General features: G+C 42.4%; 2 protein-coding genes and 1 long non-coding RNA gene across 6 annotated transcripts; 2 read left to right on the top strand and 1 right to left on the bottom strand.

The window, feature by feature from the left end:
- Positions 1-10,678: 10,678 nt before the first annotated feature.
- Positions 10,679-52,443, bottom strand: LOC133349236 (serine/threonine-protein kinase Sgk2-like). 2 transcript variants are annotated; one of them, XM_061562560.1, is made up of 17 exons: positions 52,298-52,443; positions 45,131-45,242; positions 42,143-42,226; positions 40,455-40,527; positions 35,491-35,566; positions 34,078-34,162; positions 33,063-33,106; positions 32,661-32,718; positions 31,364-31,447; positions 30,445-30,576; positions 29,162-29,274; positions 25,694-25,730; positions 18,184-18,270; positions 17,273-17,368; positions 16,545-16,700; positions 15,997-16,086; positions 10,679-15,309 (listed from the first exon to the last, which is right to left on the bottom strand). In XM_061562560.1, exons 2-17 carry the CDS (start codon positions 45,218-45,220, stop codon positions 15,130-15,132), a joined length of 1,485 nt encoding a protein of 494 aa, XP_061418544.1. In that variant the 5' UTR covers positions 45,221-45,242; positions 52,298-52,443; the 3' UTR covers positions 10,679-15,129. The 2 variants fall into 2 exon arrangements, with proteins under 2 accessions (XP_061418544.1, XP_061418545.1); XM_061562561.1 differs by lacking the exons at positions 40,455-40,527; positions 42,143-42,226; positions 45,131-45,242; positions 52,298-52,443 and adding an exon at positions 37,565-38,046.
- A 6,331-nt stretch (positions 52,444-58,774) lies between these two features.
- Positions 58,775-87,690, top strand: IFT52 (intraflagellar transport 52). The gene is made up of 14 exons (XM_061562558.1): positions 58,775-58,874; positions 60,623-60,747; positions 63,924-64,011; positions 71,029-71,158; positions 72,397-72,472; positions 73,483-73,554; positions 74,553-74,679; positions 78,787-78,873; positions 79,590-79,658; positions 82,845-82,999; positions 83,385-83,472; positions 85,098-85,206; positions 85,572-85,717; positions 86,058-87,690. The coding sequence occupies exons 1-14, from the start codon at positions 58,848-58,850 to the stop codon at positions 86,094-86,096; spliced, it is 1,338 nt and encodes a 445-aa protein (XP_061418542.1). The 5' UTR covers positions 58,775-58,847; the 3' UTR covers positions 86,097-87,690.
- A 5,490-nt stretch (positions 87,691-93,180) lies between these two features.
- On the top strand, positions 93,181-116,895 carry LOC133349234 (uncharacterized). Of its 3 annotated transcripts, none has more exons than XR_009755923.1 (3): positions 93,181-93,349; positions 107,099-107,222; positions 109,462-116,895. It is a non-coding gene; the product is annotated as an uncharacterized LOC133349234 (long non-coding RNA). The 3 variants fall into 3 exon arrangements; XR_009755921.1 differs by lacking the exon at positions 93,181-93,349 and adding an exon at positions 106,306-106,559; XR_009755922.1 differs by lacking the exon at positions 93,181-93,349 and adding an exon at positions 106,564-106,602.
- Positions 116,896-144,179: the final 27,284 nt, after the last annotated feature.

The raw sequence follows: 144,179 nt of genomic DNA, 5'->3' as shown, positions 1-144,179 counted from the left end.
GGAAAAACTTTGATGAATTTACCTCAGAGTGGCGTGGTGGGTGTCGAGGCCTAGTAGCGTGCAAAGCCTGCGGCCTCGCCTAAAATTGTCGGCTTGGAAGAGGCAGGGTACGGGTGGCGTTCCTTCCCCCCCCCCTAGCGCTCCAACAATACTGTGTAATGGCTATTATTTAATTAAATACGGAGCTTATGAAAGTGGCGAAGGCGTGGCTAGCCGTTGGCAGAGGCAACCGCCATCCAATGAAACTGCAGCCCTTGGCGAAGGCGTGGCTAGCCGTTGCCAGGTCCAATGAAAGCGGCGAAGGCGTGGCTAGCCGTTGCCAGGGGCAACCGCCGTCCAATGAAAGTGCGTATGGGCCAAAGTCCACACACACACACACAGACAGACAGACATGAACGATTTTATATATATAGATGGACAACACGTTCTACTTAATTAAATATACTTTTAAATAAATGTTTTCTCCTACAACATCAGAGTGCAGCGCCACATTAAATACACGCTACAATGACAATAGTTTAAAGCGATTTGAAGCATGTTTTATTTTCAAAATAGAAATGTTTTTTTGGAGGGGATGGGAGCTTTGTGACGTCATATTTGAGGGGGGTCTGACTTTTTGTGACGCCGTGTGACGAAGGGGGGGGGGGGGGGTAAAAAAATCGTCCAAAATCGTGTGACGTAATTTATGGACGGCCCCCCAGAGAACGCCAAAGGCAATGCAAAGTATGAGAATCATTTATGGCTCGGGGTGAGCAGCTATATGAGGGGACCTTTTTTGCAAGTATCAAAATATTTTCACACTTTGAAAGTATGAAAATATTTCGATTTAAAGCTTTCGTGACTGCAGGGATTCATCTTCTTGGTTCTTTCGGTAAAGTCACGTAGAATGTTCTCCACCTGAGGACGGCTACTTGCGTTGTGGCCGAAACGTCGTGAGAAATTTTTCATGTTTTATTTTTATTATTTTATTATTTCCATTCTACGTGACTTTACCGAAAGAACCAAGAATATGAAAATATTTTGATACTGGCAAAAGAGTCCCATGGTATAGGTGATGACGTCATGCGACACGAGGTCGGTGAGGTACATGAGTGATGACGTCACGCGAGATTTGGGCCGAGTTGTGGAGCGATGATGTCACGAGTCATGGAGGGGTTCACATGGGGGTGGTGACATCATAGAAACACATTCGGGTGAAGTGAAGTGGCGATGGGTGACGTCACGCAACACGAGATAGGTGAGAGGTGTGATGACGTCACGCGAGATTGGGCGAGTTGGTGAGAAGGCGGGATGACGTCACGAGACCTGGGATGGTTTGGTGGCTGTGTGATGACGTCACGAGCAATTTGCTTGAAGCGGGCAGAGGGGACGTCATCCAAGACATAACTTTAAAATTAAAATATACAAAAATATAAAATGTCTAGAACACAACTATAAATTGTTAAAAACGTACGTGTCGCAATGTATCTCCAGGTTTGGCTTCGTCTTTGTTTCTCAAATGGCTTTCCCCTCTCCTCCACCATTTCTCAGCCACGTGCTATCCCTCCGTTCCTCTCGTCTCTCGCTCACCATCATCATGGCAGTGGCTAGGCGATGTCGACTCCACTGCCTGGGGTGCAGGAGGTCGTCAGTTCCATCTAGGGGTCGGCACGGTTTGAACCGACGCAAACTGGTTTCAAATTGAGCAAACCAAACCAAACCAGCGACGACTGAACCAAACCAAACCAAAACCAAACCAAACTAAGCTAAACCAAACCTCTTGAGTTGGCTTGAACCGAAAAGATGCGCGGCAAACAATATTCGCATTCAATACAAATATCAAGTGTATTAATCGCTAATTTCTACGCAGGCTTTCTTCATATTGAGATTCACTAGCAAGTACTGGGCGACGATGTCGTCCACAGCCATCTCCTCAAGCTTGGCACGCCCAATGTCCTTGAACGCAGTGTGGTAGTTCAATGGCAGTGAAACCCCAACACTAGGCAACATCCGCGCCCACGAGCGCACACACATCTCGGCCTTGAACGTGCACTTGTGCAGGTTTGGTCGGTCGAGAAAGGAGCGCTTGGCGGCCGAGTTTGCTCTCTCGGAGGGCACGGACGACGCCGGGATAGGCAAATAGTCGAGGGCCACGCGTCGTAGGCGCGGGTACTTCCACCACTCGACGACGTCCATGCTCAGGTCCTGAGTCGGCTCAAGCAGGAAGCGGTCGACCTCGGAGGCGGCGCCGTCGTGAGCGTTGGGCGCGTAGACCATGTCAAAGAGGATGTTAATGCCGCCACGCGGCGCCGCCTTCGGCGCCGCGTCCGTCGTCAACGCTGGGTAGCGCTGGTTGAGAATGTCCGTCATCATGTCCTTGATATTGCTGTACTCGGCCTTTACAACCAACCAAACTAGTTTGAGCCGGTTCCACCCTGTCCGAGCCAAACCGAGTCGGTTTTCGTAGCCCCAAACCAAACCGAACCAGTTCAAACAGAGCCAAACCGTGCCGACCCCTAGAACTTCCATCCCAGACCCTGACACCGGCTGTACATTTGGAGTTTGCGGTCTTGCTTCTCTCTTCCCACGTGGTCTGTGGGTGCCCCCCCCCTACCCCCCTTGCACGTTCCGAATCAACAAGACGCATTCTCAGAGTATCTGGTTGGCTACTTGCTGTGATGGTGGGCCACTTCGTTGCGTTGTCATCTGTGGCCAGGTCGCTTATGAAAAAGAGCAAATAAGCTCAGTGGGCCTTTGTAGCTTAAATAGTTTGGGTGGTTTGGGGTGGTGTGTGGGGTGGGGTGTGGGGTGGTGGTGTGTGGGGGGGTGATGGTGGGGAGGTGGTGGTGGTCTGGGGTGGTGGTGGAGTGGTGGTAGTGTGGGGTGGTGTGTGGGGGGGTGGTGTGGGTGGTGTGGGGTGGTGGTAATGGTGGGGAGGTGGTGGTGGGGTGGTGTGGTGGGGGTGGTGGTGGTGTGGAGTGGTGGTGGTGTGGGGTGGTGGTGTGGTGGTGTGTGGTGGTGGTGTGGGGTGGTGGTAGTGTGGGTGGTGGTGTGGGGTGGTGGTGTGGGGTGGTGGTGTGGTGGTGTGGGGTATTGGTGGTGGTGTGTGGGGGTTAGCACGCTGCGCTACGAACCCGGTGACCCAAGTTCGATTCCCGCTCACGGCTACGAACACCGGTGACGATTATCTAAAACCGGTCCTCCCCTAGGTCGACTCAGCCTCAAACGAGTATCTGGTGCGGTGCGTAAAAACATCGCCACTGGGGGAGACAAAGGTGGCCGGGCGTGGTGCTGGTCACCCAGCCCCTCGTGTGCCGTTCTGGCCGTCATAGATACTCGCTAGCAGCACTTGCCCCTACAGTTATGACTATACGGGGGATCTTTGTCTTTGGTGCGGGGGGGGGGGGGGCGTGACGTCAGCACGTACAACTGATTTTTTTTTCTCTTGACGTCATCACGCAGATGTGCGCGGTGACGTCACCATATCATTAAGTTCTCAAGTATATCACACAGACACAGTACGTGAATTATATCATTGGTGCTGGATACACGCTCGGGGTGGAGATGGCAGGCACACAGGAACCCAGAAAAACGGCTGTTGGGATGCGGCGGACGTGAACCACCGCTTGGGGGCCGTCCATAAATGACGTCACGCGATTTTGGACGATTTTTGACCTCCCCTCTCGTCACGGCGTCAAAAAAAGTCAGACCCCCCTAAAATATGACGTCACAAAGACCCCCCCTAAAATATGACGTCACAAAACTCTGCCCCCTCCCCCAAATAAAACATGCTTCAAATCGATTTAAACTATTGTCATTGTAGTGCGTATTTAATGTGGCGCTGCACTCTGATGTTGTAGGAGAAAGATTTATTATAAAGTATAATTAAGTAGAACGTGTTGTATATCTATATATATAAAATCGTTCATGTCTGTCTGTGTGTGTGTGTGTGGACTTTGGCCCATACGCACTTTCATTGGACGGCGGTTGCCCCTGGCAACGGCTAGCCACGCCTTCGCCGCTTTCATTGGACCTGGCAACGGCTAGCCACGCCTTCGCCAAGGGCTGCAGTTTCATTGGACGGCGGTTGCCTCTGCCAACGGCTAGCCACGCCTTCGCCACTTTCATAAGCTCCGTATTTAATTAAATAATAGCCATTACACAGTATTGTTGGAGCGCTAGGGGGGGGGAAGGAACGCCACCCGTACCCTGCCTCTTCCAAGCCGACAATTTTAGGCGAGGCCGCAGGCTTTGCACGCTACTAGGCCTCGACACCCCCCACGCCACTCTGAGGTAAATTCATCAAAGTTTTTCCTACTCTTCACTACACCCCCACCACAATGTGTGCTATTAATATTACTTTTAAACCCAACGCGCCAACAATCGATTACTTTAATGTTCACTGTACAAATACTCATTAAGCTGGGTGAGCGTACTGCCAGTCTATCATGTACACTGTAGCCTGCTTATTAAGCTCGGTGAGCGTACTGCCACTCTATCATGTACACTCTAGCCTGCTTATGAAGCTGAGTGCGTGAACTGGCAGTCTATAATGTGGACTCTTGCCTGGTTATTATAATCGATTCTTTATATGTTCTTTGTACAAACAGTCATTAAGCTGCTTGAGCGACCCCAGTTCGATTCCAACTCACGCCCACCACCGCTGACGATTATTTGAAACGGACCTGGCCCTCCCCTAGGTCCACTCAGCCTCAAAAGCGTAACTGCTGTCGTGTGTGAACATCGTCACTGGGGAGACAAAGGCGGCGGGGCATCGTGGATCCAAGTCCCGGGCGAAGCCGGGTCATGTGTATGTGTGTTTGTGTTTATGTGTATGTCTGTGTGTCTCTATGTATGTGTGTATGTATGTGTATGTATGTGTTTGTGTGTGTGTATGTATGTGGGTTTTTTTTATGTCTTTATGTGTATGTCTGCGTGTCTCTATGTATGTGTGTATGTACGTGTGTGCATGTGTTTGTGTGTATGTATGTGTGTGTCTATGTATGTGTGTGTCTATGTATGTGTGTGTATGTGTGTGTATGTATGTGTGTTATGTGTCTGTCTGTGTGTCTGCATGTATGTGTGTGTGTATTGTGTATGTGTTTGTGTGTGTTTGTGTGTTTACGCTCGCATTACACAAATGTATAATGCGGGTCTAAGGCGTTCCTTACACAGCATTGCCGCTTTATTATTTCAGTCGTTTACTGCCGTATGCACCCTGAAAGTCGTGTGTGTCTGCAGCAAGCGCGTGTATGTGTACCTATGGACGCGCGCGCGTGTGTTGTGTAGGGGGAACGGTAGTGTAGTGCTTAGCGTGCTGCCTGTGTGTGTGTGTCTGTGTGTGTGTGTCTGTGTGTGTGTCTGTGTGTGTGTCTGTGTGTGTGCGTGTGTGGTGTGTGGGGAGCGGTAGTGTAGTGGTTAGCGTGCTGTCTGTGTGTGTGTTTCTGTCTGTGTGTGTCTGCGTGTGTCTGTGTGTGTGTCTGTGCGTGTGTGGTGTGTGAGGAGCGGTGGGTGTAGTGCTTAACGCTACGCTGCGCTACCAACCCGGCAAACCCAGTTCGATTCCCGCTCACGGCCACCACCGGTGACGATTATTTGAACCTCCCCTAGGTCGACTCTGCCTCAAACGAGTAACTTAACTACTGTAGCGTATTAACATCGCCACTGGGGAGACAAAGGCGGCCGGCCGTGGTAGATACAAGTCCCGGGCGAAGCCGGGTAGTACAGCTAGTATTTATTTAAAGTTGTGCATTTTGATGTGACGTCACATTTCTCAACCCCCCCCTCCCTCGTCACACATAGTCACAAATGTCTTACCCCCCCCCCCCCCCTAGGTGCGTGACGTCATTTATGGACGGCCCCTGTACACTTTCACTCTGGTTGAACCACGTACGATTGCAGGTCCTGTCTCATCGTGCAGTAATGGTTGCCAAGCTTAGGGTCGAGCTGAGAATGCCCTGCCAAGAAGTCTGCCTTGCAAGACGACATTATCTCAATGGGTTCTTACACGACATTAGTTTTGGGATTAAGGGAATTAGCTCTAGTGGGCTGCTCGAGGCGCTTATAAGTCAGATGGGACGTCCTTAAAATAGGTGAGCCCTCGGGTAAGATGAGCTCGCTTTTACCCCCCAATGCTCGTCAATTAGTTACAGAACCACCACTCTTTCGTTAATAATGATTAATAGAGGTTGGAACATTTACAAGCATGCACTGCTGTCGTTAAAGCTCATGTGAGTGAAAACCCCTCACCAGTTTAGAGGTTCATGGTTCAATTCTCATGTAAGGCGGTTGACAATTTATTAACAGGATGCTTCAACCAGTGATTGACTTGTAGTGGGGTAATGTGTTCACGTTCAATGCTTCCACGATGGACAATTGTACGCAGAGTAGGGGGGGGGGGGCAGCAATAATGTTTTGGATTGAAACGATATGTCACCATGACCTCACATTAGTCATGAATAGCGTTACTAAAGTAGCTTAGTCTGTGTCTTCATTCAAACCGAGTTAATTTCATCTCGTTTCAATCAGGATTTGGTATTCGGTGGGTAGTCGTTATCGTCATGCTTGTTTTTCTTCGTCAACTTATAGTCATCATTGACTGAAATACAATATTTAAAAAAACACTTTGTTGTCAAAATATTGTCATCGCTTCTGTAATTTCGAATTACACAAATGAACCTCATGGCGGTACCCCGGGGGTGTCCATAGTACCCCGGCTCTCGCATCATGTCCGTGATGCAGTCATCTTTAGTCTGTTGATGGTCGGCGATGCGGCGAACGACTCATCTCGACGAGCTGTACACGATGCACGACTACGGTGCGTACGAGCGTTCAGGGTTTCAGCGCAATCGTCCCCGCTGCGGAGTGAAGTACAACCCTGGAAAAAATTGTGTCCCACAAATAAAATATTTAATTGCCTCGTCCCATTTAGTATTATTTGGTACCCCAGGGTACCGCCATAATGATCAAATATACACCGTCAGTACGGCACTGCGATCTAAGGTATGGCCAAATTCGGCTTTCATTCGGTCACCTTTGTCTCCCCAGTGCTGGTGTTGACGAGACACTTATTGCATGTGACACTGGCCAAGGTGGAAACCATGACAGGGACAGGTTGAGATATCAATTCAAATCAATTCTTATAAATTCAAACTGGTGTGGTACATCATAGTCATCAAATACAGCTAATGGGATTGTAGTGTAGCACACAACTATGCCAGCAACATAAGCAAATGGCTTCTAACACACTTCACTCGCTAGGTAAATGTTGCCTTTTTTTACGCCACCTGCTTTCTAAGCCAATCCGCTGCAATAAGCAGCCTTAAGGGACGGGACAATGACTTTTGAAAATATAAACAGACCTGCCACTCCCTGCAAGTTATCATGACAACGGGCACAAATGGTGTTTGGGCGATTCAAAACAAGGTAAGACAGCTGCCACTTTGGATGAGTGGTTGTCACCACATGCACCCAAACTTTTGTATAGATTCTAGATTGTCACCTTACCATGGCCTCCCACTCGTTCAGCTCGGGGATGGGTGGGAGGGGGGCTTATCCCTGTGGGTCGTTAATCAATACAAATGTGAAAAAGAACCAACACTTTACAGGATTTACAATGAATGCCTTATACATTTTCATTCCGTGAATGTCTCTAACAGAAGGAAGTGTTGCACTTAATCCGTGTTTACACGTCCACATGGAAGGCAAGCCAGCTCAGTTCAGGAACCGGGGTCACGGTCACAACTTTTACGAGGCAGCCCAGCATCAGAAGTGGCGTGTTCTGTTTCCGTATTTACACTCGGGCTGCCGCAATATAATGTTGAAGACACAATAATATCGATATGATCATTATCAAAATATCCGTTTCCTATTACTTTGTCATGGGATTTCACATTAAAAAAATATATTGTTTGTGCTTTGCTGTATTTCCAGTAAAAATGAAGATTACTTAAACGTTATGCAATTGCGGTTCCCTCAACATAAGCCTGCCATGAATCTTCTACAAAGCTTATAACTGCAGACATTCTTACATAGCATCGCCACGCCAGCAATTACTCTGGAAGACCTTTATTTGCAAAAGCACTAACCTCATGGGAAATCGCTATTCATATTTGAATTAGAGTTTGTTATTTCATATTGTTGTACAAAAAGAGCAACGACACTGAGGATGACATGATAGTTGACTAAACAGACGATATGATAATCATATAATATATAATATATCGTGGTATTTCCATATCGTGGAAACCCCAATATGCATCATAACTAGGCATGGCCATTATCACCATCAGCTGTGATCTATCACCTTCTGGATGAAGACCTCCCTAGGCCATCACCATCTCTCAATGGATTGTGACGTAACAACCCATCTGCGTCCTGCACATGAGCTGATACTGGTAGGAACCTCCTTGTTACACCAGCCCACAGGGGATTAGTGTGTCCGTCCGTCGTGCAGGGAGGGGCTGGGTGGGGAGGGGCTGGGTGGGGAGGGGCTGGGTGGGGAGGGTCGGAGAGGGGCTGGGTGGGGAGGGTGGGGCTGGGTGGGGGGTGAGAGGGGTGGGGCTGGGTGGGGAGGGGCTGGGTGGGGAGGGTGGGGCTGGGTGGGGGGTGGGAGGGGTGGGGCTGGGTGGGGAGGGGCTGGTCACCCCATGGTGCCCTTATAAAACTCAACGTTTAACCTACTCACGCCGGCTTGTGCCCGCCCTCACAGTCGGTCATATTTGCGGAATACACCACGCCGCCGTTGACCCTGGCCATTGACCCAGCAACCCAACGTTCCTAACAGCTCCCTCCACAGGAATGTGTTTTTATCGCTCGATGTCTATGACGGCAGACGCTGTCTCGGGCTCGTTCTCACCTTTACCTGGGAGTCCATCATTAGCTTCTACCGCTGGCGATCATTGCATTCTATGACTTGTTCTGCCCAAGTCCACTTTTCATTTCCTCACGGTCAATGTGATTTTATTACCTCTGCATATGTTCTATAATTCACGTGTTCCTCTTACTGACGCTGTAATTCCAAGCATGTATGTACGTATGTTGAACTATTTTCGCACTGTACTTAGACAATTGTGCTAATCGGAGGTCCATGCACCCCTTGAATAATTTTCAGATTTTGTTACATTTTCTTTGTCAATGTCCATGTTACCATGAGGTAATATACATAATCTGATGTTTTCCAGTTGTCTCTCTTACATTTGTTTAGGTAACTTGTCCAACATAACCTTCTTTAAAAAGTTATATAATTAATTGTAATTAATTTCCATTGTACAGAAACATATATCAAAGGTAAATCAAGAACTATATGCCTAGTCTGGCTATCCTTCATATTATGCAGCAAATAAACATATTTCTCACATCTAGCATAGCGTCACTCCGTATGTGTTACTGCATTGATGTGCGGGAATAACTTAAACATAGCTATTATATATGGCCCCCATCCAAGTCCAAAAAGTGCACACTCGTTTTCTGAACGTAATGCTTTAGTTACACATAACTAAAAGTACGTGAAAGGGAGGAGATGTGAACGCTGGGATAGTGGTAATATCTGAATATCTCCGAGGGAAAGGAGGCAAAATGAAGACGTTAAGAGCCTTATCAGTGGTTACTAATATTCTCGATTAGAATTAGAATGTGTGAGCACGTGTTGAGAAGAGAAAAGGAGATGCAATTAGAAGGGGTTGTGGAGAAGCCACTGGCACAGGACAGAAAGAGCAGAGGGAGACCGAGAGTGAGATGGGAGGACGCGGTGGAATGAGATACGATAGTGGATGTGATGAGAGAAAGAGGCACAGAGTAGACGCACGTGGCGAGAGAACATCTGAACAGTCGATCCCACACAATCATGAGACTCGTGGATTTGAAAAAGAAAAAGTCCCATGCTATTTATAATTTAGTCCTCAGAAATATAGGTTGCAAGAATTAAGGTAACACCAAAAGAAATAATAGGGAAATTTGTAAATATGTCTGTTCTAAATGTTTGGCATACTTCCCAACATGCAACAAACTTGAAATTTGGCATGTGGGTATCTTCCAGACTGTAAACAATGCAAAAAGTATAAAAATTGACTTTTGTATTTTGGGGGGTGGGAGGGGCGCAATAATGCATATATATTGCACGGCAAGTGAGCGGTGACGTCACATCTGTGATGTCACCCGCATGCGGCAGCGTCACACAGTGTGCCTTCTGACGTCACGCACCCTCCCCCCACCCTCCGCGTAGGCCGTGTGTTAATCCAAGACAAGAATCCAAGTCTCGGGCGAAGCCGGGTAGCAAAGCTAATAATTTCATATAAGTGACCACGAGTCTGACATTTAACTCACTTGCTGGCTCTGCGATCCAACATTTGCATCGCAGGCAGCTAAAGGGTCATGTTTATGCAGCGTATCAGTGACGGGGCTGGGATGTTAATCTTACTCAAGGGGCAACAACCTCGGTCGAGAACCCAGAGCCTCAGATTATGGCTCAGTGCCCTGAGACAAACATCGGTCCACAGAGCCGCAGTCATCTCTCAAAAAATAAACACGAGTGTGTAATTACATGTGCATTGCCCTTTTAGATATAACTTGTTTATTGATGTATCATACTTTATTTTAAGCACTCCCAAACGTGTGCAATGATCAACTCGGTACAACACGTGGATAATATCAACTGAGACAACACATTTATACATCTTAAAGTTACTACACAACCAATTGCCATGATCACAATAATTTATTCTTTTCAATAATACGTACCTCTAATTTTTATTTAATGGTTGCGAGTTCATCAAACCTTACGTTTCATAAGATTCTCATTGAGAAAATATCAATCATAATTGCTATTGCACATTGCTACAGATGGGTTCAGGTGAGTATACAGAGCACTGCTTCATTGTTCTCTCTGAGAGCAAGGTTATTGCTACCTGCTGCAAGTATCCGTGTCCCTATGTGAGTGTGTGCCTCTGTTTTTAGCAGAGGTGTGGACTCGAGTCATGTGACTTGGACTCGAGTCAGACTCGAGTCATGATTTTGATGACTTCAGACTCGACTTGGACAACAATGACTTTGTCCCACCTCTGAGGTGTGGACTCGAGTCATGTGACTTGGACTCGAGTCAGACTCGAGTCATGAATTTGATGACTTCAGACTCGACTTGGACTTGCATAACAATGACTTTGTCCCACCTCTGGTTTTTAGTAAGGACGAGCACATTTTTGTTCATTACATGTAACCACCACCTCACGGACCTACACAGGTCTCTTGCGCGAGGTCCACACATTGACGGGAATGCAACATTATTTTAATCATATGCAATTGTAACGATGTGCAATGGCTTGTTGCGTTGCGTTCTCTTGTCTGATTTAATATTTTTTTTATTATGGATTTAATATAACATTTCAAATATATACTATAATTGTATTTTCTACTATTTTTCTAATCGTATTTTTTATTAAATATGCTAAATCTGAACTCTGGTCATCCTCGCAGCGACTTTTGGCTAACCATCGAAAAAAGCCCGTCACCGCATTGCACACTTTCATGATGCGCGTCTTCGGCCGTCTGGAAAGTTCTTCCTTCCGATATTAGGAAAACACTGGAACTATGCACTTTGAAATCTAGATTGAAAACTCATTTCTTGCGAGCAGTTTTTTGTGTTTAGTTTGTTCTTCCCTCGCCCGGTTGGTTGTACGATGCGAAATTACTTCAACACACCTGCAACTGGAATGGTAGTCGTAGCATAATAATTATCATCGTCATCCATACCAGTTCACTGCTGAGTGTAGGGCTTCTCTGTGCTGTGTAGGTCACATGATCTGTTGGAACGGGCTTGATCACACTGGTCAATGCGGGTTTCCGGGGATGGAAGTGGAGGACAAGACCAGTTTAGATATCACTCACCACTGACATTAAGTGTGGCTGAGACTAAAACTCAGGACGATGGATATACAGGCTGCTTCAAAAACATGTTAACGCTGAGATGAGGCTAACGTTTTTAATGGAAAAAGAACGAATACACTGTAACATGATAACAAATGTCATGTTAATAACTTCAATAAGTAAGTCTCCACTTGTTCGACATCATTGTCAACACATGCCTGGAATCTTCTCCAGGTGGTCTCCAGAGACCGGAGGCACATTTATTGTGGTGTTGTTGCAAATTCTCAGAAGTGTTAACATTCTTTTGAAGCACACTGTATAGCGAAGTGCTCACCACTGTTTCCCCAATCAACTCCATTAGTGTCATAATGATAGTTTATATAATTGGAGTGTAACAATGTGTCTTTGGTACAATGTATATTATTGCGATAATCTTAGTACTGCAACTATACGATTTAAATCAAACACCGCACTTAGCCTCTCCTTAGAGCACACAGAATGGTTCTGAAAGGCACACATGGGCGCAAGTATCATTTGTTCACAAAGTAGAGTTCATGAGCAAAGCAGGATGGAATGTGTATTCTACAAAAAGCCGAGCCTAATATAGAAAATGCATTTCACAATTGAATAACTATCAACAATCACATGTGCTCAGCATTACTGATTCAAGTATTTGCCATCGGTAAAACAAGTCTTATGATAACAAAGTAATGGACCGAAGAAAACAATGTTATATGACTCCAATTTTACATGTTAGTTAATATAATGTTTGCACACGATTATTAAACGAATAACTGATATCTTGAAATTCTAACCATAAAAGGGAAACAGTACACAGACTTAAATTGTTCTTGTTTACTTCTTCCACTTCTAGAAGCTGAAAAAAAATATATCCATAATTAGCGTTAAATATATATACACACAAAAGTGTGTGGTTTCGACTGAGTATATACCACATTTGTGAATTCATGCATCAGAAATAAAAGGACGCAGCTGCTGGAAGAAGTGTTAAACGGAATGTCAGCTAGTCGATGGAACGCACAACGTGGTGGATTATGCAAAGAGAAGATGCGGCAAAGAATGTTACAGAGTAAATATTGCACACAGCAGCAGAGTATCACAAGCAGGAGCTCCAACATTTGAATGTATTCATGATCATTATATGAACCTTATGGCGGGACTCCGGGGTCCTATAAGCCCCCGGCTCTCGCATAAACTGCGTTGCGACGACATTTTATGTCTGTTGAAGGCGAACGACACGGCAATCTATTCCTCTCGACGAGCTCTACACGATGCGCTAATCAAAGTTTAAAAGTTTTGTTTCTTCTGCGCATTCGTCCTCGCTGCTGCGCTTGGACGACACGACAACAGAATGATCCGTGCCAGGCGGGTCGCGGCGTTTATGTGCGCGGTGGAACGGAGTCGCCAAAAATAAATTACGATTTTGACATCCGTTTATTCGGGACCCCGCAGTCCCGCCATAAGGTTCATATAATGATGTTTATAAATCGTATAAGGTAAAGGTGCAGCCCTGCAATTGCTTGCTCAGGCCACTTATGGTGGAAGGGTCTCCACTTGAAAGTCTCCTCGAGAGAGTCTCCCTATAGAAAGTAGTAGCGGCCTACTCTTCCATGCTGATCAGCCGTCTTGGAAGAGGTGGAAGTACCCACATTTTACGCCACCACATATAATGTGACTATCGACTGTGCTGTACCCAGAGGACTGGTGGTGTGGGGGGGGGGAATTGAAGAAACTTGCATTGTTTCAACTGTCGTGCCAGGTGATTGAATCGAACCAGCGATCTCTGGATTTCAAGTCCAATGTGCAATTACCACCGTGGCAGCATAACGAGTTCAGTAGATTCCTTTAATTATCTCCATTAAGAGGCGAACGTAAGGGTAGTAATAAGCTGTAGTAATATAAAAATTAAAGGAAATGTATTTTGATGATAACAATATTGTAGGTGACTGCTGATTATTATGACATTGGAGATGGTAACGGTTAGTCCTGCAACTATTGGTTGATTTATCGTAACTTCAACGAGTAGAATTAGAAATGGGCATACAATTTGTGTGCCAATTGCATGAATAAATAAGTTCGCACTCGTGCCTCAAAAGGTCTGTTAAGCGCACCGGATAGAGGTCGACGGGAATTGATGACATTATCGTTGATGCTCACCGCATCATACAGGGCACACCCTGTGGGGAGTTTCTGACAGTCTGGTGGCCCAGTATACAAACATTGTGTATAAAGAAAATGTTCTACAATTGATCAATTTAAGCAATTCATGATGTTAGCACTAATTCTGATAAACCTAATATTATTATTCTTGGGTCTTTCGGTAAAGTCACCTAGATTGATGTTTCGATCGCAACACAAGCAATCGTCATCAGGAGAAAAAAGAGCGGGAAAGCTGCTGAGGCAGGCTGTTTTAAAGGTTCGAAATGTGTGTAGCCCAAGGGTCATAAACGAAGTGGGCGGGGCTAGTGATGTTAAAGTGAGAAATTTGCAGGTAAATGTAAGGTCGGAGAGCTACCGCCACGACGACAAAGGCGCGGAGGTGGCCATTGTATTGTGAGAGATTAGCATGTCAATGTCAGGTGGCAGAGCCACCGCCACATCGAGGACATGAGCGACGGTGGCTGTGTTAGTGTGAGACATTTAACCTGTTAATGTAAAACCAGAGAGCCGAAAATAACTACTAACATTTGAAGGTAGGATGGAAACATCACAGCCAGTTATGACTTAAACTGGTTAATAACGTCCTTCCAATGATTTCTCAGTTTGTACCCCTCTTCTCAGGTTGAAATTGTGTCTGTGTCTATATATATATGGATGGCTTCATGAACAAATCTTTGTTGATAGCCAGTGGGCTTGCAAAGTACCTTCGTCTTAGAGAAATAAATTTCGTGTGAGCCCACCACATTACAACAATGGTCCTACCGTGTTTCAGATCTGCCTTATGTTCACGAACATGGTCCGAGACATATCGCTTAGTTTCCCCAATATTATTATTATTGTTTGAAAGTGATATTGATTTGATGCGTTAGAAGATTATATTGAAGAGGGTGACGGTGGATATGACCTTAAGGATATTGATCACAAAGCGCCCTCTCCCGTCGCCGTCATGGGGAAGCAGGGGGAGGTGGCGAGGTACCTGGGTGGGGTGGTTGGGAGTTTGGGATACCAGAAAATATTCCATTCGAAATAAAGCCTTGACATTGATCTTGTCGATGATGTTCATCACTACTGCAATAACAAGGATTAAGACACCGACTCAGTTCTCTGTGCCTACACATCTGGCAGGTACTGGTCCTCAAGGCCAGGCATGTATGTGAATCCCACAAAGGCGTCCGCAGCCTCGTCCACATTGGCACAGACGGAGCTCGTGTCGCTCGACTGTGCCATCGACATGGACAGCGGCTCCGCTGTGAAGGCCGGGTCAAAGTTGTGCAGGTCACAGGGTCCACTCTGAAGAGACAAAAGCACACACATGGTTGGGTGGTGGCGTAGTGGTGAGTACATTCACCCACACAGTGGCCACGTGAATTGCCACTGCTGCCCGTTGCTTTCTGCTTAAATATTCAACGACACAAAGTCAAGTTAAAAGGCCTCGCTACTTTCATCGACATTGCTCGTCTCCATGAGTGGCTCTTATTCAGTGGGGCGACATTACACGTATTTTTCAAAGGACAATGACTGTCCATTTCCCACAGAGTGGTACTCTTTTCACTGAGCTCAGTTGGGGGAAGGGCTGAGTCTGCCCTAAGCAAACTCACCAGTTTGGTTCAGGAAGGAAGGTCAAAGACCCTGTGAAGTTGTCATTTCCAAGAGTGGGACATGTTATGCCAATGTTAAAACACGTAACAAAAGTTCGAAAATGATTCTCATCACAATTAGCAATATTATTCAGAATTGTGGTTATTTACTTGTAGGCTTTCTATGTCTTTAGTGCAGAAGACACACTTGATACAGATGGGGGCAGCCAAAAGACCTGCCATTGGGCAGAGGTACAAAGGGAAAATTGGCAGTAAAATTGAAGCCTCCAACCTGAGCAAGTTCATTTAGTTTGAGAAGGGATATTTGGACCACACTCTGGCTGGTCTTGCAATATACACATTTTATATCATCTCCGTGGTATTGTCTGTATTAACTCACCACGCCGGGATTATACGGAGAAGGGATTCTCTTTGCATCCAGGTCATTCCAGTTGATCGTGGAGAAGAACACGTGGTTCTTAATTTCCAGCTGCGACAAAAAGAAGGGTATGACAGATTCACTATGTTCAGCTCAGCACGTTACGCTGCACAGTATTCATTAAAAACCCATTATATTGAGTATTTAGGCACATGAGCTTGACCTAAATTCCACAGGTATTTGCTCCTGTAAAGCAATACGGCAAATGTACATTGGTTTCACGATTATCACAAATTGGCAGTGTTTATGTCTTTTCTGTTTCCATATATCTCTCTCCAGTTCAGATATCACCCACCACTGGTGTTAGCCATGTCTGGGTTCATAGCACAGTGCGCTAACCACCGCGCCATCTTTCCCCTCCTCGCCAACATGTTTATGAAATTCACTGGCATAAACATCTTTGTGCTGCGTCCCGTGAGGTAGCCATGGGATGAACCGAGGTCCATTTGGCGGAACACGCCCAAGCGAATGACGTGAAAAGGCCTATTGCAGTGGCGCAGTGTCCGTACAATGTCGCTGGTGGCCCCCAGCCGCTGGTGTGGGTCCTTGTGCAGGAGCCCCTCCAGCACGGAGATCGCCGCGTTTGTGGTGCAGGGCCTCAGCTGCAGTGGCTGGTGCAGGATCGATTCATACATCTGCTTCAGGTTCTTGCTGTAGAAAGGAGGCTGCGGCATGCACGCGCACGCACGGAAACACACCACGACCCATCGACGTCACCTTGAAGTCAACAGAGGCAAGGCCCTCTTGCATAACGTATGCACGAGCATTATGATTACTGCAATTATCACTCACAAAATTAACAATTTTTGTACTTTACCTGGTAAGGCCCACTGAGCTATATAGCTCTTTTCCACCTTTGCTATCACGGTTATGATTCAGCTGTCGTGGCTGTGACGGTACCACCTGAAGACGGAAGCTTGTGTTGCCTCCGAAACGTCGTGATTTTTTATTTTTTATTTTTTTATTTTACTTTTTAATGTTTTTACCTACGTGACTTTACCGAAAAAAACCTAAGGATATGATTCCTGTGTCAGTATTTCTGAACTCGACAGTTGTTCCCATGCTGGGTGCATGAGCACGCAAGCTGGAGTGTAACATGGTGGTGGTGGTGGTAACGGTGGTGGTATGTATATATGTTTAACTTCTTTCACACCATACGTATCCATCCAACTGTGCTAATCGGAGGTGTAGTAGTGGTGGTGGTCCCGTGCGCGTGTCGTCTGCGAGAGACCCTCACCAGCCCATAGAGCATCTCGTAAAGCACGCAGCCCAGACACCACCAGTCCACCGTCCGGTCGTACGGGTGCTTCTTCAGAACCTCGGGTGCCAAATACTGGTGCACAAAACGCGAAATACGTGGAAAGTCTGACGCGAGGAGTAAGTGACTGAATTACTATTTGCACCCTTTTGTCAATAGACTGTTGGGTGAAGGCCTCGCCAGTCATGGCAGTTGCTTCACCGTATTTCACCGCTCTGGTTCATAAGAATTGGTGAATGGGAGGCACAGTCCCAGTTCAGGTCCCGCCCACTACTGATGTTAGCCATGGCCGTGAATTTACCTTGGCATTGGCGCACAGGTTGGCGCACTGTGCTATGAAAGCCAACAACCTGAGTTCGATTCCTGGCCACAGCAGGCATCAGTGGCGAGTGGTGCCAGAAGCTGGTTACCCACCCTCTCCAGCAACGCACACTATCATGGTGAAACATAGTCAAACAAATCCCCATAACCATAAACGAAAGGGAATACGGAGGCCTTCATCCCCCAGTGGATTGACAAAGGGCTGTAAATTGTTATTTTTTAATGAATTTTCCATAGATGTAAAATAGGTGCTCAGTAACAGCACTTCCTCTTTACAAGTCTACAAAATAACAACGAGATCTTTGTCTTTATGCTGCAGGTACAGTTTATGCAAACGTTTTACTTGATTTGCTAATGATAAGGCCATGCATTACATTAAATAGCAGCACTTATAAAAACAGGACGGGCGGAAGGGCACACTCCTGTGAAATGCAGGACTGCAAGAATGGGTTTGAGGTATAAAATGGGCAAACGAGTCCCGTAAAATACAGGATGGGTGAATCACGCCCACAAAAATCAGAACGGACACATTAATCTTGTAAAACCCAACAAAATGCTGGACACCACACCTCAGGGGTCCCACAGAAGGTGCAGGTGGTGCTGTTTGGGTCGATGCCTTCCTTGCACAGCCCAAAGTCGGTGAGCACGATGTGGCCCTGCGTGACAACGAAAAAACCGACATCACACGGTGAAATATTCCATTACGCATTTCCATTACATCATCATTGAACACGCCTCACTGCTGTAGCATTTTGGTCCAGAGAGGTATCCTCAAATCAATTAAAAAGTATACTACTTATAATGACCCACCTTCCCTTGTCCAGAAATGCATCACTGAGTCTTAGGACAATTTTTCAGGTGGTTCATACATCGGAACGATTGGCTAAATAGCGTTTGGCTAATGGGAGAACACTGGAATGTCTGGAGAATATACGAAAGGATAACAAATGATAAACATCTGCGGGAATAACACTCGAAGGTCCACAACATATGGGTCCAATCTACGTGCAGTACTGCCATCTTCTGGCCACATAAGCTCAGTCAATGGGTTTCGTAGTTTCACAAACTTGTGTGAGCTACCAATGCTCGCCTCTTAAAAGTGCACCACCCAAGGGTGGCACAGTCAGGTTTTTTACAATCTGGTTTAATTGTCTTTTTATATTAAACCCGATCATCTGAGATTGGGAGAAATCCGGTTCAATTGGTTCTAATTGCAGAACCGCACTTTGCCAACTTCTCAACGATGGGCTTCATCCATTCCAAGCTAAGGAACTCACTGGCGCCCACGATTGTGGAGAAGCTCATGTTCATCAAGCCCAACCTGGCCGCATTCTACGACTACCCCGTGCCTGACGGCCCCGCGTACGATAGCAGCACCGACGAGGAAGCAGCCTAAACCTATCAGACTTTCGTATTCATTCAACCAGGTTTTGATTCCCCGAAATCGGGTTTATTTGTATTAAAGAAAAAAATCCGATGCCTGCCGCTGGAAAAATCGAGTTTTTTCCACCCATGGCACCACCATGTGCCTGGCTCACATTTTTGTGAGAAACCAAATGAGTTTAAATTGTGGAGGTAACCGGGTAGCTCAGAGGCCAGAGCGCTGAGCTGGCACGACTGAGATTCGGGTTTTGAATCTGGGAGGCTGCCCGTGATAAAACCGCGTCCCCAACCGGCGCGGTCGAGTGTATCACGGCCCCCAGTCACAATGGATGCACAGGAAAAACCCCACCAAATTGAGTTCGGGTTTTTCCACTTGATTTGGCTAAATTCCAGCGCTTTCATGTGCCAGAACACATGGGGAAGTGTGCCCCCTACTGTGTAAAGACTAAAAGGCCAAATTTAGGTTATTTTTGGAAAGTCTGCGAAAATCCTTTTTTCCTTGGACCGTTCCCTGACACACGAGGTTATCCTCTCTGTGAGATTTCGAAATAGTGGTCATCTCCTGACATTATGCCCATAGCAGAAAACTTAAATTAATTTAGAAGAAAAAAAACGCAGTATGCAGCATAAAATGCATTAAAGTAGCAACGTACAATAAGAAACTTTAATAAAAAAATAAGAACAGGTTTTACCCTTTCAAACAATAAGTTTAAAAGACAATACATTAATTATTGGAGCATGTTTGTTTGCATGTTCACCACAAGTACGTGTGGTAATTGCAGACGTTTTATTGCCAGAAAAGGTAAAACCTCGTCTTATTTTTTCTATCTACGTGGCTTTACCGAAAGACCCAAAGAATAATTATTTTTCTTACTTTGAAACTGGCAAAAAGGCCCCATGAGACAGAACACTTATGATTATACAATAAATAAACTGCATGGAAAATGTCACGATTATATATGCATACTTTTATAATATTTTAAGTTAATTTATTCAAAGTTATGATTCGAATGAATAATATATTTAGTCAAGTTTTTATTCTTTGGTTTACATTGCGTCTTGTTTGTAGAGCCTTTTCCCCTCCAATAGCTAAAGCTGCACGAATCAATATGAAAAATGTATTTTTACACCCAACATTCGATGCATATAGCTTGCGTAAACAATCTATTTGAATTGATTGACGAATTAATGATATGTGTAATACAAAACAGGGTCACCACCTCTGTTGGTAAAACAAAAACAAACCCCGGGACATTATGGGAAGATGAATATCTCAAGATAGCGGAAGAAGGGATAACTAAATGTAAACGCATTGTCACAGCTGACAAAGCACAGGACGCAGTTAGAATTTCGTCGGGCATAGGCCATACATAGGCTGCCGAAATTCTAGTTACATGAACTCCTATTGGTGGGTTACACATAGTCATACAAAGCATGTATGTAATTCATTTACTGGCGTTCACTTGTTTAGGCAAATGCAATGTGGCAAAATGGTGATCATATAGATAACTAGCTGTACTACCCGGCTTCGCCCGGGACTTGTATCTACCACGGCCGGCCGCCTTTGTCTCCCCAGTGGCGATGTTAATACGCTACAGTAGTTAAGTTACTCGTTTGAGGCAGTCGACCTAGGGGAGGTTCAAATAATCGTCACCGGTGGTGGCCGTGAGCGGGAATCGAACTGGGTTTGCCGGGTTGGTAGCGCAGCGTAGCGTTAAGCACTACACCCACCGCTCCTCACACACCACACACGCACAGACACACACACAGACACACGCAGACACACACAGACAGAAACACACACACAGACAGCACGCTAACCACTACACTACCGCTCCCCACACACCACACACGCACACACACAGACACACACACAGACACACACACAGACACACACACACAGACACACACACACAGGCAGCACGCTAAGCACTACACTACCGTTCCCCCTACACAACACACGCGCGCGCGTCCATAGGTACACATACACGCGCTTGCTGCAGACACACACGACTTTCAGGGTGCATACGGCAGTAAACGACTGAAATAATAAAGCGGCAATGCTGTGTAAGGAACGCCTTAGACCCGCATTATACATTTGTGTAATGCGAGCGTAAACACACAAACACACACAAACACATACACAATACACACACACATACATGCAGACACACAGACAGACACATAACACACATACATACACACACATACAAACACAGAAACACATACACACACATACATAGACACACACATACATACACACGAACACATCCACAGACGTACATACACACATACATACAGGCACGCAGACATACACATAAACACATACAAAAAAACCCACATACATACACACACACATACATACACACAAACACATGCACACACATACATACACACATGCATACAGACACACAGACATACACATAAACACATACACACATACACATGACCCGGCTTCGCCCGGGACTTGGATCCACCACGGCGGCAAAACCGACATACATACACACACAGACATACACACAAACACATACACACACATACAAACACACATGCATACAGACACACAGACATACACATAAACACATACACATGACCCGGCTTCGCCCGGGACTTGGATCTACCACGCCCAGCCGCCTTTGTCTCCCAAGTGCCGATGTTAATACGCTACAGTAGTTAAGTTACTCGTTTGAGGCAGAGTCGACCTAGGGGAGGTTCAAATAATCGTCACCGGTGGTGGCCGTGAGCGGGAATCGAACTGGGTTTGCCGGGTTGGTAGCGCAGCGTAGCGTTAAGCACTACACCCACCGCTCCTCACACACCACACACGCACAGACACACACACAGACACACGCAGACACACACAGACAGAAACACACACACAGACAGCACGCTAACCACTACACTACCGCTCCCCACACACCACACACGCACACACACAGACACACACACAGACACACACACAGACACACACACACAGACACACACACACAGGCAGCACGCTAAGCACTACACTACCGTTCCCCCTACACAACACACGCGCGCGCGTCCATAGGTACACATACACGCGCTTGCTGCAGACACACACGACTTTCAGGGTGCATACGGCAGTAAACGACTGAAATAATAAAGCGGCAATGCTGTGTAAGGAACGCCTTAGACCCGCATTATACATTTGTGTAATGCGAGCGTAAACACACAAACACACACAAACACATACACAATACACACACACATACATGCAGACACACAGACAGACACATAACACACATACATACACACACATACAAACACAGAAACACATACACACACATACATAGACACACACATACATACACACGAACACATCCACAGACGTACATACACACATACATACAGGCACGCAGACATACACATAAACACATACAAAAAAACCCACATACATACACACACACATACATACACACAAACACATGCACACACATACATACACACATGCATACAGACACACAGACATACACATAAACACATACACACATACACATGACCCGGCTTCGCCCGGGACTTGGATCCACCACGGCGGCAAAACCGACATACATACACACACAGACATACACACAAACACATACACACACATACAAACACACATGCATACAGACACACAGACATACACATAAACACATACACATGACCCGGCTTCGCCCGGGACTTGGATCTACCACGCCCAGCCGCCTTTGTCTCCCAAGTGCCGATGTTAATACGCTACAGTAGTTAAGTTACTCGTTTGAGGCAGAGTCGACCTAGGGGAGGTTCAAATAATCGTCACCGGTGGTGGCCGTGAGCGGGAATCGAACTGGGTTTGCCGGGTTGGTAGCGCAGCGTAGCGTTAAGCACTACACCCACCGCTCCTCACACACCACACACGCACAGACACACACACAGACACACGCAGACACACACAGACAGAAACACACACACAGACAGCACGCTAACCACTACACTACCGCTCCCCACACACCACACACGCACACACACAGACACACACACAGACACACACACAGACACACACACACAGACACACACACACAGGCAGCACGCTAAGCACTACACTACCGTTCCCCCTACACAACACACGCGCGCGCGTCCATAGGTACACATACACGCGCTTGCTGCAGACACACACGACTTTCAGGGTGCATACGGCAGTAAACGACTGAAATAATAAAGCGGCAATGCTGTGTAAGGAACGCCTTAGACCCGCATTATACATTTGTGTAATGCGAGCGTAAACACACAAACACACACAAACACATACACAATACACACACACATACATGCAGACACACAGACAGACACATAACACACATACATACACACACATACAAACACAGAAACACATACACACACATACATAGACACACACATACATACACACGAACACATCCACAGACGTACATACACACATACATACAGGCACGCAGACATACACATAAACACATACAAAAAAACCCACATACATACACACACACATACATACACACAAACACATGCACACACATACATACACACATGCATACAGACACACAGACATACACATAAACACATACACACATACACATGACCCGGCTTCGCCCGGGACTTGGATCCACCACGGCGGCAAAACCGACATACATACACACACAGACATACACACAAACACATACACACACATACAAACACACATGCATACAGACACACAGACAGATGTTAATACGCCACACCAGTTACTCGTTTGAGGCTGAGTGGACCTAGGGGAGGTTCAAATAATCGTCACCGGTGGTGGCCGTGAGCGGGAATGGAACTGGGTTCGCCGGGTTGGTAGCGCAGCGTAGCGTTAAGCACTACACCCACCGCTCCTCACACACCACACACGCACAGACACACACACAGACACACGCAGACACACACAGACAGACACAGACAGACACACACACACACAGACACACAGACAGCACGCTAAGCACTACACTACCGCTCCCCACACACCACACACGCACACACACAGACACACACACAGACACACGCAGACACACACAGACAGACACAGACAGACACACACACACACAGACACAGACAGCACGCTAAGCACTACACTACCGTTCCCCCTACACAACACACGCGCGCGCGTCCATAGGTACACATACACGCGCTTGCTGCAGACACACACGACTTTCAGGGTGCGTAAGGCAGTAAACGACTGAAATAATAAAGCGGCAATGCTGTGCGAGGAACGCCTTAGACCAGCAACACATTTGTGTAATGCGAGCGTAAACACACAAACACATACAAACACATACACACACATACATACACACACATACACACAAACACATACACACATACATACACATACACACAAACACACACATACATGCACACAAACACATACACAATACACACACACATACATGCAGACACAGACAGACACATAACACACATACATACACACACATACACACACATACATAGACACACACATACATAGACACACACATACATACACACAAACACATGCACACACGTACATACACACATACATAGAGACACGCAGACATACACATAAAGACATAAAAAAAACCCACATACATACACACACACACACAAACACATACATACACATACATACACACATACATAGAGACACACAGACATACACATAAACACAAACACACATACACATGACCCGGCTTCGCCCGGGACTTGGATCCACGATGCCCCGCCGCCTTTGTCTCCCCAGTGACGATGTTCACACACGACAGCAGTTACGCTTTTGAGGCTGAGTGGACCTAGGGGAGGGCCAGGTCCGTTTCAAATAATCGTCAGCGGTGGTGGGCGTGAGTTGGAATCGAACTGGGGTCGCTCAAGCAGCTTAATGACTGTTTGTACAAAGAACATATAAAGAATCGATTATAATAACCAGGCAAGAGTCCACATTATAGACTGCCAGTTCACGCACTCAGCTTCATAAGCAGGCTAGAGTGTACATGATAGAGTGGCAGTACGCTCACCGAGCTTAATAAGCAGGCTACAGTGTACATGATAGACTGGCAGTACGCTCACCCAGCTTAATGAGTATTTGTACAGTGAACATTAAAGTAATCGATTGTTGGCGCGTTGGGTTTAAAAGTAATATTAATAGCACACATTGTGGTGGGGGTGTAGTGAAGAGTAGGAAAAACTTTGATGAATTTACCTCAGAGTGGCGTGGGGGGTGTCGAGGCCTAGTAGCGTGCAAAGCCTGCGGCCTCGCCTAAAATTGTCGGCTTGGAAGAGGCAGGGTACGGGTGGCGTTCCTTCCCCCCCCCTAGCGCTCCAACAATACTGTGTAATGGCTATTATTTAATTAAATACGGAGCTTATGAAAGTGGCGAAGGCGTGGCTAGCCGTTGGCAGAGGCAACCGCCGTCCAATGAAACTGCAGCCCTTGGCGAAGGCGTGGCTAGCCGTTGCCAGGTCCAATGAAAGCGGCGAAGGCGTGGCTAGCCGTTGCCAGGGGCAACCGCCGTCCAATGAAAGTGCGTATGGGCCAAAGTCCACACACACACACACAGACAGACAGACATGAACGATTTTATATATATAGATAGCACCTCCCATTAGCGCGGTTAGCTACGTATGGTGCAAAAACAATTCAACATCACAGCACGGTTGGCAACGTATGGTGCGGAGAATGCCATTTACCTGGAAGTCCAAGAGGATATTTTCTGGCTTCAAGTCCCTTACAAAACAAAAGCAGACAATTGTAATGTATTGTAAAAAAGTCAAAGTCTAACAACGTAAATATACGGACTTGACTTCCTTCACACGACAGTGCCCATCACATGCTGTCCAGGGAACCCAGCGAAATAGATATGGCATCAAACTAAGCTACTCATACTCTTTGGTTCTTTCGGTAAAGTCACGTAGGTATAAAATCAAATAATTTTATTTTTTATTTTTATTTTACCGAAAGAACCAAAGAGTATGGATTCCTGCAGTCACGAAAGCTTCAAATTAAGCTACTCATGATAAGGCAAGTAGCTATGCATCGATTCACATTAGTTCTTGCACTCTCCATACAAATCTACGTATTGCATTGTGCAGAGAAGAGTCGATCGTGTTTGGTTCGTAGATGTCAGAATGTCAGCTAAAGGAGGGAACAAGCCCAAAAGGAAGTCCACTGCAGAAACGGAGTGATGAATCAAATCGTGTTTGCAGGAACTAGATGGACTTGTTGCATGGCAATCGCAAGACCATGAGAGATGGTGGAAGCTTCTTCTAGCAGTAGATGGAACGTGGCTGATAATTAGACATTCAGAGTTGAACCTCATTACCTGACTTTGATTATTTGCCACGGCTAACATCAGTGGCAAGTGATATCTGAACTGATTTTGAGCATCCCCCCTTCACCAACCCACTCTGGCTAGTGTGGTGAAGCACAGTCAAAACCCAAATGTCAGGGTGTGACGAGGCCCTCATCCAGCAGTGGATTGACAAATGGTTCTAAATTTGTATTTAAAACATGGAAATGTTGTTTCTAATTTGGTTAATGTAAACTCTGTAGCCGCTACAGGCACTGAACGTACCACAATTGGCAAAATAATTATTCTTGGATCGATGCGTGATCCTGAATCACCACAATTACACCAAATCACAAGGGGGTGGTTTCATCTTACACACCTATTTCTTGCAGTAACTGAAAACGTTATGTTGTAATCAATAACACACGCCCAAAATTATTAAATCACCTGCCGCTACGGGCTGATAGTACTTAAACACTGTTATTATCGACAACACACATGCTAACCGCATAATTACTGCGGGGAAAATTCAAGCTACTTTTTTTTATTGTTGTTGCATGGGCCAGTTATAAGAAATGTTTGTGAATGATGACAGTGGCTGTGCAAGGGTAATAATGATTACCATTGCCCAGCGATTTCAGAAACTGTCACAATTCTGGATTGTGATCAAAGAAACAATGTTTTTGACATGATGAAAGTGGCGGCCACTATATATACGAATAGAGAAACGTCAATTTCCACACACGTGCGTCGCAGCACATATTACGAGTTTAATCATTCATATTAATCGATGGCTTGTTACACCCATTGCACTTTATACTAAATTATGATTCACAGTAATTGTCACCCAACATCACGTTTTTCGAATAGTGGAGCTCAATAGACTCTCACCTGATTATATTAAAAAGTTAAACAACATATTTTTATTCACAAATGCTGTGTAGAAGGCCAGGTGCCTATGTTATGTAAGTTTTCCTTTTAAGGCAGTGTTTTTGACAAATGTGTTTTTGTTCTTGGTATTTGTACTTGTGCAACACACTGCCAACGTAGTATCACTAAATCATTATAATTTGTAAAAAATGGAACATCGTAGGTTACGTGAACACCTGATCACGTGGGCTCATTGCACGCAAAGCGTTGCTTTCAGAGTTTGAATGCGGCACAGACTTGCACTGCATTCAACTCTGAAAGCCACGCTTGGTGTAAAACGAGCCCCCCCCCCCCCCGTGTGCTCACACACGCACGATGCTGCTGACTACATGCCACATGCAAAGCATGCGGGCAGAAATTTTTAGCGCAAAAAAATAAAACCCCACGAAGATGTCTGTTACTTGTTCCTGGACTGCCTCCAATCAGGACAGGTTTGGCCAGCATTCCATGTGAAAAAAAAACTGGCAGAGGCTATGTATGTGATCTTAGCTATCAGCATAAAAACCTGCCCCAGGGAGCCGGGGTTACGCGATTGCCGAGATTAGCACTCGTGGCAGTAAACGTTTAAGGGGGCTGTTCGACCCTGTTCTTTACAAGCAGCAGGAGGCGGGTCTTGGGTTGAAGCCCCAAGCAAATGCCAGAGACAGAACAGGTGATTTGCGCTGTGTAGCGAGTATGACAGCCTCAGCCTGGTCGCCAAATAAATGAAAGAAATTATGTATATACCCATGAAAAAAAAATTGCATTTAGATTAATTACATTTGTGTACTCAGTTAAATACATACGAGCGATGAATGATTCGCGTGTGTTTGTAAAAAGACAAAGAGCAAAGCACTGTTTAATCCTCACAGACCACAGGCAGTGCCACCTTGTGGCTATGACGGGCTATGTTGATTGGTATTTCTGGAATTTTGGAATGATACAGTAATACCTCGGTATAAGAAGTGGATGTGTTCCTGGAGCTTCATTCTAAAACTTCGTATTCTGAGTAACTTATAATATTAGTACTATAAAAGATGCGTTCCCAGCCTTCATAACTTACCATTTCATACTATTAATACTTCATAACTTAGCATTCATATTGTAAACAAAGACCATTTATATTGAAAGAAATATATTCTATACGATAAAGTATAAACATTTAATAAAAATTACATTAAAAAACAGTGTACTCAATCCATCTTATTATAATTTAATTCTTATTTAGTACTGTCGATCTATAAATTTATGTTTTATCCATGTCAGTGCATTTATTATTTAACTTTAGTTTTCGTTTTACGTGTAAAATAATCGTAATTAATTAAAAGTTTCTTTCACCGAAACTTCATTTATCGAATGTACGCATATGGAGGTATTACTGTACGAGAAAGCCGAGACGCTTTGTGTCATGGTAAGCGCACTAAACTTTGCATTCCAGTAGTCGACGGCTGTATTCGGTGTCCTAGCACAGCATTCGAAACGATCGTGCGAGTTTCTTAAACTCCCCCCTCGGAGCTCTGTCCACCCAGCAGACTAAACGGGTTCACCACCAGTTAGTCGGTTGGCAGGCCGCATGTCGCGGGCAATGTGTGGGTATCCCCATCTCCTGCAACGTGCCCGGCCAGCGTGGAAGAGTAGACCAAAATACCCTCGAGATGGGGCTCTTTCCACTATCAATGACGTAGGAAAGAAATTGCAGAGGTGCACCTATGCCCTGCACATAAGAAGCTGGGTCCACAAGATGACTTGATTTTTGATGTCTCAAGTAATCAAAACCAGTTTCCCAGCAGCAACAAACTCTGGTTGTTTGATGGAGGAACAGCGTTGGGGCTCCATGACCCACACAGTCACCTCAAACTGATAACGATGGTGGTGATAATGACGTTATGATGACGACGACGACAACGATGATAGGGGTTGATGTGATTATGGACTGGGTGAAGGTGTGTTACGTGGTTACCTGTACACAATGTTCAGGGAGTGGAGATATCCAATTGCGCTGCCAATCTCGGCAGCGTAAAACTGTGCACGAGATTCTGGGAAACTTCCCTGTCTCTGTAAGTGGAAAAACAGCTGCCAGCACACACACAAACACACACAAGGTGAAAGATCATCTGTTCAGCCTCGACAGACTCCAGGCTGTTAGTGAGCATCAATTGTGTCTGAAAAAGACAAGACACCCAGTTGCTTTTGTCTCAACACTGCTCGAGTTTACATGCCATTGCAGGTATTCATTTCAGTGGCAATTGATATTTAAGAGGCCCACACCAATGTTTAGCCAGCCAGTACCACGAGAATTACACTTAACCATAAGTTAAACACGGGATGCTGGTAATGCAGTGTGGTGCACAAACCACTGCATCACTGAGTTAAGTCACAGGCTGGTAAAGCAAATTAACTGCATACACATGAACAAAAAACTGCATCATTTTTTGTGACATTTTATTTTAAGTTCAGTATATGAAGTATACTGATCAACAATAAAAAAAAAAATACAATCCTTTGTTAATCCAGTGTTGGATGAATGTCTCCCTTCACCGTGTCAGCCATGAGAGTTGTTTGACCATACTCTACCACGCTGGTCAATGTGGGTTGGTTAAGGGGGGACTGAGGTCCGGTTCAGGTATAACTCGCCATAGCCAGGAACCAAACTGGGTTCATTGTGCAGCGCATACATATATACCGCAGTAATGATTTTGTAAAGTGAAAACAGAGACATTGCAGTGAGATTTAAAGGCTGAAACTGCAGACGAATTGTGATTCGATTCTGGTTCATGATGAACATGTATATCCTGTTTCTTCTGTTGAATTTGTTTCATCAGTCTAATCATAACTAAAAAAATGGCAAGGTGATTTCCTCCTCAAATGAGCATTGAGAAAGTGTTAATATGCTGTACACAGCTCTTAGCCAGTGGTGGAAATTCCATTTGATATGACATGGCCGAGTCCATCCATTCGACGGCCACTGCTCATTCCTGACAAAGTTGTGTTTATTTTATCAACCCTGGAAGGACGATGGGCTGCATTAAGAAAGGATATGAACTCTCAACCTTCCGATTGCAAGCCACTCACTCGATGTGAACTGAGCCACCTGTCCAATAAACATGACGGTTGTACATAATCCACGTAAATCATAAACACTGCATTCGATTCATATACGTACTATTTTGGTTAGATAATCAGGAGTTTTTAGAATTGATTTTAATTGAAGATTTGATGGACCACTACATGCCTCGTACCCACCTCACCACCGTTGACATAATCCATGACAAAGTACAATTTGTCTGCCGACTGGAACGAGTAGTGCAGGCCCACCAGGAAAGGATGACGCACGTTCTTCACCAGAACATTTCTCTCTGCCATGATGTGCTTCTCCTAGTAGCAGCAGTATAGCAGCAGGACACAATCATGCAAAGGCAAAGCTTCCCCATATAGCATTAACAGACTGTTGGTGAAAGTGCTGTTAGCGAGTGTCTATGAAGACCGGCACGGCACACGATGGGGTGGGTGGCCAGCACCCCAACCAACATTTACACACCGCACCAGGTACTCATTTGAGGTTGAGTAGACCTAGGGGAGGCCCAGGACCGGTTCAGATATTCGTCACTGGTGTTGGCCGTGAGCGGCAATCAAACTCGGGTCACCAAATTCGTACTTACCGCGACACTAACGCTCCTCACTATCATGCGCGCACACACACACGTTTAAAGAAGTTCAATTTACTAATAATACTTACGCAAATGGTATGCAGCCATCATGAAATTGTCACAAACTGGATGTGCAATCCAGAGGTTGCACGGTCTCTTTCCCGGTGCACTAATGAGAATGGCTAATTTCCTAAACCTCCCTCGAGTGGACACGCTTCCGGCAGCAGTGGTGTGAGCGGTGCAATTTCAGTGTTCCACATTTATATTACCACACGTAAAAATACGTCTTAAATTGAAAACCAAACAGGAATCCCAGCGTACTTCTGCATGATGACATCACTATTGTTGTGCCTGTTCGGAATATAACCTTACGATGGCCACCAGCACAAAAGAGCCGGAATGGTGGCTTTTAAAAAAAGATTCAATAGGACATTTTGTTTTGTATGATGCAATGGGATTTGCACTTAGATTTGAGCATGTGTGCGAGAGCTCATTAAAATAATTTAAAGTATTACCTCCTTCTTTTGCAGTATTATTGACTTTTTCATCACTTTTACAGCATAGAATATCCCATCGCTCTTGTGTTTTGCAAGCAGAACCTGTGAACAACATACATTGCAATGTATTCATCTATTTCGTTGCTGTGTTTCGTTTATTTGTTTTTGCTTTCATAATTTTGGTCACCCAGTTCACTCTTGCAAATGAGTCATCCTGGTCTCTTTAGTTCTCACCTGGTTACACAAACACACTTGAATCTTGATGTGTTGGTATGTATGAGTGTGTGTGTGTGCGTCATTATTTCAGTATGCAGCCCATATTTCCCATCTTATTTTACATGTATAGAGCGCCTAAACTCAAGGCGCTTGACATCGTTTAAAAAATAAACGGTAACAGAAGAATGCTTATGATGACAGGGACATCCAAAGATTGAGTAATGAGTGACCGCGATAGAGGGTACTTAGGGATCACGAAGGGGTGGGGGAGGTACGGGAAGGAGTGGAGGGACGATGGGAGGGAAGAGGAAGGGAATGGGCAAAAGAGAAGAGCTGAGCTTTTAAAAGACAAACGGAAGGAGGTTAAGCAGGGGGACTGTGTGTGTGTGTGTGCAAGTTTTTCATCATCAGCAGCAGCACAATGAGCTACTACCCGTGGCATCTCATATGATGTGACTGCCCTGTGTCCTGTTGGTGGGCACTGTTCCAAATGCACACACACCACAATTGTCCATGTATATATCTATTTAGATAAAAAAAAAAATACCTATCAAATACATGTAAAATTTGTACAGGTGTCCTGGAGTGATTATCAAATTACATGCGATTGCAGCACACGTGCAAAGTAATACACAGAAAAACAATGCACATGAATGGATTCTGTATCACTTTCCAACGTGTGTTTGTCCTCGAAGGTGTTTAATTTGCGATAATAACATTACCGTCCTAGTCGCACAATGTCATGACGACGTTATGCATTAGCATGGTGTATGATGTCATGGACTTTGCCCCGGGGGGCCTTATCCATTTAGCGCTCGTTTTTTATCGCCAAGTTTTGGGCATCTTTTTGATCAATTTGGCCAGTTTTCAACAGGGTAAGTCGTACTCGGAGCACAACTTTATACCGAAATGCAATTTGCATTGGATGACCTCTACAATAGTTAGCCTGACCTGCTGCAGACAGAGCTCATCAATGCTTTCAACCTGAGTTAGAAAACATTAAAGTAGAATACACAACTGAGCAATATTAATAAATACATGGAATACCAAAGACACTAATGGATTGTACGCAGATTATCGTTTACATTATAGGATGTACCTTTCCAAAACTGCCCTTTCCAAGGATGGTTAGAAAATCAAAGTCCGACGGCTTTGCCCTGTGGTGAGAAAAAACAAGGAAGACGTCTGCATGATTCTGTCACCAGCCAAATAGCTGAAACCTTGGTGGAGACATCTACTTATACGTTCTACAAAGCATGGGACATGTTAGCATATAATGGCTTACTCTTGCAGATGATGTCACAGTGTATACAATTACAACTTCACAACTGACGGAGCACTTTAGAAACAGACCGTGACAATATTGGCTTGTGGTTGGTATTGACTCTTAACTCTGAGAAAAGTGTTATAGAATAATGGATTAAAACCACTCACTACCAGCTGCCGTTATGTCACCGAGTAATTGCTAAGCCAAGCATAATACGGCTGTTTGTGCACTTACTGTAGATTTGCAGAGGGCCCCAAGTTTATGTGGTCTGCATCATTCTGTGAAAATAAATATATATGTAGCTTTAAGAACGATATATAGTTCTTACATAACAGAGCACTAGTGTGGTGATTGCAAAGTAATTCATTCAAACCCACATCTGTGGCAAATTAATCCCATTATCAGTGTCATCATCATTATCATAAGTCTCATCTTATCAGGGTTGATGAAGTGAGTTACACCGTGTGCAATTGTAATGATAGGTGGGAAATCGACAGCGCCGCCGGTTGCAAGGACAACCTGGGCTTTGGCACAGGTATATGGGTAAAAACGATCGCTCCTTAGCAAATATTTCACCGTAGTGGAAAGTGTTCCAAGCAAAGGGGTGCGCTGGTGTCCAAACCCATGGCACAAGAAACCCAGATAAGTTTGAGTGATCGGGTCCTATGTGCAGTTGAGGTGTTATTTCATCTGCCTCTGCTTCTTTGTCCAAACAATCCCTCTTGTCTGCTTTCTTTATAGGCACGCCAACAATTCATATACTGTATCTACCAGCCACGGAACACTCGAAAACACGTACATTCAGAAGTGTGTTTCCTTGCTACAATCTGCTGTCTTACTGCTTTCGAAGCCATAATTTTAGTAAAATTCTAGTCGATTTTAATATAAGAATATAAAGCGCTTATTTTAGATTATTATCAACGTACAGGATTTGACAGAACCACTGGATTTGCCTCCGGTTTCGGCATTGCTTGTGTGAAACATCAAATCCAAGTTTATTTACACTGCTTCAGAAGAACTCCTCTTATCTGCAGTGACGTGGGAGTTAAAACTTTGAAAATCATATTATCCACAAATGTACTTGTGAAATTATTCAATTCAGAATTTGCGGCTAATATTTTCCTGAAATGAATGCTGGGAAAAGGGATGGTCAAGATAATAGAAGTCGAGGGTAATAGGGCTGCGGATGAGAGTAATCCTACCGCATATAAGTGTCGTATTTCGATTGTGGAACGTAATAAATCAATACCATGTTTATGTGGTCTTCATCAGCCATCGGCTCCTGTGTCTGGTTCCGGGGGTTATCAAGTTGGAGGAATTTCCGTACGTCTGGACTGCACAACACATTTAAGCACACACACATAAACTCTTCCAATCCTGCTCATCATGATAAATATAGATAACATATCACATAACATTATGTAACAAGCATCGGTGTAGTGATTCACGCAGTGATGAACTCAGTAATCTGAGTTAAAGTCCTGGTCACACCTAACATCAGTGGAGAGTGACATCTGAACTGGTTTTGGACCCTGCCTGCCCCCCCCTCTTTATCAACACGCACTGACCAGCGTGGTGAAGTATGGTCAAAAAGCCCCCATACCCGAAACGACATGCAGCAGTGGATTTACAAAGGGCTGTAAACAATTTGTTTAACATTATATTATTAGACAGTGTAAGATTAACCCCACGTATATATACCACACAACCACACAATATACAAATTCCCAATTTAGACTTATAGACTGTTAGGACTACTTGAAATTGGGTCCATCTTTTTGAAACACCCCGTATTAAGGCTGACACGACGCTTCAACGGGTGGTGTGGCCAGAACCACTCCGGCCACCTCTATCTGCACTGTGAATATCTTCATGTACCACACCAGGCACTCGTTTCAAGCTGAGTTGGCTTAGAGGTGGCCCAGGACATCAGTATTCCATTGATGTTATCCACGTGGTTACGGATTTAATTCAGGTCGCAAGGTTCATTCTCGTGTGCTAACCATTGCAGCACCAGTGCGCCCACCACCCACACATGTGTAATATGTCCTGCATATACACTATAGTGAATATTATACTCTACTCATAATAAGCAAACCACACTGGGCAATCAATGCAATAATCGGAACTTATGTTTAGCAATGCTTTTTAATAGCTCCGGTGACTTATAAAATAATTATTGAACCGAGTAGCCTCTGTGCATGCACGCATGTGGATTTGGCTGATACGGGTGTGGGTACGTGGCCCTCGCCAACATTCCTTGGGGCTGCGTGTCACATTCAGTTGACACAACAATCTTTAACGTCACCCAAGTCCCAACGCGCGGATAATGTGCTGTATAAACATACCTCTTTATTTATATGAAATAGTGAGGCATTTAAAGTGTTTTTTTTCTTTCTTTAAATCTGCTATCACAATTTTAGCCTTCACGGCATAAGACGCAGAATCAATTTTAGTTTTTGATCTCCTCTCTTGCACCGTGTTCACTAGGTCCAAGAACTACAAACGCGTAATGATACTACGTTGAAGTTCAACTATCAGATATAATGCATCTTGTGATAAAATTGCATGTCCAGTAATGAGACGTAAACTCAAGACGTGAGATTATATAACCAAAAAAACATACAAATTGCCTGTTAAAACACACACGCATTCTACTTACGTTTGACACATGCCGGGGTTTGACACCACTTTTTGCGTGAAGTCATTTAAACCAGTTTTCCGGTGTTTAAGAAAAGCTGAAGTAAAAAAAAGAACACGCATACATAATCACACACATATCCTCCCACTGGTCGACTTTGAGCACCATAACTGCCACCTAAGTATAATGCCCTGAATACTGTACAATTTTGTTTGTCATGTGATGTTGAAGTCAATGGTTGAGACTTTAAACTAACTATACTTCATAATATCGTTTATTTATGGGTGGCAATGCAGGATCTCAGTGATACTGGCTCTGCCCTCCACCCCCTGAGCTACCAGGCCACCTTATTACCTCCTATAATCACCCAGAAATGTCTGTCCGTCCCGCGCGTGACTCAACATGATGCCCCCCTCATTAATATTCATAAATGGGTGGATTGTTACACGAACGCAGAGGAAGGTCGAATTGAATTCAATAATTTATTATGCAAAGTCGCTTCAGAAAGTGACGGTAAAAAATACATCTACGCAGCACAGTGCTACATCCGTGCGTGATGCCACTGAAAAATGAGCCCCCCCCCTTCATTAATATTCATGTCCGCGTGGAAATTTACACAAACGCACAAGGTCGCGCACTCCACATGCCGCACCCCTCCCCAATAACCATTAGCTGGTGACGTCGCTCCACATGGGACACCCCCCCCCCACCCCGCATTAATAATCATGAGCTGAACAATTTTTCTATTGAATATTTCAGATTTACTGCAATATACACCCGTCCGACTGCAGGTATTGTGGTCAATGCAAACATGACTCCTTGTAAAAAAGGTGTCAGTTTTGTTGCCAGATAAAAGGGTAAAAAAACAATTATCATAGATGCAGTTTCTTGTTGATTTGAAGCTTTCGTAACTGCAGGAATCACTCTTTGGTTTTTTCGGTATAGTCACGTAGATAAATAATAAAATAAAATAATATAAAATAATATTATTTTTCTACGTGATTTTACCGAAAGAACCAAAGGGTACAGTTTCTTGTTTTCACGATTTCTTTTTTTATATCGTACGCATGATAATTGATGTCGGAATTAAATTTGCTTAAAATCATTAAAAACGATTGTGTGTATTGTTTACTGTCAAATTAAGTTCGAGTCGCACGATAATAATTGTTTTGCCATGGAGCCTCATCATGATCACCATCATCAGCCATGGCCTATCCACTGCTGACACGATCCCTCGTGATATGACAATGCAACAATGTAGCTAGATTCTGCACACAAGTAGATCTCATCTCTCCATCTCCACGGTCGTTGTACTCTAGGGCATGCTATGTCGTCCGCCACGACCACCAGCCGGCACCCTTCTAAGAATGCGTCCCGCCCAAGCCAATTTGATTCATTCAAAGTTTTTCACAGTCACAGAGACAGTTAAAGGTACAACGTTAGTTACAGCAACATTAGAATATGTTTTTCAAGGGAAAACAATGAATTGGAGAAATAAAGGCATAAGCATTAATGGAGAAAACATTCACAATATGAACAAGATTTGCTGATGAGATTGTAACTTTAACAACCAATGGCGATGAACTATGGGAAATAATTAAATAGCTTCATAAATATCCAATGTCATGAACAGCAAATTTTACAAACAGTTGAAGATATTTTTAGAGCTAGGGCAGTCATAGAACGTGACTAAGATCAACATGATTCAGAAGATATTTTTTTTGGGTCAGATCGCGAAAGTAAAATGTGTGTCGTAAACTCTCCTCCACCCAACACAGCAAACATAATAGATTAAAGAGGTGGGCGACAGGAGGTTGCAGTGGTCTTGGAAAAGTGAATTTGATTATTACAAACAACATACCAAAGTTGCAAACAAAGAATTAGATATGAATCCATGTACATTGCCTGCTATGACGTAAGGATTAGAAACATGGACATTGAAAAAGAAAATATAAGAAAGGCTGCAAATGGGCAAAAAGTATGGAGATGCATTCTTTGAATTCGAGGAACACAGTTAGATACACCATATTAACTGTTCAGAGCACTTACAAATTGTAGCCGTATATCGATACATATTTGGAATTGTCATACATACCAACAAGCACTGTGGCAACTGCTCTCAATTTGGTGCACGATCGTCGTTTAGTTGGTTCATTCTTGACGGCCATGTTTTAGCAATGACAGAGAAAGGATGATGGTAGTTCTATCCTATATATTCAGCTCAAAAACTTCTTAAACATATTAAATATAGACGAAATTATGAAGCCACTTGGTTGAACAAGATGTCTTGGTATATTGGTTTACTCAGGATGTTTGATCCGTTTACGTTTGATCGTTGCAGTGACACTCAAGTCGCTGTTGTGAACTAAATGTGGCTAAGTATCCACTAGGAATCATTGCCTAAGAGCAACATGAAATAATTTGCTTGAACGCAATCCAATACTACCAATCGGAAAAAATAAATCAGGTGTCACGCAAAAGTAAGCTGCATTTGAAAAGAATAAGAACATCAACCTTTAAATGTTACTTAAAAAGGCCATGCCAGTTTTATTTTTATATATAATGGATACAACTTGCAGGATGAAGCCCTACAATTGTATGACTTTTCGTGCAGCATGTCTCCTTTAGTAGACCTGTGCTGTGTGGCACGGGCGTGGTGGTGATTGTCGTTAAACACAGATGCCTTGTTTTATTTTGAAGCACATTCCTCTCATGCATTCCTTTATTCATTTTTGTCTTCATACAATGTCCTCCTGGACATGTTTATGACAATTACCCCCCTCCGATTATCACGGTTGGCTACGTACTGTACGAAATAAGTTCAACGTATGTACATTTGGAACTAATTTTACAAATCTCCCTCAATTATCAAATGTTCTAGATCAGAAATAGATTTTTTAAAATACCTTATATTTAATGGTCAAATTTTTTGTTAAACAAAATTTTGCATTAAAAATATAATTTGGATCTAAATTGTGCTAGAAGCATCTGAACATATAGTGAAGTATTTTTTATTTATATTTTTTTATCTTTCATTGCAGCTGGCCACTTGGTGGGTTAGACACTTTGGCCTTTGTTCAGCAACCATGATTAAAAAATAAATCTGGGTTATTGCTTTAAACAGCAGAGCCACACAATTTATCGTGGAACCTCAGAGCTAAAAATACATCAAAAACCTTGTGATATCCTTTAAGTAAGTGCTTGCACAAAGTATAGTAACATCTCATCCTGTGTTCTTTGGAATCTGAATATGTAGGCTGCATTTTCTTTAACTGTGAAGAGTGAGGGCCTTTCTTTGTACAGTTCTGCTGAATAACTGCGTAGCAATTTCACAAATACATCCTTCAGTGTTGGAATGATACGACTTAAGTGAAGAATTATTTTTAATGACATTGTTTTTCATATGGGTCATTAGCGATTGACCTGCAACGGCCAACTCATTCCACGCAAGAGCTTGGTTTAATCTCAGGCTTCTATTAGTTTCATTTAAACCCAAGTACTCTGTAGGGATACCGTGTTTATGGAACGATTAGCATACTGGACTTGTATCCAGAGGTCATCGGTTTGGTTTCCCGGCGCATAAGTTCAAGCAATGGGCCACGTTCCTTAGATTTCCCTGCCACTGTCAACCTCGCAGTATAAATGAATACACCAGAGTATGATAATTGGTTTTTTTACCCTTCTATCTGGCAACAAAACTGACACCTTTTTTTACAAGGAGTCATGTTTGCATAGACCTGCAGTCATAATGCAAACAAAAAACATAACTCTGATAATGTGCACTGTCCTTGAAGTTGATTGGGCCACACCCGAGACAGCGTCATCTGGTCCAACCCATGTGAGACTAGGCTCTAAGGAAAGCTGTCTCGGGTGTGGACCAATCAACTTCAAGGACAGTGCACATTATCAGAGTTATGTTTTTTTGTTTGCATTATGACTGCAGGTATTTTGGTCTATGCAAACATGACTCCTTGTAAAAAAAGGTGTCAGTTTTGTTGCCAGATAGAAGGGTAAAAAAAACAATTATCATATATTTTTTTACTGGAAAATAAGGTTCAAATGGTGTAAACAACAGAGTATGTTGATTGGCAGATCACGTGTTGTGGGGTAGAATGTGGCTTCTCCAACCTATTCCAAAGACCTCTGGCCAACGTGCAAAAGTAGGAAAATCACATTCTTTAAGGACTTTCTAGAGTTCCCTTAAGCGGAGGCCCATGCGTCAACAGTGATGTGAGTAAGTAATTCCAGGGCTGCATCTTTAACTTCACTTATTATTGTGATATTGTCATTACCATTGACTTTTAGAGCCACCCAGCCACATTGGAACGATGTGATGGATACCCCCTACTGCAGTTGGTACAGCCTAACTGGCTCCCACCTGCTTCAACAACATAATATTACCAAGTCATGCTTGTGTGTAAATGCATAAATGACAAGGCCCTTGACTCATGAGTTAAGAACTATGTTAATGTGAATAATACCCTATGTCAGGTCAAATGCAGGTTCGGTGTACGATTCACAATGTGTTGGCATGACCTTTAAAAAAAACTTGTTTGTGGGTATCACTGTGCAGGTTGTTGGAATATCATTCTTCGTTGTGCTCTCTTGCTACACTGCATTCAGTTTTTAAAACATCACCTTCAAATTACCCCTTGCACGTGACAGACAACCATGGGCCATACTTGCAGTGTCTGCAGCTTTCCCCACCAAACACAAGGAGGGGCAGAGCAATATTGCCCCATGGAAGATGAAGTGAGATGCACACATATTATAAATATATGATGAACGCAGTGTCCAACGTGGTCCAATTACCCCAGGAAGCAGAACTGCCTGTTGCCTATGGGCAGATGGGATTCATAACAAGGTGGGTGATACTAGACCCAAAATATAATCCCTGCTTAGGGCACATAATGACCTTCATACATATATGGCGTGCGTGTGTGTCTTTGTCTGCACGAAAAAATCATGCAGCCAAATCATCTCACCGGGATCAAAATGACTGCCAAAATTTCTTCTTGGTGGAAACTTGATGTGCATCTCCGGGAATGTGTTCTTTAACTGTGCACACATTCAATAGCCACGAACCTGTTAGCTATGAAACTGCATGTGTCAACCAAGATGAATACATGCATGCATGCGTGTGTGTAATAGTGCATGTGTACTTGTTGTCTGACAAAACAACTCCCCCAACTCCTCATGGCACCAGACGGTAACGCTGTTGTGTATTGTAAACAATGCTATTTGGGGAAAGGCTGATGTTAGCCAACTGGTTACGCTCACGTTATATTCAGATCCACGACAGTATCACATGCGGGCTCTGAACCCAAGTGAGCAGCTGGTAAACCCCTCCATGTATAGGTAATTCAAATAAATTGGGAGGCCCCAAGGGAGCGGGCATTCATGGCGTCCAATGACCAAACCCCATTTGGCATAAGCAGAGGACTAAAACTCCCTCTGGGGAGCCTCAAGAAACAAAAGATAATTGCTATAGCTCGCCACATGGGAAGTCTTAATGTTCGCTGGGGTGGAAAGCCTTCCATTTCTCTGTTGGGACCTGGACTAGTACCACATGGACCTCTGTGGAATCGAGGTGTTTCAGCCAAACTGGTTTTGGCTCTTGTCACTATGAGGAGTTGACCAATCACTTAACTTTGGGCAGGATAACATGAAAAACAAAGAGTGGCTCTTATTTGAATAAATAATGAATGAAGGGAGACTCTGAGCTTGCCAGTGGTGTGTGGGTGGCTGTGACTCCTGGGCTTTTGTGGGCTTTCTTTTTCATCACCAGGAGGTGAGAGTGGTGACGGTGGCTCTCTATGGCCCCACAGAAGATGGACATCTGTGGAGGGATGCAGGCAAGGCTGAAGAGTCAGATGCCTTATATAACCTACTCTCCTAGATGTTGGCCAAAGTTGCCCTTGAGGACAGTAATATTATTAGGTGACGTTATTGCCTGAGCGGGTCATGAACCTAGCACTTGGGCAGGGGTGATTTGAAGGCATGGGCCAAATAAGCTCAATAAGAAAGTTAGTAGGCTCACTACGGGGGTAGGAGTTGACCTAGGACCCCATTCAAACCTATAAGTATTTGTTCAGGTAGCAATGTCACCGATGCTTAATGGAGAATGGCAGTTAGTATCAGTGGTGCTTTTTTTTTAATTAATTTCAAGCAGTTAACCCATAGCACCTGGGCCTGTGCTGTGACTTCCTGCCAGTGAGTGTACGATGCTTCATTCATATGGCTTCAAAGAGCACCTATCCTGGCACAAGCACTGTGGTGATGTCACCACCACTTAGTGGGAAATAGCTGGTATATGTGCGTGCATTGGAAGTTATGTATTAGTATTTAGCATAATGTTATTGCACTAACAGGCAGTGACCTTTGGCAAATTCCTTGCTGTGAAGCATGTGAAGCATGACGCCATTGGTAAAGATTATGTGCACCTGCCTTGCACCTCTTCTAGGTTGACTTAGCCCAAATTAAGTTAACCATCTAGTATGTTTTAAATCAGTCCTGGGGAAGGCAAAGGAAGTGGATGATGTGTATTTTTAAACACAACATCTACTTGGGTGCCATAATAGCTTTAACAGGTTCCTGCTAACAGCTTTGGCTCCACGTGAGTCTGTGTATGCTGTGTGCCCATGTGAGTGTGTGGACGGTTACGAATACTCACGCTCTGGTACAGCTTGTAAAACTCGGCATAGCGACCCAACACAAACCAGGACTTGCCCTCGTTCGACACGACCACTTTATAGACCTGAAAAACACCCAGTCAAGATGTTGTTTAATGATTACACTGGTCAACACACTTTTTCTGGCATGAGGTATTCCAACGTTTTTAAGGTATTTTTGGGGTGCTGATTCCAAATCTGGCATCAGTTTTTGTCTATCACATCAGGTTTTTGAGATATCAAATATTGCATTTTCAATAAAAACTGCAGAAGAAAAATATTAAATAAATGTGGATATCTACATAAAATGATATTATAAACACACTATCCTAAAAATACAGCACCATATTTTAACACTAAAGCAGTCAGTGACTCGCAACAACTTGCAATCATAAGTAACAGAGTTAATTTCGGGTAAAATCAATGAAAATCGGGTATGCCGATAGCATAAAAATGAGATGTGATAGAGCAAATCTGAGATCAGATTGGGAATCAGCACCCTGAAATTAGTCTAAATCAGCTGCAAAAGTCCAGGCCAGAATTTTTTGTTGTTGTTGACCAGTGTTATTATTGGTATCACTAACATTACTATTACCACCAATAATCATCAGCGTGGAAGAGTAGACCAAAATAACCTTTACAGAGGCTCTCTAGAGCTCGCTCTAGCGGAGGCTGCTCGACCAGCAGTGGCATGAGTGAGTAATTGAAGAGCTGCACCTTTACCTTACCTTATTCGTAAATTTAACTTTTTCATCCCTCATTCAATACTGATACAGGTAAAGTGTCCTATTAAAAAGATATGCAGACCATTTGATTAACACGGCTCAGAGCGTTAAGATGCTGGCCACCTCAATTTTGAATTGGGATGTGTGTACTTCCCCAACGCGGCAGAGAAAAAAACACAAAAGCATCAACATTTACAACACATAGGTCAAAATGGGTTATTTAAAAAAAATCTAATCAACAACACTGCAAGCTTAGGTCATCGGTTACATTGGGTAATATGAGTATATTCTTAGGTGTAAATTTCTGACTGGACCACGTTGTTCATTACATGTTACTTTTAGGAAAGGCTTTCTGATTAAAACAATGTTTCCATTCCTTATTTTACAGATATTCTGAACGTTTTAAAAAATGTATAAATGCAGTATGTTTATATGATGTAAATTATATGAAATTATATAATTATACATTGTACCAACCCAGATATTACGTGTTTGCACGTAAAATAATAATGATAGGGTACACGCACGCTACAGGAAAATCAATAGGGTTTTGTGATGTTAACACACCCCCAACCTAGCATTAAGCTTATTTTGAAGCCATAACCCAAGGGCATAACGTAAAATAGCTTAAGTGCCTCGATGTTATGGGCTGCTACAGTTTATTAGAAAACTAATAAGTCTGTGTGTACATTTAATCACCCATTCGCAAAACCTCTTGACCTCCCCTCGTGTGCACAGTGAGTTAAAAGGAAAGGGACTAAAATAATATAGAAACAAAGCAATCCTCGGAGAGTCCAGGATGTTTAAGAAAACAGCCACGAATTTGACATTATTTTGGTAACATCTCAGCACTTGTCTAATTAGCGTTGCGAATAGATTAAATTATGATGATGGACCAGTATTTAAGTGTTTTGCTTGCACATAAGTGTTGACTGAAGGCTTAATTACAATAAAGGCTTTGTTCAGTTTGGCGAGACACTGGTCCTCATTTGTCAGGATCGATACAATGAAGGTCTGTTCCACGGGTTAAAGAAAATAAGTCTCAGAGGGGCAATTTAAAGATTCATAATGAGTTTGGTTATTTCTTTGTGAAGTAAACAGGGCACTTGAGTGGTTTTGGCAGGAATGTTCCCAGAATTAATTGCATGTCAATCTTGTTACGGCTGTTGAAGAAAAAGAGTTGATTTCAGCATGACTTGGGCATAACAACATTCATTGGCCAAACAGGATTGATAATTAACCCAGGGGACATTACAACCCAAATTTATACTTCATGTACAACTATTTACATCCATGTGTCAAGATAAACTTCTGAGATAAACTCGTATACATTAATGCAATGTCATAATAATCTACAGTGGATAATCTAGAAACGTTCCAAGTGGTGGTGGTACCAAAATATAACGCTATTGAAATAAGACTCTGCGTTTTAAAAAAATAACACATTTCATATATTTTCTCCGGTCTTGAATCCATGTACAATAATAATAGTAACAACAGAACATAGTGCAGCATTGATTTGCTGATTAAAGAAACAGTGAGGCTTGAAACTTTACCAGGAGGGTCCAATTAGAAAATGTATACTTCAGTACTTTTGCAGTTTTCCCCAAAAAAGGCAACGACCTGTACTGCTTTATTCAAGAACCTGGGTTCCATTCCGGTGGGTGTCTCACACTTGTCGAGTCTCATTCCCTATGCGATCCAAGACCCCAGGCTCTGAGTTGCTAGATTGTAGGTGCTTGCCACCATACACGGCTTACAAGCACTACTAGTTCAGTGTTCTAAAAGGTTTGCATGCTCGGTGGCGAGATGTTAACTACCTCGCCTGGTATATAGGAGTTCGTGGGTTGCAGCCCATCCCTGACGCCTATATATTTGGAATTTGCATGTTCTCCCCGTGGTCGCATGGATTTTTCTCCGTGTCCTCTGGTTTTTCCCCTCCACATTTAGAATCGACATGCGTTTATAGTATTTGGCTGCTATAAATTTCAACGTAAGCCAACACGTTGAGCTATCATTTGTGGCCAGGTCGCTCTACTGAAAAAGAGTTATGTAGCTTAGTGGACCTTACCTGGTGAAATAAAAAAAATAGTTCAGAAATAATAGTTTAAATAGAAATGCTCTCCGTGATCGTTTGAACAAAGAAGTGGCGGTGCTGCTGCTGTGCGGGCGAGCACGGTGTGAATGTAGTACGTAGGATTTCGTGACCAATATTATTCATAATGTTTTTTGGGTTAGGTCGCGTAAATATATAATTATGAGTACCGTATGGTGAGCTCGCTTCTCCCAGATGTCCAGGCTGCCGCTGACACTCGCGGATGGATGGGAAGTCTCAAAGTGGTTGCAGTCTCCCATCAGGCCGAGTTTACAGGTCGTCCTGGATTGTACGTGCATGCAAAAAAGACAAAGATACAAAGATCCACTTGTAGCATTTTCAGACCGATGCAGTGAGTGCCGTCTGCGTGCACCTATGAAGACCGGTGCTATGTTGCCCTGTAGAGGTAAAAATCATGCTAGGCATGGTGCTGGCCACTTATGCTAATTCTTAACACACCAGATATTCATTTAAGGCTGAATTGACAATTGGGAGGCCCAGAACTGGGTCAGATATCCGCCACTGACTGATGATCTGAAGATTCATCATGCAGTGCACTAACCACTACACTACCGATTGCCACATGACAAGGACACAAGACAAAGATCCCCCATGTAGCCTTGACAGACTTTTGGGGCAAGTGCTGTGGGTAGCTAGCACCACGCTCGGCTGCCTTTGTCTCCCCCAGTGGCACATATTTAAGGCTGAGTCGACCTAGCGGAGGCCTAGGACTGGTTTAGATAATTGTCACAGGTGTTGGCTGAACTTGGGTTGCTGGGTTCATAGTCTGCCAATCCCCACACAATTACACACAGACACAAGCACGCCCACACACAGCACGTAACTAAGTTATTTATTCTCCGGGGCTTGATGCCAATATCACAATTGGACAGTTGGGATATTCGAAATTTGTGGAGAAAAACCAATATACATTCATCAATACAGGTTATTGTACCTCAAGGCATATGCGGTGATGATGTTAAAGAAACTAATATTGTCTGCAGTGAATGTGAATCCAGTCATTGAGAAAAATGTGAGTCGAATAAAGAAAAAGGTTAAACAATACACGCAAAGGAAACACATCTGTAGGGAGTTTGTATGGGAGAGCTGTTATGCGTAACGGCTACATGCACAATTGTGGCAACAGGATAACGGAGCTGTAATGTACCAATGATTTATAATAAGCACAAAATCCGCTATAAAGTTGTCAAGTTCATTTACCACTGCACTGCCAACACAATGGAATTCACTACGCAGTCACAAGTCATGAATTACTGTTGTGTTTCTGGAAATAACTTCACTTATTAATGGTTGTTATGTTACAAACGTTGAAACCTTTCGGAATTAATTACATCTTTGTAATGGGAACAATATAGGTCGAGTGTTGGCGTTTTCGTTTAAGATTACTTTGTGCTCTTACACGATGTCGTCACTGAAAAGGTGGCTCTATTTAAACCAATCGTCCATGAACAAAGACTAACAGCCCTAAGTGCAGTGTAATAAAGCACACAATGTAATATAATACAATAATATGCAGTAATACACTGTACCAGCGGTGGGGGAACTCACAGCCTGCGGCCAGATTAAAGCCTGCCACTTGGAAGCGGCCTGTAAATTATACATTTACCTGTCACTGCAAGCATCATAGCTGCACTAATTGGATACTAGAGAGAGGAATATTTTCAATCAAGCAAAAATGTTCCTCATTTGAGCGTCGTCAGTGACCTCTGTCACTGAAAAGGGACGTTCTGTATAACATTGGAGTAGTCACATCACACTTCAGATAAAATAGGAGTCGTAGATGTAGCTGCTACTTCATAATAAACCAAAAAAAGTTAGGATTGCAGAGGAGCGCCGGTCGCCTCCCCCCCCCTCCACCACGCTGTCCCCGAGTACTTTGCCTCCTTCCTTTAACTGCGAGCTGCAATTTTGAAACTTTTCACAATTTCCCTCTTAATGAAGAGCTGCGGCTGCCCTTATTGTATGAGCCTGCTGCGAACGCATTACTGGCCTTGGAGCAGTGGAGCATATCCGCAATGAAAGAGCCTTCTAATGAAAGGGAGTCTTCAAAGCCAACTGGAGTTGGTTGGTGGGTTGGGGGGAGGTGGGGGTGGGGTCACATGAATATTATTCATCCGATGCGTGTTAATGTGTGGCCTGTCGGGAGACATTTGAAGGTCCTATTTGGCACTTTATGGATAATGTTACCGGCCTTTTTTCTACAAAATACCTAACAGTATTCCTTAGCATGGCTCCAAGTGGTTAATAATCATCATAATAAGAATGCAATTACTATATTCCACATAAATCACTTTCCGTAGCTGCATTACTACATCTGAAAATATAAGCTACACATGAAAATCGTCATATGAATTAATGATACCGTAACGCTTCCTCAAATGGAATTCTTTTTTATTTTGTAAAAAATAGCATTATCTTTCTTGTGTAGATTACGGAGGCATAAGTGAGCACACAAAATAATGTTGATGTTCTTAAATGATTATCATACGTATCGCATTGACTTTTTCATCATGCTTAGACATTCCATTGTATGCGTGCGTGTCTGGGTGAGATTAGTAGCGTTATAGTGGTTATCACTCTGCAATCCTGACAATCTGGGTTCAACCCCAGGTCATCCATACCATCATTGGCAACTTGTACCTGATCCAGCCTTAACCCTTCCTATGGTAAACATAGCCTTACATAAGTTATCCTTCCCCCGCACCTCCGATTAGCATGGTTGGCTCCGTAGGGTGCGATAGAAGTTCAACATACATCTTTACTGTACATACGTACCTGTGCAGTGCCTGAAATCACTTCTGTGGTGCTTATGATATGACTTCAAGCTGTGCGTTACACGCATTAATAGGTGTTTGCTAACATCACTTACCTTGGCAGTCTATAAAGCTAATTCAAATAACTTTTCTGCCCTTATTTGTGAATACTGTATATGTTTGCTAGATTTTAATTTTGTATATTAAACAAATAAATGTTTGAACGTGCCATACAAACGCATGCACTGGGCTATAAATACAGCAAAAGTAGGCATGTAACAATACACCAATTCCTCGATTAAAAATCAGTTCCAATGATAGATGTATTGCTTGTGAGAAAATATGAAAATTGTATCCTTATAGGTTTAAACAAACTGAGTGAACAAAAGTTTAAGAACGATACCGAGAAAATACAAAATACAAATACAGACGGTATGAATTGTTACTTAACTCATTATCAGTCAAAATGCAGTATCGGTTATTGTTTTGATATCCACATACACAAAATAATTTGTGAAGGTCACATGAACGACTGCATTATGCAAGGCACAATGTCGAAGCTAAAATCAATCACCTTCATTACCTGTACAGTAAATATACAAAAACTACAAATTCCGAGATCTCTGTGTTGAAAAAAAAAGTAATATTATACTTCACATATACATTTTAGCTCGTACAGCAGCTACATGATTATGTTGCCAGCAGAGAGGAGTACAGCAAGTGCATTGTTGTACTGCACGATGCTTCAATGTCTCAGCTCCCCACCTTCGCCACATCCTACACTGACCATCACAGTGAGGCATGGTAAAATCACACTAATGATTCCGACAGCATAGGTAGGGCCCTCGTTCAGCAGTGCATTGATAAAAGAGCTGTACATGTCCATTATATATCTTATGAAGATTACACATAGTTAAATGGGAAGCACTCAACTGCATTCGTGGCCCTATGAAGCCAGAAGGACTATTTAAATCCACTGCTATATTTAGGTCAGTATATTGTCCAGGGGTGGGGAACCTTTTTTCTGCCAAGGGCTATTTGGATATTTATAACATCATTCGCGGGCCATACAGAATTATCAACTTAAAAATTAGCCCGTTATATTTGGTCAAACATTTAATCAACTCACCCCTAATGTGATGGCTGGAACTGCTTCTCTTTGGTGAGGCTTGTGATGTTAGCTGGTATTGATGATGTTGCTACTCGCAACTGCTTTTCCAGGTTTGCTCCTAGATTTATTGAATTTCAAGTCCCGCCTGCGGTTGCCTTGGCAGGGCCACACCAAATGATTTCGCGGGCCTTACATGGCCCGCGGGCCCGACGTTCTCCACCCCTGGTCTATACCATCTCCCTTACACATTGGCCTCAGTGTTAACAACTATAAAATGGATTGATTTACTGCTGTTGAAACACATTATTAAAGTTTATTTTAACAAAAATTCTCCTTTAAGGTTTCTACATGCTTATAAATGTCTAACATAGACTCGTTAAAATGTTTTCAAGGGCACTTTGGATAGTTTTAGAAACTATGTTTTAGGTTTTTGCCCCCCACAATTGATATCACAACATTGCTGGAGGCACCCAGACACATTGCTACAAACACCCCCCTCTGTGATCCTCCCTACAAGCAGCATAGCTTCTTCATTTTGAAAAATCATATTGGAATATCCATCTTGGGGTTTGGTCTAACATCCTTGAAGAGTTTATCTTACAAAACCTCTGGAATGTGCTCTCTTAACCGACGTAGAAGAGTGCTTTGCTAAGTATTGGTGAGAATTCAAGATTTAATCCCAGGTTTTCGGCAGTATTCTGCAGAGGTGTGGACTCGAGTCATGTGACTTGGACTCGAGTCAGACTCGAGTCATGAATTTGATGACTTCAGACTCGACTTGGACTTGCATAACAATGACTTTGTCCCACCTCTGGTATTCTGCCACAGGAACAGCAACAGTCGCTTGTGAAAGAAGTTTCCATTTGAACCTTTGGTTACTAGAGTGTGGTGGTTGTGGCCAACAGCGATCAGCATTTCTTTTTGGGAATTTAAGATTTAGGCTTTGCAAAGGTCAGCTCCTTCCTTAACAATGCAATCAAGAAATGCACCAATTGTTGGCTTGCAGTAGCACTAGAACTGCAATGACTGCATTTGCTTGATATTAGATTAAATATAACCTTATAGAGAGATGTATTGAATTCAAACCGATGAACTTTACTTCAGTGGAAGGGTAACTAATTGAAATTCATTACCTCTTTTTCGAGGGGTCTCAAAGTTTACGCAGATACTATTTTTAACAATTTTAGTGTGGGTAGTTTTTACATTTGGGGATTTAGCCCATGAAACCAACACGATCCTGCATTCTTAAACATCTGCGATTTAGCAAGCAGATGGAAAACTTTGGACATTCCCAGCATTAAATCAGTGTAATGTCCATAATGTATAACGTCAACTGAATTTTTGTTTCGTATTTTTAGGCAACATCCCAATGAGATGAGTATATTTTTTTCAAAGGAACTGTCAGTAATAAAATACGTGCATGATATGGAAATACTTTAAACGTGATGTTTTGGGAACGTAGTCTTTTTTTCGACTTTTGCAATATAACACAATTTAAAGAGTAGTCATTAAACATTTTATAATAATCAAAGTATATTTGGACAGATATCATATACTCAGAATTCACATTTAGCTATACAAATTATTGGGAAAAATGTCATTGAAAATCTTGTTACTGAGAACCTTAGTAAGGCTGCCATAGCGCATCAGATGGTGGTGTGGCCAGTACCTTGCATGCCCTGCTGTCTCTGTCTCCCCAGTGCAATTTAGGCTGAGATGTTGAAAGGGAGGCCCATCGTAGGTTCATATTTTAATTGCCAATACCACATATGGAAAGGAATCAATCCACGTGTGTTTTTTTTATTGGAGTGCACTAAGGTAACCACTACTCCACAGCTTGCCATATTTGGCCACGTGGGAAATACACAGCATACACATTATGGAACATACCATTACTCAAGTGTAAAACAATTCCCTGTGGGAAGATGCTTGACACCGGACATTGAATGAGCACCAACTGGCCATGTGGCTCAGCGGTAGAGGGAACGGCTCACAATCGGAAGGTTGCGCATTAACATCCTCATTGGTGCAAGATGCTAACTACCTCGCCTGGTATATAGGAGGTCGTGGGTTCCATCATGACCCTTGACACCTGTATATTTGGAGTTTGCATGTTCTCGTGGATTTTCGTTCTCACATTCTCCCCGCGGTCGCGTGGATTTTTTCTCCGGGTCCTCCGGTTTTTCCCTCCACATTTAGAAACATATGTTTTAGAGTGTTTGGATGCTATAGATTCCCACATGATACGCCGCTTCGTTGCGACAGGTTGCTAAGAAAAGGGATGTATAGCTCAGTGGGCCTTACCTGGTAAAAAAATAGTTTAGTTTACTGAGCCAATGATTCTCTTTGGAGTTGATAAAATCTTTACCACTGTGGTGAGGGCAAAGCAAAAGTGGTTGCCTTTGGAAAAGACTCGCTCCCACCATGTAAATGCCGATTTTCCACCACTGGCTCAAGAGCTGTAAACCCGGGGCTCATTCGAGCAGGGAAAAGTCACTTTAGCTTTTGAATGGGCATTGGTCCCTTTATCGAGAGGGTCATTAATTCAGTAACCAAAAGGCTAATCAACGAACAGCTGCCATATGTACTCAGCCCTTTGTCTATTAAGTTGGCACAACAATCATTAAGCCCTCATCTAGTGAACAAACATCAAACTTTAACTTTCGAATAGAGCCATGAAACAAATGCTAAACTTCACAAGAATGTTTGTAATTAATTTAAAATCGGTATACCTGTGCTATTTATATACCACTGTACTAAACTAAATTCGTGTTCCATAAAGATGGCATACAAAACAAATGTATGGTGTACTATATACTGAATATAATGCATGAAGTCTCTATTACACACAATACAATGTACGAAAGTACTGAATTCATATACTATCACCATCCACGATAAATCCACTGCTGGATTAAGGCCTTAAAATGCGGAATATAACACGTGGTAAGGTTTATAATGTACCCTGTATGCTTTGTACAATACAAAAATGTACACAATCTAAACAATAACATATACACAAGAAAACTCACAAAATTGTATTGCTCAAAATTAGAATATACATCCGCTTTGAACTGCAAAAATGTATAGATAGGTACAAACACTGCAATACAGTATATAACTACACACTATAGGATACAAATATTACACTGAATCACACCGCTAGTATACACATACACTGCAAAATATACAGCAATGCATAACGTAACGTGTGCATTCAACAAATAATTACACAGACTCGAATAAAAACACATGCCGATAAATATTTATTTTCAAAAAAGCAACCCCATTGATTTGAACATTCCACTCCTGAGGAATGCAGAGAGCGCAGAGCAAGGAAGAAGCCCTTTAATTCCCACCTACCATTTACTCCCCCATGTGCATAGAGTTGCAAGTCTAGGAGTGTGGTGTATATCGGTGTAAGATCAAGGGTACACACGTAGGTAACTCACGTTGAGCGTGGTGGATGAAGGAACGTGCCGGTCACAGCCGTCACCTGCCTATGACAGCAGCAGCAGCAGCAACACGCGCCTCTGGTTTTTGTGGCTGCGTCTGGAAGCCGGCGATGGGGCGCAGAATTTAACGCGGCTTCAGCTGTGACTCGGCGCAAGGGCATCTGGCCAAGCCCTGGCTCCACAGCAACAAAAAAGTTGAGGGGGAGAAAAAAAATTCCATGGTTGCTGGATTTTTTTTTTTAAGCGCGCAGGAATTGAGGATTTTTTTTATTGGCAGCACGCCAGCCCTAACTTTTCACATACCCCGATGTAATATGATTCTCTCTGCATTCACTGCTTTATGAATGTACAATAGTGTTGGGTTACATACACATGGCATAGACAACTTCACACTTAGATAAAAGTAGCTCTTTCCAATGTAAAATGTTATATTGGCAGATCATGGCAGTGAGTGGAGAGCACTTCAATAACTTAACAAAAGGGATGCAACCTTCCCGGTCGTTAATGTCATGTTTAACTTGGCAATATTTGATGTCACATCTTTATTTTTCGGAACACGTGAGTTTTTTAATGTCTACGTTTTCTAACCATGTAATGCCTTCGTAAAATGCAATGAGTTGAAGCATTTAAAAATTACAGTCTCGCGAAGGGTGATATGGTGGTAACGAATGCTGCCTAGTGACATTGCTTGAACGTGTGGGATTTCAAGATAAGATAGAGATGAGATAACATCCTTTTGGACGTGAATTTTCACCATTATTCTGCAAATGTTCAGATGCCTTGCAAGGGCCGAGCTCCAGCCAATCGGGAGTGGGCTATGGGGGGAGTGTGTTTAGACGGGCAGGCTTTATTTATAAGGCCCCAAACCAAACATTTTGTTTTTATTTAGCATGACAATTAACTTGATCGTTTAGTGGAATTTCTTTATGTTGCTCAGTCTTTCTGTCCCTGGCTCCTGTGTTAATCCTGTGCTTCTGTACTATTGTAACTTGTTGATTCAGGCAACCCGTGACAAAAGGGACGTGATGTCTCAATGGGCTCTTTACTCGTGACATCAAGTATGCAGCTACAGTACTGTAGTAGATGCCATACAACCATAATAGGTGAATTATATTGTACAACCCTTTTTGTCAGTCCACTGCTGGATGAGGGCTTCCCCATGCCATCTAGGTCGCGGGGGGATGTTTTACCATACTTAACCACGCTGGTATTTATGGGTTTCTGAAGGCAGGGAAAATAAACGGTGGAGCATAGAAGAAAAGTCCAACAATGGATTATGCTCTGCTGCCCTCTGTTGCCCAACACACGGCCCCACGGCAGCCTATAACAACCCGTTCCATGCGTAGTGTCACCCATTCAAGCACGATCCAGGCTCAAATCTTATTATTCGAGGATAACGAGTGCATTCAAAGTTATTTGGTCTTGAGCATGAGCCACGTAAACATGAAAATGTAAATTTCAAAATATCGTAGACTTTATGGTACATTGTAAATAAAAAGTGAATTCTTGACTTAAAGCTTTCGTGACAGCAGGAATTCATATTCTTTGGGTCTTTCGGTAAAGTCACGTAGATAGAAAAAAGAATAATAAAATAATATTTTATTATTATATATAGAAAAAAAGAATAATAAAATAATATTTTATTATTATATAAAAGTTAAATAATAATATTTTTTTGTTATTATTTTTTCTATCTACGTGACTTTACCGAAAGACCCAAAGAATATAAAAGGTTAATAGAAATGAAGCATAAACACAAATACACATTTACAACGAAGCTAACATAGATATTTAGCCTCGATAGAAAAAAGGGCAGTCAGTTTAAAGCTTTAAAAGTATCAGTGGAGGGGTGAAAGAGATTGAGGATGTTGAGAGAAAAGCCAGTATTTGCTGAGGGTTGGGTAAAATTACATGAGAGAGGAGCAGAGCCATAAGGGATGTATTAACAGTGAGAAAGCTACTGTAGCTGATGCTCAATTAGACAGATATAGGACCAGGTGTGACCCCAGGTATGAGCTTTACATTTTTAAAAAATGATAATTCGAAGTGTGTACCCAGCATAAAAAAGACACACAGAGGTGAAAAGTGTTCTACGTGATCTTCTTGGTTCTTTCGGTAAAGTCACGTAGAAGGGAAACAATTAAAAAAAAAATGTATTTCCCTTCTACGTGACGTTATTATTTTAAAATATTTTATTATTTCCCTTCTACGTGACGTTACCGAAAGAACCAAGAATATGAATCCCTGCAGTCACAAAAGCTTTAAATAAAAATGTGGCCATATAACAGCAGTTTAATAGGCCTGATTCTGCTGATGAAACTGAGAAGTGTGAAACTGATTCAGTTTTCCCTTATAGAACATTAGCCATGAAGGCCCATTGGTTTATGAACTGGAAGACAGTATGTTAAACACGTAGGCTTTCGCGACCAATATATAGGTTTTACAGCCAACTAGTAAACAGAACATGCCAATTCGTGTTGGAGAGCCAAGCCCCAACATTTACAATCTGAGTACGACGTTTTGCCAGTAATTACAACTAGCTTCATCAGGCGACAGCCAGATATGTGGAGAAGTCCACCTGTTTCGTTCCTTATATAGATGTGGTGATCACGCTTCTGTGCTCTTGCACAAAGTGGGGGGGGGGGGGGGATTAATGAGTCAACGTTCATTATGCATGCGCATTATGCGAGCCCTTTGATCTTGGCTTTTCTGTCTATTGTGTGTATTAAAATAGCCGTACCAACGGTAATCCCTATTGAAGTATGGTGCCCTTCATAGGCATGCATTTCAATAATGGGTTCTTTGATGATTCGCGTCCATGTAGCACTAAGGTGGTAGCTTTCTGAAAGGTTACAATGATTTTTTTTCTTTTAATTTCGATAGATTCTCTAATTAGTCTTGGCCAGTAGTAGCTAATCTTGCACAGAACTTCAACATTATTAAAATAAATTTAGTGTCCTTGTTGGCACGCGTGTTCTGCTACTGCTGTATTCGGGAGAATTCAATATTTCTCTGATATTATTTTAGTCTCATGTGGATCATTCCTCCTGTTTGCCCAACATAACATTTTACACACACACTGCAAATGAACGGTTACAATGATGCACAAATCAACAGGGCATTGAATGTCAAAACCAAATCAAATAACGTACATTGCGGGAGTAACTGATAAACTAGCCAGATGTTTGAAAAAACAAAACATCCGTGTCAGATTTGGCACGGTACATAAAATACAAAATGTATCTCTAATACAAAAGATGTATTACCGAAGGTATCAACAGAAGGTGTGTACAGGATAAACAGCACGTGTGGAAAATGTTGTTGGGAAAACAGGACGGATTATAATGTACGTTGACTCAGTAATACTTCTCCACAAATCTGGCTGTCGCCTGATGAAGCTAGTTGGAATTACTGGCGAAACGTCGTACTCAGATTGTAAATGTTGTGGCTTGGCTCTCCAACACACCGGTGTGCTGTACTAGTGACGAATTGGTCACGTTCTGTTTACGTGACAACCCTGACTAGTTGGCTGTGTCGGGTGGTGGCGGGTTTTAATGACACATTTATAAATTTACACGATCTAACCCAAAACAACCTCTTTAATGGAAGACAGTATATATTTTTACGGGTGAAGAAGGATTTTGTCATTCATAACAGGTATTTCGGCTTAGATCGCGTAAATATAACTGTCTTTAAACCTGCCACCACCGACACAGCCAATTGGTAAGGTTGTGGTGGGTAGTGGCGGGTTTATATTTACGCGATCTAACCCAAAAACACCTGTATTATGGATCAACCTGCATTGACCAGCATGGTGTGAGGTACGGTCATTTACTGTGTTTGCCAATATGCCATAAATAAACCCCGCACTGGGAGGACAGAATGTGTCAGTCCACAGCACAATAAACGGCTGTAATCCAGACCATCCCTCCTCGTCCACAAGCATCACACACAAAGGCTATCCACACTGCAGCATGTCCTCAATAGTGGCTGTTGCGAGAGTGAATGTTTATCTGTTATTCATGATGGAATTATTTTGCAAGCCTGCAGCTAACTGCTTTCACATTCAAAATGTCGCCCCATGGCGTGCATGTAGGCAACACAAACCCAAATTCAGTGTCTCTTCATCAACTTTGTGTGGATTAATTGGTAATTCATTCATCACTCACCTAACAATGAATGGCTTGCGGGCAGTTTTGGCAAATGTAGGACCTTCCAAGCTTGGCAAATGGAGTTAATTGGTTTGGTTATTCATTATATTTTTAATGAGCACACAATGAAGACCCATGGCATTTAAAAAAAAAATCTGTTAATAAGTATGCAGTATATATTAATGGATAATTGTATTCTGATGGCGGTAACCCGGGGTACCAAATAATACAAAATGGCCAAGGCAATTAAATATAGTATTTCTGGGACACTATTTTTTCCAGGGGTCTACTTAACTCCGCGACTGGGGTACCAATCAATCCAAAATCAGTGCCAAACATTAGCATAAAAAAATCCGTTATCAAAAAATTATACTTTGAAGAGTGCATCGTGTACAGCTCGTCGAGATGAGTCGATTGCCGCATCGCCGACCATCAAAAGACTAAAAATGACTGCATCATGGACATGATGCGAGAGCCGGGGCACTATGGTAACCCCCGGGGTACCGCCATAAGGTTCATTTGTGTACTCTTGAAGATTATGACACTGTCTACTTTGGGGTCTCTGTCTACTTCATAGCAGACTCAGAGAGTATATATTTTTTGCATTTACATTACAATTTTCCCCCAATTTTATCCCGATTGTGCAATTGGCATCAGGCCGTGAGACGGCACACTGAAGTGGCTATAACAGAGCCATCTCTGAGATTCCTAGCGCTAGTGCGTTTGCCGCTTGTCGCACAGGTTCATGGTTTGAATCTAATGCCAACCATGATTAATACTGCATATGTTGTGACGGTATTCACAATTTTCCTGAATTATTTTCCCAATGTAAAACAAATCACATGAAAATTACTCATTGGCGATTATACAGTACATACCAATTATTTCTCTACTGCCAATTTTTGGCACCATTTGCTGGCTGTCTTCCAGTTTGTTTGTGGTTTCCTGCCCTAACGACCGAGATGGACTGAATGGCTTCGTCATGTTCGTAACATTTCTGAAGTTCTGATTTTTTCCACCCACTCTGTAAATGAGAGTAATGTCCATTGGTTATACCGGTTGCATACCACGGGAATGGGAGTAGAGTCAGGATACAATGTATGGAAAAAGAAAAAAAGGAACAGGAAAAGAAGGAGATAAGAGAAAGAATGGGAAGTAAGAGGAAACTCGTAGAGTAGGAACGGAAAAACGGGACCCAGGGGTCAGTAAAAGATGATAGGAATGGATTACAGAGCAGCGTCTTTTTTCACAGGACGGCGGGCAGAGGGGAATGGTTCTGAGTGAGGGTAGTGATGCACAATTTACTTCATTTACAGGAAGCTTCAGCTGATTTAGATATAGATGTTCGCGACCATATTTAGAGCATAAAACACACTGCTACATGGCACAAAACATTTACTGTGTTTTGGATGTGTAATTGAAATTGATTCTGTAAGCTTGATGAATTGGTTATATGCAAAGTGTTCATTATTAAGCGGCAATGTTTTTTTTGCTGAGGGTGGCTAGACAATCGAGGGGCAATTATGCCTTCTAGACATGTCTCCTGAGCCCACTTATCCAACAGATAATGGAATTGCATTTTTGCCAAATAATCTTATTTCAGATAACATGAAACATAATTTCGAGCCAAAATGACCATATTATTATTTAGCCTTCTGGTATTGTACTCTGAGATATATCATACGTCTGGCATGGGTGCTTTCATACAGCAGTGGAATGACCGTGGCTTAATATGTTGGTGATGGGTGCTTTTAGATTGGCGTTTTGCGTCTCAAATCATGGCATTAATGTTTAATTAGGACAACAAGCTCATGAAATGTAATGAATGCATTCTAACAGAGCACAGTAAGAATTGACGCCTGCTACTTTACAGCAAATTGGATGGAAAAGCCACGATAAGGCATGTGGTACTAAATGAATATTAATTTGCTGCAGAATCTGGTCAGCAAATTAATATTTGTGACCTTTGCCAACAATGGCTCAGCGGTTACGCAGACGACGAATGACATAAACATTTTTATAAGCGACGTTTCGGGTAATGAGCCTTCTTCATTGCACATACATAATATATACGCTTTACAGCTTATACTTTATTCAGTAATTGGCTTAAACTCTATACCGTAATGAATATTCATGAGTTACCGTGGTGACCGCTTGATTTTTTTATGTACGCTGTTGCTAAGCGACAAACATACCGTATTTCATAGCCTACATTAGCAGAAGCCGAACTATCCGCGCATGCGATTGGCTAATATTGGAACTCGGTGGCGATTGTAACCAATCACGCGCTGCTTTGAACGTCTCTCGCGCGAACACCGACCAATCACAAGCGCGGCTTTGGCTTGCCATGCTTATTCGTAGTAGGATTTGTGACAAGGGCTGCGGGCGCGTCAGACATGAACATGGCTCCGAGCGGCGTTCAGGTGGGGGAATGTCATAAAGAAGCAGAAGTGTAACGATAAACGAACATTAACATCTAACTATAATAATGCTAACAATGCCGAACATGTGTTCTCACGGCGAACGTTTATGTTGAAGTTTCGTTTGTGGAATAAGTCCGGTGAAGCTGCACAGTGGGCCTCGGAACGGTGCGCGGCCGAGTGCAATTTGTGATATAAACACTTAACTATTACAAGAAAGAGAACACATTATTAACACAATACAAGGTTTCTGTTCTTATGCTGCGCATTCAGCCCATCGCTTGTGTGCACTAGAGGCTATCCGGCACAGCTTTGAGGGGGTTCGTGCGTGAGGTGGCTACGTACGGTGCGAAAGAAATTCAACGCACATACAAAAATGATAAAAACATGTTATTTTAAAATATAAAGTTACGGTCATGGCGTCATTATCTGATTTTTTGTTTAGTTTGTTTAATTTATTGGTCTTGCCCCGCGCCTCCGATTAGCACGGCTGGCTACGTACGGTGTGAAAGAAGTTTAATGTAAAGTACATCTATTTTTTCGATTTAAAGCTTTCGTGACTGCATGGATTCATATTATTGTTTCTTTCGGTAAAGTCACGTAGAAGAGAAATAATAAAATAATAAAAAAGTACAATTTTTATTAGAACTAAGAAAATGTAAAGTACATACTTAGAAGTCTTGTGAAGTCACCAATTCGGTTTAAGGTCCATAATACAGGTTTTTCTTTTACAAAACATGACGATTTCTACACAAATATGGCTGTCCGCCTGATGGTGCTAGTTATAATTACTGGCGAAACGTCGTACTCCGATTGTAAATATTGTGGATTTGCTCTCCAACACACCGGTGTGTTGTACTAGTAACGAAATGGCATGTTCTGTTTACGTGACCAACATTACTAATTGGTTGTGTCGGGTGGGTTTTAACTACACATTTATATATTTACGCGATCTAACCAAAAAACCTCTATTATGCACATTGTTCTTGTACCTCCTGTCGTTTGTGTGCGATAAAATAGTACTTGTTATTGTATGCACACAGGTCATCTCCATTGATGTATGGTGACCTGTATAGGCATGCATTTAAACAATGTATTAAGCCTTTGATTTAAAGCTTTCGTGACTGCAGGGATTCATATTCTTGGTTCTTTCGGTAAAGTCACGTAGAAGGGAAACAATTATTACGTATTAAACCTTACTAATTGGCTGTGTCGGGTGGTGGCGGGTTTAACGACACATTTATATATACGCGATCTAACCCAAAAAAACCTGTATTTTGGATGATATTGGTCGCTAAAGCGTATGTGTTAAACTGTTTTTAATCTGCCGCAGTGTGCTGCGAATTACGGGAGCTGTCACAAACCGCCATAAATCTGCGAATTGCAGGGATTATTGGAGTGCGGCTTATTGGATTTCTATATAAAGTAACCTCAATAGCGTTTTTCGTTCTAGAAATGGCTTGTGATATTTGGTGGTGAAACCATAGTTGCTTTAAAATCGGGTTTTACTATTTAAAAAATTTAAAGTTGTAAATGGTAAAGATTTGATCTTTATTGAAATAAAGGTGTTGTTAGTAAAATGGATATATGAGGGCATCCCACCCTTGAATCTGAATTAGCCTGGTATTTACAAGCAGTTTAGTAACTGTTGAATTCAGTAACATAGTGTCATTGGTGACAGCAGTTGCGTGTGAGACACATGCAATATACCAATGTCGCTGATGGAGTCTGTGTGTGTTTGCACTATTCAGGCCACTGAAAGCAAGGAGCAACGCAACACTGTTATCTTCAATGCCTCAAAAAGGGAACTCTTCTCTGCCAACTCGGGCTACAAAACGCTGCAGAAGCGACTGCGAACCAACTGGAAGATACAAACGTAATGAACACGACACTTTAACTAGTTATAAGTACTTGTAGTCACGTGGATTTTCTGGTGAGTGGGCCAGACCACAGATCCACTTTGCACAATGGATGTATGATTAGATCTGGAGTAAACTGGCTGTAAAATAGATTTACAAATAATTTACTTGGATATAAGCATACTTAAAAAAATCAGACCATTAAAAACTTAATCTATTTTCTAAAAAAACTCACTATCAAACGCCTTATGTTAAAAAGTACATTATAATATAATTTTTTTGTTATATAAAACAGTCATTTTAAAATGTTTCAACAAACTATCTAATTTGCCAACGCATGTTGCAAGATAATAAACGCTGGAACATTTCAGTAAGGAGTCACTACCTACTGCATGTTTTTGTACAATACAGCACACCTATGCATTTTTAAAATGCCAAGTTTTTAAAAAACTTTTAAAGTACAAACAAACAATCGTATTTACCAACGTCATATATTGCAAAGATTGTAAACACTGGAAATTTTCAGTAAGCAGTCACTACCGACTGGGACCCCATATATTTATTTATTTATCAGACGTGCCTCATATGACTATAAAAATAAACTTAAGGAAAGGCAACCCATGTCTAATCCTGTTATGTAAACACATATAGAAAAATGCACCATGCCATGTTCTATATGTGCATTCAGTGACAAAAGGGTCTAACAACAGTGTTTTCAAACATCCCCATCAAATGAACATATACAGCTTTGTATAATGTTCATGTGGTTTTATTTAGAATGCAGTGATTTCTGTACCTTTTTAAAATGTCAGCATGACTGTAAAACCATTTGCTCCATTACTGTTTGGCAAAATGACAAAGTATTTGCATCCCAATTGAATCTCACCTCTTTAAATGAAGGGCATTTCATTGAATAGTCAAGTAGTAAGTATACTAGCAACTAAGTCTGCAGTGTCATTGATGCAGTGGAAATTTTACAGAATGCCATGCTAACAGTAAAGCTGACCTCAAAGATTGTGATATCACATGTAAGAGCCAGTCACTGTGAATCAGTGTAATCGCCAAAATCTCAAATTTGAATGTTACCTAGCTTGTAAAAACTACGACTAAAACTACAGTTACATTAGGTATATTTTGCCAAAGCAATTATACTTCACGATGGGGGCTCACTTAGTTTTCAATTGTGAAAACTGTCCCTGTGGCAACCTGAATAAAATAGGTTATTTTAGTCACTAAATTATAATGTGGTCAGTTAGTCATAGTGTTGTCACATGTATTGAAAGAAAATTTGTGGAATTTGGCTACATTTATGACATTAAAGGTATGTGCTACCTGCTGTACATATTGGATTCGATGGCCTTATTACCTTAAATCAGGGGTGGGGAATGTCCGGCCCGCGGGCTGTATAAGGCCCGTGAAATCATTTGGTCTGGCCCTGCCAAGGTAACCACAGGCGGGACTCGAAATTCAATAAATCTAGGAGCAAACCTAGAAAAGCAGTTGTGAATAGCAACATCATCAATACCAGCTAACATCACACGCCTCACCAAAGAGAAGCAGTTCCAGCCATCACATTAGGGGTGAGTTAATTAAATGTTTGACGAAATATAACGGGCTAATTTTTAAGTTGATAATTTTGTATGGCCCGCGAATTATGTTATAAATATCCAAATGTCCCTTGGCAGAAAAAGGTTCCCCACCCCTGCCTTAAATCAACAGCGAAGTTCTGAAGTCCTCTGTAGGCCCCATCCCTTTATTAGGCCCCACCCCTACTTTATTAGGCCCCACCTCTACTTTATCAGGCCCCATCTTTTCCTTTTTCAGACCCACTCCTTGTTCATTAGAACTGATCACAGTCTTCCTTATAGCACGGCTTGTCATGCTGGTTTAATTATGTCATAATTTGTGTGTATTTCCATTGCTTAAGGGCTAATAATCAAACTGATAGTGTTTTTTGTAGCAAAAAATGTAACAAGTATATTTACTTATGGTATTTGTGTGCCAGGGGTTGAGGTGGATATGGAGTCAATTGAGAGATCCAAACTCTAGGGGTTAATTTTCTTCCATGTAAAACTGATGTAGTATATCAGCAAAATATAATTAAACAACGTATCTCTTTACATTTAACGAAATGTCAAAATGCTATGTGCAAATATGTTTAAAAAATGTAACCAATCTATGTAGTAATGTTAATACAATATACAGTATATAACTTTCAATCAAGCCATTGAAATACTTCACAAGGCAATAGATCATGTCTTACTAGTAGGTAAAGTTAAAAGAATCATGAAACAGCAATATTTATAATAAATAGTGAGAGTACTTACACATTTGTAAATAAACCAATGTGTGCATCAGATTCCTTCGCAGTGCAGGATGGAAATATAGTAATTCCTACACAATTGGAAATAAGAGGTATTTCTTAAGGTTATTTAGATGTTCGGACATACGCATATTTAATTCTCGAAAATTGCCAGACTTTAACGCAATCAATTATTTCTACAATAAGCGCAGAGATTTCCACGTGTTCTAATCCAGCCAATTCTAAATTGCTGAGCTATTGTGCACCAGGCTAAATATTTCAGACCCCCTTAGTGGAAGTGGACAGCTGTTTTTGACTACCTTATTCCTGCCTGAACTTGTGTGGTCACTTTGAAGGTGTCTGTTTTATTTTTTGTTGGTATGCATGACACTGAACACTAATAAATGTTGACACATGATGTTTTGAAAACAGATGCCACCTAACGAGCCCAGTGTGTACACCACACGCATTAATTTAGCAAGCAGCTTGCCTAGTAACATACGTATGCACATCACAAGAGCTGGTGGTATTGATTATAAGGTTATGCAATAGCATGAAACACCTTGCTGTCACCTGCCTTTTCACCACCTGGCAAGTTTATACTGAGTTGATGGTTTGATTTCCTAGAGTAGTCTCGTAATATATGTAAGGATTTTCCATAGCATAGCATCGTCTAAAACGTGTTTATTCATGACCATGTAATTTCATTCATACGATTTTTTGTGGAAGAATCATTTCCAATCACTCCAAACCTTATAAAAATGTAAATGATTAAATATGAATAATCCGAACACCTACAAAGCACAGCATATTACCTTGGCAGGTGTGAGCATGTATGGTCATTTGATCCTATGAATTCTGTGTCCATTTGACTCTCTTGTGATGGCTCAGCTTGAAGGATGAGGTGTCGGAGGAGAAGCTTTTGGGAGCTCGTGTGTGGATCAGTGGAGGCCCACGAGAGAAGTTTACAGCAGCTGAGGTACACCATTTAAATGATAAAAATGCTGACAAAACTCTACGTACAATCTTAATTTTGGAGCTTTCGTGACTGCAGGAATTATTCTTTGGTTTTTTCGGTAAAGTCACGTATAAAAATAAAATAATAAATTAAATAATAGCATACGACGTTTCGATTGCAACACAAGCAATCATCATCAGGTATAATGAAATAGCGACATAGAATATAACCAGAAAACTATAGACAGACATATAAGCAGACAGATATCACCAAGATACATAGAGAGAGCAACCCAGGTACAGAGAGAGGTGATCGTCTCTGTGGGGTGGCCTTAAATAGACAGAGGGGGGCGGAGGCAGAGAGAGGGAGGGGGTAGGGAAAACATTTACATGTCAATGAGTACGAAGGGAGGGGAGTAAGGTAAGCAGGCTTAGAGGGAGACAGAACACACTAAATTAAATAACCTAGCAAAGTATCGAAATGTTATGTAAAACGACACAGAGAGTCGGTCAACACACAATTAACGCATTGCCTGGTCGATTACGTATTTCAAAGATTGCTAAGTTAGAATTTAAGTGTGAAAATTCCAAAGAAAGACAAAACATAAAAAAGAGGAACGGAGACACACAGACAGAGCAGAACCTAAGAACGATACAAAACGAGTGTAGACAGAGAAAATTACACTAAATATACAGGCAGAGAGAGAGAACAAGAAACCCAGAGAGAGAGAAAAAGGTAAACTTGGAACTTCCCCGTAGAAGTGGTTCAATCTTAATTTTGGAGCTTTCGTGACTGCAGGAATTATTCTTTGGTTTTTTCGGTGAAGTCACGTATAAAAATAAAATAATAAATTAAATAATAGCATACGACGTTTCGATTGCAACACAAGCAATCATCATCAGGTATAATGAAATAGCGACATAGAATATAACCAGAAAACTATAGACAGACATATAAGCAGACAGATATCACCAAGATACATAGAGAGAGCAACCCAGGTACAGAGAGAGGTGATCGTCTCTGTGGGGTGGCCTTAAATAGACAGAGGGGGGCGGAGGCAGAGAGAGGGAGGGGGTAGGGAAAACATTTACATGTCAATGAGTACGAAGGGAGGGGAGTAAGGTAAGCAGGCTTAGAGGGAGACAGAACACACTAAATTAAATAACCTAGCAAAGTATCGAAATGTTATGTAAAACGACACAGAGAGTCGGTCAACACACAATTAACGCATTGCCTGGTCGATTACGTATTTCAAAGATTGCTAAGTTAGAATTTAAGTGTGAAAATTCCAAAGAAAGACAAAACATAAAAAAGAGGAACGGAGACACACAGACAGAGCAGAACCTAAGAACGATACAAAACGAGTGTAGACAGAGAAAATTACACTAAATATACAGGCAGAGAGAGAGAACAAGAAACCCAGAGAGAGAGAAAAAGGTAAACTTGGAACTTCCCCGTAGAAGTGGTTCAATCTTAATTTTGGAGCTTTCGTGACTGCAGGAATTATTCTTTGGTTTAATTCCTGCAGTCACGAAAGCTCCAAAATTAAGATTGAACCACTTCTACGGGGAAGTTCCAAGTTTACCTTTTTCTCTCTCTCTGGGTTTCTTGTATTTTCTCTCTGCCTGTATATTTAGTGTAATTTTCTCTGTCTACACTCGTTTTGTATCGTTCTTAGGTTCTGCTCTGTCTGTGTGTCTCCGTTCCTCTTTTTTATGTTTTGTCTTTCTTTGAAATTTTCACACTTAAATTCTAACTTAGCAATCTTTGAAATACGTAATCGACCAGGCAATGCGTTAATTGTGTGTTGACCGACTCTCTGTGTCGTTTTACATAACGTTTCGATACTTTGCTAGGTTATTTAATTTAGTGTGTTCTGTCTCCCTCTAAGCCTGCTTACCTTACTCCCCTCCCTTCGTACTCATTGACATGTAAATGTTTTCCCTACCCCCTCCCTCTCTCTGCCTCCGCCCCCCTCTGTCTATTTAAGGCCACCCCACAGAGACGATCACCTCTCTCTGTACCTGGGTTGCTCTCTCTATGTATCTTGGTGATATCTGTCTGCTTATATGTCTGTCTATAGTTTTCTGGTTATATTCTATGTCGCTATTTCATTATACCTGATGATGATTGCTTGTGTTGCAATCGAAACGTCGTATGCTATTATTTAATTTATTATTTTATTTTTATACGTGACTTTACCGAAAAAACCAAAGAATAATTCCTGCAGTCACGAAAGCTCCAAAATTAAGATTGAACCACTTCTACGGGGAAGTTCCAAGTTTACCTTTTTCTCTCTCTCTGGGTTTCTTGTTCTCTCTCTCTGCCTGTATATTTAGTGTAATTTTCTCTGTCTACACTCGTTTTGTATCGTTCTTAGGTTCTGCTCTGTCTGTGTGTCTCCGTTCCTCTTTTTTATGTTTTGTCTTTCTTTGGAATTTTCACACTTAAATTCTAACTTAGCAATCTTTGAAATACGTAATCGACCAGGCAATGCGTTAATTGTGTGTTGACCTGACTCTCTGTGTCGTTTTACATAACATTTCGATACTTTGCTAGGTTATTTAATTTAGTGTGTTCTGTCTCCCTCTAAGCCTGCTTACCTTACTCCCCTCCCTTCGTACTCATTGACATGTAAATGTTTTCCCTACCCCCTCCCTCTCTCTGCCTCCGCCCCCCTCTGTCTATTTAAGGCCACCCCACAGAGACGATCACCTCTCTCTGTACCTGGGTTGCTCTCTCTATGTATCTTGGTGATATCTGTCTGCTTATATGTCTGTCTATAGTTTTCTGGTTATATTCTATGTCGCTATTTCATTATACCTGATGATGATTGCTTGTGTTGCAATCGAAACGTCGTATGCTATTATTTAATTTATTATTTTATTTTTATACGTGACTTTACCGAAAAAACCAAAGAATAATTCCTGCAGTCACGAAAGCTCCAAAATTAAGATTGAACCACTTCTACGGGGAAGTTCCAAGTTTACCTTTTTCTCTCTCTCTGGGTTTCTTGTTCTCTCTCTCTGCCTGTATATTTAGTGTAATTTTCTCTGTCTACACTCGTTTTGTATCGTTCTTAGGTTCTGCTCTGTCTGTGTGTCTCCGTTCCTCTTTTTTATGTTTTGTCTTTCTTTGGAATTTTCACACTTAAATTCTAACTTAGCAATCTTTGAAATACGTAATCGACCAGGCAATGCGTTAATTGTGTGTTGACCGACTCTCTGTGTCGTTTTACATAACATTTCGATACTTTGCTAGGTTATTTAATTTAGTGTGTTCTGTCTCCCTCTAAGCCTGCTTACCTTACTCCCCTCCCTTCGTACTCATTGACATGTAAATGTTTTCCCTACCCCCTCCCTCTCTCTGCCTCCGCCCCCCTCTGTCTATTTAAGGCCACCCCACAGAGACGATCACCTCTCTCTGTACCTGGGTTGCTCTCTCTATGTATCTTGGTGATATCTGTCTGCTTATATGTCTGTCTATAGTTTTCTGGTTATATTCTATGTCGCTATTTCATTATACCTGATGATGATTGCTTGTGTTGCAATCGAAACGTCGTATGCTATTATTTAATTTATTATTTTATTTTTATACGTGACTTTACCGAAAAAACCAAAGAATAATTCCTGCAGTCACGAAAGCTCCAAAATTAAGATTGAACCACTTCTACGGGGAAGTTCCAAGTTTACCTTTTTCTCTCTCTCTGGGTTTCTTGTTCTCTCTCTCTGCCTGTATATTTAGTGTAATTTTCTCTGTCTACACTCGTTTTGTATCGTTCTTAGGTTCTGCTCTGTCTGTGTGTCTCCGTTCCTCTTTTTTATGTTTTGTCTTTCTTTGGAATTTTCACACTTAAATTCTAACTTAGCAATCTTTGAAATACGTAATCGACCAGGCAATGCGTTAATTGTGTGTTGACCGACTCTCTGTGTCGTTTTACATAACATTTCGATACTTTGCTAGGTTATTTAATTTAGTGTGTTCTGTCTCCCTCTAAGCCTGCTTACCTTACTCCCCTCCCTTCGTACTCATTGACATGTAAATGTTTTCCCTACCCCCTCCCTCTCTCTGCCTCCGCCCCCCTCTGTCTATTTAAGGCCACCCCACAGAGACGATCACCTCTCTCTGTACCTGGGTTGCTCTCTCTATGTATCTTGGTGATATCTGTCTGCTTATATGTCTGTCTATAGTTTTCTGGTTATATTCTATGTCGCTATTTCATTATACCTGATGATGATTGCTTGTGTTGCAATCAAAACGTCGTATGCTATTATTTAATTTATTATTTTATTTTTATACGTGACTTTACCGAAAAAACCAAAGAATAACTCTACGTACAGTAACAGCTTTATGTCCGTTCATCAAGTTTGGTGGCTCAGTATATATTTGTGGTGAATTATGTTTTTATATGGATAGGAAGCTTGACTCTCAATCCAGTCACCATCGTTGCACGACACTGACATCGTGCAATTTATTCACTATGTAATATCTGATACAAATGCAGAGCGTTACTCAGGTAACTTCATGTAAACAAAACTAATACAATTGTAAGGACAGTACGGGGTGATGTAGGGACAGTACGGCTCACCGGGACCATGGTTACTAATTAACGTAATGGGAACAGAGAGGGTCATGTTCGGGTAATGTGGGACCTAAGTGGTTGCCAATGATGATTAAAGGGACAAGCGTTGACAGGGTCACGTGAGGGGAAGCACGGGACCCAACGGTCTTAAAGTGTAATAAGGGCAGAGATTGACAGGGTGAGCGAGAGTTCAGGAATAGGGGCGTGGCCGGGTCGTGAGAGGGATAAGAGCCTGCGAGAACTGGACCTCTCGCGGCTGTTGTTATGGGGAATCGTCTTCGCCTTGGAACGGGTTGTCCTCATCATCCTGGAGTAGGCACCGTGTAGTCTTGAAGGGCTGGAGTTACGTTGTCTCAGAATAGAGTTGTCTAATTACCCAAGTGTATATAGTCACTCGCAGTTACTCGTTAAGTTGTCAGCAGACTTTATTCGTAATAAATATACATCAAAGAACAAGACGGTGTCTCTGAGAGCTACATTACACAATTGTCTAAAGAAGTACTCAAATAGTAAATGTTGTGAATTTCCTCTCCAACACACGGGTGGGCTGAAGTAGTAGCTAATTGGTGTTTTGTTTACGTGACAAAATCCCTTACGAATTGGCTGTGTCGGGTGGTGGAGGGTTACGACACATTTATACTTACTCGATCTAACCCACAAACCTTTATTATGAATATTGGTTGAGAAAGCCTACGTGTTAAACAGAAGTATCACTGTTCATTCTAATTGTCCTTTCGTGTCATCCAGTACCTGCACATAACCAATACCTAGTTTAGTACATAGATTGTTGCATAATTTCAGAATTCGAGCACTGGACTGCATTCATTTCAAGTCAAAATGCTATTTGTGCCAGAAAATTACAAGAGTATAAACTTAGTTGCCAAGACCAAATCACATGGAATGCTCCCTGTGTTGTCATATCTCAAGATGCTAAGCAGTATTGAGCCTGGGTAGTGCCTGGATAGGTGACCAACATGCACAAACAGGTTGTCTTAGCGCTGCAGGGCTATGTGGTGGGCAGAATAGGGCAGTGCAGCAAAGCATCTTGTTTTACTGTAAACATGCTCCCTGCCTTCACAAACCGCACTGACTTACGTGTTGAAGTATGGTCAAATGTTCCCTGCCACCTGTATAATGTGGGGAGACACTCATCCAGTAGTTGATGGACAAAAGGGACTGGATATAAATTGAGTGAAATGCATGCTGGGAGGTATTTGGCTACAGACATGTAGTCTGGAATTTCAATGGCAACAATGTTAGTCTGATGGCCTTGGGAGTTGGGCTTTTGCCAGTTTTTCATACATTTACTGGTTTTCACTAAACTGATGGGCAACACTACACATTTCACCCACCTCTTTGACGAAAAAATGTAATGCAGTCAGCCGCTATGACGTTTAAAGATGTTAATTCTATATAGTTGCGTGACCAGACCGAGACGTCAACTCTCCAAGATTGTGTGATGGTAATAAGGGTGGACTGTACCAGTCAATAAATGGGCTTCACTAGTTTTTTCATATAATTTTTGGAACTGAGGCTACTGGCCTTTATTAAACCAGGTGATATCCCATTGAGGTTATAGAGGGACAGTTATTTTTTCAGTTTCAAGTAATTTAGAATTTTATGACGCACATTTAGTCGCACGCCGCTGAAAATTATATTACACGGGCTGTTATGTCTACTTTACGACAGACTTCCCACAGTAGTGATACACCATTTGATGCAAGACAGTATTTCACCTAATTTACTTTTATTATTATACTTTCTAAACTGCCAGAACTCTTCATTTTCACAGCTAATAATTTAAAAGCACTCGGCCTAATTGCATTGCACATCATTTATTTGTGTTTTGTCTCTGCAACCATACGCTGAGTTAATTGGTGATTACATTATTAACAGCACACTGCTCTCACTACGCATAAAAATACTTTGTTGCTCTGGGAGGCATACAGTTTGTGTGTGCCAGTTTCAAAAACACTAAAGCTTATGTCCTCTGCAGCTAATGAGAACCCACATCATCTGGATAAGCATGCAGGCTGGGACAAAAAGTCAAACAGACTATACTTATAATGTATCATGTATGCTGCTTCTCACATTTATGCAGTGACTAGCTTGGCCATGTAGGCATTTACAATTATATTTGAGGCATTGACATCGATCAAATCTTTATTTGTATAAATGTTGGGTACTCTTTCACTTTTTTTAGCCTACATGGCTAATGTGAAAGAAGCTAAATTCAAATTGATGGGACTACATTGACAGTTGTAAAGCGCAGGTGGAAATATATTTGTACCATTATCATTGACAACCATTGATTTGTGACTGGATAAAATGCACGCTAAAGTTCTGCCCAATGTATGTGTGTTGCACTTCTTTCCCACCATAAGTAGTCAGTGGCCCTTGTTTAAAATAATGAAACACGTGTAATGATGCATTTTTATTATCCCTTAACCTTTGAGATTGAAGCACTGAAGAGGTACCTGGACAGTGGAGGCACGGTGCTGGTGATGCTGGGTGAAGGAGGCGAGGCCAAACATGATACCAACATCAACTTCCTGCTTGAAGAGTTTGGGATTATGGTGAACAATGGTATTAATTCATCTGCCAGAGTGCTTGCGCGCACACCACCTCGCAAGACATTACATCTGTTCTCCCTTCTTTGCATTGGCTACCAGTCAAGTATCGAGTAGATTTATACGATTCTGCTGCTGACCTACAAGGCTCTCGGTGGGTTAGCCTCACAAAATTTGCAGGAACTAACCGATTTTTTTCGGCAATGATGTCCCTGAGATCTTCGGAATGCCTTCTAAGTACTCCGAGATCAAGGCTCTGTTCCTGGGGTGAATGGCCTTTTGGCAGTGCAGCTCCCAGAATATGGAACGCTTTACCTTTGGTAATACGACAGAGTGTTTAGGGCTATTTAAGCCCTATCTTGAAAACTCACCTCTCTAAATTGACCTTTACCATTTGGGGAGTACCCCTAAAAGTTAAGAAAATAAAATAGAAACAAATAGAAAATTGCACTCCCAAAGCTATAACATACAACTTGCTTTTAGTTATACTCTTAGTTTTTTCGGTAAAGTCACGTAGGTAAAAAAATGAAATTAAAATTAATAAAAATAAAATTGCTTTTAGTTGCATTACCATGCTGCGTTGAAAGATGCCAGACAATTGCAGTTTAGTACTGTACAGTAACTCCTGGTGAATTCCTTTTTATGAGTGTCATGCTTGTAAAAGGTCACCAAAATACCTAGAGAAAACCTACATATAGGATAACACTCAATAATATATATGGGCTCATGTACCAATTTACTGTACTGCCATAATTTGGCCTCCTGCAACTCAACTAATTTGGGAGTCTTACAAATCCACAGTTATCCACAAATATTTGCTATTTACTCTGGTTCTGTTCGTTTTCTGCTTTCCATATACGGTGCATTGGGATCTACGGATGAAATGCACCTCATAAATGTAAATTATTATTGTGACCTATAGTAAATGGAACAACAATGTCAACTACATGATTATTCACAACATCACAGGAAAATTGCACTGTTTAACGTAATAATTGCAAGACTCTTTGCATTTACTTGAAGTATAAGTCTGTCATTAATAAAGCCTTTTTCCAAACTTGGAACTTGGGCACAAACTTAAGTAAAAACTAATCATTATCACCAAATAAAATGATTTGCTCTTTGCCTGGATTGCAATGGTGCAATTGAGGTATAATTGGTAAAAACGTATTAAAATGTAATTTAAACATGTTAAATTATTGTGCAATGTAGATTGTGTAATTTCAATATAAAACGGTTCTGTTTTACCAACAGATGCTGTGATACGAAATGTTTACTACAAGTACTACCATCCCAAGGAGGCCCTCATATCAAACGGTGTCCTGAACAGGTAAATTACTACACTTGTCTGCTTGATAGTTGGAGATATATTGCAATGGACAGATATCTTTATGAAAAACAAAGAAAGTACTTAGTCATGCTTATGTTGACTGATGAGAGGAGTTGCTTTTTTTTTTCAAGGATGGATCTTGCATTGAGTGCCCAGAATGTTTTCACGACTCTACAGATTGTGATCAAAATAATGTTCGCGGATATACCATGTCCTGCATATAAATGTACCATTTGGGGAGTACCCCTAAAAGTTAAGAAAAGAAAATAGAAAAAAATAGAAAATTGCACTCTCAAAGCTATAACATACAACTTGCTTTTAGTTGCATTACCATGTTGCGCTGAAAGATGCCAGACAATCGCAGTTTAGTACTGTACAGTAACTCCTGGTAATTCCTTTTTATGAGTGTCATGCATGTTAAAGGTCACCAGAATACCTGGAGAAAACCTACATATAGGATAACACTCAATAGGTTCTATATATGGGCTCATGTACCAATTTACTGTATTGCCATAATTTAGCCTCCTGCAACTCAACTAATTTGGGAGGCTTACAAATCCACAGTTATTCACATATATTTGCCTCCAGAGCACTGGATTTCAGATGTGGCTACAAGACATGGTGTAACAATAAGCAAATTAACATTCTGCTTTAACAGTACTCACGGGAGTAGCATTGTGGTACTGTACCGATAACTAAGTCTTATTAATTATGAAACAATTAAAATATCAAAACAAAATGCCCTAAAGGCATGTTATTTCCATTTTATTACCATGTGAAATATTAATGCCCAGTAATAAAACATCTACATAACCTTAGAACAAATATATCCATTATTTATCACATTGGTTGAATGTCACGTATGAAATGCCTTGTTACTAGATTTTCCCCTGCCGATTTCCCCCCTCTATTTGGCACCCTGAAATGTTATGCTTGGTTAAAACTTTGAAGGGAAATTAGATCTACTGCTGAATCATGTGTTTTTGCATTGTATGCTTGGCTTGTTTTAGGGAGATAAACCGGGCAGCCGGCAAGCCGGTTCCTGGAGCAGGGGATGATGAAAACGGCAGTCATATCTCACAGTGAGCCGCAACCCTTTCCTCAATCATTGTGTTACTTGTATATAAGTGAGGAACAATGTGTGAATTGAAATTAGATTATAAGGTTGACATTCCATGTTCTTATTCTTGGTTCTTTCGGTAAAGTCACGCAGAAGGGAAACAATTAAATAAAAAATATATAAAAAATAAAATTCTCACGACGTTTCGATTGCAACACAAGCAATCGAAACGTCGTGATAATTTTATTTTTTATATTTTTATTATTTTATTGTTTCCCTTCTACGTGACTTTACCGAAAGAACCAAGAATATTAATCCCTGCAGTCACGAAAACTTTAAATCAAAATTCCATGTTCTATTTACCTATTTTTGTGCTTTAACCCATGTTAAATTTGGGCCAAAAGTGCAGAGATGGTTGACTTTACCGAAAGAACCAAGAATATGGTGGCTGATGCTTTACCATTTTTGGAAACAATTCCTAGGCTAGGTTGTCATATTTGTGACTTGATGGCGTTTGCTTGGCAATGACATTAACTTTAAAACCACTTGAAAGCCCCTTCATGTGCAACATTATTTTGCCAGATAGACCTTAGTAATTTTACTTAAGAAGACGTAAAGTTGTTATTATTAAGTAATTAGAGTGCATTTTTAAGTGTGATATTTGTGTTCTGGCATAGACATGTAAGATTATGAAATGTAAATACCATTGAAATTTAGAGTAATTACACAATTGAACACTGAACTGTATATATTTTGCATTGCAATGCAAAGATACAATTGTTTTAATGATACATTTTTGGGCAGCCCATAGCATTTGTGTCACACGAAGAAGTTCAGAAGAAGTTCAAGTGATTAAAATGATATCATGTTCTCAAGTACATTTTGGCAAAACACAGTCCTAGTTCATGGACATGACAGCGCAGTTTTTGCTAACCTCTGCTTGTGATCTGTCTGTATCGAATATGTTTTTGAAGCGGTTGTATTACCCACCCACTCACTCACCTCCCTTTCCACCTCTAGGGGTTTGACATTTGTGTACCCATACGGAGCAACCCTGAATGTCATGAAGCCGGCAGTGGCAGTGCTGTCTACAGGCAGTGTGTGCTTCCCACTCAATCGGCCTGTGCTTGCCTTCCATCACAACAAGGTGAGCAAGATTCCAGAGCAGGACCAATGGGAGGATACATTGTAGTGTAGTTAGTACATGTTCAGCCATTTGTCAATTCACTGCTGGATGAGAGCCTCCCCACACCGTACAGGTTGTGATGTATATCTGCCCATACTTCAGTGCATGTTGATAGTGGGGAGCATAGACATAGAAGCATAGAAACAATACTGCTAAGGGTTTTCTGCACTGACTCTTGCTACTCACAACATAGAACTGCAAGTGTAGTTCATAGCTTCACATAAATCTAGCTTTAATCAAAGACTATTTCAAAGTTACCGCATTAAGAACATTGCCAGTTTCAAACAATACACAAACGCGTGTAAAAAGCACACAGTCTCTTGTGCTTATGGAAAAACAGTCAGCATTTTTTGAACAAGTGCATTGTGGTCCTCTTGTCTTATGTCTCCATCAAAATCAATTTTAACGAACGTGACCAACTGACAGGCAGCAGTGACACAGATAGACAACATTAGACCATCTTCTTGGTTCTTTCGGTAAAGTCACGTAGAAGGGAAGTAATAAAATAATAAAAATAAAACATAATAAAACAATTCTCACGACGTTTCGGCCACAACGCAAGCAGCCGTCCTCAGGTGAAAACCAGGTCCGTCGAGGCGACAGAGTCTGAATGAAACAGCACACGAGCTTGGAGCATATATATAAGCTGGGCGCATTGACAAAGGAATTTGCATATCAAAAGGAATTTAGCATATTTATGGGAAATGCAGGAATGTGATTAGTCCTGCATATGCATGTGCATTATGCAGGATTAACAGCATCAAAGGGAGCTGCAGTTACTGCTGCTGCTGAAATTACTGCTGCTGCTGCAGTTTCTGCTGCTGCTGCAGTTACTGCTGCTGCTGCAGTTGCTGCTGCTGCTGCACTTGCTGCTGCTGCTGCACTTGCTGCTGCTGCAGTTGCTGCCTTATCCATTTTAATATAACACTATGTATTATTCTACCCACCCTAATGTGTATCACACTGCTATATGTTTACTATACAATTACGACACCATACATTACTCTGCACACTGCACCATGCCAGTGAGTGGAACGCGGTCTGAAAGTCACCGTAAACGTGAACACAATCAGTTAAGATCCGAAATGGTTTATTACGTCCTTCCAATGATTGCTAAGCCAGAATCCATCTTCTCGGTTGAAATTGTCTCTGTGTTTGTATATGTGGATCGCCTCATGAACGAATCTCTCATGATAGCCAGATGGCTTGCAGAGAACCTCTGTCTTGGAGAAGTCAATGTCATGTGAGCCCACTGAATTGTAACAGTGATCTGCCACGGCTGAGGTGTTTGTCCTACCGTGTTTCAGGTCTGCCTTATGTTCACGGATGCGGTCCGAGACATGTCGTTTGGTTTCCCCAATGTAACTGCTACCACAGAGGCAACTTAGTTTGTAGACGCCAGGGTACTGTATGTCTGGAACCACATCTTTTACAGACGGGACCAGATCACGGATTTTATGTACTGTGTTGAATCGGACCTGGATCTTGTGTTTAATCAGGATTTTGGAGATCTTTTTTTTTTTTTGTCCGAAATCCTACGGCCTTTCACTGGAAAAACCACCTCTGCAGTACTAAATTCTACTGACCTGGTATCGACAATCAAAGGGATTGCCCTGTCCCCAGACGACCTGCTTGTCAGTTTTGATGTGGTTTCCTTGTTCACCAAGGTGCCTGTGCCTGACACCATCGCAATCATTGAAGACTTGGTTCATCAAGGACTGAATGCTGGGGTACCCCCCCTGGTGAGACACTGCTTAACCAATACATACTTCACCTGGAATGGAATCTTCTACAAGCAAATTGAGGGCACCCCAATGGGCTCCCCCCTATCTCCGGTTGTAGCCAACATCTTCATGGAGAAATTTGAGACGGACGCCATCCAGACTGCCACTCTACGCCCGACCTTATGGAAGAGGTACGTAGACGACACTTTTGTCATCTGGCCACATGGCCGGCCTGCTCTAGACCAATTTCTCGACCACATCAATTCCATACACCCAGCCATCAGATTCACCATGGAAGTCGAAAATGATGGCAAGCTACCCTTTTTGGATGTCCTAATCAAAAGGAGACCTGATGGTTCAATGAGCCACTCTGTCTACAGGAAAGCCACCCACACGGATGCTTATCTAAAACCGGATTCCCACCACCATCCATCCCAGAAGAATTCCCTCATCAAGACTCTATATCATAGAGCCCAATGCATCTCCGACCATGAACACATTTCCAGTGAACTCAAACACGTACGCCAAGCTCTTAAGGCTAATGGTTACTCCGACTACACAATCCGCAAAGCCATCACTCCAACCATCAAGAAGGATCCTGTTCAGGAGCCTTTCAAGACCATCACCTTACCCTACATTGCTGGGGTCACAAAAAAGATCTCCAAAATCCTGATTAAACACAAGATCCAGGTCCGATTCAACACAGTACATAAAATCCGTGATCTGGTCCCGTCTGTAAAAGATGTGGTTCCAGACATACAGTACCCTGGCGTCTACAAACTAAGTTTCCTCTGTGGTAGCAGTTACATTGGGGAAACCAAACGACATGTCTCGGACCGCATCCGTGAACATAAGGCAGACCTGAAACACGGTAGGACAAACACCTCAGCCGTGGCAGATCACTGTTACAATTCAGTGGGCTCACATGACATTGACTTCTCCAAGACAGAGGTTCTCTGCAAGCCATCTGGCTATCATGAGAGATTCGTTCATGAGGCGATCCACATATACAAACACAGAGACAATTTCAACCGAGAAGATGGATTCTGGCTTAGCAATCATTGGAAGGACGTAATAAACCATTTCGGATCTTAACTGATTGTGTTCACGTTTACGGTGACTTTCAGACCGCGTTCCACTCACTGGCATGGTGCAGTGTGCAGAGTAATGTATGGTGTCGTAATTGTATAGTAAACATATAGCAGTGTGATACACATTAGGGTGGGTAGAATAATACATAGTGTTATATTAAAATGGATAAGGCAGCAACTGCAGCAGCAGCAAGTGCAGCAGCAGCAGCAAGTGCAGCAGCAACTGCAGCAGCAGCAGTAACTGCAGCAGCAGCAGAAACTGCAGCAGCAGCAGTAATTTCAGCAGCAGCAGTAACTGCAGCTCCCTTTGATGCTGTTAATCCTGCATAATGCACATGCATATGCAGGACTAATCACATTCCTGCATTTCCCATAAATATGCTAAATTCCTTTTGATATGCAAATTCCTTTGTCAATGCGCCCAGCTTATATATATGCTCCAAGCTCGTGTGCTGTTTCATTCAGACTCTGTCGCCTCGACGGACCTGGTTTTCACCTGAGGACGGCTGCTTGCGTTGTGGCCGAAACGTCGTGAGAATTGTTTTATTATGTTTTATTTTTATTATTTTATTACTTCCCTTTTACGTGACTTTACCGAAAGAACCAAGAAGATGAATCCCTGCAGTCACGAAAGCTTTAAATCGGAACATTAGACCAGTTTTGTTCTTATTAGGACTCAACAGCACAGTTCAATATAGTCACCAATGCTCACGACTGCAAAGTCTGCCTTTGCAACCATATTTGTGGAGTCCCCACTTCTACACTATTGAGCAGATGAGCTTGGCTAATATCAAATAATAATACCTGCATACGAGAGAAACCCATAATAACAGAAAAACGGTGCATGCTGGAACATTATGGTTTTCCAGCCAGCACTTTTGTTGATTTGAAGCTTTCGTGACTGCAGGAATCCATACTCTTTGGTTCTTTCGGTAAAGTCACATGGGTAGAAAATAAAATAAATCACGACGTTTCGGGCGCAACACAAGCGTGATTGGTTTATCTCATCCATTACATATATATATTTTTGATAACATTGAAATAGATGGTAGAAGTAGCTATAGGTGTCTCATGAGCGTATTTGCTATACCTGATAAATGCAGTGTTTGATCATATTAATGAATGTCCCAGCGATAATTTTAATAAAATTGCGAAGCTGTAACTTAACTTCAACATATATATTACCTGGACATGCATCGACATTTAAATAATTACAAAAACTGAACCTGCATAATTTGTTTTTCTTCAAACAGCAAAGTGGAGGGAAGCTTGCTGTACTGGGCTCATGTCACATGTTCAGTGATCAGTACCTGGACAAGGAGGAGAACAACAAGATTCTGGTAAACACTCTCCCCTGGCAGGTGTTTGGGTTCAATAATAATGGATGATAACGCTCAAAGGCAGGATTTTATTGAATGGCATTGCTCACAAGACAAATCTCTTTCAGATTACAATGCTGCCACCTGCTGCATGACCCAAGCCATTACACTTGTGATATATGCATTAAACCATGTGTGTGAGAATTATTTACGATTTATGCAATGAAATAAGAATAATTTGACTTTACGGTTAGGTGTATAAAGTAAACCAACCTGTATAAATGTGAAAATATGTAGATAAGATGCTAAAAAATAAGACGAAAAATATTTGATTCTTAAATTGTTACTTTGAAACATACAATTTCATCAAATTACTGAGGCGAGGCTGTGGGGGGTAAATAGTTATATGCCTACTTACAGTACTGTCACTTGCAACCTTTGTTGGGCCAAAGGGAAATAATAGAATAAGTACACGTCTTTAAGCAGAAAAGGTGCATTGTCTGATTTGCAAGTGAGGTCTTGCAAATGTTTTTGCAGAATAAAAAAATGTGATTTGACTATAAAAATACCATTATGCCTATGAATCCATTTGACTGATCCAGTACAAGTTTATAACCATCAACAGTGCATAATCACTATTCATAGGACTTCTCAATATATTACTGCATAGATCATGCAAATCAAATAACGTGTTCATGATTTTTGCTGTTTCTTTCAATACTTAAACCCTTTAACAGGATGTTTTGATGCAGTGGCTCACAACGAAAGATGTTCAACTCAATCAAATTGATGCGGAGGACCCAGAGGTATTGACATTATACTCCACTAACACAGAAACCGCTACGTTGCACTAGTTGCTTAGATCGTGGCAGTGAAATGGACATGATATAAATGTTGGCGGAGAAAAACATTGATTAAAAAAGTTTTTTTTCCAACCAGTACACTGGTGGGGGGAGCGCAGTTCACAAAGACCAATACAAACACATTTTCTACGACCATGGGAGTGCACTGCGATGTCACCATCTCGCGATAGCCATGTCGCATTGCTACCTGCTCAGCTTTTTTTCCCACTATTGTGAGTGAGTAGAACACATTTTTACTCTGCTCCTTCAAGCATATTGACTTTATTGGTATTTTGTCTATTTTCTCAACAGTTTTTCGGCACGGGGATGAAGCCGTTATTTTTTTTCACACTGCAGGGCCCTCTTTGTAGGCAAATGTAGTAGTTATTGGTGGCTGTAGATGTAATTTCAGAATCACTTGATGATGGTGGAAATTTAAAAAGGCAGGAAAGGCAATCTATGTTAGATTTTCTGCTGGCCACACAGGGCTGCTGATCCTCATGAGCGGTGTGGCTTGTGCCTTGCAGGCTGACCACAATCCCCATGGGTGCATGGAATGTCAAAGCCTGTCTCTTAAATTCTGGCAGACTCCAGAGGAGCAGTGAGCAGCCTGCTGCGCCTGCCCACCTCTTATAAATTTGGCAGATTCCCATGTCCTTCATGGTTCATTCCACAAGGGTGGTCTCCACATCCTAGGCATTGGCAGCCTCAGTTTCGATTCCTAAGATTTGTAGGGCATCCACTTTGGCTCACCCAAAGGCTTTCATTAAGCATTATAGACTTTACAACGAGGCCTGCAATGAGGCTAGGTTTTGCAGACCAGTTTTGACTGCAGTAACTCAGACCAACTTTGGTTAAGAGCTCTGGTATGGTGGCACTTATAATGTGAGTGTGTGTATGTTCATTTAGTATAACATTTGTTGGGGTGCTCATTGCTCCTGAACTTTTGTAATTCTTACACACACACACATTGCCACATTACCAAGCCACCCTTCCTCCTTACTATGGGGTGCAGCATTATCGGCTGTGTTCTCCTCTGGTGGTCTTGAAATTTCTGTTTGTTTCTGAGGGAGAGGAAGCTTGCCTTGACAGCCCTTTGAAGTCCAAGCTGCATTCCCTACCCTCGTGTATTGGTTTGAATGAATATAATATAAAAACAATTCTGCTATGGTTTATTTTGTGTCCAATATTATCTTCAGGTATGTGCCACTGTGTGTGTGTGTTGTGGGGAGCGGTCGTGTAGTGGTTAGCGCACTGCGCTACGAACCCGGCAACGCGGGTTCCATTCATGCTCATGGCCATCACCAGTGACGATTATCTCAACCGGTCCTGGGCCTCCTGTAGGTTGACATAACACCAAATGAGTACCTGGTGCGGTGTGTAAACTTCGCCACTTGGGAGACAGGTGGCTGGGAATGGTGCTGACCACCAACCCCTTGTTTGCCATGCCAGACTTCATAGGTGCTCCCTAACAGCACTTGCTGTTACAGTATGTTAAGGCTATATTGGGGATCTTTTTGTGAGTTTCACAGAGTATTCTTGGTTCTTTTGGTAAAGTCACGTAAATTAAAAATATATATAAAATTACTTTTTAAAATAATAAAAATATAATACAAATCAAAATAATAAATTGAAAATAATAAAAGCAAAAAACCCACAATAAAAATTAAAATAGTAAAATAAAATAAAATGTTTTAATTAAAATGAATACATTTCAAATAATAAAAGGAAAAAACCCACGAAGTTTCGATCGCAACACAAGCGGTCTTCATCAGGCGGAGAGAAAAGAGGGGGCATGCCTCCAAATGTAGCTGCTTATAAGGGTTCCAAAGTGATTGGGCGAGGGAAAGAGCTGCGCAAGCAACACGAACGGCGCAAGCAGCACGCTAATGTAGGAGCAACACAAAGGGGGAGTTGGGCGGAGGAGAGCTTGTGCAGCGCAAACAGCATGGGCGGAGCAGCCAGTCAGCCAGCGTTAACGTAAGAGCAGACAATGGTGGGTGGAGGAAGGGGGCAGAGACAGGGGGAGAGAGAGGCAGAGATGGGGGGGTAGAGATGGGGGGGGGCATTGCACCTCGCTACACACAACCACACTGCTGACAGTAGAGGTTGACAAGAAAACACAAATCAAGTCATGACCCAAAGTGGTTGATGACATCTTTCCAATGATTGCTGAGTTTAAAACCGTCGTCTCGGTTGCATTGTGTCTGTCTGTGTATATTTTTTGTTTTCTATTTATGTGACTTTACCGAAAGAACCACGAATATGAATTCCTGCAGTCACGAAAGTTTTAAGTCGGTATAACAGAGGTTCACGGGTGCTCAGCACTGCATCGAATGCTTCACCATTCTTTGTTTTAACAAATTCCTTCATTTTAGCTCAGTTATAAGGATGCCATGTTTTGATAATTGTTTTTTTACCCTTCTATCTGGCAACAAAACTGACACCTTTTTTACAAGGAGTCATGTTTGCATAGACCACAATACCTGCGGCCATAATGCAAACATAAAACATAACTCTGATAATATATGCACTGTCCTTGAAGTTGATTGGTCCACACCCGAGACAGCTTTCCTTAGAGCCTAGTCTCACATGGGTTGGACCAGATGATGGATATATTATCAGAGTTATGTTTTTTGTTTGCATTATGGCTGCAGGTATTGTGGTCTATGCAAACATGACTCCTTGAAAAAAGGTGTCAGTTTTGTTGCCAGATAGAAGGGTAAAAAAACAATAATCATATTTTTTACTGGCAAATGAGGTTCCAATGATGCCATGTTTTATCGAGGAATGAGAGAACTCTTTAAATATGGATGGATTTAATTTTTTCCTGATGACATGAGCCCATCTTACAGTTAAATATAATTAGTGTATTATTTTTACAAGTGGTAAGCTACCATACTCACCAATTACATTATTTTCCCATATAATATAACCACTGTAGGCACCTGTACTAGAGTAATGCATTACTACAACATAGAGCATTTCAAAATAGGTTCACCTTGGGTCAGTACTATAAAGTCTTACTTCCAAACTCTTGTTAAAGGTATACTTTGCTGCAATATCTAGCCTAGCCACGAGATGGAACTTTCCGTTTGCAAAGTGAGGATTCCCTTTCGGGAATGGAATTGTCTGTTCTTCTCTTTGCAGATCTCGGACTACAACATGCTGCCCGATACGGGAAAGTTGGCTGAGAATCTGCGTGTCTGCCTGCAGGAGAGCGATGAGATTCCACGCGATTTTACCACCCTCTTTGACATCAACACCTTCTCCCTTGACATGACGTCGCTGCCCAAAGTTATTGAGTCAGTGACATTTACCTTCTCTTGTTTGAAAGTCACGCAGCATACAGATTCACATTGGATGTAAATGCAGAATGTCTTCACATATTCCAGCTTCAAAACTGAAGCAGGGTTCAGATGAGTGGGTGCGTCAAAGATCTAATGCTTTTCCAATGCCAGAACAGCTATCATCACTGCATTGATTCTACAGAAGCTGCTAGAAATAAACCAGGTTCTCTTGTGTTATGACTTTTGTAGTAACTACTGGTGACGACACCAAAAATTAAAATCAAATTTAGTTTTGCAGCTTGCTTTGTATTAGGTTTACTTTTTAACATATTTGATACCAGCATAAAGTGTGTGTTACCATATGGCCTCCATTATTCCCAATGCATTTTGTTTTTTCCAGAGCTTATGAGCAGCTAAACATTAAACATGAATCACTTCAGCTCATTCAGCCGCAGTTCGAAACCCCACTGCCACCCCTCCAGCCAGCTGTAAGTACAAGTCCATGCAAAGAGTAAAAATTTTGGCTTTCATCAGTGCTAATCACTGCCTGTTAAGTGCATGAGAGTGTGTTCAATGTTTTTTGTAGGAAATACATAAAATAAATTTGTATTGTAATTAATGCGGTCGCATCTTAAGATGGCGCATAGAACAATGGGATGCCCGTCATAAGGGAAAAGGATGAATATGCTTTTTAAGGGAAGTCAGCCATAAACAGGAGGTCTTTAGCCTGAACTTGGGACAGGCAGTTGGCCTGTGGGAAGCAGTACCAAACTACAGGGGCAGCAGAGAAGGAGCAACGTTTAGAAAACCTTGGTTACATGAGTGGTTACATGAGAGGAGAGCACGTGAAGGAGTTATATAAGAAGGGAGAGATAGATGGACCGAGTCCATAGAGGATCTTGAATATGGTGAGTGTATTTTGTAGTTTATGAGAGACTAGATTGTGAGTTAGTGGATGTGTTGAGGCGTAGGGTGATGACGTCAGGGGGTAGTGGGATGAGGTCATGTCACGGGTATTGTAAGGGGGTACTTAAGGGGGACCCCGTGACTTGAGCGGGGTCATTGTGGGAGCCCAGGATGGAGATCGTCTGAAAGGAGGTCTTTCCTGCTCGTGACCGGACGGTGTTGGCTGATCCCCCGTCCGGGTTCTACGAGTAGGAGAGCCGAAGATATAGCCAGCGGTAGGGCTCGGAGAAGTCTGTAAGAGCCGGCTAAGGTTACATGGGGTGCTGTTCTCCTCGGTCGGGCGGTGTTGGCTGATCCCCCGTCCCGACTCGAGTGAGAGAGCCCAAGAGATAGCCAAGGCTAGGAACAGATAGAGCCTGAGGGCCGTGTGAAGGACCGAGTAGGGATACCTACCTCTGGTGTGGATTGTTACCCCTTGTGTTGATAAACCGGCGCAAGCCCTTACTAGGAGTTCGGTCTCCGAGTTGTTCTGCACTACACAACAGATGTATTGGAGTATTGGGATGATGTAGTCTTGTTTATCGTTGTGGTTGAGTAATATTGCAATGGTATTTGGCTTATCTGGAGTTTAGAGGTGAGCCATAGATAAGAGTTGCAGTAAAGTCAACAGGTGATATAGGTAGGCAAGGAAGTGGTAAAATGCAGATGGTTTTTCCGTTGAAGGTAAGAGGAGGTCCTGGAAAGTTGAGAGATAACTTGAGTTTGGGATTGATGATGGCCCCAAAATCACCACCAGTGTAATGCAGTTTATGATGTGTAGCCTTGAATTGGAGTCTTTATTTTGTATGGACATTTTAGAAATGTTTAGCTTGAGAAAGTTAGAACTAATCTGAGATCGCATAAAAGCAGGATGTGAGAGTGGACATACTACACCGACGTAGCCTTTCAGGTTTGCTCAGTAGCCTAGTGGTAAGTGTGCATTTCTCCGAGTCAGTTTGCATGAAATTTACAAGTTACTGTTACTTCTCGGTCATTACTACACTTCTTCATTCTTAAAAAATCTTTGTTAAAGATAATTTTTTTTTACTGAAGGCATTGGCAGTCAAATGTAACATCCCAATTTTGTCTCCTTTACAAAGGATGTAATTGGTTTGAAAATAATTCTCACCTTATAACATAAAGGATGTTTAATTCAATTTGTATGCAGGTGTTTCCACCTAATTTTCGGGAACTGGGGCCTCCTCCACTGGAACTTTTTGACCTGGATGAAGCATTTTCATCAGAGAAAGTCCGTCTAGCACAGCTCACCAATAAATGTAAGCGCTGCATCTCACGTAATCACTGTGAAGGCCATATGTTGAACCTTTTAAATTGTGTATTCCCCAAGACACTGGAATGAACTTGCACCAACAAGTTTTACATTTTCTTTGCCCTATATGGCAGAGACTTTCTTCCCAAGGCTTCTTTAAATCCCCAAATAATGGCTATTCAGTCCTGTATAAAATCTAGTAAACGTTCATGTGTAGTCTCGTATGGTTTAAAACTTGTTTTTTTTAAGGTAGGAAATAGATGTGGTTAAATGTAAAATAAATAAACACTATACCAGAAACTTAACGACTGCGTCTGCATAACTAAAACAGTGATGTGCCATAAGTGCTTTACTGTGTGATCTATGCAACAGGCACAGATGACGATCTGGAGTACTATGTTCGGAAGTGCGGTGACATCTTGGGTGTGACGAGCAAGCTGCCAAGAGAGGCACAAGATGCCCGCCATGTTCTGCAGCATGTCTTTTTTCAGCTTGTTGAGTTTAAAAAACTGAACCAGGTACAGTGGCACTTTAACGATCGAGAATGTCATGATTGCCATCTTTCCGAGCACCTCCAACCTCTGCTCTCATAATAGTCATCTCCGTAAATTATCTTATCCTCATCAGCAATTTTTATGACCGACTTCACCATCTTCAATGGTGTCCTAATGTCTACAGTTATTAAGTCTATATATGATTGGAGAACGTTGACTTAAATGTAAGCTGGGCTTTGCATGGGTAAAAAAGTATGGGTACACATTGGGCATATGCTGGGGTGAAATGTGAAAGTTTGAATCAGATGATTCTTGACAATCTAATTCAGATGTATTTTCTTCACTCTGTGCCACAATTGTGCAGGAGCAGGACATTGACGCAGCAGAGTCCTTCCAGAACTAACGACTGGCCGTTCATCATCCAGTCACATCTGCTGGGCAGCAGAGCCTTCCAAAGCTCTCTTTGAGCACCACATTTTCTCGAGTAATGTACAGTTCCATTGTTCATCATTTGTAAGCCGACCAGACAATCCTAATGATCTCTGAAGGCACATGCATAATTGTGTATATGTGCGTGAGTGGAGCTGTGGTGTAGTTGTTTGTGTGCTTTCCTACCAATATCGTGACCTGGATTCAAGTCCTGGTTATGGATAACATCATTGGCAAATGTTATCTGTTGCGGGCCTCCTCTAGGAGAACCTGATTCAGCACCGAGAAGGCATTTGGATGTGTTTATTGCCACATCACTCTGTCATTTGAGCCTGAGCAGGTGCGCACTTACAGTACTGGCCCTAACATAACGTATGCTTTTTAGGAAAATGTTTGTCTTAATGTGAGAAAAAGGCACGTTTATGCTCGAAAACAAACATGCATAAATCAACACATTGCAAATATCACTTTTAATCGAGTTATACTGTCATGTAAAATGGTTAATTTGGTCAATTTACATCTTTTTATGAAATATTCCCTGTGAATTAGACATTGTATTGCTGGACTTATCCAATACAACCGAGTGAAAAAGAAATATGCACACCGCTTGACATATGCACATAGAAGTTGACAGGTTAATTACCCTTCAAACTGCCAATTTGATCCAAACATTCCACCCACATTATATTGAGACTGAAAGAGATATGAGACGTTCAGATAATAATGTACAATGCATGGTAAGTGTAATTGGTACTATTTTTTTAAAATGCAAAATGAGTTTTGCAAAGTGTGAAACATCACAATATTTCAAATTCTGCCTTACCATTTTCATTACCTTTATGGAACCCTGCGGCTGATTGCCTAAAACACTTGACGTTTATTTTTTTGTTATTTTACGTTAGTTATTATAAACTAATGTAAAATGTCACTTATGGTGATTTACTGTATTTCCTGGAGGAAGGCAGAGAGAAGAGATTGGACGTGTGAAAAGTCCCACTTGATTTCATACATTAAATTGCAAGTACTGGAGGTAGTTTTTTTTTTATCTGGCAGTCTACCACAGAGTTTTACAAATTCCTCACGTGAGCATGTCATTAGTTTAAACTTCAGCACTAAAAGTTTTGGATGACTTGGGAGTGTGAGCCACTTTACAACTTGCATGTATCTAATTCCTATGGATGTGAAGAATATAATTATAGTACTGATCGAAAAGGTAAATTGTTTATGTTATTAAGCAGTGAATATTGCATCAAGTTTCACAAATGAGAAGTTATAATTGGTCATGATTTTAAATGGTACAGGACAGTATTCAACAAGTATAAGCACTGCACGGTATAGCAATCTGAATTACATTTAAATTATGTTTGTTATCTTGTATTGTGCATCATTTAATTAAACGTGTAGGATGGTGCTTTGCTAGACTGTTGCATTATGGGTAGCTTTACTTCTGACGGGTTGTAAATACATTTATAACTATAAGTGTGGAATGTTGCACCATATTCGAATACTTTCATACAATTATCTTTGCTATATATGCATATATTTATAATAAAACTTCCTGAATCAAATTTTGCGTGTGATTTCTCATGTATACTCCGCCTGATTAAGACCGCTTGTGTTGCGATCGAAACGTCGTGGGTTTTTTGCTTTTATTATTTTCAATTTGTATTTTTTTTATTTTATTCAGTTTTATTATATTTTATTTTATTTCCTATCTATGTGCAGTTTACTGCTAGACAGCCAGTTTATATTTATTTTCATATCCATATTCCCAGTCTTCTCCCAGCTTTACACACTACCATCACCATTGCCACGTTATTTTGAGTGTGCAAGTTTAGCTTGCGCCATTCTAATTTTCCAGATATACAAACATAGACATAACTTCAACCGAGATGATGGATTCAAATTGAGCAATCATTGGAAGGATGTAATTAACCAAGTTAAACTTTAACTGCCATGCAGTTTACTCCTAGACAGCCAGTTTAGATTTATTTTCATAATCATATCCATATATCCCAGTCTGCTACCTCCAGCTTCACACACTACCATCACCATTACCACACGTTGTTTTCATCTTGCGCATTTCTAAATTACTCCACCCCGGCAGCATAACAAAAGGCTGCTTAATCTTAGCTTTCTTATCTACTTCTGCCCCCTGCATCACAAAGCTTCAGTTTGAACTCCATGCGTTGCCTCCCAGCGCCCTCCCCGTTCCTCACATCGTTGCCTTCCAGTCCACAGCCCGCCCACACACTCACCATGGCCCCTCCCCTCCCTCGATCCCCCGCGACTATATAATTCCACAGCCATCTCTTAGACACACTTAAGCGGTTGTGCTTTCGCTACGTTGTCCTCACCTGAAGGACGCTTGTGTTGCGCCCGAAACGTCGTGATTAAATTAGTTGTTTTCATTTATTTTACTTAATTGTTTTTACCTGCGTGACTTTACCGAAAAAACCAAAGAGTATGAATCCTTGCAGTCACGAAAGCTTCAAATCTGGAGATAAAAAATGGTTGCACCAACCCCGAGTTAGGCTTGTTTTGAAACATTGCTATTATGCACTCGTATAGATGTGTGACCAAATCACCTGAAATGTGCACAATTTATTCAAGTCTCAGAAGTGACCAAGAGACTTAACATGTATTATACGTTGTGGGGATAGGTAGTGGGCAGCAGAAGGCAGTGTAGCAAATATGTTTTACTGTTCAATGCTCCCATATGCTCCCAGCCCTCACCAGCCCACACCGGTGTGTCGGGGTCCTCCAGCAGTGCATTGACATGAAAGGTTGTACATATACACAATTTTGCGGGTACTTACAGATCCCATTTTCAATATAGTTTATATAATCATTTGTATGCTCGTCAGTTAATTGATATTGGTTAAATATTGTTTTATAATGAACTTGTATTTGAATATATGGTTCAGCTCAATGAAGGTAATTGCTTCCTTAAATGCAATCTTGTGTAAGAATTGAACACATACACTATAGTACACATGAATGTTGGATGACTTTATATTTTTCATTATTAAAAGCAATCACATGCAATGCCAAGTTGGTAGATAGGTTGACCAAATAAGGCTTTGCATTGAAAATGTTTTACAATCTGATTATCCAAAAGGTGCTTTTTATGTTTACAAGACAAAACAAAAACATCAAATGGTGTATTTGTTAACGTAAGACCTTATTTACAAAGGTTTACCTTTCAGACCTGCCTCCCCTTTGGGACATTTTTAGATGCACCTCTGGTTACAGCAAAATAACATTCACCAGTGGATAGAGAATGGTCGCTACTGAAATAGTGTTACTTCCCTAGATACAATTCTATTTGAAGAATTCAGGAATTCGGTTTTTAACGCAACCATTATGCTGGTAAGCCAAAGCGATGTGGATAATGTATTTATTTAGTGTTAAAAGCCTCCCTCAGTCACGACTTTTCCAGGAGGTTTCTGCATTGGCTTGATCAGCCATTCGCCTTTTAATTAGTATTTGGAGGTGGGAAGAAAACAAGAGTGTCCCACATCAATAACCATACGTTGACAGAATTGAAATATCTGCTCAAACATTCGCAAATTCATTTGTATCACCATCTCCTTGGCAATCCTGCAAGTCACTTATGTATGGGAATTTCGCAGATCTGAGAGGCACCAATGCTTTCCGGGAACGTGCTCCATTGCAGGCGTGTGTAACTGCGCTCAGCTCTCTTACCTTGTAAGTCGAAATTGTGTATCATTCAGTAACATTGCTGGGAGCAGCAGTTTATAAATAAAAATGCAGTACCGTGCTTGTATGTCAAATGCCGATTTAGAAATGTTCACGCTATGGAAATCAAATGACAACAGCGCCCCTAGGAAAACATCTGTACGAAGTACTGCATATTACATCGCTTTGCATTTCCAGTAATGAGCTATGATTCAGGGAAAATTATAAACTCTGAACTGGTGAGTGAGGACATGTTGTCGTAACTCAAAGAGATGTACTGCTCTGTATTCTTCAGCTGTACAGGTTCAACTGCTTTATCTTCTTAGACAATTGCAGGCGTATATAACTCGAGGCGAATAAGTACGCATTGTGCACATTCCGAAAAGTATTGTCGTTCTTAGGATCCATGTACAGTACTGTATTATGCCTTAAGTCACACCATACCAACGTAACCCCTAGCCTATCGTTAAAATAGCGCACGAGCAAATAGCTTTCTCTAAGAAGTATGCCAAGTGAAACGTTACAGATCTTACTTGTAACATGTGTGAACTACAAATAATACATATAAAATAAAACATTGCATAAGCTTGAGAACACTGGGTAAATACGTTTGGCTATGTAAACGATAGTACGTACATCTTATGTGGGGAGCGGTGGCGCAATGGTGAGCGTACTGCACGTTAACCCAGCTCCCAGTTTTCAATCACCTGCCACAGTTATCAAAACCGGTTAACATCAGAACCGGTTAAAATAATCAAATTCGACGATATACGGCGTTAAAGCAGGGCTTCATCCAGCAGTGGAGTGCCAAAACACTTTAAATTGATTGAATGTAAACTTACACGAAAAAGTGCGTTTGCCCACAAGGCTGTATGGTGAACCCAAACAATGGAGTTGTGGTCATAGCATGTGCTTCACCTAAATAGACGGACGAGCTTCAAACTAAAGTAACTTTTAAAAGTTGGTGCTCTTATGTTCAAATAATTCTGACCAACGCATTTGTGGGTAGTTTAAAATTATATTAGCAATATGCAAAGTTGTCTTGATACCAGGCATGAACACACGAGGTCACATAGGGTCATTAAAATATATACGCGTTTACAAGTTTCGTACTAGCTAAAGGGCTTTCCGTGGCGTGTGTGCGCGTGCTATGTATGATGGGGAGCGGTAGTGTAGCTCACGGCCAACACCAGTGACGATTATCTGAACCGGTCCTGGGTCCTCCCTCTAAGTTGACTCAGCCTCAAATGAGTACCTGGGGGTGAAAAAACATCGCCACTGGGGAGACAAAGGCGGCCGCGCGTGGTCCTGGCCAACCCACCCCCTCGTGTGCCGTGCCGGCCTTCAATAGGTCGTGATTTAATAAAGTTATTTTCATTTATTATTATTTTATTATTATTACTTTTTTGACCTACGTGACTTTTCCGAAAAAACCTAAGCGTATGAATCTTTGCAGTCACGAAAGCTTCAAATCTAGAATCTTCAATAGGTGCTCGCTTAACAGCACTTGCCCCGACAGTCTGTTAAGGCTACGCGGGGGATCTTTGTCTTTGTGCGAGCTTGTATTTGATGGGGAGCGGTAGTGTAGCGGTCCAGCGCTACGAACCCGGCGACCGGTTCGTGTGGGTTGGCCAAAGCAGGACCGTGGGATCAGAGAAATACAGCACCGCAATTCATCTCGCTGCATTACGTAGGGGCCGTCCATAAATGACGTCACGCGATTTTGGACGATTTTTGACCCCCCCCCCCGCTTCGTCACACGACGTCACAAAAAGTCAGACCCCCCCCCTCAAATATGACGTCACAAAGCTCTGTCCCCCTCCCTCCAAAAATAAAACATGCTTCAAATCGCTTTAAACTATTGTCATTGTAGTGCGTATTTAATGTGGCGCTGCACTCTGATGTTGTAGGAGAACACATTTATTAAAAAAATTATTTAAAGCTTTCGTGACAGCAGGGATTCATATTCTTGGTTCTTTAGGTAAAATCACGTAGAAGGGAAACAATAAAAGAATAAAAATATAAAACAATTCATTTTATTGTTTTATATTTTTTTACCGAAAGAACCAAGAATATTTATTAAAAAGTCTATTTAATTAAGTAGAACGTGTTGTCTATCTTTATTTAAAGTTGCGCATTTTTATGTGACGTCACATTTCTCAAACCCCCCTCGTCACACATCGTCACAAATTCATAATCAACGTTTTTGGGTTTAGATCGCGTTTATTTATAAATGTGTCGTAACCCTCCACCACCCGACACGGCCAATCAGTAAAAATGTGTCACGTTGACAAAGACAAATAGTTCACTGCTTTAGCCCACCGGTGTGTTGAAGCCACAACATTTACAATTTGAGTACGACGTTTCGCTGGTAATTGCAACCAGCATCATCGGGCAATTCGCCAGAATGGTGAGGTTCTCCTGTGTCTCCCGTTCTTATATAGAGCAGCAGCAGGGTGACGTCATCATTAACTCATTAACTCATCAGGTTAATGAGAGCCTACGTGTTAAACTGATCGTCACAAATGTCTGACTCCCCCCCCCCTCAGGTGCGTGACGTCATTTATGGACGGCCCCTATCGCGGACTTAAAACACATTCCTGCGGAGGGAGCTGGTAGGAACGTTGGGTTGCTCGGTCAATGGCCAGGGTCAACGGCGGCGTGGTGTATTCCGCAAATATGCCCGACTGTGAGGGCGGGCACAAGCCGGCGTGAGTAGGTTAAACGTTGAGTTTTATAAGGGCACCACGGGGTGACCAGCCCCTCCCCACCCAACCCCACCCCTCCCACCCCCCACCCAGCCCCTCCCCACCCTCCCCACCCAGCCCCTCCCCTCCCCACCCTCCCCTCTCCACCCAGCCCCACCCCTCCCATTTTTGGATCCACGACGGACGGACGGACACAATAATCCCCTGTGGGCTGGTGTAACCAGGAGGTTCCTACCAGTAAAAGGCCGTCTTAACAGATGTGCTACGAATGCGCACATTCGAATTATTATCGATATTGTTCAAATCCTACACACACACAAAAAACAATCAATAACAGGCAGACAGGGCTCTGGAACTGGGCCAAAGTGCAAGGTTATGAAAGAACAAAATTTCGGAGCAGTCCATTGAGATACGGGGAATTAGGTGGGGGTTGTTAAAACGCTTTGCATACAGGGACGCAGTAAAAAAAACACCATTCGCGAGACGGAACACAATCACCGCGTTATAGTATAAACTTCTAACCCATTAGCAGTGGAGTGGTGATAAGTAAAGTGCCTGCGGAGACTTGCGTGGGTGATACGTTTGACGAGCCACCCCTACAAGCTTCGCAGTGAGCCATACCACGCGTGTCAAAGGCAGCTGCTTAGCTTGGGGCAATGGCTGTGGCCAAAGTTTCCCGAGCCAACTTTTAAAACGTCTCTGCTGCTGCTGGTGCCGCCGCCGCCGCCGCTGCCTTATGTTGTTAGGCACATCAGTACACTCAGCAGGTTGATAGAGCCATCGTTTGCAGTGTTGTTCCCCGTTCACTGCCCGAGTGGTGAGTTTGTTACGTTTGCACGTCCTGTCGTTCGCGTGGTCAAGGAATGTGTCAAACCAAACGGACGTGCCGTGCAATGGTAGCAAATTTAATTCCTCGTTGTCAACTGCTGCACTCGCCGTACCTTTAATTGTGCCTTGAATTGGTAAAACTGATAAGTCGTGGGGTTTTCTCGAGTTCGTTCAGTGGTCTGATTGGGTTCATTGACTGAAATTTGGCTGCAATGTATTTTTGTACATTACTCTTTTGTCAAGATTGGCTACTTTTTTTTATTAAAAAAAAGTTATGTTTGAGTACCGTTCTGCAACATCATTGTTTTATTCGTGCTCTTCACATTGTAAAATAGCTATTCATGTTGTTATTCTTTGGTTCTTTCGGTAAAGTCACGTATACTGCCTGTATAAAGACAAAATAATAAAATAAATAATTAAAAAGATAAAATTATAAATTAAATAATTATTCAACTTATTATGTTATCTTTATACGTGACTTTACCGAAAGAACCAAAGAATAATTCCTGCAGTCACGAAAGCTCCAAAATTAAGATTCATGTTGTTGATGATTTTTATTTCTGCTGTCACGTGACGTTAGTGGATAGCGCACCGCGCGATGACAGCCGGGTTAGATTCCCAGCCATGGTTCATGTATTGACATCTAAACCAGACCCGGGCAGTCCCTTTCACCAATGTGCCCTGGACAAGCATGGTGCAGTCAGTATATGAAAGCGTGAATATGCCTCTAAGCAGTGGCTTTGCCAAATGGCTGTCAATTATTTTTTTAAATACTTTAACGTATTATCTTGTACGTTTACGTTGTATTATTCGTCATATCACGGTGTGAATGCTGCACTGTCTCACTGATATTAGTTTCAACAATATGCATTTTAGTTAAGAATAATATTTATAATAAATTGTAAACTATTACAGGGGTTCAATCTTGATTTGAAGCTTTTCGTGACTTTCGGTAGATAGAAAAAATAATTATTAGAATTTGTTTTTCTATCTCCGTGACTTTACCGAAAGAACCAGAGAGCATTACAGGGGTTGTTAAATTGCTACGTAACGTTACATTTGTCAGCTTCTGCAATGTTATTCTTGTCTTTACGTGACATAGCCGTTAATTAAAATTTCATACGGATTAAACTTGGAAGGGATCATAGTAAGCCCAATTCACTTGCCCCACGTGTTGGGTTACATTTTAACTCTCGTGCATTGCCTACACTGGTGAATTGCTATGCGATATATGAGTGCTATCAAATTATATAAAACATTCTAAACACATTTTGGAGTGTTTCTTTGACGCCCAAATGCAATTTGAACCCCCCAAAAAATCGGGTTGATTATAATGATTAATGCCATGAGTGATTAAAGCAGTCTGCGGTTGGGCAAGCATCGAAATTATCAATTCCCATCCACATTTCTAAGCTTTAGCTTAGGAGTGATACCTTCACGATCCTATTACGGCTTTTGTTTTTGGAAACATTATTTTGGGCTCCTCCGTGGCATGAAGCACTGGTGTTTACCGGCTTAATAATAGCAGTCAGTAATGGGGTGGGAGCAGGGATCAATATCCCTATTACACAATGGAACAAGACTACACTCAGTGCTTGCTCAGTGTACAATGTAAAGATGGGATGGCTGAGTGGCGTGAGAGTATGCAGTTGCGTAGTGGGGTTGGCGTGAGCCCGAGTGCAGGGAATAACATGGGCTTCTGCTATTCAATTCCCCCCCTCTTCGTAATCTGTCCCCTGGTAGTCCGATCCCTGGCCTGTGTGGCCCGGTGCAGTTACACCGCCTGCACACTCGACAACTATGCTGTCACATGCCTGTCCACGATCTGGTTCTAGCAGCTGTCCAATCAATTTCGTAGGGCTGTATCCCACTGCACTACCGTCCAGCGAAATAAATTTTCAAAGGTTATTTGAACTTTTAAAGGCGTGCATACGCTATGTATTGCAATGCCCAGAAATTAGGATGTCCGTCCATCCTTACATCCATCTTAGGATGCTTCACATGCTTTCGTGAAAACGTCAGTATTCTGAAACCAATACCGATAAAACGTAACACGCTTTACCACTGCCCAGATCTAGATGCTGCTTATGCAATATTTCCATGTTATTAATGTAAAAAAAAATGTAACACCGTGCTGTGTGTGAGTATCAGGATACGTGCGTATGATAGTCTTAACATACTTGTCATGTGCCTCTGCAGAGCTTTTGCGCGTTTCCGGGCACGTTTCCCTGTGCAGTTTGACCTCCTAACTAATGGCGGCTTCCTTGATGGGCTTCCTTGCCAGCTTGGCTCTATTTGAAACGATCACAATCCGGCACCTGTGAGACATTCTGCTGATGAACACAAGTCTGGAAAGCCATTAGGCTGATCGAGTATATATATGAGGAAGTAAAGAACACCTCTTTCAAGATGCATGTCTAGCATGGAAGAGTAGGCCAAATACCCTTTAGAGAGGCTCTCGAGAGCTTCCTCTAGTAGAAGTCCTTTTGCGAGCAATGACTTAAGAATGAAATTGCAAAGGCTGTATCTTCGCCCTTGGAACAATGTAGAGACATTTATATATATACTTTATTACCCATAGAACATGTTCAATATAGTTTAGGGCATACATTTTTTTGGATATTACCCATACATATGAGTATATAAATGCAGTGATGTCAACATAGTGCTATGAAGGTACTCTCTAAAGTAATGTTAAGTGTGTTTTTCCGTAACGAAGCTTCAAACTCATGTTGAATAGTCGGGACACACTGCCTAAATAAGAACACTCGCTATTTAATCTTCCTTTGAATGCGATCCTGGATACCACAGCTACACATCAACAGGTGTAATTCACCAATCTAGAATTGAAGCTTTCGTGACTGCAGAAATTATACTGCAGTTTGCCGTTCTCCACGTGCTATGTGCGTGTTGTCCCCCTGTGTGTTCCTTCGCTATGTGTTTTACCCCATTTCCACCTGACGATGAGCGCTTGTGTTGCGTTCAAAACGTCGTGATTTATTTTAATTTTATTTATTTAATATTTATTTTATTTCTACATACGTGACTTTACCGAATAAACCAATGAGTGTAATTCACTGTTGGTGTGGCGTCAGACTGGTTAGTGAGCTGCACTACGAACCAATACCTGGGTCTGCCCCTCACCAACAGGCACTGACAAGAGTAGGCAAACAACCGTCATGATTGACACGGTTTTGGGGAAGCATTTATTCTGCAGTGGATTGATAGGGGGCAGTAAATTATGAAGTGGATTATTATTCACATTTTTTCCTTTCGGGTTCAGGATTTCACTCCGTATTTCAAGTCGTGAATTTGTCTTCTAACAATGACACGCGATGGTTGACCACATCTGAAGCCATACTTATTGGGCAGGAAACACACTGCCAAATCCTCAAATCAACAGGCGAACGGATTCACTCGAACCATCACTGCTGTGTGAAAAATCACACTCGGTAACCAAGCGTGCCGACTGCTACGCTGGTTGGCTGCCTATTACCTGCCAAGACATCAACGGGAAATGTATTCACGTGCATGGAAACCCCAATGCGTTCATTAACTTCCGCAGATTACTGCCAGTCAGATCAGGTGAACTAATGGCAGCAGACAGGTTTGCTGGCTGGTTCGCCTGGCTGGCTCGGTAAGATTAAACCAGACTGACACGCCTCTGTCTGGCTTGGGACGTACTGATGCCCTGAGGGGGCTGGTATCAGGCAGCTTCGGAAGGCCCGAGCCAGGGTTGTGGTACTGTGCCAAACTTACTGGCGGCAGATCCATACATGTGCTTCCACTGTGGCAGCCGATGCACTCCCGTTGCATTAATGCCAGGCGTGCACTCACTCTTGAGTCGATGGGCTTCATTCGCAAGAGTAGGCAATTGTGCGTCGGTGTCAAAGGCCAATTGATAGTAAATGCCATTAAGATAATAATAATAATAAACAATAATCGTCCTATGTTATTCGTTTCAAAAGTCTTCTTTTTGCAAGAGGTGAGCTTAGTCAGCTTCTATAAAGTGTTACCATCGATTCACAAAGTAAAATACACAGCGATAACAATAAATTAACCTTCGTGGCCTATCAACTGGTTATGTATATTGCACTGAATTACAAATACAGCAAAGTGATTTATTTTTGCCAACGTGTAGTCTTTGATCTTTGTTGAGACTTGCAACTATTACAGAGGTTTTATTATGAAGCAAATGTTCACTTTCGGCCTCAATGCGTGCTCTGTCTTGAGGCACATCTCGGTAAATCACAACCTCAAGAAATATTTGCAATGCACTCATTGTCATGGGTTTCATCCCAACCCTGACGCCCGTATATTTAGAAACATGCGTTTAGAATATTTGGCTTCTGCTATAAATTTCCAGGTGATAAGCCACTTCATTGAGCTATCATTTGTGGCCAGGTTGCTTTGTGGCCAGGTTGCTTCTAGAGCTGTATAGCTCAGTGGGCCTTACCTGGTAAAATAAAAATAATTAGTTTATTGTTCGCTCATCACGTTCATAGTCAAGCACATCAGAGGTGCCCCCAGTGAGCAGTGGGACATTCCGTGTCCGTGTCTGTGGGTGGGTATGTGCCTCACGTGCAACAAGCCACATTGACCGGACTTAAGGTCAGTCGTCAGAAAGGACCCACACTAAGAACAATGCGTTACATAACGCGAGCCAGATAAGCGAGCGTAAACCTGTCTTATTCTCTTTTTAGATTTGAAATATTTTGTCTTGTGAGCAGGATGTATCGGTCTGTGTGATAAGCAACAACGTGCGCTTTGCCCCGTGCATGAGGTTGAGGGCAGCTACGAGAGACGTTTATCATCGTGGCCAAATCAGTCGTGAACCCAATTACACACAGGCATTTTTATCGTAAAATCACAACTATCCAGACTAACGGTGTAGCAATCAACTCCCCCAAGCAATCCTATGAATTGCTGCCATTCAATGTCACTATTTTTTTTTTTTTATATTTGTTTACATGTGTATAATATAGATATATAAATGTAGGTATACAGTGCTTTACGTAAATGCAGGAATAGCATTAACATATTACGTAATGTACGTCTATTGTAAAAATATTGATTATTTTAAAGGATAATTCCATGCGTGGTCGCCACTTAATATTAATCAATGAATCAGTGCATCGTGACAACCATGACGAGGGCGACATGTGTGTGCTCTCATCTTCCCAGCTACTACGTTAACTTCGATTGGCTGGCCAAGACGTAACACAATAAACATTTATTATAAAGCTACGGCAACATTTAAAACTATTTTGTGACCACAAAACAGACACTTTTCAGGCCACAGTCAACAAAAATAAGATGTAATCCATGGTGCCGTCCCAGACCATTCGACACGCGGTACACTTTATTCTATCGTTATTAAAGTCATCTGCCGCTCAAAGCAACTCATGTGTAACAAGAGTTCGTGGTGCCCATGCATTAATATCAACAAGAAAACAAACTGTGCCGCTACCTCAAATTATTTGACTATTTTGCAAAAATAGTGTAAGGTTGCATTGATGCCACTGATTTTACCAGCGTAAACAGGTTAGACTTCTATTTTAATGCTTTACAACTAAGGTTCAAAGTGGCAATGCGTTATCTTTGTTCGTCTGTCTGTCCGTCTGTCTCTCTGTTCGTCTGTAAAATGGTGCCATGATAACTGTCGTAAAGAGATAATCCAATGTAGTTAAACCGTTAGTTTTTGGTTATGTTGCTTTTACAGACTAATCCGAGAGGAAACCAGGCAAAAGTATTAGAGAGTTGCCTACAACTTGTCAATAATGTGATACATCATGTGATTTTGCTAATACAACACTGTGCTGGATGTACTTCTGAGGACAAACACATTTTTAAAGCATCACAGAAGCCATGCATATGCGTGATTGATCTTCCTTGTTTATTATTGATCTACTTAGGAGATTCTCTTTTCAAGTGTATCCTGCTGGGGATGTTTTGCCGAGTAAATCTTTTCATACTTATTGGGCACTCCCACCGTCTACATTGTCTGAGTATCCATATAAAATCACGATTGCAGGAGATACATACTCAATTTTAAAGCAGATAGGGTGATAATCTGGACAGCCAGAACATCTCCCCATGCAGTTGGAGACAGTACAGCATATGGTAGTAATGGAACAGCAGATGCAGGCCCATGTCCTTGACCTACCGCGGAGCTGATCTGCCCACTGACCATCGACTTGTCATCTGTAAAATGCGCCTACCATTCTTCGACTGCGGTGGTGGGTGTCCACCTAAGACCCCATTTAAAACCACAGTGGCCTGGTCTCAGCTAGCTGATGAAAGTTTCAAGCGAGAACTTCATCATCGCTTGCACTTGGGGTTGGCAGCATCCCCCTTTCATCCTGATGCCGAGGGGAAATACCTGAGGTTCAGAAATGTGGCTCATGCAGCTGCAATGGCTGTTTTGGTGACACAGTCCAAACCTCCCCAAAGACTCTTGCTGATAGAAGAGGTGCTCGAACAGGCGCACTCCCACCGTCTACAATACATCATCCCACATTGCGGAATGAGGAGGCTTACTGCAGCCTTTGCTCGGAAGTTCGGAGAACCGTGTGGTGCTGCAAGGATAAGCGTTCGTCATGGGTTGCTGAGGAGATGGAATCTGCCTCAGCCAGCAATCACAAATCACTCTTTAACCCTTTCCCGTTCCCGTGACATACGTGTACGTCATCAGTTCTAACTTTTTTGGTACCGAGGCTCCCACAAGGCCATGTGGGCAGGCGTATGACACAGTTTGGAGCCAGCTATCATAGAGTGCGGTCGTGTTGCTACAGTTGTCACTGGTGAGTACAATGTCTTTAAAAACAATGGGGATGTGCCTATCTAAATAAAATTAACGCTGAACCACTTGTGCGGTCCGAGATTCAGCGGTGAATGGGACTCACCCTCCAACTTGCAGTCATCTCCAAACGGGAGAGAGGCATCTGCCAGTCATCTCAGTCAGTCAACTCCTGGCACCTGGTTCTGTCCCATGACCTCCTACGACAGAGCCTTCAACACTTGACGTGGCCTCAAAGTGCATATAGCCTGCCACATGTGCCGGGTCGACATCACCGCCACTTCGTGGAAATTGGCGGTTGTTGTTGTGTGTCTGTGTTGTTGTGTGGAGTGGTGTGCGATGTGTGTGGTGTTGTGTGGTGTGGGATGTGTGTGTGTGGTGTACGATGTGTGTGTTGTATTGTTTTGGGCTTTTGGGGGGTGGGTGGGACTAGTACTGACAGGTGGAGAGGTTAGGTTATGGATAGAGGTGTTATGATGGATTATGTTGTGGATGGCTATGGTGATGCAGTTTTAGGAGATGGTGTGGATGTGTTGTATGTCAGGCTGAGGGGACAGGAGAGTGACGGAGTGGTATTGAGGGGAAGGGTGACTATATTTATCTACGTATGATACTCTCAAGATGTTAAGTTGAACATTGTGTGGCCGCCGTTGCCTATGATTGCCATCTTGATGGTTTGCCATTGTTGATAACCAAAACAACAGGACTGAAATGTGGAAATCTACTTACCTATGTATGAGATCATCTGCTAGTGACGGAACATGTATATATGGTGTTGACCAGACCAATTTACATTGTTCTTAATACGACTCAAAGCACCTTGCCTTGCTGCCCTTCAACTCCCAATGTATATGAGTTGGCCTTCTAGACTTGACGTGATTCTCACTCACCAAAGTCCTTGACTCTGCACATGTGCCTCTTCCTTTCCCCCACCTCCGATTGGCGCGGTTGGCTATGTAAGGTGTGAAAGAAGTTCAACAACATACATACAACAACTCCTTCCCCTGTCACGTGTCTCCTCCACTGTACATCTCGCTTAGGCCTCAGAAAACCTTAACAAAGCCTCTTCCATATTTACTGCACAATAGTTAAACTCACGTTTCTACAACACTGATACCAATAATGATAAAAAAAAACACGGCCTCATGTTCCCAGGGCTTAAGGCATTTGTACGGTATTGTGACAACAATAATCCACTTACATAGAGCTGTGTGAGTCTCAAAGTTCACTGTCAGCAGAGCAGCGTTAATGCGGTAACTCTCTCAGAGCAAGGCCGGCTGATGGTCACGGTCGCCAAATCGGCTCTGAAATGCGGGCAACGTTTAAACTGGGCCATGGCTCCCAGCAGAGTGACACTCGTTTAGCACGGGGCTCGTAGCCTTGTCATGCGCCGATATGAAACAAACTGGGCCACGTTTGTATTTGTTTATCAAGGACAGTGTAGCTTACGGCACAAACAGGTGGCTTGCGTTTAAAGCCAAGGGCCCCATGGCACCTTCTCTGGAAGCGTGTGTGTGTGTGTGATGTAGGTGAGATTGTGGAATCTTAATGAGCGTTCTAATTTAATTAACCTGTGGGTTTCTCTGCAAACCAGTGAGCGTTTCCAAATGAGAACATCTCTGGCCTGTTTACAGTCTGGAGACAACTACAGGGCAGGCCGCTAATGAAAAGAACTAAGAGCTAATCAATCATCACAATTCTTTCAGGCACTGCACTAAATATTTTCCATAATAAAGGTATAGCAGTTAAACGAACAATTACGAACTATAACAGCTGGTGCAAAATGTATCTGGCACAGAGTTAAATGTGAACAGTTGTTGACATTCACGGATAGACAAAAATCACCCAACATCAAATGCACGTTCCCTGAGCAGTCACTTGTATATTTGGTGGTAACAGGACACTTATTTTTCCCTCTGCTTTGTTTCCTGTCCCTGATGGGGTGGTTAACCAACAGGCACTTTGTTTTTAAATAACAGTTGCTTTTTCATACTCTTAGGTGTTTTCGGTAAAGTCACGTAGGTAAAAAATAAAATTAAAAGTTAATAAAAGTAATAATGGAAATAAAATAATAAAGCACGACGTTTCGGAGGCAACACAAGTCTCCGTCATCAGGTGGGACCGTCACAGCTAAAATTACAGTTTTCTAGATGTGTTTTTTAAAATACATTATTTTATTGATTTGAAAGAGCTATGGTGCTGTTATTGATACACAGTAAGTCCATTTTAGACTCTTGAATACATGTTTAGGTTACAGCACTACATTTTAAACGAGTTTTTTTTTATCAACCACGTTATGTTCTTACTGCTCCCCTGAATAAGTCAGAGAGCAAAGCATCTTTATTTATTTCACAATACCCTGTATTAAGTAGAGGCTACACATTGATGTAGAACACACACACGCAATCAATGTTATGCGGCCCTTCCTAATGTCTTCAGCTGGCCTTTCTTGACAACAACCACCAGACACTGCTCCTTGAGCCATGGAGATGAATGGTTCAGTTTGTGTGTTTTCACAAAGACGCATTAAAGGCCTCAGCTTGAATGTGTAAAATTGTGTACAAATGCAAGTTGAGCAAACAGCCTCCTCTGTGTATTTCAAATATGTTCTCGGTAGGGAATTTTCCTTCTCTCTCCTTACCGCGACATACTGTTCTCTTCCCGCTCCGTACTACACACTCCATTTGTTGACATCGACATGTGCTTTCCTATATTTGCCTTGTGCTTCGATCAGCTCTTGTGCATGAGCTCGCAGTGATTAATGCGTTATGATCTCACGTACTGTGACCTATGACCCGATACACCCGGACTGTCGAGGAAGGAGTTGTTTTCCTCGCACGCTTTGGGTTCTATTCGGGTGCTCCGGTTTTTTTTCCCACGTGTATAAACATCTATTGCCTGAAAACATCTTCGTGTATAGAGGAGTGAAGAACTTGGGTATATGTTGGCGTCTTCTCACCAACTGGCTGCCTTCTAACTTGTCCGTAGTTCTTGAGCGATTGTGAGATGACATTTGTATGGACGATGCTACATAAAACTAAACATTATTATTACTCTATTGGAACCTCATTTGCCAGTAAAAAATATGATAATTGTTTTTTTTACCCTTCTATCTGGCAACAAAACTGACACCTTTTTTTTACAAGGAGTCATGTTTGCATAGACCACAACACCTGCAGTCATAATGCAAACAAAAAACATAACTCTGATAATGTATGCACTGTCCTTGAAGTTGATCATCATTGTTATTTAAAACTAAATGTCCTCTGCCAGGCAGGGAAATAAAGACACACGCAAATGCTTACAACTCACACTGCTTAGAAAATCTAAACACATCTTGTGACTGACTTGCATTTTACTGGAATGGCCTCTGTGGGTTGCGTGATGGCTGTTTTGCACAAGCGCTGCACAGTTCAGTTCTTTGAGGTTACTTTTAAAAGCCACTGACACATTGCAGAGGAGAGTAGTACACTGATAGTAAAAGCAAACAACTATGTTATGCATGCTACTGCAGCAGTCACATTTACGGTCTGTCAGATATGTCAATCAGTTCTTCTGCACCTATACAATTAATTAACGGACATTTTTTTTTATCAAGGAGATGCGTCATTTGATAAAATTGTCTCAAGAAATTGGGATTGCTATATTTTTAAAAGGGACAGTAATGTCAGGGTATTTCATTGTCAATCATTCTGTGAGTACGGTAATGGTTAAAATGTGAGATTTGTGCTATGAGACCACCACACTGGCCTTCTCTCGTGAAAAATAATGTCACGGGAGTCTTTAACATTCACCTTCGAGGAGACATAACGTTTTGACAATTACCCATAAAAGTTACCGAGTTGCTGCTGGAATAAAAAAAAAAGCCATAAAAAGTGGCTTAATGATGAGGACAACAATCACTGGTCTACGCAGCCGTCCAAATATCATCCATTCCATACAGCACTGTATATATGCAGTGCGTTTTGAAATATGTTCTGTCGATTCTATCCGTAATGGCACGGCACTTGCTTTGCTTCGATGTAAATGAAATGTGGCAGCTCAGTGGTGCGTGATGGCACATTGTGACATTTGTTTTGAAGAGGCTGACAGGATGACAGACACGCGGAGACGGATAGAGAATTGGATAGTGAGCGTTGTATTAGTGCTCTTGTTAGTACGAGTGTATCGATACAGGCAGACAACTGTTAAAAATATACGCAAGGACAACGATTTGTCCGTTCAGCCTCATAAACCACATGGTCAACTGTTGTGAGTGAACACCTATTACGATCCACACTACACTTAGTTAACTTTGTCTACGCAATGCTGATGCTTCCACAATACAATAGGTACTTATTAAGGCTAAGTCAACCACCCACACAGACACACATGTATGGGCATGCAGGAATTCATTGATATGAATGCATTAACATGTGCGCAACATACTTTGTATTTTTATCAGATTGGACGCAGGGCAAAGGCAGAGGCTTAACGTGAATACTTTTAATATATTGCAGAATATATTACAAACAACTTGCGCAATAATAAGATAGAAACATGTTATGCGTATTGAAATTGAAATACCTATGCTTGGCTCTTATTCATTGCAAAACATTGGCATGGCATAGCATACATAGAGTTGTACATATATTTTCTTATTTGTTAAATCGTTTTTCCTCCCCCCCCCCCCCCCCGTTTATTACATTTTTGCGATCGGCATCATGTCAGAAGACGAATAATCCATTAGACAATCTTACAGAGTCGCTCTCAGTCTCTCAGAGAACAACTACGGAATATCTTTTTTCAGGTTCCTCTCCATAAACACTTCAATTGGCCTTTTAATCTCTGCACAGTAGGGGGCACACTTTCCCACACACTGCTATATGACAACTTTTTGCATGTCTTTTAAATCGGTATTTCTAATGTGTGCATTTTATTACATACATAATTCAAAGTTTTACTGAGACACTAAAAATACTATGTAAGGTACTATACACGTGCTGTGTGTGTGTATAGAGATTTGGTGAATGAGCAAAAGGCCTTTCAATTTAACACGTAGGCTTTTGCGACCAATATTATCCATAAGGATAAGGCTTTCAATTGTGAGATCTTGAGTTCAATTCCAAACCAAGGTCAATGTAATAATTCCAATCATCACTATAAATAATGTTTACCATCATGGCCATCATCATCATCATCCAACTGGGCACGACCTGGTGGGTCTGCACAACTCGGTGGTGCTTCCCTAAGATCACAACAGGGGCTCTTTCATGTGAATATTTGTACTTTGGCCATGGGAATGTGGCATGAGTGCATCACCGCCGAATCGGAACCAGGAATGAGAGCCACTTTCAGAATGCCTATGCACAACTAACATGAACTAGACGTAGGCACATGCACAATAAGCTTGTGAATATACAGATCAACAAATGAAAAGATCCCCCCCTATAGCCTTAACGGACTTTTTGGTAAAGTTAGCAAGCACCTCTGAAGTGTGCCACAACACAATGAGGGGGTGGGTGGCCAGGACCACGCCTGGCTGCCTTTGACTCTCTCGTGGTGACCTAGGGGAAGCCCAGGACCGGTTCAGATAATCGTCACTGGTGTTGGGAGTGAGCTGGAATCGAACTCGGGTCTTTGGGTTCTTAGTGCAGCGCACTAAGCACGACACTACATCATCAACGTAACGTACACACACACATTTCTAAGCTTTGCTACACCATGCCTAAAAGCTTGTGAATACACAAATCTACAACAACAAGCACTGCTCACTATTGAGTGGTGGTGATATCACCACCACGGCACTTGTGCCAGGCTAGGTGCACCTTGAGGCCACATCACGTGTCACAGGCTCGCTGCTGGCAGGTCACGGCGAGAGTCCCAGGTGTTGTAGGTTGACTGACCGAGACGACTGACAGATGCTACGCCACCCCGTGCTCCCCACTACAAATCCACACCACACATCTATCAACTTTCTCCCCATGCGCCTTTTGTTCAGTGTCGTGCTAAGAGATTGTGAATACACCAATCAAAATCACACACATACACATTTCTAAAATTTGCCTCCCCCCCACCCTACTGCTCCTATCCACCCCACGTGGCTTTATGCAACAGTGTGCTAAACACACGCACAGGGCTGGCGTTGTAGGGAGTTGCCAGTGCTCAAAGGGAGACCGGGGAGACTTGGTTCGTACTGGTTTGGGCATCGTGGTGGGAGGGCAGGGGAGGGACGCCTCGTCCCCATGTCCCCTGCCTCTTAAATAGACACCGGCGTGCCGAGTGTCCCCCCATCCGTGGCTCAGAGAGAGAGAGAGAGCAGGGGGGTGGGGGGCAAAGGGGGTAACACGGATCAACGTCATAGCTAGGGGGGTAGGGGGGGCAGCCCAGAAGCAATAACAACTCGTGGGCTCGCTTGGAGGTGAGTGTAGGGAGCAGGGTGCGAACGTTCGTCGTCTTCAACGGTGCCTGGCATGTCGTGTAAAGTTCATTGATGGCATTGTCATCATGACTGTGTTGTTGTTACCTTTCACAGTATTGAGGTTTTTACTCTATAACATCAGTATGCTATAACAGTGCTGTATATAAATACTAGACTCAATTGGTTGGACATTGCATCACACTTTTGTGTCATTGTTAATTTACGATTTCCATTATTACACCGTACGGTGTTGCATAATAAAGCGATAATGTGTCACATACATACAAAGAAATACGGCATGTTTTATTATAACTCTAGATTTAAAGTTTTCGTGACTGCAAGGATCCATACTCTTTGGTTTTTTCGGTAAAGTCACGTAGGTCAAAATAAAATATCAATTTAGTTTTTTCATTTTTATTATATTTTCACCTGCGTGACTTTATTCTAACTGTCTTACGGAAATAATTGCTGCCATTCGAAGCGGCATGACGATCAGCCACATTGCGTATATGTAGAGAGATCTCCCATCGTTCATTTAGACCAGAAGACGAGAGACGCGGAGGGTGAGGGGCACGCTGTGATCCAAGCCCTGCTGCCTCACCTGCGCCTGCGATGGTGAAGCGGTTCAGCCGTTTGACCCCCGGCTACTTTCGCCTGCTGCAGGTAACCACGACATTTTTATACATCGACAATTTAGCTGGCCTGTAATAGAGCACGGTGGAGGTGGGGGTTAGTGGATCGCACAAAAGTTGAGAAACTCCATTCCCAGTGGGCGGCGAGGTGCCAGTTCCTAGCTCGTCGGAAGGGAGTAACAGCAAATAAGTATAACCCGTAAAAACAAAGTTTTTCACTATAAATCCTTTATATGCGTGGCGGCTAGAGTCCTCTCGTCCTCTGGCTTGAGATGGCTGCCACCTATGGGTCAGATGATTGTCTGCCAGTATTAAGCAATTGGTAATTAAATATTTAATTTGTTTTCCCTAAACAGTGTAACATTTTGGAAAAAAAAATTCACGAACATTAATTGTCTCGCACAACGAGTCTGTGTGGGAAATGTCAGCTCGATTGGATCACGGGAAGTGGGTTAAAAAACGACCGAAAGATTTGCACGGTCGTAAGCAAGCAAGCAAGCACGCAAGCACGCAAGCAAGCAAGCGAACTTAATATAAAGGATTTAAAAATGTGGACCTCCACTTGTTCCATCAGTGTGGGATACAGTGATTCCCCCTCGCACGCGTGAATTTCTCCGGGTGCTCTGGTATCCTCCCACATGTAGAGACACGTGTATTGGCTGATAACGCCTTGATATCGAGAGTACCGCAAAGCTTGGGCAATTGTTGGAGCCTGCTCACCGTGTGGCTGCCTTCCTGCTGGTCTGTGCTTCCTTGCGCATGTGAGTCGTTCTCTCTTCGAGAGTGAGCGAATACTCATACTGTTCCCGTTCCAAGTTGAAATGGTTATTAATCCGCTCACACCTAACATGCCAATGGGCAGGCAACCTCGAACTTAAATAACTACGAAGGAAAAGGTGAAGCTCTGAAATCACTTGCCCATGTAGAGATGTAGAGACATCTCTACATCTAAAGTGTAATTTGGTTTACTCTTCCACGCTGGTCAAACGTTTGAAAAAACCCACACTTTACACCACCATTGCAAGTCCAGTGTGCTAACCATTACTCTCTGGTAGTATTCCTAAATAATGGATGTTAATGTAAAATCCCTCTCGTTTGCCACATCGCCATTGTCGGGTTGTTATTAATATGCCACTGTACTTGGACATAGTGTATCAATGCTAAAAACTGTAGCTTATATGTACGCATGTGTGCGTATGTAGCTGCGTGTGTGTGTATGTGTATAGGAAGCAGTAGTGAAGTGGTTAGCGCACTGCACTATGAACCCGGCGACCAGAATTGGATTCCTGCTCACGGCCAACGCCAGTTATGATTATCTAAATTAGTCCTGGGCCTCTCCTAGGTCGACTCAGCCTTAAATAAGTACATGGTGCGTAAACATCGCCACTGGGGAGATAAAGATGACCGGGCGTAGTGATGGCCATCAACCCTCTCTCATGCAGTGCCAACCTTCATAGGTGCTCGCTAAATGTGCTTGTTTCAATAGTCTGTTAAGGCTGTAATTGGGGCTTTTCGTCTTTGTATGTATATTGTGGGGAGGAGTGTTTTAATGGTTAGTGCACTGCACTAGAAAACTTGGATTCAACTTGCATTCAATTCCTGAACGTGCCTGACACCGTTGGCAATGCGTAACTGGTTCATGTCTAAGGCCTCTCAAAAGTCAACTCAGCCATATATGATTAGCAGGTGCAGCATATTCGTAAATACAGTGTCATCAATGGGGAGATAAAGGTTGTGGGGACATGCCTGACGCTGGCCACATTTACTAAATGATGAACATTTGTCTTTTGTGAGGTGTTTCTGGTTTTTAAGAACTCTAACAATTAAAGCCTTGTAACTTAATATTTGCCTCAAAGTTCAGAAGTTATGGTCCAAGAATAAATGGCAAATGTATATTTTTCGACAACCATGGTCCTTATGGAATAGAACAATATTGCATCTCATTAATCCTAAGTAATATTTCCCTCCTTGGCAGTTTTATGAATGGGCAATTGGACTAATTGTTTCGTCAATATTAATGTAAGTGCTTTTATGAGCATACCATAAAATTAAAAATAACTGCAAATTAATTTCATTTTTTAAATATTTATACAGATCAATGTGCAATTTATTTACTTAATGTTTCATTTGATTTAAGGTCTTCACTACTGAAAAAAATTGCGTGAAAGAGTAGGCCAAAATCCCATGTAGAGGGGCTCTCCAGAGCTTCCTCTAGTGGAGACGATAGGAGAACGTTGCCTTTATGTTGTGGCCGCGTGTGCCCTGTCCAGCTGCAGACCCAGTCGGCACAGGAGCTGGCGTGCGGGCACGCTGAAACCCGCACCAACCGCGCCGCCTTGATGCTCAGCCTCCTGGGCCTGGCGCTCAGCTCCTACAGCCTCAAGCGCATGCGAGCGCTGCAGCTCACGAGCGAAGAGTAATGGCTTGCCCGCTCGCCCACTCGCTCGCTCGCTCGCACGCACGGTACCGTCTCTCCTCCTGGAGATCGACCCTTGTGTCAATGACTACTTGACTGCGACGACAGCGACGCTGTTGTCGCCGCTGTAACAATTCTCCAATCAACCCCAAACCCCCCCCCACCCTCCCCGGATCCTGTTCCGGGGAGGGTGGGGGGGGGGCGGGTGGGAGGTGGCAGGTATCATATTTTCTGTAGCTCAGCCCCAAACGGCTCCGGGTGAAATTAAGCCCTGATTTAATTAATGCAATTTCTATTTTTGTATCCCCACCCTACCCCCCCGCTCAAATTAGCATTGGGCAGGGCTCATCTCTGTTAGGATACTTAAGTCACTGGTGTGGAAATTCCACATTGACTTGTCTCCCCATAGGATGACCATAGTTGAACTATCATAGATCCATAAAGAAAACACGTTGCCTATTACTGCAACATTAATTACCAGCGAGGCTTCTGTGGATGTCGATGCACTGTGTTGAGGCTTGCAAGGCAGTGTGGGGTTTTTTTTTTGCCAAAATTCTATGCAGCTTAGACACTTACCTTTTTTTTTATGCCAGCAATGCAAATCATATTCCTTAGAAATGGAATGATTAGACATGTTAATTATGTTCTGTAAAATGTTAGAAAATGAAAATTATCCACAATGCTTAAGCAATTCAGGTTGCATGCAGCCTTCAATATAAATCAAATGTAAATGATACGATAGCCACAGCAACAATTCTGCATTTAGACAATAAACATCCACATATTGCATTGGCACTTTATTGGGCTTCCTCAATGTAGCAGAGGGGACTCAAATTCACATCTTGACGAAACAGCTGGAAAACAAATTACTCCATCTTTTCTGAAATATACATTGAATAAAAAACACATTGTCTAACATGTAGATCAAGCTCTGTGTGTGTGTGTGTGCAAGAACATATATGCACACACAAAGCATTCTGGTTGCTGTGTTTGTTTAAGATTGGGTGTGCAGTTTTTATTTGTATGTAGAGTTTTATTTCCGGTTTTTTTCTGGCTGTCTCTGTGATTTTGTGAACAAGAAATGATTAACTCTCACCTGATTAAATAAAGGGCATTTAATGCCATTGAACTTGTACGAGACATCGTAATGCAACACTCACATGGCTGAATAAGGACATTGGATGGAATTGTGGACACCAAAGTGAAAACACATGGCCTGAGTAAACTAAAAGCAGTTGTTTCAGTCCCTGCTTAATTCCTGCATACACAGAGCTAAACTACTCGTACGTTTCTGCCTTATGAGAGTCCTCTTGAACCGTTAAGAATGCAATGTCCCTCTGCTAAACCATGACAGGCGTGCAGAAGACGGAATGCGAAGTCACGAGGCTTTGCACTGGGTCACGTGTTACAGACAAATGGGGCATGAGGGCGCTATTCTGGCAGGTAAAAGCAGCGTGAACCAGCCAGTGGTCACCTCAAACACAACCCTCGGCACGATGAATCGGCAACGGCAACCAAACACTGCACGGAGATGTTTTTAATTGGCCAAACAAATAATGTTTACATTCAACCTGGCGTTCTATAACTTAACCCGGTTAAGTTATTGAGATTGACGGTCTCTCTAGCAATAAAGGCCTGCGGGATAATTGTGTTGATATTCAAAATTTCGAATTTGTGGATATTGTACCGGCACTCGGTGACGTTTCCTCGTGAATGACGTCATAGTGTCATGAACACGCTCTCGACGGCGGACGGCCTTTGCTTATAGCTGCTAATATCTCGCGAAGACTACCACGCAACTGCACGAAGTCGAATCATTAATGGGCCGAGTGCAAGCCAGCGCAGTTTGTGAGCTCGCGAACCGGTCTGCTACTCGGCGGGCTATTTGTCATCGTAAGAGCCAATACATCATCGACCAAACCCTAATGGTGTTACGTCTCTGCAATCACGATATGCGGGTGAGCCACTGGCATGGTTACAGCTGACCACAGCAGTATTTCTGTTACATTTTTTTTATTGATAATTACAAATAAATAAAAAAATCTCAAAAACAGCCTCATTAAATATTCAGTATGAAACTGCAGTTTTGCTTATTTTAAATCGACGTGGCTACTCGTGAAGAAATATATATATTAATAATATTTTTGAATTTGTGTTACAAAAAGTCAATTGGGTCTATGATTAAATATAAACCATTGGTGGTGCTCACAACTGCTAGCAGCTCTGAGCCATTGTCAGAAATTCCACATTTTTATGACGGGGGTTAGTCCACCCATAACAAAACAACTGTGGACGTCCCATACATTGGTGCTCGTTTTTTTTTATCAATTCCAGAGCGACGATGGACTGAGTTGATCTCCGACCAGTATTTGTGCTCACAACCTCTCGATTTGGAGTTCAGTGACTCATGACAGGGACTTGGCCTCTCTCTATGCAAATAGTGCAGGATTTCGTGACTCCTGGACAGTTGATCAATGGCACATGCTCGCTGCTGTATCAGTTTACCTGTGACCCTGACCTTTGGTTAAATTCGAGGAAAATTCCCTCTCTGAAATGTGTAACTTACAACCAGCCGCAAGGCACTCAGTCTACTCTCCTGGCCACTGCTATTGGTGTATTTTTTTTGTTTGTTCTCGAAAACAGTAAAATGCACTGAAAGGAGTTTGTTTTGCAGAAGCATCGACACATTTACATTTTAATTCGTCCGCCTGACGTTTAAGAACCCGTGTGACCACAGCCTAGTACAGTGAACGGTATCATTTACGCTTACATTTTGAGCAGAACTCCTGTATTTTGCAGCAATGTGGGCGATGGTCATTGCAGATGCTATCATCTTCGGGGTAATCTGCAAATTTACCTACAATTTTTGTTGCATAATAATCACGGGTGTTAGGAAGAAATTAAGTATAGGGGCGTGAGAATGAGTTCTTGTGGACCTCACAAACATTGTGGATACTGTGTTCTCCAGATGATAGCACATATCTTTCTCCGCCTGGTATTTGAAAGCAAAAGTTCGGGGTGCATCTTATATTCAGAGAGGTGCGTGCGGCCAGATTTGTATAACTTGATTGACACTGGGCACAGAGTTTTCGGTGGGTCTTGCTTTCCAGAGCATCTATAATGCGGAGAAGATGGTAATAGGAGTTGTGGGTAGTACGGCTGCCGATAAGAGGAGTTCAGCTCCATAAGCTTTATTTTCAATAGTGTTTGTATTATTTTTGCCTATGTTTAAAAAAAAAGTCTCACCGAGAGGTTGTGAAATAAACTCGCTACACAACTGGAATTGTGTCTGCTGCGAGGGAACTCTGGAGTGAATTCGGATTGGAGAAATGGTAAAAAAAAAAAAATCCATGGAAATGTAATTGTAAAGGGAAGGTGCATAATGATTTGACCGTTAGTGTGGTAGCTTTTTAACGGTAGTTAAAGACAAATGTGACATTTTGATACCTGGATTCTTACTCTATTTCTGAGCTAGAGGCAATTAAGCGGCGATGTGAAAATTGATTTGAATTCGAAAAAGCAATTCTCCATCGACGTATTTTAAGTTTTCAATTTACATAAACATTGCAATGCAGTATTTTACAATACCCTGGAAAAGCTAATTATAAAGTGACTATTAAATCAAGTGAATATTAAATGGGATTACGTTACATTGCGTCAGTTTCAGAGGGTAGTTTTTTATTTTTATCTTCGGTTATAAGGTTTTTTCGGTTCTGCATTTGCAATAAAATCGATTGTTTTGTGTTCACGTGTGCAAAACAAACAAGGGGAGTTAGACCTTCAAGCAGGCATTAATTAAAAGTATTTTTAATTACAGTTGAACAGTTTCAGACTAAGGCATCTCGTTAGCATAATGCAGCACATATGAATGCACTTCATATGCAGTCATTTAGTGTTCAGTGGCTTATATCCTTAATACAACTTGATTGTCTTGAAATGCACCAGTGCTGTATTATTGTGTGATGAAATGACAACTGTGCATTAGCAACTAATACTGTATTTTTTTTTGTTATTTGTCATCTGGCGCTCTTGTTGACAAATGCACTGGCACCCGAGGTAGGGTTGTATCTTCATGTGTGATTGTTACTGCAGACGGAGGCGTCGCGTATCTATAGGTGGTGTGTAGATGCACCTACAAATGTTTCTACAGTTGTGTTTATAGGTGTGTTTGTAGGTGAGATTTTACGTGAATACATGTAAGGAGCGGCATTACTCTTCCCAGTTTGCCAAGTTTCGAATCTTGTCCATGAACATCATCGATGGCAATTGGTTTCTGAACCCTAGCTGGGGCTCTTCTCGGTTGTGAGCAACTTTAACTCATGAACAACCAAAGCTCTGTGTGCATAATGCTGATTCCACCGGCCCTTTGTGTGTTGTGCCAGCCTTCATAGGAGCTTGATAACGGCTCTTGCCCTAGATAAACTTTGCCTGAGTGTGTGCGCGTGTGTGTGAACGTGCGTATGATTGTGTGCATGCAAAACTGTGGGGAGCGGTGGCATCGTGGTTGGGACACTGCGCTACAAACCCGGTACCTGGGTTCGATTCTCAGTTACAGATAACATCGGTAGCGGCTGATATCCGAACATGCCTTGGGCCTGCCATAGGTCGACTCAGCCTCAAATGAGTACCTGGTGCTGTATGTGAACGTAAAAAATGGGGAGACAAAGGCGGCTAAGCGTGGCACTGGTCACACCACCCTTTTGCTGCTAAGCTCGCTAACAGCACTTGCCCCAAAAGTCTTTGTAGACTATATAGGGGATATATGGCTAATGTATGCAAAAATGCCCCAAAACCCCATGCTGTAGTGTAAATACTTTTAATTGAAAACGCACAATAAGCTTACTTGGTCTTCGGTCTTGAACTATGCTTAAACCCTTTCCTGACATCAGCTTCACAGCCATTTATAACTCTGTGATTCTCGGAAGTGGCTTTGCTTGCGTATGAAGTTTGGTGCTGGGTTCCACAATCATTTGTTTACCATTGGGTCACGCTACGGGGTGCTCTCCCCATGCGGTTACGCATAACAATAAAATATTAAAAATTCAAGCAAAATCCATTATCTACCACATTGAGATGTTATTCGTTAACATTTGTAGGAAGTTCAATGAATGTACATCAAATTTACTTAAATCTGCTTTTAGTAAGGCTATGGCCAAATCACTTGGAATGCATTCAATATTGACAGATCCTAAAATCTTAACAGGATTTAGCCTGGATAGGTCTAAGATGGTCAATCCGACACGCACAAACACAGGTCTTGTGCAGCTCTGTGGAGGGACGTTATCTCTCGGCAAATGGGCAGTACAGCAAAATATATTGTCGTACAGTACTGTACTATATTCAAACATGCTCCACGAATTCACGAACCCACGTTGACCAACGTGGTGCAGTATGGTCAAATAATCCCCACTACCGACACGACATAGGCAAGGCCTCGTATCCAGGAGGGGGTTTTGACTAAAATTGGCAGTGCATGTGCACGAGTAAGTGACCCCGGTGACCTGAGTTCGATTACCACTCACGGACAACACCAGTGACGAATATCCGAACCGGTTCTAGGACTTCCCAGGGTTGACTCAGCCTCAAATGAGTGTCTGGTGCGGTGTGTAAACATTGCCACTGGGGAGACAAAGGCGGCCGGGCGTGGTGCTGGCCACACACCCCCTCGTGTGCCGTGCCGGGCTTCATAGGTGCTCGCAGACTGCACTTGCCCCAACAGTCTGGTTAAGGCTATATGGGAGATCTATCTCTTTGTATGTATGTTGAACTTCTTTCGTACCGTAAGTAGCCAACTGTGCTAATCGGAGGTGGCAGGGGAAGGACAACAAACTAAACACAAAAAGCAGGATGAGTGTAAGCAGGGCTGGTTTGGGTCGCTCGCTCATGGCTGCAATGGCCATGTTAGAGGAGCTGTGTTAGATCCTGTTGAGATCCTGGATTGCGTGTAATCTTTTTTTTTCTTCCAAATCTTATTTTATTTCGATCGCGCTATCACCGTCGTTGCGAGACAAAAAAAAGTCGGTTCGGGAGATGAATGTCCACAGCCACCCTCCTCGGTAATGAAACCATGCTCTCAAGTCCACAAGCGAGCTCCTGTGTTGTGTATGTAGTTCATCTAACATGCCAGTCACATTATAAAATATGACCGCTTCGAGTGACATTGACGTGCACTGACTTCTATGCAAAACAAATGTATTAAATGCGTTTGACTAAATTAATATTAGTCCTTAAATATTTGACATGTAAACAACACAAGCACTTAATTCGTTTGTTGGAGGTGCATGCAAATGTATACTTTTGCATGAAATATACATTATGATTAGCCTACCTTGTAGACTTAGGCTTAATATTTAGTTACTGCGGCAGCGATTGCTGGGAGGGTGATAACCTTGGCGGGACATGAAAACCTGGACCGTGGTGCAGAGAATGGACTGGAGTTAGAGGGGGACACTGCTTGAGTATTAAGATCTGTGTGTGTGGTTTGTAGTAATAGGTTTTTACCCTTTCAACTGGTACAAAACTGACACCTTTATACAAGGCATCATGTTTGCAATAACCACAACACAAGCAGTCAAAATGCAAACAAAAATAAACAACTCTGATGATGATAATGATATGCACTGTCCTTGAAGTTGATTGGTCCACACCCGAGACAGCTTTTCTTAGAGCCTAGTCTCCATTGGTGTTGGACCAGATGACGCCAAAATGCTCTAAGAAAAGCTGTCTCGGGTGTGGACCAATCAACTTCAAGGACAGTGCATATCATTATCATCATCAGAGTTGTTTATTTTTGTTTGCATTTTGACTGCTTGTGTTGTGGTTATTGCAAACATGATGCCTTGTATAAAGGTGTCAGTTTTTGTACCAGTTGAAAGGGTAAAACCCTATTACTATATTTTGCCACTGGTAAAGGAGATGTCTCATAGTGTGTGGTGTGTTTTGAAATGTTAGGCTGTCTCTCGAGAATTGTTCATCATGGTAAATAACAGAGCACTTACTCACTTTAGCTGGACTGTTTACTGAAATGTGCACAGCGAAAGCATTTAAGAACCTGTGAAGCCGAGGTTAAAGGTGGCGTGCCTTAATTCACCCACACATATGAACGTTAAACGTGTTGAAGCTGATAGGTGCTTTCAAAAAGTATTGCAGTTCTAACTTTGAACTCTATACCAAAGCATGCTACGTGATATTCTTTTTTAGTAAGGTCGGTGTATAACTTGCTATGTTTCTGCTGCGCCGTGTATTCTTGTATTTTTGTTTAATTTTCAATAAATATACTCTTGCCAAACATTTTTTTACTTTGCTTTTTCATGTGTGTGTGTGTATATATTATCGCCATTATATCAGAGTCGTCCTGGCCCAAAACATGTTCAAGACGAGTCCCAACAAACAGAGCCTCGTGTCACAATGGGGAATGACCCCAGGAGAAATGCTAAATAACTCGAGGGCAGATATCCCTCGACTTGCGAATTTTCGGTTTGTGAAATGTCGCATTAACGCAATTTCCACGTGAACGAAACTTCACGACGGCCACGCGCCAGGAGGCCACCAAACAAGAAGCCACCCGGGGAGGCTGCGTCGTCCTCCGTTCGCGACAGCGCCGCGGCGTCCCCTGCAGTGGTAGCAGTGGCGGCCTCCCACGACACCTTTCCAGTGATTCGGACGCGTCAATCTTTGGGTGCGTTCCCTGAAAAGGTGATTTAAAAACAAATGCATTATTTCTCAATCGTTTTCACATGTCCTTGTTATTTGTGTATTGTGAAAAGTCGATTTTTAGGTGAGGAGTTTATTTGTTATGACTGTCCGAAACACATCTATAATTTTTAGTCTTAAATTAATGGGACAAAAGCCGTTCCGATTTACGAAAATTCGTTTTGCGCATGTGTTTTTTGAAGAACGCTGCATCCCTTTGCATAAATCTAGGGATTTATTTACTCCCAATTGTGTTTCTAGTTGGCCTCGCATACATTAACACGAGATTACCTCCTTGGTTAGCCCTCTCAAAATGAGTACGGTATTAACTTTAGACTTTGGATACACAACGTACATTCAATCCAAAGGTTGTTGCTGCTTCAATTCTCTTCCCCCCACCTCTGTCTAGCCAGCAGTATAACTGGGCTCTCTACAGCTTCCTGTAGTGGAGGCCCCACCGTCAGCAGTGGTGTGAACGAGCAATTGTAGGGCTGCACCTTTAACTTTTACTTGGAATACAGTGCAGGGTTGTCCAGATGTCTTGTGACCCCAAATTAATTGACCCCTAATTTTTTTTCCCACTTTGCACATTCATTTCTGTTTTAAATAAACCTTACTTAAAAAAAAATAAAGTTGAAGAAACATATAACGGGGGTCACAAGACATCTGGACTACCATGTACATCGAATGACAACGCCAAACCAAACGTAGGTTTGCATTATTTTACCAAGTTCAGACCACGACCTCCCTACTGTGGAATTATTCTGTCAATAATTCCCCGCACCTCCGATTGGCACGGTTGGCTACGTACGGTGAGAAAGAAGTTCAACGTGCGGTCAAACCCAGCTTCATTGCTGCAACACGGGCGCAGAATAAACTCAGTTATTTCAATTGGCTGCCCTTTATTGAAACAGCCTGTTGATAGTAACTGGAGAACTCTGTTCAACTATTCAAACAAACCTTTAACATATATATTTTGTAACTATCTCTCCGTGTTAAGATTGTTGAATCTCTCGATGCCAAAAATAAACATATCACAGTTAACACAAACACGACGAATTTAAATACGCGATCTAGTACAATTATCTTGGTATAAATGATAAAAAACGTTTGAGAAACGCAGCGCACAATGAAATGTCAGTGTCGTGCGTGTACGAGCCGAGAGCCCACGTCACTGAACACGTGATTTGCCATCGTGTTACACCGCAGTCACGCGCACCCATGCCTCGTGCTGAGTTTGTCTCGGCCACGAGGTGGCGGCAGGTGGTCGGCGAATCTCATTTCGACAAAAACGACACATTACAGCAAAAAGTTGTCCCCCATTCAGCATCAACCACTGCCTTAAAACAGACGAATGCATCAGGATAATGTTTTGGGAAATGGCCATTACTATTATTATTAAAGAGAAGACATAGTACTGGCCATTCCCCTGTGGGTAATGGGAAGCCAACAGTCCATAAACATAATCGATGATACCCGGTGGGTGCCTCGAATGGTGACTGATGTCCACAAAGGCAATCGGAAGACAAACTGTAACCGAATTGGTTCATTCAGAATTCAAAAGCCATCGTTTTAACGGATGGCGACATGGCCTGGAGGGAGCACGTTGGTCACTTGTTGCGGATATTCACGGGTCTGGATCCAGGTGTATTAACCACGCCTGTGTCTTAAAGCTTTCGTGACCGCAAGAATTCACATTCTTGGGTCTTTCGGTAAAGTCACGTAGATAGGTTCAAAGAAAATAACTAAAAATAACAAAAAACTACGACGTTTCGATCGCAGCACAAGCGTTCGTCATCAGGAAGAAAAAAACAGGGGGACAGCTGCTGACGCAAGACTGTTTTAAAGGTTTAAAATGTGTGTCGCCCAAGGGTCATACACGAAGTGGGCAGGGCTAGTGATGTTAATGTGAGAAATTAGCTGATCATTGTTTTAATGCGGTGAGCTCACACGAAATTGATTTATCTCAGACGAAGGTACTTTGCAAACCCACTGGCTATCAACAAAGATTAGTTCATGCAGCCATCCACGTATACAGACACAGACACAACTTCAATCGATAAGATGGGCTTAAACTGAGCAATCATTGGAAGGACGTTATCAACCAGTTTAAGTCATAACTGGCTGTGATGTCCCCATCCTACCACCTTCCGATGTTAGTTGTTATTTTCGAATCTCTGATTTAACATTAACAGGTTACGTTTACCACGCTAACACAGCCACCTTGCTCGCCGAGCTCGACATTGCTGCTCTGCGATCTCCCTTTAACATGCTCATCTCTCACATTAACATAGCCACCTCCACGCCCCTGTCGTGGAGGCCGCTCTTCGATTTTACATTAACATGCTAATTTATCACATTAACATAACTAGCCCCGCCCACTTCGATTATGACCCCTTGGGCTACACCAATTTTAAACCTTTAAAACAGTCTGCCTCAGCAGCTGTCCCCCTCCTTTTTCTTCCTGATGACGAACGCTTGTGTTGCGATCGAAACGTCGTAGTTTTTTGTTATTTTTTGTTATTTTCTTTGAACCTATCTACGTGATTTTACCGAAAGACCCAAGAACATGTCTGGGTGTTGAACTTCTTTCGCACAGTACGTAGCCAACCGTGCTAATCGGAGGTGTTGTGCGGGGGGGGGACAAGAAACTTTACATAAAAAGCAGCAACCAGAAACGTACGTCTGCTTCACGGTGTAAAGATCCCGTGATGTAATTCACAAGAGTAGGCCATTGTGTGCCAGCGCCATGGTCCACATTCGACACATTTTAAAACACACCCAATTGGGATTATGTGAACAAGAATTTGAAAAGACCCTCCCTGTAAAAGAGTCGTGAGACTCAGTGATTAATCCATTCCAGTGGAAACAAGCATAATGATAAGAATAATGTTTAAGCACTAAACCGCAGCTCATTCCAATGGAAAGATGTATCCTTGGAATGCAGAAGTCGTAAGAGAACATGGTAGGTATGAGGAGACAAAAACAATTGCACTTGTTGGGGCATGTGTGAAGGATAGGATAGGGCTGGTTACCCAGACACATTGGAATGGTCTCCAAGAATTCGGCGGCTTAGGATACTGTTATGGCAAAGCTTGAGGTTACGTGTCAACTATGCAGCAGCTGTGGGATCTGGCAGAAAGTAGAAAGCATTGGAGAGATTTGGTGGCATCAATGGCTTTGGCCATGATAACATATTGATATATTTTTAGGACATTCCTAAAGACAGAGAGAGATCGACAGATGAACTAACAGACACTACGTTGCCTTACAATTATTGAAGTTGACAGATGAACAGTTCTCCATGACCGGATATTGAATAATAATTAATCCTTAATAAGGATCATTGCCTTCGAGCTTAGCCGATCATACACATCTCTTGAGTCTATGCACCTCCTCGGCTAGCGAGAAATCAAATATTTACGATTTCCCAAACCTCAGCCCTTGAGGACCCACTTCTGTCCACGTACTGCAATTACAAATACAAATCACAATTATACAGAATCCAAATGTGATGCTGTTGCAGAAACAGTGGACGTGTTATTTAGTTTGTATTTATCAGCAGAGAGAGAGAGGCGGACATTCATGGGCGATAACAGGAAGGTATTGGGACTTGGACTTCCATAGAGGCAGGGGGAGTCGACAGCACGGATGGTTGCGGGAGTTCCAGACAGTAGGGGCAGCATAGGGAAATGCGGGACCTCCCATTGAGCGACGGTTGGACCATGCGTGAATACCACACTGGTCAGTGCGGGTTGGTGCAGGGGGCGCTCAATGACTGGCACTTGATGACTCAACACCGATTTCTCCTGTGGCTGAGAATTGAATGCAGATTTTCGGGTTCACAGCTCAATTCGTCAACCAATGCGTCCATCACTACCGTATATGAATGCAAAAATCTATATCTATATACAAAATCTTACACGTGCTGAATATTCGCACATGTCTTCTGTATCTGTGATTTACTTTATTGCAGATATCATTTGCAAAACACATTGTGTCAAAAATGGGCTTTTTCCCAATAAAATGTACTCTATTCTACTAGTGTTCTTTAGGTGATTTTCTTAATCAGGATTTGGGCCACAACACCACTGATCATTCATCAGTTAAACCAGTTATTTATTTATTTGCAATGTGTCCTTTACAGGGTAATGACACGTGTTAAGGACGCGTGTGATTACCCTAAAACAGACATGTATATGTCATCCAGTGTTGTGTTTGGCACATAGAAGTAAATGCCCCACTCATAGTTTACAGCCCAGTGTCAACCCACTGCTGGATTGAGATCACCCTACCCCATGCCAGTTGTAGGGGATTTTTTGACCACACAGTACTTCTCAGTTGGCAGCCAGTGAGGGTTGGTGAAGAGCACAAGGCTCAATACCAGCTCTGATACCATTTGCCACTGACGTTAGCCACGACTGGTAATTGAACTCAGGTCACAGAGTTCTTAGCCTGGAGCTCTAACCACTTCTCCACCGATCCACCCACAGTGAAAATGAGAGGCCCCGATTTATGTGAACCGTTTACACTGTCATGTCTGTTGTGTGTACTTGGTTGGTCAATACCTGTGTTTGACTCCACAGTGTTGAACCATAAACATGCGTATTTGCAATGGAATGTTTTGTATCTGTGTTTCTTTGTTTGCCAAACCTGAAAGAAAACATCCACTGTAGTTTTAGGGCCACAGCACCTATTTTTTGCAATTTCATCATCAATTTATCGGGGAGACTGCTTAAAGAAAATAGTGACTTATAATAAATATATTTATAAACCAAAAGCCAGTGAATTTTTACTTGGATTATAAACATTGTGGTCTAATCTTACGAATTATGTTGCAGTCTTTAACTTACACTTTGTAGAACTTGGCAGGTATTACACTTATTGGGTGGCTGCTGAAAATGAATGAGCCTCGAGGTGTTAATGACAAGCCCTTGCCTGTAAGATATGCAACCCATCACATTATGTGACTCAGAAAGTAATAACTGGGCCAGAGTTTAATTGTTTACATCAATGCTTCTGGAGGGCCAATAGTATGATAGACTGAAATGTGTTAATTGATAATTGACTTTCAGAAACAGACTCTGGATGGTATATAAGATAACTGATCTTTAACACGTCGGCTTTCGCGACCAATATTATTCATAATGAAGGTTTTTTTGGGTTAGATCGCGTTATTTATAAATGTGTCGTAACCCTCCACCACCCTACTTCCACCTTATTGAATTAAATGATGAAGTCACCCTGCTGCTGCTCTATTTCAGACCGGGAGCAAGAGGAGAGCCTCACCATTCTGGAAAATCGCCCGATGAAGCTGGATGTAATTACCATCGAAACGTCGTACTCAAAAATTAAATGATGTTGATTCACTCTTCAACACACTTGGTGGACTAAAGAAGTGAATGATTTGTCCTTTGTAAACGTGACACATTTTTTACTGTTTGGCCATGTCGGGTGGTGGAGGGTTACGACACATTTATAAATAAGGCGATCTAACAAACAAAAAACCTTTATTATGAATAACTGATCTTATCTGCGGTAATATGGGGGAGTAGTATAGCAAGTGGATCCTATTATCTTTGAGTTTACTGACCTAATCAGTGGGGTAAAAAAAAATTGGGTGAATTTGGGAGTGACTCCTCTTATCCTAAAACAAATGCAAAAAGGGTGTCGTTTGGAAATGTTGTGATAAAAACCATGTATTATAACCAGAATAAGGACGTCTGCAGACCTTTCAGCTGCCATGGATAATAGGAATCGCAGATAATATGGCCACGGAAAAAATGAGTTCTGTATTTATATTATTATAATGCTGAAATGTAATTGTGTTCACTGCACAGCCGTTTATAATGATGATATATTCTACAGATTATAAGATACTCCCGAAAGTAAGATGCACACCAAACCTGTGGCTGGTGTCAGTAAAGTTATACAAATCTGGCCTCATACCCACACACACAACTTATGGATTATAAAATGCACGACACATTTTTATTTTAAAAAAATAGTGGGAAAAAGTGCATCTTATAATATGGAGAGTATGGTAATACTGCATATAGGAAAATAAAAAATATTCCTAAACCTCAGAAAGCCTTATACAATTGCAAACATCTTATAACAAGGCACAAGGACATGTTGACTCTAGTCAGCAGTTTGCTATTAATTGCTACCAGATGTTTTCGCTTTAGAGCAGCTTTGATTAAGATGACGTAATTGAGGGCATTATCTCTGGGGCCAAGAGAGGGCCTTCGCTGAACCTTGGGCACGACACTTCAATCGCCCACATGGAAAAATACCGCGCCACACTTTGCACAAGTTACATAATTGCACTCTTCTCCAAACAATATTCCCACCCCTACGGCGGTCTCGGTGGCAAACATTCACATTTGGTTCAGGAGAATCTACTGGAGAGAAATACATTTTGATAATAATTGGAGAGACATGGTTAAGACAAGGCAATTTTTTTAAAATATAAAATACAAGCGGCCGTGATTGTACATTCCGTGTGTATATAGTAGATTGTCATCATCATCATCCCTGATCGATCTACTGCTGGATGAAGGCCTCTCCAAATCGCTGCCAGCCCTCATGGTCACGCGATGCAACATTTCATCTGCCACTTGCACACACGCTGATTTCATCAACGAAGGTTGATTGGGCGGCTTCGAAGTAGAGTCTTGTTTTCTGGAGCAGAGATTGCATGCAGGAGAGTAAAGTGAGGTGAGAGGGGAAAAGTAGGCAGGGGTGGTCCCGTGGGGGGGACCTTGATGGAAGGCTCTATCTACAAGAGTCTGTGGTCCTCTGGCATGTGGGATATGATGTGTGTGTTGTATGGTGTTTAAATACACAGCATACACCTCGCATGTTATATACCCAGTGGTCTGTACTGCGTTTGCTGTGCATGATGTACACTGTGTGCCATGTGTTGCCGTGAGGTTGGCAGCTCTTTAAAGAAAGGACATCCAGTGACCTCCATGCAAAAATGGTTCATGGCCGGCTATCGTTCCCAAGCCTTTGGGGTTAGCGAGGCGAGCAATGGGCTGCATAGCCCCCCCCAGCCTTCCCACCTCTCCCCTTCTACATCACGCCCTTCCCCGCCACCTGCCTCCCCCCCAGCGCACCCTACTTGACACCGTTCTCCCGCACCACCTTTGCTGTTGCTAATGAGAGCCACTGGTGGGACGGGGCTGGATTTGACTGGTCAAGTTTGCCCTCGAGCAACTACTGTAAATGGGCTCTGAGTCTGGTCGTGTGTCAACCTTATTAAGACCTCTTTGGTTATTTCGGTAAAGTCACGTATAAAGATAAAATAATAAATTAAAAACTAGCATACGACGTTTCGATTGCAACACAAGCAGGTATAAATGAAATAGAAACACAAATCTAGTATACTTAGAAATGTAATGTAATACAACAGAGAGTCGGATAACATAAAAGTCAACATCCTACCTGGTTGATTACGTTCTTCCTGAGAATGCTAAATTTGAGAGAGCGATAAAACACAGAACCAGAGACATATAGACAGACATATAAGCAGACAGATATCACAGAGATACATAGAGAGAGAACAAACATAGGCACACAGAGAAAGCACGCCTCTGTGTTAAGACCGTGACTTCGGTGTTCGGGTTACGTATATATTTTTTTTCTGAGCTTCTCTCATCGTGCAACTCAAGACAACTTCTCCATTTTCGGAGAACGTCAATCTCCTTGTTGTATTTCCCACCGTAGTCAATACATTCCCAATGCAGTCGTAGCATTTGTGTGGATGTGTTTTTCTCTTCCGTGCCAACGAATGCAATCTCCAGTGCCTGCCCTGTGCTTTCACAGTGCTATGCTGAGATTTGGGTGCGGAGTTAGGGTACCGGGCAGAGTTCATGATGTGTCATAAGATACCATCCTGCCTGGACAGTGGTGCTCGTAGATGGAGTAAGAATAAGGTAAATACATTTTACTTATTCACGCCACTACTAACGGAAGGATCACTAAAAAGAGAGCTAAACATAGCCCTATTGAGGATATTTGGTCTACCCTTCCAAGTTAGTATACAGAGGACAGTGCTGATATATATCTGTAAGAGGTTCTGAAAGTTATCCACACGTATAAGTGTTTTTTTTACCCAGACGTTCTGTTTTCCTACATGAAAAAAAATACTCAAATAGAAATTGACCAAACATTGCATGCAGGAACATCTTGAATAGTCTTGAGACTCAGTGACGCTTTCACGAGAATATCTATAATAATAATTGTTATTACATATTCCAATAGTTAAATTTAATATATATGCAGGGTAATACTGCTGATATATGAAGTAGACATTGCTTGTTTATTTTGTTACATGTATATCCCAGTGATTAATGACTTTGTATATTTTTATCAAAAGGTGATTGACTATTTCAAAAACAAGTTATACCTGATATGTTGTATTAGTGTATTCATATTGGTGGTAGGTATGTGGAGGCTCTTAAATATAATATAATGTTCTGTAGTTTTCTGTATATATTTTCCCATTTATTTTATTGGGTTGTTTATAAACGGAGCAGTCTGTATATCAATACACTTCCCATGTTTTTGTACATAATCCATGGAGGCATTTATAAAGCAAACTATAAATTCCAGAAAGTTCAAGAAATATTCGGAAATTACATTTTAAGAAAGGGCTCATTTTCAAGCGTGTTAGTTTATTTCAGCAGAAATGCTAATGTTGGACGGAATTGTTTACTTACAAAATAAAATCGGGAATGTGGGCAACAGGAAAAAAAAATATTTCGTGATCAATGAGGGTTGACGGTCATTGCGTGCGCTTTATAGGGCAGCCACATTTAGCAGTAAACAATAAAACTGTTGCTTTATGAGGCCTGGGCCAGGCTGTCTCTTCGAGTACAGCTAATAATACCAAATAGCCCAGTAGTAAATAAATAACTGGTTGAACAAACGTGCCAATTGCATCACAATTAGGCCGTTTATGGTTTGTAAGAGCGTTATTGTAGTCGATTAATACAATTAATACTATTGGTAACCACATCATGTACATAGATGAGTGTATGTGTGTACCCAGCTTGGTACACGAGCCGTAGTGAAATCACCGCCAATTAGTTGTCAATAGCGGCTGTCATTTTAGTGGCTTTAGAACCATTATACAGGGTGCAATTCCAGACTGCATAACACCAGCATCTAAATCTGACCTGGGCCTCCTCTGGGTCAACTCAGCCTTAAATCAGAACCCGGTTCAGTCTGTAAATGATAACACTTGGGAGACAAAAGTGTTTGCTCATGGAGCTTGCTCCAACAGCCTGTGCTGTATATTTATATTGTGTGCCTACATCCTGTTTGCACTACAACTAGGTTTGCGCAGCATGAAACAAATGCAGTGTATTCGTAAATGCTAACGACTTTGATGTAAATTGCAAGAGTAAATTGTAGTGTCATAGCAAAAACCCAAAGTGTATGAGGTTACCTGCAAATAAATTGTGTATATATGGGTCCCAGATCTCCGATGCAATACAGATAATTAATCCTCAATGGGCCACACCTGGTTAAATAATGAACATTGAATTGGATTGGAAGCAGCTTTCAAAAATCCCCTCTATTCCTGCAGTGGGCCGTTCCTTGCCTAGGGCTGATCTCATGTGACACTCTAAAGAGAGCCATTAATAGTTAATGTCCTCTCTGTAAAAGGAACTGCTCAGATAGGTATATCAGACTGTCTGTTAGAGTTATTTTTTCACGTCTCCTTTGCTATCACAGTGGCCTTGACAAACATTTGGGAAAGCGATTAAGGTGGAGTTTAACTTACTAACTCTGAAATCGTAATAAAAATAATGGCTTTAAAAACATATTCCCCCCCCCCCCCCAATTTTATCTTGATTGTGTTATTAGGATCGTGCCATGAAACAAAATATCATAATCAACGTTTTTGGGTTAGATCGCGTTATTTATGAATGTGTCGTAACCCTCCACCACCCGACACGGCCAATCAGCAAAAAAGTGTCACGTTGACAAAAGACAAATAGTTGACTGCTTTAGCCCACCGGTGTGTTAAAGTGTGAAACCACAACATTTACAATTTTTTAGTACGACGTTTCGCTGGTAATTGCATCCAGCATCATCGGGCAATTCGCCAGAATGGTGAGGCTCTGCTATTAATAGTGTAATGTGAGGATATATCCGGGTCTTTGACGGATCACAACTCGTCACGATGATTGGCTCTGCCGGTCCTGGTCCATAGCCAATGGGGGGAAGCCTAGGGGCGTGGCCCTTACGTAACCCTCTACACAGCTACACCAGCTCAGCGCTCTGATATCTTAGCCACCTGGCCACCTCGAATCAATAGATTTTAGTCGTCCATTATCATGAAACGATGCAGTGCCTTTGAATAAGATTCTACAGCTCCACATCGAAACGCAATATTCCTTTATTCCAAGCTTTCCTAAATAGAGTTTACGAACAAGTGGCCATGTGATTCAATGAGTTTTTTGTTACATCTGTCAAAAAAAATACGAAGCTGTCACTGGAGCTCCAGCCCAATATTAAACCAGGCTCTGTGGCGTGGCAGGTTTGTGTCTCAGCTCAGTCACCGACGGATGCACAAAAAACACCGTTGTAATGTAATGCAATGCAGTGCCGTAATTTGGTGTTGCTGTCAGCTAGGGCCGAATTCAACTCTGAGGGCTTTTTCAGCAGACAGGCATTAAGGGAACCACGTATCCACCTGCGCAGCTGGTAAGATCGGCCTACTGAGGATAGACTGCAAGTAGTTCTGCCCTGTCTCTTCCAGAGTCGCTCTCACTATTGCAATGTTGCTGTACTCTCTGTAACGAATTCCAGAAAATAAAATTGGTTTACATGCATGGTACATTTGGAGTTGTTTAATGAACGATATCACACATATACAGTACATGACAGGTATGAAATTCATGACACATATTCAACGTGGCGACACATTAGCTCTCCGATGGCACGGCGTCAAGCAACATTATGAAGAAGCTTCTTTAGGAAGAAGGTCCCAGAATGTGGAGCGAAACGTGCAACACAAATAACCCATCGGAGGCTACACCGCACAATAACAAACCCATACACAGTCGTAAGCGATATGTGGTTATATTTTTAAGTTTGTGATTTTCACGTTTTAAAGTATTGATTACGTGAATGGGGTGTTTAATTTTATTTTAATGGCTGAATGTATCATTTTTAGGGTTGCTTCTTTGAACTTTTATGATACTGTCAGGAAAAGAGAAGCAATCCTCCCGGTGATTAAAAGTCTGCACATTGACAGTTATTAATCACTGAATCCACTAAACTCAATTTGAGTCAAATCCATTTGATTCCACTGAATCTATTTTCCTGAATACACATTCATTGCAGGGCCCATGGTTGTGTGGAACGAGTAGCATCAAGACAGCATCACATCATTAATCTTTTTTTTTGACAGGCCATTTTTCTAAAATCAGGTTCACAATTTGACGTTTGTTATATATTTTTAGAGCTCTGACAACTAGCTGGAAGGACTTTTACAAACTGGATGGGATGATGAGTTGCGTTGTTTGTAGTTAAAAAATGTGGAAAATCAACTTCCACGTGAACATTTGTTTAACTGGAAAATATATTACCGATTATATTAAATTTCTGGTTTACATAATATTACGTATACATTTTAATGTGTATGTGACTGTGCATTCAAAAATAGCGATAGAACAAAAATAATAATCGTCGACACACATGGTATGAAAGATACACGTTTCAATTGTCGACAGGTGGTAAAACAGATTTAGATGCATGTAAATGTACTGCAGAGATAAACATGGCAAAAATATAATTTTAAAATAAAATCCAAAATATATTTTAAAAAAGTAACTGCTTGCATGTTCTGGACAAAAGTTTACCTGTTGTAATTAGTTTTTTTTTAACAAGATTGGTTCAGTCTTTATTGAGTGTCTTCAGCATGGATTATCCATTTGAAGAAATGCCACTGAGTAATCTGGTGTCATGGGCAAAATCTATCCCAACCACCTCGGGCCACAACAATAAAATATACTAGCGGTCATTAACAAATTAAGTAAAACACGTCTCTATAGACGCGAACGTGAACGCAACGATTTACTGGTTCATCCTATAGACTTCATAAGTACAGCAGAATATCAATATAAGCACACCCCCTTGGCAAGAAGGCCAGCTGTTCTTATACATCACATGTGCTTGTATCAGAAGTTGTCCTTCACCAGTCGAATGTAGGCATGCGTTCCTTATATCAGAGTCGTGCTTATATTAGGTGTGCTTATATCGAGCGACTACTATATGTGTATTACCGAGCACCTCTTAAATTGTTGAACTTTGCCTTCGAGCACTTTTGCTCAACTGTACCACAAAGCCAAGCCTTTCGCCACCCCCCCCCCTCCACTTAATCACAGGACTGTGGGCCATGTTCTGGCAGTTATTAAATGAGGTCCTTTTCCCATGCCCATGTGAAGTTGCCTTGAGCACGCGATCTGAATGAAAGCCATTACAGCCAGTTGGTTGGTGACAAGCCCACCAGTCTTGGCCGCTGGGAAAGAAGGGACGCTAATTTCACATCGCTCTGTGGAAGGGGTTGGGTTGCCACCTGTCCGGGGTTTTCCATGACAACTATACATTTGAGGTAGTCGTCCTGGGACATTTTAAAGTCTTCCACGACATCTAAATCCTGTAAAAAAAAAGTTGCCTAATAATACACGACTGAAGCCAATGCATTTACATATAGTATTCCCCTATTCCGGTATTGTGAGGTATTTTTCTTCCCACGATACGGCCTTGGTGAGGAGGTGGGCTGCACGCATCTCTGCTGCATTTCTTTCCCTGTGCAGGGGTAATAAACACACAAGAGCAATTGGTCAGGGAGACCAGGCAGCATTGTCATCCTCGCCCCGTGGATAGGCAGTGGTCGTAAAGCCACTGCGTTAGTGACCCATCTCATTGCTGAGATTTAATCCCCCTAAATCTATGTATGGTATATGCCTGCACGCACCGCATATATAGTTATGGACTGTGTAATGAATCTCATTTTATGTGGCATCAAATTACAAAAGTCAATTAAGTCCTTTATTTATAACGATGTGCAAGACGAACGAGGAGACGAGCCTATCTAGGAAGCCGATTTCGGAAACCTTGAAAAAAATAATATTCACGTTAATTTAGCACAATGCATACATTCTTATGCAAGTCAAGTATTTTCTTCAGTGCTGTTAGTGCACACCTATTAGAGACAGCACAACACAAAAAGGCGATGTTGTCACTACCTCACACGTAGAGATGCATTCGCCTTAAGATTTCTGATGTTGACACCACACTACACCAGGTACTGATCTTAGGCGGAGCTAACCTTCGGGTCGGCTAAACCAAGGGCAGATACCAATGATACCTTCATATATCCAACCATCATATCTATATATATAAAAGTAAAAAACTTGTCTGTTTGTCGGATTGTGTGTGGCTTTGTGTGCGTTCGCGCATTTGTGAACGATTTGCCTCTCCAACGGTGGGGTTTACGCTAAATATAAATAGCCAGGTACCACGCCGTAAGCCCCGCGGTGAGCAAGCGCTATTCCTTTTCAAGTCCGTCAACTTAAAATTAGTTTAATTAGCGATTTAGTGCGATTTTTGTGCGCTTAAATGTTATTTATTTATGACGCGTGCACGCCCATACCAACTCTCGCACCTTTGGTGGGGGGGACGGTCCATGCCAAGTCGCACGCCTTCGGTGGGAGTGAGGGGGACATACGCTGAGCTTAAATCTTCAGTGTGTGATGCCCCCCCACCCTGATGCGTGCAGTTACTACTATATACAGTCGCTAGATGCTACCACTATAGGCCGTAGATATTACTGCAGAGCGGCCGGGGAGATCGTGGCTGGACGGGTCAGGGGTAGCAGACCAGCCCCAGACTGCCAAGGTGCCACCTCGGCCGGCTGGACAATCTAGGCGAGGCCGGAGGCTCTGCACGGGACTAGGCCTCACTATGCCACTGTCAGGTGAGTACTTTGTGCTATAGAGTCGATAAATACTGCTATAGAGTCAGCATGTACTACTGTAGTGAAAGCAGGTACCACCACAGTATGCACTGCTGTTAGATTTTTAAGAGTAGTTTTGACATATGTTTTCGACCCGGGCAACGCCGGGTACTTCCCGCTAGTATATTTATAAAGACAAACACACATTGACCCAGAGTATAGACACATTAATAGGTAATAACGCATACAGTACGCACTGCAATACAAACAACATTTCAAATATAACGCCATAACTAAGAATATAAATTAAGACTCTCCAAAGTCTTTGAAGGATTGAATATCAATGCTGCATATAACATGGGCCATAACACCTACACCGCAGAGGTGAATTACTGTATGGGAACTTTAAAGGCCTGTGACCGCATTTAAAGGACTGTGTATGCAGCGTCCTGTGCAACGAAGGTCACCCTGTTAAATATCTCAGAGCACTCAGGCACGCAGCCATAAAACGTTACAACATTGCCATGGCTGAGAGGATATTGGCAGTGGATTGAGTGTCTTAATTCCCAAAGCAAAAGTGCGGCATACGAACACCAAAAAGTCATAGCTGAACGCACATTATACAGCGCCCCGAGGCTAGGTGCTGAGCAGGCACACCAAACAAACACGGCCGCTAATTGCGAGGCATTAATTGCCACGGTGCGGAGCGCTTGGTGCACGACTGCCCGCGGCATGTGATCAGAAAGTTTGGACTCCGGCAAAAAGCCCTTAAGGTCACTAGGAGGTGGGAACGGATGGTTTTGGTGGCATTTATGGTTGGAGGTTTGTTTTTGTGTTATGTAGAAGCGCTTTGCGTAATGGGTGTTGTATCATGTTTGAAACGTGATTTTCCTTTTAAACCACCACAAGCGTGTTCCACTTGAACAATCATGCAGCAGATGCCACCCTTGATGTGTCCTTCTGTGGTAGCCCAGTGCACTATGGCCCCACTCCAAGATATATCGCGGTTATCACGGACGGAGGCCTGACCTTCAAGCCCCACATAAAACAGATTTGTGAAAATACCCAATAAAGAATCGGTCTGCTACAGCAACTTGCAGAAACAAGCTGGGTCACCTCAGCTTGTGTGCTACGAAATGCTGCCCTATCACTGATCTACTCAGTGGCAGTGTTATGCTTCAGCTTGGTCCGGGTGTTTGTCCACAAAACTGCTAGATGCACAATTAAATAAAGCAATGTGCATCATAAAGGGAACATGAACATTCTGCCACCAAATATCCGCAGATATGCAAACTACAAGGACGTTTACAGATTGTTTTGCCAACGACAACCACCTACCCATCAACCGAGACCTAAACAGTGTAACTCGCTTCTGAGTTCATGCTATCGCCATCCTCGAAGGTCACCCAGATCCAGAAAAACGCAGGCAAAAACTGAAAAAAAAAGTATGTCCAGAATAAACACCTCCAGTAATTCGAGACCCAAACATCACTCCTCCTGGCTTGATATTCCTCAAAGGCACTGCTATCTGGTGTAACCATCAACTGCATCAGAACAGCAACAGGCCAATGCGAACATCTCCTTCATAAATGGGCAATTAAAGACAAGCCACAGTCATGCGAGTATGGCCATGCAACCCAAACTAAACTACGGACTATATAGCAAAACACTGTCGTGCACGCTCATTCATTGGAAGAATAGCAAAACCGCATTAACTCTCTCATGAAACCTTCTCGTGGCTAAAAGACATTGACATTGCCTGGTATGCAGGAGGTCGTGGGTTCGACCCCACCCCTGACGCTTATATATTTGGAGTTTGCATGTTCTCCAAGTCCATATTTAGGGTATTTGGCTGCAAACAATTTCCACGTAAATAACCCACTTTTTTGAGCTAGCATTTGTAGCTAGGTTGCTTCTGAAAAATAGCAATTTCGCTCAGTGGGCTATACCTGGTAAAATAAAACATTGTTATCGTTCGTTAAAATACAGGAAATGATACATCACGGTTACGTTAGAACCTGGTTTTATTTTGGGAAGGGGCCTGGCTTTTAAATCAGGATCTCAGCGGTCCTAGCTTTAAATTCTGACCCTGTCTTGAACCTCCTGAGCCCTGTACACACCTCATTTGTCAATGTCTTTTAGAGGTAACAACAAGGCAGGCAGACACGGCGACTTGGGACATTTCTCCCACTCACATTAAAACTCTCAAAAAGGTTGACTGACTTGGCTTCAAAGCCTTGGGCATTTCTACTGAGCCCCAAGAATATTAAACATCTAACTATTTTGAAGCAGTGTATGGCCATCCGTCCATTCATGGCTCAAACACTATTTGTGAAGCTGTGGTTTCTTGTTATTATATAATAATTGTTAAAATCCTTCGTATAGGAGGAGTAAGGGGCAGAGCGCGTCTGTGGAGTGGTTAAATCCAATCGTGCGCAGGTGCTAGGATTGTGGCATTCCGTACGCTCACGTTCTAGCACAAGCAGCATATGTACCGTCCTATTATGATATCAGATGTGCTCAACCACCAGGTATGTTTTCATGCTGTTGAGTCTCCATTTTAATGTCAGAGTTTAAGAAAAAAAAGTACTTTAGGAGACACAAATAATGAATAAACGCCGTACTTTTTGAGTTGAGCTTTGGCATATTAGCAATTATTAATATATTTAATGTCAGACTCTATGTTTAACTTGGTATTTGAAATGTGTGCATAGGCAAATGCTACAAGTGTTGCAATAACACGTGAGCTACATGAATACACAATATGGAGCCACTTGACAAGTAGACATTTTTAAGGACGTAATTACTACTGGAATAAAATATTAAAAGCATGGCAACCATTGTTGCTAAGCTGTGCTACAAGCGATGATGGGGCAATCGATTTACACTCACAAGGCAGTATTAATTCATTCTGATTGCAGAAGTGCATCTCAAAGTACATTTGAAAAGTAATTTCAAGATAGTGCAATTAGCAAACCTTTTATTAAAATAAGACAAAACGATATAATGTATTCTCACTGAATCTCAATACCATTCAGATGGGCACTGCATTGGGATGTTTGGCTAATTCCGTTTCAATTTGTGTATTGCATGTGTGAAGAAACGGGAGAAGCTGGCTAAAAGACAAATTGTAGAAGGAGAGAAGACTCAATTCCAAAGACGTGTGTTGACTGAGACTACTGCGCGATATGAAATGTCGTTGTATATTCCAGCTTGCCCAGCATGCATTGCTTGATACATGCAAACAGAGCATCAAGGATACAATCATGCCTGTTAAGACCAGCATTGACATTCTTAAGCTTCATGGTTTGTCATTAAACACTATATAGTTCGCTTGTAACTATTTCTTTATTTACTCCGTAACAGCTCACCGCCGAGTTTTAAGTTTATTTTTCTGCAGGCCTTTGCTCTCGGACATTCAACAAATACATTTTCTGTAGTGTTTTGCTTGTGGTAGGAAACCAAAGCACTTGAAGGAAACAGCTGCATAGAGAGAGGAAGAACAACACTCAAACCCTGCCACACTGATGGAGCAACCTATTTGCTGTTCTGTGTCGAGCAGCCGTGTGCACTGGAAGGCGACAGTGTACATGGGACATGGTGGCAACTTGGTGAGGCCTTCATCCAGCAGTGGATCGTACCAATGCTGATAATGATTATGCACTCCACATTGAGAAACATGCATTTAGAGTATTTGGCTGCCTATACATCTACACAGTGACAATCCATTTCATTGAGCTGTCATTTGTGGCCAGATAGCTTATCAGTGGGCCTTAACTGGTAAATAAAAAAACGTTCAAAAGATGTTACGGAAAAGCTCTAAAGACCTCGCTGTATTTTCAAGTATAGTTTGGGTTGTTCTCTAGCCCTACGACTGTTGGGGTTGGTCCACATCTGCACATGCAGTAGAATTCTAACCGAATGCAAATTGCATGCTTCACGTGGAATGGCAATGTCATACCCACGGACGCACATGAGGCGGCGAACGTGAGCAAGTGAGTTGTTCCCAGGGGGCAGCCGGGCGTTCAGTCCGGCTCGTATCCGTCGGCAGCGGCTGCTGCGGCTTGCAGAAGCCAGCGAGCAGTCCGTGAGCGTGCAGTGTGAGCCTCAGCCTGCGTGCGATGTCTCGCCGGTGTAGGGCAGCAGTCGTCCCCAATGCCCCGCAGTGCGCACAGACAATTCGCACGCACGTGCGCGCACGCAAATCTTCAAGGAGTATTTGCCGCTGCTACGAGAGAGACGGCAAAAGTGGGAGCAGGGCAAGAGACGTCAAGATAGTAGCTGCTGTTCTTACTTCCAAGAATGTGGCTGTTTCGGGGGGTGGGGGGTGTTAACAGTGCAGCAAGCTGCTGCTCATGAATGCCGGAGGAAGAGATCACTTGGAGTGACTGCTCGTGCAGGAGATGAGCACTTGAAGACTTCCCTGCTCCCCACACTCATCTGACCAGGGGGGTATGTACAATACTGATTGCGTAACAAGTGAGATCTGTCTCGTCTTTGCGCGCGTGTGTGTCTCAATGCGTACGTTGTCCTTGTGTGGAGCGGTGGCGCAGTGGTTAGCGCGCTGCGCTGCGCACCCGGCGTGCCGCGTTCGAGTCCCGCTCCCGGCCAACACCGGCGATAGCGATTATCTGAACCGGTCCTGGGACTCCGCTAGGTCGACTCGGCCTCAAATGAGTACCTGGCGCGGTGTGTAAAAAAAAACCCATCGCCACTGGGGAGACAAAAGTGGTGCTGGCCACTGACCCCCTCGAGTTCTGTGCCCGTCTTCACAGGTACGTTATGGAAATGATCGTAAACTTGATGTTGCAATTTCACGAAGGGTGAGTTCCCTGAGGCCACAGTACCACACTGGATGGACGGCACCAGACTAGCCAGATTCTTGGTGAAATCATCTTTTAAAAAAGAACTTCATAATTTAATCAGAAACCAACGTCATCGGCCGATTGTCAAAGTTTATAATGGTGTAATGGGGTTTGGTTGGTCATTTGTGTTGTGCTACTCCGTGGAATAGCCAAAGGGAGCGTTTAAACGATGGACTTGCAAACCCATTTGGATTAAAGAGGTAATTAATCTCAGCGGACCATCACCTGGGTACATGAGGTATTCAAAATAATGTCCTGCAATCTATGTGTTCAAACCAGCGTCGTAGTTCTCGGCAGTACGCATAAAAGGCGAATTCTTTATAATTAAGGAATTTTACGTGAACATTCTATCGGGCTAATTTCGATTTTTTGTGAGGTAAATATAACATGTTTTTCCCATTTTTTTAAAGTAACGAGAGCCTTAAATAGAGTACGGTATACGGTACAACATTTCAAAGTTCAAAGAGTCCATGAATCCGTGTCCAAAAGAACATCGTGGCCCCTGATCCAGTGCCAAAAACAAAATCCACATTCGAATTATTTAAAGCAAGGACCAGGCTCTCCATATAGGACAACCACTGTGGACAACTATACGATTATATTATCATTGTACCAATTCATTGCAGTATTTACAGTATGTCGACTATGAGACACTTAGATTTGCCCAATCTGTCAGTGTGGCAATCGCAGCACTTGATTAATAATTGTCAGTCAGGGCTCTTTCTGACCAACAGCATCTGGAGACCGATGGTATTGATGATTAGATTTGACCCATGACCTTTGAAATATGTAAAACAAATTGTGACAGTTAAAATACTCACCACATCTCTCTTACGGGGTTTTAAGCATGTTTTTTTTTTATCTCTCTCCATAAATGCACTGCTCACAGCTATAATTAATTTGAGCTGAGCTGAAAAATAAAGTTTTGTGGAATGAAGAAAAGTGCTGGCAACGTTCGGGGCACGGGGCATTTTCGTGTCGAGTTTTTTTTTATGTGCAGCACGGTGCCATATAGTCTCCAGATTGCAGTTACGGTCCACAGTTTAAATACCACACCACCCAGAGTAGTAATTCTCACCTTTGTAACAACCGTGCACATGCATAGGGGGTTGTGGACAAAATAAGAGGCTTCGTGAAGTTATGCACTGTAGTGACAGCGAAGCCGAGTCTGAGTCACTGAAGCTTCATCCAATGCTGCCCACTTTGGCACAGAGCTGTGCCCAAGAATGCGCCCACCAAGGGCTGGCATCTGCTGCATCCTTTCCGTCTCGGCGCCCGGACATTCTGGGGGCGCAGAGGGTACGGGGTGCAGTCACCGGAACCCGAGTGCGGTTTCTCCACTGGTACAGTGCCTGGCTGCAGGGTGGAGCCACGCAGTGAAATGAACCTTATGGTGGTACCCCGGTGTTCCATAGTGCCCCGGCTCTCGCACAATGTCCGTGATGCAGTCATGCTTAGTCTGTTGATGGTCGGCGATGCGGCAATCGACTCATCTCGACGAGCTGTACACGATGAACCACTACGATGCGTACGGGCGTTCAGGGTTTCGGCGCAATCGTCCTCACTGCGTTTCGACATCGCGGAGTAGCGTCGATTTCGGATTGATTGGTACTCCAGTCGCGGAGTTAAGTACACCCCTGACAAAATTGTGTCCCCGAAATAAAATATTTATTTGCCTCGGCCATTTTGTATCATTTGGTACTCCGGGGTACTGCCATGAGGATCAAATGTCCCCTGGAGAGAGGGCGTCCGTCATAGGGTTTGGGGGGGGGGGGCCGCTGAAAGTGTTTGCGACGAGTGGCAGCCGGCCAGCCAGCAAGGCATGCCAGCCTGCGACCCAGATAGCCAGACAAAAAAAAATCCAGCCAAGAACAGACATCACACCCAGCCAGCCTGACAGCCAACCGGTCAGTCACAGTCAGTCAGCTTAGCCATCCATCTATCTAACCTGTCAGAAAGTCATCTAACCGGCTAGAAAGCCATCTAAGCTGTCCAAAAGTGAAGCGGCCAGCCATCCAACAACCAGCCAGCTATGTAGCTATCAGACGAGTCATCCAGCTATCTCGTCATCAAATCATTCAGCCAGCCAGCAACCCAGCGATCTAACCTTACAAAAAACCAGCCGGTCATCTATCTATCTATCCAGGCAGCCAGCTGCGCGGGTCGTCTAACTCGCCAGTTAACGAGTCAGCCATTCATTCAGCCATACAGCTATTTAGCCATCAGCCAGCCATGCAAAAAAAGTAATTGCTTTCAGAAGTCCAAATGCCAGTGAGATCCAAGTAGTGTTGAAAAGTTTTGTACAACTAAGCAGTCTCTGATTAGGATGCAGATACAGTTGTCTCGGTTGGTTGCTATTCACTGTTGATTGTCTGCATTTTTCCTGTCTTCTCGCAAGGTACTTATAAATAAAATAAACAGTTTGGCACACTGCCGATTCATAAAGTTTCACATTCAACTGCGGTGATTATATTAATGATAGTGTTTTTTTACTCTCAACAGCATGCACATAAAGTGACTAACCGCGTGTGGTATAATGAAAAGAATATAACATATGGTGCCGTTTTCTTTGCAATCAATTATTGTTAAGAAACAAATGATATCATATACAGAACAATCTGTTGTCTACATTTGCACTATTTTAATCAGCATGCGCAGAAACTGAATATGGCTGTGCGAGGGAAGAAATTTTGTCTACGCATCACGAGGTATAAACCTGACTGACATTGTCTTTTAAATATTTGTGCTGCTGTATTTTAAGTGCTGGATGGATTAGCCCAGGTTCGAGTGGGTTATTGCACCCACCACATAATTAGCTCATACTGTACAGTGCTGATGGTTCATTTCCCACAGCTGCTCAGTAAAATTTGTAATAAACTATCAAAGTTGTCGAGGAGATGCAAAAGGTCCCGTGATTTCATTTGCAGAAGTGTATACCACTGTTGATGTTATATCCCAAATGGCAAATTTAAAAGTAACAACTGTTAAAAAGGGGGCATTTCACTTTAGACGTTTATCGCCAGGTTAGGTGTGATGGGGTAGAGTGTGTATCTTCCGAGATGTTCTGGCCTGCCATGGAAGAGAAGGCCAAAATATCCTCTCAAACGGGCTTCCAGTGGAGGGCCTTCTGCCAGCAGTGGCGCAAGTAAGCAATTGCAGGGCTGCACCTTTAGCTTCACCACAAAACTGTCTTGTATTGTGATGGTCACAGTAGGGATATTCGGTGACAGATTGTTTTAATGCATTATTCATAATTACCTAGTCAAATATAGCAGTTGACTGGACTCTAATGTCAACACCTCCGATTAACAACGGTTCGTTACGTACGGTGAGAACTAAGTTCAACATACATACCTACATACAACACATATTGTTTTTTTTTGTAAAACAGCTTATTAAATTTTTGAAATCGCGAGAAGACAACAGAAAAGAATGCTCATTGGTATACTGTATCTCAAAAACTATAAACTTAACAAGAAGGTTTTTTTTATCAATGAATTAACGTGGCAAGATTTATGCATTTTAATTATAGAACTGCCACAAATATATACAATTCACTTTTGAAATAAATGAATACCAGAAACCCACTCTGTCATTGCAGGGACATCGCATCCATAATAAACAAATGGAATATGAAAGAGTTTTCGAGCAAAATTCTGAAAACTTTTCATGTCGGCAAAATCACCATTAATTGCGTGTCATTTGCAGCTTATCGCTGGCTCAGCGCTGGTGATCTCAGCCTACTTTTCTCGCAGCAGACGCTCGTGTAGCCGATAATTTCACTCGGTTCCGGAGAGTGGTTTTGTGGTTGGAGCCTCATCGCTTTCAAAGGTGGCTGTGCACGGCGGCTTTGGTTGGGTGTGTGTGTGGGTGATGCCACTGGTCTACACGAATCATGGGGTTTACACCTCGGCTCCGTCTCTATGTCTACTACCCAGATATTTAGGGTATGCACGGAAGCACCACATCTATCGTCTTACCCCAAAAAAAAAGAATTGTGGTGCTGGGGTTAGATTGCTTGACTGACAACCGGAAGGTTGGGTGTTACAATTGCAGTTTGATATTGACTCGGCTCATCATCCCATTTGGGATTGATAAAATTAGTTTAATTTTATGGGAAGTTAATGTTGATCTTACTATGGACAGACCCCCCCCCTGCCATAGGAATGTGGAGTATCCACCCCTGGCTTAGGGCTGCCAATGATGATGACTGCCTCATCGTTGCTTGTTTAAACAAGCAGGTGATTTGAATTAACTTTGGCTTTGATGTTTCCTAATATGCTGCTGTTATAAATTTCCACTTAATTTCAAACGTCTAGCTCGGACCAATTGGATGATAAATCATATTATGTTACAGAAAATAGCAGTTCATCAAACTAAAACAATAAAAATCAAGCCTGGTGCTATACAGGGTGCTGGGATGGGCCACACACCACTAAATGTCGCTTGGTCTCCCACCCAATTTGACTGTCCTTAACGGTACACTTACGTTTTTTCGGTAAAGTCACGTAGGTAAAAATGAAAATAAATAATACAAATAATAGAAATCATAAGATAAATATTTATTTATTTTTATTTTTACCTACGTGACTTTACCAAAAAAACCTAAGAGTATGAATCCTTGCAGTCACGAAAGCTTCAAATCTAGAATGTCCTTAACGGTGTAGAACTGTTATGATGGCCCGCACACATCAGCTCTACTGGGGCCCTCCTATGCCAGAGGGTGCTGGAGCTGGGCCTCATTAAAATATTGAGTAATGTGGACTACTTTTTTGGACTTTGTTAAACTCTTGATATATTCATGAATTTCCGTGAAAACAACACGGACATATATTTTTGCAATTGCAAACATCATTCCCAATGTGTGCTTTGACATGTAACCAATACATTATAACTACTATTACAAATAATAATCTATGCCTCAAGTTTCCTGGCTGGCTGCTGGCTGGGCTTCTCTCCACCCTAACAATAACTCTTATGAGGAGCTCCAGGTAATTACCACCAAAACTAGCTGATAACTGGTTAAGTGGGATTTTCCATGCAACAAATAAACGTTGAATTGAATTGAAATGGCAGACGAATTTTGCAAAACATTATATAGCAAGACCAAAGAGGTGGAAGTATGCATACAAAAATCTGACAAGATTGATTTAAAATTGTTCTAACTTTTCTATTTGTGCTCCTATTAATGTAATTTTATAACCTGGAGCATGTAAAACATTCCTCACAATACACATTATTTTGGTATTTTATTACATATAAAAACATAACTTTTACTGATTCCAGTACAATATTGTGAGTGGAGTTACATAGCAACGAGTTCTCTACTAATGTGTTTAACAAACAAAAAATCAATAACACATTTGAGTAAATACATTGTGTACACAACTTGCATTGTTTTAACAGATTTGTGTCAGATCGAATGAGTGTTGATGTAACACGAAGTCTTATTAATACAAGCTAGTTTTTTTTCTGTGACTTAGGAGTTTGCTTAATTAAACCTGCTGTACATTTGAATTCCGTATATAGGTTACGTGGGTAAATTCACTTTGTTGCGCATGCTTTTCAAAAGATTGCAACGCTGAAAAAAATGGATGAAGTTGTATTAATTTTCAGGGTGAGCGGCCATCCTAGTGGTCAGAGTGTTCTCTGTCGAGTCAATTTTCACAGAGTAAATGGCTCAATTCCCATGGCCACTGGGTAATTTCCGGAAGGATTTGCCAAAGCATGCCATCTGCTGTGAAGTTGAACATCACAGATCCTGTGGCATCATTCTCAAGAGTATATCATTGTGTGCCAGTGTCGGAGCCCAAATTACACACCTAAAAAAAACGCATCCATGGCGAATTCGCTGACAAACATGGATCCTTGCTCAAGTGATTAAGATCTTCTTCTTGCAAACGTGCCACCGAATAACCACACGAACTCATCTACACCACTTCGGCGAATGATACTGAACTCAACTGAAGAGTACAGCTTCCAGCGATTGTAGATCCATTGGCGCGAGACGATATGCAGAGCTCGATAGGAGGGCACGCATTTTTGAGGCACGCTCGCTCCGAGCAATTTCCCACGCACGCGTTGTGGCAGTCGACGAGCGGATTGATCGTCGGGCGCACATCTCGTGGCATTGAGACCGGCACACGGGCGCCTTCTCCGGCAAGCCCGCACTGCGGCCCATGCGACGCGATCACTCTTTCCGTCACTTTTTTTCGCGACCGTCGGTCCAGGGCGAAGCGGCCAGACGTGGTTATTTTAGAACGGGCCACGGTGTATTTATAACGAGTGAATCAGTGCACACTTCGGTTACGCCGGCGTACAGCTTCAACTATAAACGCGCAGCCCAGCGCGCGTGTAGGAGCGCTCGATCCCCAGCACCGGATTAATTCACGAGCAGACGAGGCACTTACAATGCATCTCGGGGGACCCTTCCAACTTGAGCATTCTTTGGTTGATTGCCGTCATTTATGAATGGCTGGTGTTGGGAGACACAACCGAGAGGAGAGCCAATCTCAAGGGGCCCCTTGGGGGAACCCTGAAGGGAAGGCAGGGATCAAGGCGAGGGGAGAGGGAGAAACTAATGTACCCCCCCCCTCTCCTGATGAAACAAAAATACAGCTGACTTGCCTCCCTCGCACATAGGGGTTAAACTGGGCACTGAACGTGACTATAAATACGTACTATGCTAAAGGGGGGGGGGGGGGGTAAAATGCCCAGAATCAACTGCACGCTCATGGCCGTTATTGGTAAAGCAAAAAAAAAAATCCGTGCTTGCCAACGTAGATTTATTTGGCAGCTCAGGTCCTGAAAACTGCAGCATGGGCAGTGTGTGCGTATTGAGCGCGACGAAGAAGGGGAATGCCTCTCTCTCACACACACACGCGCGCTTCGGTCCCCAACACGACCTTGAAGGGTCATTAAGCTCCAAGGCGTGCACACGTCGCACGTGCGATCGCAGAGGGGAAAAGCGGGCGGTGAAAGGATAAGAAGAAATAAGGTGGGTGGGGGTGGGTGGAAATACCGCATTAATGTGAGCGAGCCTCGTCGCTTGGCTGGCTTGCGGAGATTGCCGCTGCCCCCCACCCACCCCCCCGTTCTCTTGTTTAATGCAGGTGGATAAGGGAGGAGGAGGAGGCTTTGAGGCTACAGCCCCATTGGTGGGCCCAGCACGGTGTGAGTGTGCAGCAAATGCTGAACAACGGCAGTGCGATGTTTGCATTCGACAGCAGCGGAGCCTTTGCCTCGGTCTTGCTGTTAGAACAAAGTCGGCTGCTTCCTTTTTTGCCGGTGAGTAACCTCAACATTTGTTTTTTCTGCTCGCAGACCCTGCTTGTGCTGCAGAATGCCATTTGTCACACGCTCGTTATTGTTAATAGGTAACGTTGCATCGGTTAAAACCTGGAAGTTTTGTTGCACGTTAAAAGTTTTAGGCTGGATTTTCAAACTCATTTCCGTAGCTGCTTCGTAACGAATGTTGCACGAGTGATTATTTATTAAGGAACCGGCTCGCCGGTTTTTTGCTGTTGGTGTTTAGTTTGCGATGGGCAAACGCAGTGAAGTGAATCCATTGAGTAACTCGGCCGTATGAGCATGCGGCTTGCGTTGGAATTCGTGTTAACAGTGTAACCATGGCATCGCGATTGTGTTGTGACATCTCTAGAACGTATCGGGACCTTCTTCTTGGTTCTTTCGGTAAAGTCACGTAGAATGGAAATAATAAAATAATAAAAATAAAATAATTCTGAATCACTGTCTTCTCAACAGACCCGTTCTCCCTGCTTGCGTTGTGGCCGAAACGTCGTGAGAATTATTTTATTATGTTTTATTTTTTGTTATTTTATTATTTCTATTCTACGTGACTTTACCGAAAGAACCAAGAAGATGAATCCCTGCAGTCACGAAAGCTTTAAATCGAAATTTGTATCGGGACCTCTTCGCCATTGCTGTGCAAGTGCACGGTGCGGATTCATTTTCTTCGGGGCGGAGTTTTAGGGGCATTTCTTGGCTTAATTCGCGAAGCAACTTTGCACACAT

This window comes from Lethenteron reissneri, chromosome 29 (genome assembly GCF_015708825.2).
Source record: "Lethenteron reissneri isolate LAM-NWPU_2019-01 chromosome 29, ASM1570882v1, whole genome shotgun sequence".
Taxonomy (NCBI): Eukaryota; Metazoa; Chordata; class Hyperoartia; order Petromyzontiformes; family Petromyzontidae; genus Lethenteron; species Lethenteron reissneri.
Note: the sequence above shows the minus strand (reverse complement) of the source record. Positions and strands in the feature narration are given on the sequence as shown.

What these genes read in the sequence shown, in the direction of transcription:
- IFT52 (XM_061562558.1), top strand. Translation starts at nt 58,848, where the DNA reads ATGAACATGGCTCCGAGCGGCGTTCAG. An exon ending in TGCCACCCCTCCAGCCAGCT is followed by an intron (nt 83,473 to 85,097) that starts GTAAGTACAAGT and finishes ATTTGTATGCAG; the next exon opens with GTGTTTCCACCTAATTTTCG. An exon ending in AGTTTAAAAAACTGAACCAG is followed by an intron (nt 85,718 to 86,057) that starts GTACAGTGGCAC and finishes ACAATTGTGCAG; the next exon opens with GAGCAGGACATTGACGCAGC.
- LOC133349236 (XM_061562560.1), bottom strand. Translation starts at nt 45,220, where the DNA reads ATGGGAGACTGCAACCACTTTGAGACTTCCCATCCATCCGCGAGTGTC. An exon ending in CCTTCTGTGGGACCCCTGAG is followed by an intron (nt 17,369 to 18,183) that starts GTGTGGTGTCCA and finishes TTTGTGCACCAG; the next exon opens with TATTTGGCACCCGAGGTTCT. An exon ending in ACGAGATGCTCTATGGGCTG is followed by an intron (nt 16,701 to 17,272) that starts GTGAGGGTCTCT and finishes TGCATGCCGCAG; the next exon opens with CCTCCTTTCTACAGCAAGAA.